This window comes from Poecile atricapillus, chromosome 4 (assembly GCF_030490865.1).
Source record: "Poecile atricapillus isolate bPoeAtr1 chromosome 4, bPoeAtr1.hap1, whole genome shotgun sequence".
Classification (NCBI taxonomy): domain Eukaryota; kingdom Metazoa; phylum Chordata; class Aves; order Passeriformes; family Paridae; genus Poecile; species Poecile atricapillus.
The window spans coordinates 49,550,445-49,694,623 of NC_081252.1; the positions used below are offsets into that span (position 1 = coordinate 49,550,445).

General features: G+C 41.9%; 3 protein-coding genes and 1 long non-coding RNA gene across 7 annotated transcripts; 1 reads left to right on the forward strand and 3 right to left on the reverse strand.

Annotated features, from left to right (window-relative positions):
* Window positions 1-3,862: 3,862 nt before the first annotated feature.
* On the reverse strand, window positions 3,863-38,583 carry PDGFRA (platelet derived growth factor receptor alpha). The gene is made up of 23 exons (XM_058838637.1): window positions 38,211-38,583; window positions 31,027-31,087; window positions 29,357-29,671; window positions 26,393-26,656; window positions 25,566-25,696; window positions 24,081-24,252; window positions 23,789-23,978; window positions 23,177-23,292; window positions 22,574-22,700; window positions 21,878-22,071; window positions 21,341-21,435; window positions 21,099-21,231; window positions 16,910-17,014; window positions 16,129-16,239; window positions 15,230-15,383; window positions 13,923-14,089; window positions 12,660-12,775; window positions 11,984-12,106; window positions 11,303-11,414; window positions 9,420-9,519; window positions 9,194-9,299; window positions 8,255-8,490; window positions 3,863-7,172 (listed from the first exon to the last, which is right to left on the reverse strand). Exons 2-23 carry the CDS (start codon window positions 31,073-31,075, stop codon window positions 7,025-7,027), a joined length of 3,264 nt encoding a protein of 1,087 aa, XP_058694620.1. The 5' UTR covers window positions 31,076-31,087; window positions 38,211-38,583; the 3' UTR covers window positions 3,863-7,024.
* A 22,502-nt stretch (window positions 38,584-61,085) lies between these two features.
* On the reverse strand, window positions 61,086-67,577 carry LOC131579122 (uncharacterized). Of its 2 annotated transcripts, none has more exons than XR_009277633.1 (3): window positions 67,376-67,577; window positions 66,744-66,793; window positions 61,086-63,356 (listed from the first exon to the last, which is right to left on the reverse strand). It is a non-coding gene; the product is annotated as an uncharacterized LOC131579122 (long non-coding RNA). The 2 variants fall into 2 exon arrangements; XR_009277634.1 differs by having other exon boundaries at window positions 61,086-63,370.
* Window positions 67,578-74,499: 6,922 nt separating this feature from the next.
* GSX2 (GS homeobox 2) lies at window positions 74,500-75,577 on the reverse strand. Its single transcript, XM_058838647.1, has 2 exons — window positions 75,124-75,577; window positions 74,500-74,932 (listed from the first exon to the last, which is right to left on the reverse strand). The coding sequence occupies exons 1-2, from the start codon at window positions 75,575-75,577 to the stop codon at window positions 74,592-74,594; spliced, it is 795 nt and encodes a 264-aa protein (XP_058694630.1). The 3' UTR covers window positions 74,500-74,591.
* Window positions 75,578-92,971: 17,394 nt separating this feature from the next.
* CHIC2 (cysteine rich hydrophobic domain 2) lies at window positions 92,972-121,630 on the forward strand. 3 transcript variants are annotated; one of them, XR_009277632.1, is made up of 7 exons: window positions 92,972-93,302; window positions 98,715-98,769; window positions 98,910-99,065; window positions 111,273-111,329; window positions 111,496-111,555; window positions 112,543-113,374; window positions 114,445-121,630. XR_009277632.1 is itself a non-coding variant. In XM_058838649.1 (6 exons), the coding sequence occupies exons 1-6, from the start codon at window positions 93,184-93,186 to the stop codon at window positions 114,493-114,495; spliced, it is 498 nt and encodes a 165-aa protein (XP_058694632.1). In that variant the 5' UTR covers window positions 92,974-93,183; the 3' UTR covers window positions 114,496-121,630. The 3 variants fall into 3 exon arrangements, 2 of the variants coding, with proteins under 2 accessions (XP_058694632.1, XP_058694631.1); XM_058838649.1 differs by lacking the exon at window positions 112,543-113,374 and having other exon boundaries at window positions 92,974-93,302; XM_058838648.1 differs by lacking the exons at window positions 92,972-93,302; window positions 112,543-113,374 and adding an exon at window positions 97,777-98,157.
* The last annotated feature ends 22,549 nt before the right edge of the window (window positions 121,631-144,179 follow it).

The following is a 144,179-nucleotide window of genomic DNA, read 5'->3' on the forward strand; positions in this document are numbered from 1 at the left end:
CATGGAAATGCATGAGATATGCCAGCTCTCAAGAGCAGCTTGAAGTGGCACTGGGCCCCTTCGATTCTGGCCCTTGGCAGCAGCTGGTGTTGCCCAAGTTTGAAGTGGGACAGAGATGCAGCAAAGCTCCCAGCCCACCTCTGGGAGGAAGCTGAAAAAGATAGGCACAGGAGAGAAGAGCCAAGTCAAATGCACCTTTGATCAAATGGTGCAGTCTTGTCAGGACAGCAAAAAAACCAGACTGTGTCATGCCCCAGCATTGTCTCACTACTTGTGCCAAGCCTTGCAGACAAGAGAGAGCATCTCCTGACCAGCCCACAGCTGTAAGAGAAGCATGGGCATTCCCCTGCACTTGCAACCAAAGGCAGTGTCAAAGCTTCCGTGTTGCTACATTGCACTGTGGTTGGAAATGCTATGGAGGGTCCTCTATACATTCCTGCTTTTCCATACATGTGCAAGCAGCTCTGATCCAGCCCAGGAGGGGCTGGCAGTGGTGCCCCTCCTGCTCTTCACAGAGCAATCTCTCTGAGCCAGCCAACAGGGAGATACAACTCAAAGAAGAAAAGAAAGGTCTTTGTGATAGCATGAGAAAACACATTTAACTAAATTCATCTGCATGTTTTTACTGAATAGAAGTATTATGGTATTTTTTTTTCCCCTACAGGCATCTTTTCTCCTTCAGGCCAGTCCACCTTCACTAACTTTTAGCCAGAGGAGCTTCATATGCAGAGCATCAGAGTGTTGCACACACATGACCAGAACTGCCACAGGCAAACACCAGAAACTACACTAAAAACAATTAAAATATGCTCATGAAATCCCACTTCCCTGCTCATCCAGCCCATCAGACTAGAAATGATGGGGTTTCTGAGCTCCTCTGAGCAAACAGTGTGAAAATATAAGTCTTGGTTTGGTGCATGCCCAGAGTGTTGAACTAATAACACTTGTCTCATATGTAAGCAGCTGCAAAACCTGATATTTACACAAGGATTCACAGAGATGAGAAAAGCCTGCTTTTTTTTTTTTTTTTTTTTCTAGATGGCAGGCTCTGGTTCAAATGGGAATTAATTTGGGAAAACCCTCTGGTTTGTATCATACAGCATGCCAGTTTAAATGACTAGAGTAGACTCTATTTTCTGTATAATTGAAGATTAGCTTTAGAGCATTGACATTGTTCCCACATCAGTATAGCAGCATTTTTACCTACCAAAGCACCCATCAGTTTGCATGTCAAATAGATTGTGAAAAAAGTAGAACTCTGCCTTTAAAAGCACTCAATCAATGAGATCACAAATACACTTGGAATAAATACAATTACACCTATATATGCTTGCTGGCGGGAGCCACTTTTTTGCAGAGCTTGGAACCCACACATGCTTGGCTTACCTTAGACAAGGTGGCTGCAATTTCAAAGCTTAGAGCTGCCTTTAAATAGGCTTTTCTTAGACTTGGATATCAGCTGGCACATGCTTCTGCTGGCAACACAAGGGCTGTTGTCTCAGCCACACAGAAGTAATATGCGAAAGACGGCTTTTATGAGGCCAATTAGTAGAGCTGGAAAACACAACCCAGGTTTTAGCTACCCAAGCCCTATGTCAAGGGCTTGAGTACCTGATGTGAGTTTCTTCTCATTTTTTTTAGATTTATCAGGTGGTCTAATAAGTTATATCCCCCTTCTCACAAAGCTTGTATCACTTTTATGGAGAAATGATGAAGCAGGCAATGGTCCTGCTGGCAGAGAGCAGCAGAGCTAATGGCAGGGTGGGTACAGCAAAGTCTGATACATCAGATTGCTGCAGGGAAGAGCTTGCAAACTCGAGCTTACCTCCAACCCCTGTGCCCCCTGGAGGTTACATTTTGGGAGTCTTGGTACATACATTAGGCTGGTCCCAACTCTTTTTGAGTCTCAAGAAGGTACATGAACCTGGCCCTCAGCTCAGCAGTGCTTTTAGCTCCCCATCTAGCACCAGCACAACACTAAAGCGACAAAAGAATTAATGCAGAGAAACAGACATTGTATCAGGTGATATCAGGATATCTAATGTCTCACTTCTTGCCACATTTTAAATCATATTTTATTTTAAATTCCTCCCTCTCTCTCCACAAGTGATAGTTTTTTGAGGCAAAAAGCAGAGTGCCCTTCAGCCCTATCAGGGATAGCAAGGTGGTTGCCAGTCTCATCCTGTAAAAAACCTATGGTTATCATAATAGGTTCAAAGTTCTTCCAAACAAAACAGCTGGAGCTGATGGACACTGTGTGTTCTTCCTATTGTTTTAAGAGCTCCAGCTGCTCTGCCTCTGCAGTGGCAGTACATCTGTGTTGCTCTGCAAGCAAAAACAGAGGAAGGATGAGGAAAAAAACAGTTTCACATATTTTTGTCTGTTGCTTCCATCTTGTGGCCAACTTGGAAAAGAAAAATTTGGGTCACTATTTTGGTAAAGTTATTATTAACAAATGAAAGGAAATGCTGGAATTTTTAGAGGTGGTTCTAATTCTTAGTTATTCCATCCTCCAGTTGTTTGGATGGAAATTAACTGGGGTTGGTCTTCCTATCCTCCTTGCCAGAAGCCTGCCCTTCTCTGCTCCTGGCACAGTGCTGCTCTCTCACAGCTCCTGTTTCCTGGGCAGACTGCCTCTGCCGTGTGCCAGTGCATGCCCTCAGCACTTTTCCAGCCAAATATTTGCTGAGGCCTTGAGACAGGGAGCAAGATGATGTGTGGAACCCCAGTCTGGTGGAGCAAGAGGCTAGAATTTTGCCCAAAATGGGTGTACTTCAGCAAGAAGGTGAGAAACTCACTGTCCGTGTTCCCCAGCATGGACAGATGTGCTCACAGGCATACACAGTCATGCCCTGTGCTTGGGAGAATGCTCTGTACCCAGGCTCTTACAGAGAGATTTGGGTACCCCCACCCTTTACCCCATACAGCAGAAATAACGAGTCCATCAGTCCTTGTGTCTCACCCAGCTGCTGGGCTTCCACAAGAGCAGGTGCACAGCTGAGCAGGATGTAGGGACACAAGCACTTCCAGAACTCTTTCCTGTCCCCCTGTGGTGACAGGAAGTGGTGTGTGTCTGTGCAGTGTTAAGGGATAAAGACTCCTTTCAGCAAGGACACACAAAGGAGAGACAACCTACTGTAACTCTTATCTAAAGGGCCCAGGATGCTGCACCCCATTTGAATGAGGAGGGGGAGATGTGTAGACGGAGAATTCATCTCCCAGCAAGTTCCCAGCAAGAACAGTGACCACCCCAAGGACAGAAAGTTGCTAACCTACCCATTCACAGGGCATTCCCACAGCCAGCCTTGCCTGCTTTTGTGCAGGAAGTGCAGCTGTCAAGTTTAACTCTGATTTCAGGTTGAAATCTTGCAAATCTCCTCAAATTCCCATTCAGTTACATACACTGTGTAAAACTGATCACTGTGGGAGCCCAGAACCATAGTAATAATCTGGTTTGATTCACAAAGGAGGTGAGTTGAGCACAAGTTCTTGTTCCCCTGTTGCCAGGGGCCTTTCCCGGGTGTGTGCAGACCAGCAGGCAGCAATGCCCCAGCACACACATGGTGCCAAGGTCAACGGTTTCATCTTGTGCAGGGAGCCCAGTGCCCACCCACTCACCCACCCAGTGCTGGAGCACCTTACCTGCTGTGTTTTGGGAGATAATGTGACTCCCCACAGATGTCACTCGGTCATTTGCTGCCAGCACTTCCTCACTATGCCCACTGGAAGGGCTTGGATGCATGATTGTCATTACTGCCTGATGAGAGCAGTAATAAGAGCTCTTTCTTGAGGGGAAAAGCCCCTGAGCAAGACTGATTCTTTACAACCACCTTTTAATAAGTGAGTATAGACCCCTCACATATCTTTAAATTATATATCATTTATTGAAATATAGAGATCTTAATTTACAAGATTTTTTTCAAAGACAAAATATCAACAGGGGCATTTTTGAAATACATTTTGTGCCTACCGTCGCTCAGGCCAGTTTGCCCTTCTTCAAACATTTCACAACAGCCATCATTTTGGAAACACTTCCTTTTTTATTATTCTAAAATATAGCTTTTGGACATTCAAAGTGCAACAGTTAACGTGCCTGTGGAATATATCACAGTAAAAAAAATATAAACAAAGGCAGTGATATAGCTGTCATAAATGTTTTGGCAGTATTCTAGAAGTCTATATAAAAATACTTATATACATATTGATGTATAACATCATCATATCTCACGTCCTTCATCATGTTATAGGACCATTTTGTACAAGTTGCAGACCACGCTGTAAGGAATTGGTTGGCCATTCCAAATCAAAAGCTGCATTTCGTAGGATAACACTGATTGTCGTTATACAATTACTGTAGCAAAAGGTTTGGGAATATCTCTTCCAGTGGCTTCTCAAAAAGTAAGCCATAAAAAGAAAAAAGTCTGTAATACTGATAATATTGTGAAACTAAACAATTCATCCTCTCACACTTCTCCCTGTCTAGTAAATCCTGTCTCTTCCTCTCCTTCTCATTCCAGTTTCCAGGCCAGCTTGTCTGATGACAAGCCTGCAGTGAGCTGGGTTTGGCTAGACCCCTGCCACGGATGCAACTGATCTGCACAGTACTCATGACAAGATGGAGAATTAACACTACTGTGTACCAGAAGGTGAGCCAGCTCTGGTTCACTGTTTGAGTCTAGCCTGAGATGCACTGTGACATACAGAATGAGGCTGGTGAGGGGAAGGCAAATCTGCATAAAAATGTCCTTAGATTCCAGTAACTGATATAATAAAACATGCTGGGGCTGATTTTCAAACCCTGAAGAACACTAGGCCATGTGCAAAAATGCAGGTGAAATTACTTGCCTAATTTGAATGTGTAGTTGTAAAGACTACACGTGCAAATTAAGGCACATGTCATCTCAAGTGGCCATTCAGATATCTGGGATATCCATAGATAATTTGTGTTTCCTCAATTCGTAGTTCATAACTGGAGGGAGATTTCACACCATCTCATCTGTCCTGGCTATATCAAGAGTCTATGTTTCACAGTTGTCCCCATACAGAGCTCAGTGACGTGTTTGGCAAAAGCATGGTCCCAGGAAGATACTTGTTCTTGGTCTGTCGAATGCAAGAAGCAGAGAATGCACCATCATTCACCATTCCTTCTGATTGTCAGCTTCCATCGCGGTTGAAAATGCAGGGGCTTGCTTCAGGTCCTGTTTTCACATCTGCTGTGATCTTGTGCATGGCCTCAGCCAGGTGACAGCTTGAAACCCAGACCCAAAATTATTTGCCTGTGCAGCATCCCACACTGTAACATTGCCAATATTGCATTTGCTTTTATTTGATCTGTCCACAAGTGAAGTCAAGGGGACTTACGAAGCTTTTTGTAGGGCCATTTGAAGGTGAACTGTAGTTTAACATGGCAGCATGTTCTGTCAGTCACTCTTTCACACTTCCTAGGAAAATACTGTAACACAGGAATGAGTTTGCACCGCATTTGCATTGGTTATGTCGTAACAGAGGCTGGGCATATCCTGCTAGGTGCTCATTGCACTGAATTAAGGCAAAGTTTGAAAGTTGAGTACCTGAAAGGATGGGGCCCTTGGCAGTGATGAACTTTTTTTCACGTGTAAGTCTTCTGAAGCATCATATCTCAATAACACATTGTACAGTGATAACAGTAATTATAATACTTTGTTCATATAAGTGTCAAAAAACAATTGCAGGCTGAGAGCAGGTTCATTTTCATGCACCTTCTTCCAAAAAACATTCATAGAAGCATTTACCTTTTGTAGTTAGTCTGCAAAGATAGTAGAGAATTCTGCTCCTGTTTAAACTTGAAAACTAAGACAAGAATATTTTCTGCATATTTATTTCTGCTTATTTGAACTCACGTTGAAGGGTGGGAGAAATGTCTTTATTCCTTGAACAGTTCAAATATCAAATCAATTCTTCACAGCTAACCTCAGGATAAGATTTCTTTTGAGTACCCATGAAAAACTAATAATGGGATATTGCTGGTGTTGATTTTTGTTTTGTTTTTTTTTTAATTTAAATTTTTAAAACCTCAATCAGAAAAAAAGTAATTGCTTCTAGTATATCTGATTAGAAAACTACTCAGCTCATGAAAGAAAACAATTTTAAATTTTTTCTCCATGTTACTATTACCATTCTGTGTAGATCCAAAAAAAAAAAAAAAAAAAATGTTTTGGGCTGGAAATTTCTCCTCTGCACTTAAAAAAGTGTTTCAATACTGTGCTTTTACTGAAGGACAATGGATTGTAAAATATACATTTAGTGTTACTGAAAACAGTAGTAGTATTATCTTGAAAATAGCTACCTTCTATAGTTAATAAAGACTTACTAGGTTTCTAACACCTATTTATAGACTGACTTTTAATTATCATTATTATTATCGTTATTATTCCCCTTTACTTGCATTAATGGTAGAAAGTAACGTGCTTTATAGTACCAGTCAGTCCCTTGTGGTTTTAGACCTTTATGGTCCAAAAGTGGTTTTTGCATGTTCTTCAATTCACATGATAGTTCAACAGCAGCTGACATTGAGATTGAGGGAGGAGTACACAAAATTCATGGATGACCTCTTCTAAAATCCATGGCATATGTTCAATGTGCACCTCAAAAGATCCTTGAGTAGACAGTTATTTACATAATTACAATGGTGAAGTATTGCTGCAGTGGAAAATTGATCCATCAAAGTCATATGAATGCCCTTGAAACACAAAACTGGTCAGTTTGTGGCCTTTCCCTTCATCCTCCTACCAGTTGGAATGGCAAGCAACACTGAGATGCTACTGAAGTACTGCAAGAAGCAACACTAAAAAAATCCATCTTCAACATGTCTCTTTCATTTATTATCAGGCTGACTCCTCTGCCCATTTCTGGGAATTCCTTTCTACAAATTCACCTCCTCTTCACATCCTTGACGTTACATTAAAGTGGTTTTCTCTGTGGAGCAGAAGTCTGTAGGCAACATGGGAAGCTTCCCTGTGTGCAGAGCTGGCAGGTGTCGGTGGGGTTACAGGAAGCTGTCCTCCACCAGGTCTGAGGAGTCGATCCCAATGTCGTCCATCATGTCAATGTCCTCAATGGTCTCATCCTCTCTCTTGATGAAGGTAGAGCTACTGGAACCAGTTTCAATGGCACTTTCTTCAGATGTCTGCGAACTGGAAGAGACAAATATCTCAGACATAAAGTATGTGGTGACTATGGCTGGGTAAATACTCCAGTCTCTAGCAGAACTGAATGCTACCACCCCAGATGCTTTCTCATCCAATTTCTGTGCAATCTTAGGTGACTGTGACCACCAGTTTCTTAGGACATGATATATCTTGTATATCAGAAGTAGTGAACCACCTTGGAATTCAAAGGAGCATGCATGCTCTTCTCATGTTCCTCCAAGCACTCTCAGCCAGACACTTGTTGGAGAAATAGCTTCATGACACTACTGTGACAATAGGTCACTTATGTAAATCTAGGGAGGTCAGATGAAAATAAGATAGCAATAACAGACAGTAAGATAACAGAGAGAGATAATATGTCTTAATTTTGATAGTACTTTTAAGGACTCCTTTCTTTCCTTACTTGAATAAATCACCAAAAAAATGTAAAAAAAATAAAAAATAAAAAAAGAAACATTTCTAGGTTGCTGAATCTATATACTATTAATTAAGGGATGACTTAAATCTGCACCATTCACAGTTAGGGTCAGGCAGTGCTGTGTTGTAGTGCCATTGGTCATGAAAATTGACAAGAGAGAAGTAAGAAGTTCTGGACACCCTGCTTTTACAGAAAATTTTATCATAGAAGATATTATCAACAACTGTTTTTGGGCTCAGGTCAAACAACTTCTCACAGATTTTGGAATTTTGTCATACAAACAAATCAATCATTTGAGATCTCATATGAAGCTCCAAGGAGACAAGATGTTGCCAAATATGCCCACAGATCCACCAGACAACCACTGTGACTTGACCAAGCTATTAAAGGAGCCCCAAAAACACACAGAAGCACCCTACCAGCAGTGATCTAACCCTGGCAACCACAAAAATGCAAAATTATTTTTTTTCTATTGAAAACACTGTGGCCAGTCATACTACCATATTTGTATGCAACTCCCCCAGTAAGTAGTTTCAACAGAGCTAAGGAAACCATTTGCGGAGTATGGTGCTGAAAAGTGTAAATGGACATTGCCAAACATGACCCCAAATAGGGACTATGGGCTAAGGGATCTGTAAACTGCACCTACCTGTGTCTGTTTCTTTTGCCAAGCTCATCTTCAGAAACAGGGTCAATGTCAGGCAGGGGAATGATGTACCCACTGTCAGCACTCAGCCTCTGCTCATCAAATCCACTCTCCCTGTCCTTTAGCTTGTCTTCGTTCTTGTAAGTTACACCAATGTAAGCATTGTCACAGTCCCCTCTCATGCGTGTGACAGCTGGGTGGTCACTTTTCAGGAAGTCCAGATGAATCTTCTCATAGCTCTGAAAATATTCATTTTAACCCCTTCATTAGATGCTATTTACTAAGGCTGCCTTTCTTCAGATGGGCAGCCGTGATTCTTTAGCCTAGCAAATACTCTGCCCTATGAGCCAGCAACATGGGATAGAGAAGTCCAGAATTGCTTTGAAAGGAAAAGTGGCACATAAGTTTTAGATGATGCAAGAGCAAAACTTTGTGGCAGCACAAAGCAGGCAAATAGATGTGAAAGAAGGGTAGGGAGAAAGGAGCTAAGTTAGGTGGGAAAAATGAAACACTGAATGATGGGGCAGGCACAACTTGTCCAGAGATATAGGAAGTGTGAGGGGAAAACTTGCAGGTGTCAGGGTCCAAAGAAGGAGACAGGGAGATTATACACATGGGCCAAGAAGTCCCTTTTATAGAAATATTTCACAACCTACAAAATCCCATGAAAATATATAGAACTAGTTCTCCAGTAGAAAAATTGAGTTGTTAGGATTTAATTAGACATAAAGAGTCCTGCTTCCCAGTTAATACTGCAGAACTGCTTCTCTCAGCAAGCTCAAATGAAGAAACTGAACATGCAGTGTCCCCGTGCTAATCACATAATTCACATAGGTTAGAATGTGCCAGTTCAGTGCTCATGGCTCTCATGGCTGGAACAATGCTGATAATACCCCCTGAAGCAGTATACAGAAAACACAGACAAAATTACAAAATGCAAACCTTTTTATACTCTCCAGGCAGCAGGCTCTCCACAATTTCACTCAAATGGTAGAAAGACGGTCTTTTCTCTGGTTCACTGTTCCAGCATTTCACCATAATCTCATACCTGCAGATAAGAAGGAAACCAGTTTATCCAGGTGGTAGAGGAGCATAACTGATCAAACAGAAACTAAAGCAAAAGTTCTCTGGAGACTGGGCAGGAGGGAAAAGCCAAATGCACACATACACTTCATTGGTAGCGTGATCGGGTTTGGCCATTCGGTATCCACTCTTGATCTTATTGTAGAAAGTAGAATCGACCATCATGCCAGGATATGGTGTGCCACCTGCAGATAAAAGAGAAGCAAAAGTACTACTCTGTGCTTGACCATCCATGCAGAGTTCCTAAATACTGTCTTCCTTGTTCATGTCATGACATGTTAACACTATGAATGATCCTTTTCTAGCCAGCATTCCACATCAGAGCTATTGTCTTGATGACATAAAACCCTGATGTAAAACACTGGCTAGGAAAGATTGAAGTCGACACTAGTTAGGAAAAAGTATGTTTATGGTGTTTATAGAATGTATAGGGGACAGAGATTGGATGATACCTGGATCAGGTCATCAGCCTGCATTTGGCATGGCTGAGGTCACGGCTCTGCCCTGCCACTGCCTTTCTGTGAGGACTTAGCCTGGATACTTGCTCTGTGTGCATTATTGCCTTTGGCACCTGTAGGACAGCTGAGAGTGACGTGGTCTGAGTAACACACCTCATCCTGCCTGCAAGGCCAAAGCCTTGGTAAGTCCCCTCCATACCCCACTCATCCCAGCTGGGCAGCTGGCTTTAGACAATAGCTAACATGTCACATGCATGGGTTCTCAAGAAGTCTGGACTTGGCCCAATCTGACACAGTTAATTGATAATTTGGGGCTGCAACACAACGACATCACTGCACTCAGTCTCAGTTGCTGCTGATGTGTAAAAGGGTAATTCAAGCTGAAGTCAGAATGTTAGAAAGATGTTAAAATTGACCTTCTTAACACATACTGCTGAGGATATGGTTTGCTTTCCAAAAAGGAACAATTTTCTCAGATGGAGGAGACATACTATAATGTTACTTCAGAAACTTCTGCCCTTTCAAAAGCAGGATTTTCACCTAAAACTGAGCTTTCTTTACACACAGAGCAGTGAAGTGTAGCGGTTCAGTTCCTGAGCTCTCCAATGCCTCCCAGGGATACAGAGGAATGGCTATTTACAGGATCCTGTGATGCCCAGAGTTTTCAGGAATCGATACCATAAATAGTGGTGCAACTGTTGTTTTCTGAGAAGCAGTTATGTGACAACTTATTCTGGCAAATAACGTTAGGCTTGGGGTTGCCGTGGGGCAGCAGTAGATAGCACACAGGCATGAGTAATTCTGCTGGCAGTAAATCTGGGCAATGCATGCCCATTGAAGCAGGCCATCCACCCGTCCAGGAGGCTAATTAATGAGGCTGAGGAGAGAGCCAGGCTGTTCCCAGCTGGGAACTGTACATTGTCTATAACTGCTATATATTGTCATAACCACTTTACGCTGCCATAAACCAACTGTGTGAACAGTGGTGACCTGGAAATGAGAAATCAGTGTCCCAGAAGATTGACATTTATTTTCATTCTCTAATGGGACTAAGACAGGCTCTTTTGAAATGTGTATGAAGAGACTGTTCCAAAGCAGCTGCTGAGCTGGGCTGCAGCCCCAGGCACCCCACTGCAAGGGTGAAATATGTTCTTTCTCATATTAGACAGAAAATCAATCCTGTTGTGGCACACCAATACCTTTCCACAAAAGATTTTCACACGGTTCTTTTAGATTTACAGAAAAATAAAAGTATATTGCAAAAACAAGCAAAAACCCCAAAACCAAAATGCCCAAGCAAACAAAAAAATCTGTACTAAAACCAAAAGAACTTTGGGAGAATATGGACATTTCACTTTGCACCTAACACTGGAATCTAAAATCCCATACAGCTAACAGCATTCAGTCACACATGTATTTTTATATGCAGAATTTTAAATACTTCATGTAGAACAGTTTGAATTGAAAAAAAATTAATCACCACACAAAAGAAAATATTAACAGTACATACCAAGAGAAAATATTTCCCACAGCAGAATACCATAAGACCAGACATCACTTAGTGTTGTGTACAGGTTGTCAAAAATACTTTCAGGTGCCATCCATTTTACTGGGAGAAAAGTCTGTAATAAAAAGAAAGAAAGCCCAAGCACACCGATTAGTCATTAAGTAAATGCTTTCCATTGCAATTGTTGTTTGATAGCCAGGAATAACATTTCTCTATAAGAAAAGTTATGATAACCTTGCTAGTGTTTATTTTAATTCAATTTAATACAAAGGTACCAGGATTATAAGCAATGCTACTTGTTGCTCCCCACAAAAACTAGTCAAACCATATTCATTTCATTACTATCAAATGACCAGGTAGCAGATTAAGGTATGATGCAAAATCTGGCACTGCTGAACTAGGTCTGCTATGTCACTGTCTGACAGTTTGTCAATAGTTTATCCAGTCACAAAACCTGCCAGTTAAAAATGTCAGACTGTGAAGTACTAAATGTGTACCTTTTGGCTTTAAAACAGAGTTAGAAAAGATACAGGAATTAATAAACTGAAGATAAATTGCTCTGAGGAACATTCATCCCAATGGTCAATTACTGCAACCATCTTGAATGGCAAGAACATGAAATAGCATTTAAAACTGACAATTTTCATTTCAGTTAAAGCAGAGCTTCAGAGATTAAGTACATACACTGCCCTTGGAGACATAGTTGGAATCATGCATGATGTCTCTAGCCAGCCCAAAGTCACAGATCTTCACAATTTTTCCTTGAGCCAGGAGGACATTACGAGCAGCCAAGTCACGGTGCACACACTGTATGGAGAAAAATGAAGTTGTTCAAGGACATGTTTTTTGCAAGCGGGCCTCTGCCTTTACAAAAGGGTTGACTTTCTAGGTACAGTCCTAACAAGACCTTCTACTGAACAAACACCTGCTAACAGGGGCAGAGATGCATCACACCTGAGGACCAGCCAGTTCTCACATGGATGCATTTGAGGGGGGAGGAGGCAAAAGTGAGGTCACCCTTTCCCATTCTACCCATCATGTATTAATGATATGCCTGTTCTTCTGACCATGCTGGCTTGTGACTGCATGGACCCTTCACTGAGACCCTATTTTGATCCTCCACCATCTCTGGCAGCCTGACTCTAGGAATGTCACAGAATGCAGCAGGGAAGACAAGTGACTGCTGCTTTGATTTTTTCCCATCATGGTGATCTCTATTTCCAGGTAAGTGAGAAAGCTGACTATATCTCCAAAAAGAATACTATATTGTGTCACATGCTCAAAATCAAAATTTAAAACCATAGCTGCAGAAGACATTTATACACCTTATTCAGTTTTGCTTATTTTTTAATTTACTTACATTTTTAGAAGCCAAGAATTCCATTCCCCGTGCAACCTGGTAGGTGAAGCTCAGCAAATCCAGTAGGCTGAGGCCCTCTGAACTGTCATCTGAAAGAAGGTTTTTGACTTCTGATTCTTTTGAAAAAAGAAGAAAAATGTGGGTTTGCTGGGGAGTGTGAAAGAAGCATCCATCTTCCCCTACCTATCATGATTCTGAGGTGATAATTTTAGCAGAGTACCATGACCAAAACAGTCTTTTCATAGCAACTATTACCACTTCTAATGTTTGCATCAGTCACTGACACGCACTGCATTTTTAAAAACAGGCAGTATTAAATAATGTGTTTGGGTTTTCTTCTGTCTGTAATTTTTTCCCCTGGGAAGAGTAGGGAAAAAGTAAAATGAAAAAGGAGTGTTACTGGGTATTACTGGACTGTCACACAGGCTGTTTACTCAGTGTGTGGTACAAAAATATTGGTTTAGAGGTGATGCCTTCATTAGGGTTTTGTGCATGCATGTACATTCTTATCAGTTTACTTTTGCTGAACACTGTTGTTCCCAGGAAGTATTCACTGGGACTAATCCAATACCAGCAAAAAGGGTCAGTAATTCTGTGGCAACAGTTCTTATTTCTTTTATGAAAAAATGCCAGAAAAAAACCAGTCAAAATTCAGTGATTCATTTTCTCTGACTGTCCTGGAGCATGAGTACATAAGTCTGCCATGTAAATCTGGGACTGGATATGGTTCAGTTTCTGAGGCCTGCGGGCAGAAGTGATGGTGTCTGTTTTTAAACAAAAGCATATTTGGTTTCTGAGAACAGGGAAAGGGAATAGGATGCATTCATTATCTTCATTACATAATCCAGGAAAGTATTTGGGAGTGTTCTGCATTTGCTAAGTGTCAGTTAATGCAAAATGTAAGTGGAAAATGTACAATACAAACTACTATTATTTTTGGTTATTGCTATTGCTCAAAATCCTTCAGACTACAAGACTGATAAAATCACTGCCTACAGCCCCACTGCAGAACACAAGCACACAGTGTTCCAGCACAGAAACAAATACACAACTGGACCCCTTCTGCTCTAGCAACATGCACTCCTACCCCCAGAGCAGAATGGAAGAACAAAACCACAAGCTTTTAGCTTACAGCTTATGCTCACACTCTTGCTGAACAGAGCTAAACAGTTTGTGTACATTTAGAAGACAAAAATAACATACATGTTTACACAAGAGTCATTTGTATTAATGATACATGCAGAAGGGACAGTTCTACATTACCTGACATGGATTTCTTCTTATATGAAGCAGGCCGATCATACACAGATCTCTGAATATCAGAGTATTTAGAGCCCTCCTTCCTTTCCAGCATTGGCACATACTGAGTGGTATCAGCTTGTTTCATGTCCATGTATTCTCCAGTGTTTTCAAATGATAGTATCACATAACTGAAATTGGAAAAAAATACAAGTGTATTAGCTAGTGACTCCCCTGTCACAGCATGTGCATATCTAACCATTGACTTAAGGTGTACCATTGTATTGATGTGAAATTCAACAGCTGGCTTTTTCCTAGGCAATATATACATATATAAAGATCATTACCATATATCATATATAGAACATAATCATCATTTATTAATACATGTTACTGTGTATTACTGTACTCAAACACAAGCGCTTTGATCTTAGCCTTTTGCCATCAGTCAGGTATGTAACCATGCCTTATTTCCCAAAGTCCCACTGAAGTCAAGCATTTCTACCTAGGGCTTTTAGCTTAAGGTATTCCAAATGATAGATGTAATTTATTCACCCAGACAGTTTGCATCAAACCTAGTCCTGCTGAACAAACCCAGTCCTGCTGAACAAACCCATGCCCAGATGAATAGTACTGGCTTTACTCAGCAGCCCAGTCAGTTGATCTGTTTGTCTGAGTGATTTTTTTAATGAACCTCTGTTCACTATTTAAATCCTGGCTCATTTTATGGCATTACATTGTTGAATGTAGGATGACAAACTTCCTCAACCACCATCTGGAAAAAGTTCTGGGATGAACATTAACCATTAGGACACTATTGAGACTGGCTAAGCCATGGGTAGATTAAGGAGAGGACTTGAACTTGGAGAGCAAGCTCTGCCACAGAGTTGAAGGGAAGGAGTTTTAGACAGTGGAAATTCCCCAAGCATAGAAACAAGAAAACAGGTAGATGCACTTTACTTTTAAAAGTTTCTGGCATGTAGAGCTGAAAGGATGTTTGTTTGTTTGTTTGTTTAAAAAAAAAAAAGAAAGAAACACTGGGCTGTGATTTATTATTCAAAATCTTTAGGACATCAGGATATCTATGGAGAAACCACAGGGGTTCTCAGACTGCAGGTGTGTCTACATGCAGGAAACAGAAATCTAGGACACATGTCAGGGAGATTGAATAAAAACTATCTGGTCTTTCCCAGACCTAAACCTGACAAAAGTCTAACAAGAAAAATTAGGGGGGGAGTTTAAACCAATAAATGAGAGTAAATTCAATAAGGGTTAATAATGACTTAAGTCCTTAAGGTCATGTATTTAATTTTTTCATTTTTTTTCCCCACCTTCTTGTGCTTTCATCAGCGGGGTTCATCCCAAAGATATCCAAATCTTTTTTAGGCTTTTCTGGGTGTCGGTTCAGGAAATTGTCCCTATTCTTATGCAGGTAGTTCACCAAATCCCCATAAAAACAGTATTCAGTAATGATGTAAATAGGACCTGTTAAAATAAAGCAAAATTATGCATTGATGTGTGGGGTTTTTGAAAAACAGAAACAAATACAAAAAGACTCCAAAAGTAGTAGAAAATGGAGCTGTGACTTACTATATTTCTACCTACTAAATTATGATTGCAGCTATTACCAAATATCAAGAACTTTTCTGAAAAACTTATATTTGTTTATATTTGTTGGTAAATCCTTTACTTGAAACCTGTGTTGATGCCTGGAAATAGAACACAAACTTTTCCAAGGAACATTAGAATGATAATATAAAAGCCTTCAGGTACACAATATGGCAAAAAAACCAAAACCAAAAACATGCTCCAAATTAAATTTGGACAGTTATATAAAATTTGGCAATTAGAATATCTAGCCAATATTGTCCAGTTAGAGGACTAGCTGGTTAGGTAACCTCCAGCCTGGATTCTGCCCCATTGGAGTTCTCCCCCTGATCTCCTACCCTACCTTATGGTGTCTATGATTACATGGTGCAAAATAAAAGGTCCTTAGTAAGCTAACAGGCAAGACTAGATAAAATTTAAAGAACACATCAATAAGGATTTGTTCACTGTGGGAAAGAAAGCTGGAAAAATACTAGAAGTTATACGTAAGCATTTCACAGTCTAAAAAGCTACAAATACATGAAGATTGCATGAAAAGCTAAAAATATTTAGGCATCAATGTGCTTGTTAAATATTGAATGATGACCCTACAGCAAGCCTTTATTTTGTCAGCAAAACCCACCTGATTTTGTACAAGCTCCAAGCAGATTCACAATATTCAGGTGGGGGCCAAGATGTGTCATTATCTTCAATTCAGACATGAGTGCCTGTTTTTCACTGGATCTAGCTGTAGCTGTAGAAAAAACACATTAGCCACTCAGTGGGAGTAAGTCACCTTTTTCATACTAACAACAAATTTCTCCTTGCTTGTCTCATTGTAGCATTGCTGCCTCTGTGTCCTTTACTTGATATGTGTCTTTCTTAAGACTTGGAGAGGAGCCACAAATGATTAGTGAGGGACTCACTTGATGTGGCTCAGTAGCTGACCCAGTCTGTTTGTCCCTCTCCCGGGGTGTAGTGGGTTGCTCACGTGACACAGAAGCACTCTACAAGCTGCTCACTCAACACAAGCAAGCTCCCCATGGTTCCTACAGAATCACTGCATCTGATTCTCAGTTCTCATGAACCAGGAAATCTTCAGTGAACTTAAGATGCTTGTAAAAGACCTGCCTATTTCCCTTTTTGTATAGCACTCATTTGTTCACAGTGCTTGATCTTTCCCAATATTTGTTGAGTTATTGTAGCTGTTCAGCTAAACCTAAACTTTGGATGTTCTCAAATGCCTGGGTACCTTCAGGCTTGAAATACTATAAAGCAATCTAACATATAATTTTAAAATCCCATCATTTCACCATTCATTTTCAACTTTAGATATGATTAATTAATTTATAACAAGCAATGTTTGAATAACCCCATGGGAACTTGCACTACCTAGCTTGGGAAATGGAGCCATGACAACTTACGTTTCAGCATTTTCACAGCTACTTTCATCACCGGTTGAGAGCGACTCAATCCATATGCAGTCCCTTCAACTACTTTTCCAAATGCACCAGAACCAAGGATCCGACCTGAACACAAGGGAGAGCATTATTTATTTCAGAAAGTAACAGCAATTCAGCTCCTTTCCTGTCTCTATTCCTCTACAAGTTGATACTTGTGTGGAGAGGGCACATTCCCTTAGCCAGACCACTGATATTATTGCTCTTATTATATCTGGTCATTTTTAACTAGAAAAAGCAGATATGAAATGCTGTCATTAAGCACAATTCTTAAAAAGATGCAAGCAAACATCAAGAGCACACCTACACCTGGAAGTTCAGATCATTCCAATTCATCCCTTCCTGTGCTCTACCATCTTCACTTTATCCTCTCACATCATGGGTTGTCCTAGGCTTAGGCTGACCTCTTTGCCTCAGTCAGCACCTGATTAAAATACAGGCATGTTCCTGACTTGCAAATCTGAATTGGGTCCCTCAGCTATAGTTTAGGTCTATTATATAATGCTGGATACATCCAGCAGTAAAATGGTCTAAAGCACATCGATAGCACATTCAGAAACAGACAGGCAGCACCATTTCAGATCTGCAAGAAGCTGAAATACATATTGATCACATATGAGGGGAAACTTCTCTGAAGTTTAATGTACAAGTGTGCTTCATCTGCTCGAATAAATTGTATTGCAAATTTCCAAGTGCTGTAATGAAACAGCTAATGTTTATAGACCCTTTACTCCTCTCACAAATCAATTTAGACAAAAATTTGGGATTAATATACCCTGTCTTCTAATATGAATACAGTCTCCAGAAGAATTTTGTACAGGTTGATTGAGATTTTAGGGAAATACAAACTGCACAGACATACTCCAAAATACTGTATTTCATAGCTTCTGCATCGAAAACCAAGTTCATTAAGGGAACACTTAGTGAACGAACCTGTATATGAGGTCCAGATGCCAGAATACAGTCACATGCCTGACAAGCTGTTGCTCTGATTTTATGTTACTTTTTAACCTTGAGCACAGAAAGAACAAGCAGTGACTTTTACTATGGAGATATACGGCATTTTGTCTTTGACGTTCATTTGCAGTTTGAACTTGTCACCTTTTACACTTCTGAAGGTGTTTTCTGGCATGCAATGCCATATGTTTCCCTTATCCTCTAGCTACTGCCCCCACACTTTCATTGTACACATGCTCTTGAAAGAAAATTTCCAGCCAAACAATATCTACATCATTAGCAAGCACAAAAAGTGGTTAAAGAATGCTTAGCTGAGTTAACACTTAACACTTAAACTTCTCCAAGATTATGACAGCATAGTTTGTCATGCCCACAGAAGCTATGTGATTTCTTTTCAAGATTCCCATGCTCCAAAGGTTATCCTTTCCAATCAGGATGTGAGAAAGCTTCACACTAAATTTCAGACTAATTCAAACAACCTGAGTTTGAAATTTGGACCCTGAAACTTTTCAGACTGAAGATCTGGGAGCCATATGGCAGGATGCAGCCCTTCAGAATATGATGGCATTTGCTGATGCTCCTTGATCTTCTTCACAAGTCAGTTCCTCCCCCAAACCATACTGTCAGCTGAGCACGAGGCACACATCTCCCTCTCCATCACCTCTGCTGGCCTGGGGTGCATGTGGAGACAATGAGAGCACTTCCGGAATGGCAGGGAGCCATCACCGCTATTTACCCTTTTCAACCCTCGCTGCAGATGCAGCCCAAGCCCCACATCTTTTGCATTTGAAATTCGGAGCCAGGTGGGAGCTAACTGCCCAAGAACTGGAAGCATCTGTAATGCTGTCAAATTCTTGATGAGCGCTTCATTGAAGCTCAAAATAATAGTGCAAGCTTACTTCTCAGTATAAAGGCACTGCTGTGATCTGCTGGCTGAAGGAGCAGCGCTGCCTCACCACCACAGAGGGACTGTGCAGACACAGCAGCAGCTCCAGACCCCTCAGACTGGTGGAGGAAGAGCAGCTAATTCAGCCCCTGTACCCATCCACAGAGTTTATCTGCTGTGCCTGTCGGAGAGGTGCTGCTTCTCCGCTCAGAGGACACATGGGTGAAGTGTGTGAATTTGTTCCAGATGCAACCAGCTCAGCTGGACATTTCTTTTGCTGAAATTGGCCTGGGATAATCAACCCACCCCAAATGAAACCATAAGTCTCTTGGTCTATATTAAAAACCAAACAAGTGTCAGGCTTTATAATCTACACCCAGTTTCTAGACTCATGAAACTAGGTACCACATCTCTGACTGCTGTGTGACTTGCATCTTAACTTGCCTTTTTCAAATGGGCACAGGTCCGATCCTGTGTCAGACCAGCGTTTAATTTTATTAACATCACTGGGACAAATCAGTGGCTTTCTGAGAAGCGATGAGAGCAATTCTGCTGTCTCTGTACAGCCACCTTGGTATCCGGAGCAGCAGCACTCAGACCCCATGCCTCAAAAGACACTGCTCTCAGTTCTGGCAGCCAGATGAAGAGGTCCATGTCCTGCTGGCACCTCACTAATACTCAGCAGAGTCAGGAGAAGGCAGTGGTGTTAAAACAGCTCATGCCATTACTGCACTGTTCCTTCTGGTATGCACCTTCTGGATTTGCACTGCTTTGTGAGCCCTTTAAATAGCAGTGCACTGCACATACTGTGGATCAGTGATTGCAAAGGGAAATTTGCAGTATAACCCAAATTTATCAACTGAAGCTCCATCCAGCCAATGTTCAAAGCTGGCATTTAGCACAGTACTGCACTCCAGGCACTACTGGCTAGAAAAAGCAAATAAATGCCATCTGGCTCACACAGCTAGGATGGGAAATACTCATCTGGTGGAGCCAAAATGAGTATCTAACCTGCTTCAGAGCCCCCCTGAACTAAAGGTGTTATTGCTTTGCTGTCATCTCCCACTTAGATAAGAGAAAATCCACACAAATCAGAATTGTCAGCCACAGAAACAAAAGAGGGTCCCCCCTCACCAGCAAGCATTTAATATGGCAGAAGTGCCAGCAGGTGAATGTGTCAAGTAGAGCAGTTGTGCAATCCAGATTGCCAAAAGGATATGGAGCATTGGGTTTTAAAGTTACTGACTATTCTGAATACACTTGTAAATAAGAAGGTGTTGAAGCAGGCTGGTGCTCATGAGTCAGAGGGAGACAAAGTCACAGTGGTGGTCTTTAACAAGTCAGATCTGACAAATCCTATTTAGGCATATAATTAAAGTCTGGGTTGTAATAAAATAATTCCATAAAACATTCACCCTCCTCTAGTCTTCAATTAGCAACATGAATTTAATTAAAGGATATTGTTCCTGAACCAGAAATTTTTTCTCTTGCTTCTTTCAAGAATTAACTCTTTCTCAGTGATGGTGAAGAACTACACCAGGGGAGTATGTTTCTTAAAATATATCAAACAAAGTACACATTTTATCTTCTTCTCCTGTGTTTTGCAATACAATTTGGTCTACAGATATCTCCAAGAGAGGAAAGCCTTGTATGTTTAAAGCACTATCTGGATAGAATGTTAAAATTTTCTATAGTCATTACACTTTAAATTAATATAAATGAGAGATTGGGCCAGCCTTGAAATAATTACAACTGAATTCTGTATGAATTACAATGAGGAATAGCAAAGCAAGAAAGAAGAAGGGGAAGGAAGAAGAAAGAAGGACAGTAGCCACAAAAATATGCAGTTACTCACCACTGATATGTGCATGACATGGATTAATAATTTAAAAAATATTTTTAATAAAACTACATAATTAGTTGCAGATTTTATTGGCCTCTGTACATAAGTATATAAATGTCTTGCAGATAAAAATATACTGACATCCTTCTTTTGGATGCCTCAGCAGAAGTGAGGGTTGAAAAGGGCGTTTAACACTGAGAGTTCCCTAAGCCACGAAGGGGTGGACTCTGCACACAGGGCATGTAGAGGAGAACTGGAACAAAGGCCCAGGAAACACTAACACAAGGACCTCAGGGCTGATGCCACTGTAGAAGAGGATCAGGAAGGAGAACTGAGGAGAACAGACAGAGAGACTCTGAACTTTGTGGCCATAACTTCCATTGCTAATCCTGCAGAGACCTTAGAGTGGCCATTGAATGTCTTTCTTCTCAAAGAAGGGTGAGGCTAGTCCCTTACAGAAAACTTACCAAGCACTAACCCATCTCGAGGAAATTCCCATCTGGAGTCATAAGGCAGTTGCATTGGGTCCACATAAATGTACTCGTGGCCATCAGGGCTGATAGACTCAATGACTCTCCATCTAATCTCATACCTTGGCTTCTGCAGAGCACATTGAATGCAAAACCAAACATTAGTCCTGGACCTGACTTTAGAGCAGATCAAAGCCCAGCAGGACTCAGTACCCAAACCAAAATACTTTCCTACATACCTGTTTCCATATGATGACCAGGACAATCAGTGAAATTATCACAATCACTAACAGCACTAAGACGGCAGCAGCCACCGTCAGCTCTGATCTCAAGGCTGTGGAGTAAAAGACAGACCATATTTTCCTCATGAGCCATGAGGAACATCACACACATAAGACAACCACCTCCCCTATCATTGCAGTTCCTGTATCCTGCAGAAGTGGCAGGAGCAGCTCCTGAGGCTGGTGACTGTAAAGCCCAATGCTGCTCTGCCATCTTGTTTCAAAACCAAATGCAGATTGTCTAGAAGAATGTCCCATAGCCAGTATGAATAAAATGCTAAAATGAATTATGGAACCACATAATCAGCAAAAAGCAGGTGCACCATAAAGACCTATAAAATGCCTCATCCTGAGAAATACCAGGGTGGAAAAAAATCCACTTTAATCTATTATCTACAACAATCCATGTTTTTATCCATTAGGACAGAACTGGGGTGAGTGAGAGCAGGGTCAAACTGGCTGCTGTAATTGCATAGAAGGACAAAACAAACTCACTGGGAGCCACAAGCTTCAGTTCTCGAGTAACAGCACCGAGGTCATTCCTTGCCACACATCGCACAGCCAGGGTTTCCTCTACCTTCTGGAAGGTCACCTGGCTTTCCACCATATTTTTCTCATCCAGATGGGCCTCCATGTGTATGTCAGAGATATTGTTAGTCAAAAGGGTCCATGAGGTGTCATTGCTGCACCTGTAGAGAAGAATAATGGGGGAAATGTGCGTTTGGTGTAGGTATGGATAAATAAGAGTGAACAGAACAAGAATTACCTTTCCCTGCAAATTTCTTCTGACAACAAGACATTTAAGGGCCAGAAGGATCTTTAGACTGCATCTTTGAAAAACCTGAACCTTTGTTCCTTCAAGATAAAAATACTCCTCGAATGGAGGGACAGCTACTTCTCAAAATCCTTACTCAAACCTAAACTGTGGAATCCTTGGAGTCGGCTTACTGAACAGAAAGCTTTTATGAGAGAAACCTGAATTGATACATTGTTTTGTGTCCTATGGGATGAAAAACAAGGGCATTGATAACCTCTCTTGAAATATAAGCAACGTGCCTCTAAAAACAAGTAAGAATTATCTGAAACTTACTGGCTCTTGATGAGGAAAACATGGTACAGTAGCTAATTTTGTAAAGATAAAATAGAGGATACAAGTCATATTCCAGGTAAGAAACCAACCATTCCTCTTACTTTTTAATGTCCTTGCAAACCAGCCATTCCACATCGGGAAGTGGGGTCCCCTCTGCCAAACATCTCACTGTCTGCCCACCAGCAGAGCCATGGTGATCATCCACGAGAGCTGAGATCAGAGCTGGAACTGGGAAGGAGTCAGGAGTTTGTTAAAATGTTTGTCAGTGCCTACAAAAAAAACAGCTTCAAATTTCAAAGCAGGGCAGGTGTTGTTTGTCCAGCACCTTTGCAAGAGCTACAGACACAGACTCAACCAGGAGGCGCTTATCTCCCGTAGCTCAGAGAGGATTCTAGGCTAGAGCAATGAGAAGAAAGTGCTGCAGTTGTGCCACGTCTTCATGTCATGTTAAATGAGCTATCGTCCTACTGTCAGCTGGAATAACTTAGCTGGGCGGATAAAGTTTCTTTTTGGCTCAAGGCCAGTGCAGAAGTGAAAGCCAGGATCAGGCTAGAAAAGCTCCCGAGACTAACACGCACGCACTCCTCTGCTCACCCTGGTTCATGCCTTTCATATATTCATACTCTAGGCAATGCAGTGTGTAAGTGGATCAAGCCTATACTGTGTGTCATGAGTTCTGGGGGGCAAGGCTTTGGGCTGCTTACCTTGTATTAGCAATGAGAAGGTGTATCTTTTAATTTCATCTTCATTTTCAGCAACCAAAGTATAGTATCCACTGTCTTCCTCCTTGGCCCGTATCAATTTTAGAATACTTTGAAACCTGCAGAAATGCAAGCCTTTGTTAGTCCTTTTAAAGCAGACATAAGAAAGTAGTTTAAGTGGAACACGTAATCTGGGTATATTGAGATTATAACATAGTGACATTTAGTATTTCTGGCATGCCCTTAGCTGAGTCATTACTCAAGCAGTAAATAACTATCAACATACAACTGAGAAAGAAGTGGCCCTAGTTACTTTCTGCAAGGACCTGACAAAGCCCTGATTTTACTGGAAATAGCTGGAAATTACTGGTGTGGAGACATGTTAAAGGGAGCAAAGAGGTTTCTTGCTCAGGAACCTTGAAGAGGTTGATGTGATGAAGGTAGGAAAGGAAATCAGGCATTGCCCTTTAGAACAGAAAACAAATAAACTATTTTTAAATGCCACTGAAGAAGAAGCAACAAACTGAGATGTAAAGAGTGAGCAGGAGCAGTGCCCAGGTTTCTGGGGGAGGAACTCAAGTCAGCATGGTAAGTAAGGGTCAGGAGGTTTTTTACCTTGTTTCCTGGACTCTGTTGGAACTAGTAACAATCTCCGTAAGATTTTCAATCAGAGTCACATTATCCTTCAACCAGTACATTTTTGGTGCTGGGTAAGCCTGCACATCAACAACAAAGTTTTTGACTTCATGCAGGTTGACAGCTTCCAGAGGGCTAAACTGGGGCTCCAGGTGAACAAAGCCTTTGTCTGTAAATGAAAAAGCCTTGTGTAAAAAACACTATGAAACATCTTTCAAGAATGGTGTTTTCCAATGTGTTAATAATTTTGGACACTAAAATCAGACTATACCATGAACTGTAATGACCACTTTCTTATTTTCCTTAACCTCCTTGGTTGCATGCCGAGCAGTACATTCATAATCCCCTGTGTCTTTCACTGATGCCTCAGGAATGGTCAAGGTGTAAACCAGCTTCTGCGATGGGACTTTGATATCATCAAGTTTTATCAGACCTTTTTCTTTCTGTAGTTTGGAGAAGGAAAAAAAAACCTTGCTTAAGTAACTGAGCTGAAAGCACATCATTGAGGATCTTTGATATCCCTGAAGTGAGAGCAAACATCTAAATCCTGTACGGCAGAAGACTTGTTTACTTGGTTAAGGATGCCTTTTTGAGCCACAACAGAAAAGCTGTGCCTATAAAAAATGCACCCTTTTCGGGGCAGGCACAAAAGGTTGAGAACCCATATTTTGTTTACAAGAAGCAAATACCTTTGAAAATTTGGGTAAGCAACTTGATAGATCAATTCACTCTTTATGCACCACCTTTTCCTCAGATGTAAAAGCCACTTGAGTCCCCTTTGTCCAGTGTCCATGAAGGAAGATTAATTTTTATCCCCTTCATCAGACAAAAAGTAACCAGTTAATAGATGCTGTGTTCCACCTCCTCTTAAAACAAGAATAATTTCTTGACAAGGAGAAAAATCCTGAGAGTAAAAAGATGGTGAATATGACAGACTATGTTATCATGAGGGGCTGGTACAAAAATATGCTGGAGCTAGTTTTGAAAGGTGGCATATAGCAGAGACTGTACTGATGTGTAAGAGGGAAAACAAAACAAAACTTGCTCAAATAATTTTTCCACTTGGGCTCTTAAATAAAAGGTGAGATGAGGAGTAACAACTAGGTACACTTCAATTACATCATTCCTTCAGCAACCAGACTTTTTACATGGGGTACTCTGAAATTGCTTGGTACCGGCCCTAGCCAAGTTTCACTCAATAAAAGCTTTCACTGCAAAAGGATATTAAACCAGTTTGAGAAATTTCAGGGTTATACAGAAGTTTCAATATTTTCTTACTAGATGTTTCTCATTAGTAAATTCAGTGACCTTAAGAATCATTTCAGTTTACATCTGCATAATGAAGAACACTTAAGATTATAGACTTGATTCTTCACTGTCCTGTATTATTCCCAAGAACCAGGATTTAGGTGAGCTGGTTTAGAGGTTCAGACCTTCAGCAGCAGAGCTCTAGTCAGATATTCCACGTACTGAGATCTTTCTATTTCCACATTTCTTTTTTGCAACTGCACACAACCTGAGAGACAACATTCCTTCCTCAGCCATACCTCACCTTCTTCTCATGCTTTGCTTAGTTACTAACAGAAAATTCACCTTTTGGGACTGACTTTTTTTTATGGTAACCTAAAATTAAAAGAACTTACTTGGTTTTGTCTCCTCAGCTGAACTAATTCAGATAAGAGAAGAATATTTTCCAGCCCCACTTGCTTGTCTAATAAGTAACTACAAACATTGAGAGGAAAAAAAAGAGGTTTACCACTTTCCCAGGATAATTCCACTGTAAATTGACCACCTCATTGTCAAAGACCACACAAGTTACTACGATGGTCTCGCCTGTTTTGTAGACGGTTTTAAGAGCTTCAATTTCAACAGGCAGCTGTGAAGTAGCTAAGAGAAGAGAGAGAAAGAGAGATCTCGTTTAGTTTTTAAAAGATTGCAATTTTCACATGGTGCAGCTTCAGAGGAAAAATTCCATCTCACTTCCTCTACTGAGGCATCCCCTTAAAAATTCAGTAAAAGCACTGCTGATCTATACTAATATAAATAATTTGTATTCAAAGCATGAACCACACAGGCATTGGGTTCAATCCCACAAAGAAGTTATCCACAAATAAAATTTCAATTAGAGGTTCCTGTCTCAAATGCCCCTGTAAAAAGGCATTAGATATAAGAGCAATTTCCCATTTTGCTAATCAGTGACTGTCTTTGAGAATTCCTTGATAGCCAGGAAAAATGTTTTAAAAATAATTAAATCATTGTATTTTTCAGGCTGCCCAGAGTTCTACAACTCAAAGCCACTGGGAAAGACCAGCTTTTTAAGTTGTGTTTCAGCAAATATGATGAAAATACATGGATTATAAAACATTTTTCTTGCAATAATTTTGGAGAGAAGATAAAGTTAGGGACACAAAATTCTCATCAAAATTGTAAGTAAACTTGAAACTAAGTAACTGGCAGTACTGCCAGAGGAGCAAGAAGCTCATCATTGGAGAAACGTCTGATATAACCCCCTGATTCTGGTGCTCTTACAGTGTGAAGAAAGAACACAATCACTTCATTTTTTAAATGAACAGAAATAAATACCTCTTATAATATAGATGAGGAACTCGTCAGATTTGAACTCCACGCCTTTAACCGTTGTTTTGCATGTGTATGAGCCCGCAGGAAAATTGCCTATGAAGCCTTGTTTGGTGTCATATAAAGCATACATGGGCTTGTCTAAACTGTTAACTAAAGTCACTTGAGCATCTGGGTCACTTGTCCGACAAGGAATAACTGCAGGATCACCTTCTTCTACTAGGATGAACTGGTCTTCTGGTATAGAAGGAACAAAAGGCATGTCTGGGTCTGTAAAAAACAAGAGGCAATCTTACACTCTCTAGTTTGTAGCAAGTCCATGTACAAGAATTGAGTATCAATGACCACTTACAGGCCATAAGTGAAACTTGCACAGTTCATTCTCCCCATGTTTCAGATATTGCAGTTGAGGTTTGCTAATTTCATGTGGTATCTCATTTAACTATTTGATGTGACATGTAATGAAACATTTCTCCTAAGCACAAAGCAGGAAATGTCTTAGGTTCCTTTGTGACAATTCAAGATGCAAAATGAAAAAGACAAAAGATCGTCCCCCCAAAATGCTAAGTGTTATCAATCACAACTCACATGATTTTAAGTTAGATGTTTTTCCCCTTTTTTATTAGTAACTGTCTCCAATAGATATCTCCAATATATAACCAGGGGGAAAAATAATGAAAAAGTCCACTTTCCAAGTAAAAAAAAAAGTAGAAGTCAGCTTCATGTTGTATATGTTGAACACCACTAAAGCCACATTTCATCAAAAATAGTTCAAGGTACTTATCTTCATGTATTTCTAACATGTCCAACATTACAGTTATGAGACATAGTTAATTATGGTCACAGCATGTGGTTTTCAAAATATGGTATTCAACTAGGAAAAAAAGCAAACAAGGACCTGGTAGTTTTATTTCTTTTAAAGTCAACAAAATACATGCCAACTTTCCTACCCAGCCAATCCAAAGTCTGAGTTTAAAACATAATTGCATAACATTATGCATAAAAAGCATAGCCCTCAAATCGTCTCCATTTGGCCATTCAGAATAAACAAATAATCCCTGCTAGCCTGAAGCTTCTGTGCAAAGCTTTATAATAAAATTTAATAAATAGCAATCCAAATCCCTCCAACAATAGACTTTCTGCTGTACTGGCAAGCTCTTTGTAGCAATATTCCAAACACAGCGCTCCGTCCCAAAAATGCTGCCAACTCCATGTACTCATTTTCCCACTGTAATTTAAAACAGAAACAAGATTCACCTAGTTTGGTTTTCTGTGCTGTTAATGAAAATAGGATATTGTGTGAAGTCCCAACGTAATCCTCCCTGGCTAAAGTGGGTTGCTGCCACCCATTGCCCTCCTAACTCATTGCAGGAAAAACAATTGTAAAGACAAAGTTTATAGTGGAAACAGAGACATTCTCTATAATTTGGAGAAAAGGATATGTTTCTGCATTTATGACATCTTGATAGTTAGCAAGTGGAAAAAATGACAGGGTGTCTCTGCCCTGCAAATCTGGTAGGCTGGTGTCTAGAGGCTTTTGAAAACCAAACCAAAAAGTCCTGTTGAAGAAATCTTCCATCTCTTGCTTTTATATTCCTCCACTGGATGAGTTGCAAGACTGCTTAACATAAACAACATCCTCTGGTAATTTGGTTAGAGCTGCTTGGATAGTGAGATATATGTGCCAAAACTGGCAGCCTCTGCTGAAACATCTTGCTTCAAGAACGAACACAAACACTTCACATTTGTTCTGGCAAATGAAGAGAAAGTTTTGGAAGAATCACTGTCCTTGAATCACACACTGTCAACAGCAAAAACTTAATGCAACTGCAAAACAGCCTTTAAAACAAGTCCTGTTATTGCTTCCTGGTTTTTTGCCCTTCCAGAATCTTCCTTGCCATTGCAGACATTATCTCTTTCAGAACATGATGCACTTTTGCAGGATGATTTGCAATCTCTTCTCTCTTTTATTGCCTGTTCCAAATATTTATTGCAAATCCAGTGGCTTGATCTCTTCTGGCCCCGCAGTTGTGACCCTCACCCCCTGAAGCCCAGCCAATGCCAAGGAAACATCCAGACAGGGCTTTACAAAAGCAGTCAGTCGTGGCTCAGCCTTTGGTATCTATCTCAGCAATGACAATGAAGATTTTCATCCCATAGAGATTGTGGAAAGCCTTTAAGCAGATTTCCAGTCAGAACAAGGGGGTGGGAAGGCAAAGTTGGAAATAGGCACTTTCAGAAAGAAGGGATACCATTTCTTCTGAGTCCAGCAGTTTTCCACCACTAAAAAGAAATGCAACACAAGGCCTGGGAAAGGCTGTGTTTGCCTTGAAAATTACAGGGCACGCCACTTAGCCCCCATGTGTTTAATCTTGCATCAGACTAGCCAGCAAGAGCATTTCTTTCCCCTCCTTCTGACAGCCACCTCGAAGACATCCCCATTGCTTTTTGCTTCCCAGTGTACACATGAACTTCTTCCAGTTTTTAGTTCAAGCCTAATTCAGGTTAAGAAAAAGATATGGCCTTCCTCATCTGGCAGCAGCTTTAGTATCATACACTGCACTGGTTTGGTCAGTACACATACCAAAATATCCACCCAAGTACCCCCTGAAAAGACTGACATTTCTGGGAGCCAGGCACACCTGAAGGCTGCACATACTCCTGCAGATGAGCTGGCCTGGGCACCAAGATCTACTCTCCAGCCCCTGGTGGTCAGCTCTAAAATTCTGAGATCATTACTCTTCTTGAGAACTAAAACTCTTATCAAAAAGTGAAAACCAATAGAAAGAAATAAGAATATGTCCATAGATTCACTGGGGTTGGTCTTGATTTACACATGAGGAAATGTCCCTGGGGTTATTTCTCTTCTTCTGACAGAAAATTGTCACCAGCAACACATCTCTTCTGAACATCCATGGTTCACCTCTTTCACCCAAACCTCCAGGTACAGCTGTGACATCCCCCACTTACCAGGCACGTAGATGTAGATGTCCTTCCCTTCCACTTCCCCGTCCTCCACTTGTGTGTGGTTATAATAGCAAACATACAAGCCTGTATGGGCGGCCGAGGCATTTCCTACTTCTAGCACTGTCACGAAGAGGCCACTGTTGTTTTCTTCATGTCTAATGTCTATCCTGTGGTTTCCCTCGGTCACTGGGTACTGCCAGCTCACTTCACTGTCTCCAGAGCATTTGAGTGTGAAATTGGAATTCAGCTGTACCACCATTTCATTCCTATTGGGAACAATGGTTGGCAGAGGAAGCTGGCAAAATGTTAGGAATGGTCCTGCAAAAAGACACAAATAAATAGCATGTGAATACACAACACAGCCTCTTCACAGTGATGTGAAAGGAAGCAAAGAGGATCCAGAGCAGCTTTATTTTCTGACTGTTTCAGACCTGCTGATGTCCCAGGAAATTTGCCCTTGTTAAAAGCCAAAGCTTTGCCCCAGGAATAGCAAATGGCTTTCCTTTGAAATGTTAAGTGTTTGCTTGCTGACTTCTCTTTGTGAAATCAAGAGGTGAAAGACAGAGGTGAAGTTAGAGATAGCTCCCAATCCACACCACAGCTTTCCAGCCCCAAAGGTGTACACAGCTCTACTGCAGACCGGTGAATTCCACACCCTGACAGCTGGGTCACAGGCATCTCACACCTTCTTATAGCCATGGTCAGGAAACCAGCAGTCCTGTCAGCCTTCAAGTAAGCTCACAGCTGACATGTGGAAACCACTTCCCAAGACTAAAACCTGCATTTTACATCTGACTTCAGTTTCTGCAAAGGGCTGGAGCAGGAGCTTGTACATCAGATCTACTTTCTAGCCAAAATGTGCAAAAGGGTTGTAGCCAAATAAAATTGAAATTCACTGAACTAGATGTTGTAGATGGCACTGGTTTTCAGACGCAGTCTCCAGTTACAGGCTCAGATTTGTAAGTCTAGGTAATTTGCAGGTGGGTTGGTCCAGGTCCAATTGTCAGAAGGAAAATTAGAGGATCCAAACCCTACAAAATGAGGAATTTGCCAAGGAAGTATGTTTGTGGTTTCAGTCTACCAAATGGCCTGTACAATAAACAAGCACCTAGGCCCACTGAGTGAAATTGGCACTCTCTGCAATAAACCAGCACCACGAATCCAGATTGTCTCTGAAATCAATTTCCACTCCTGCCCAGAGGTACGTCTCTCTACAGGCCCTTTCTATATTTGTCAGCCGGTGGCAGAGGCTGTCCTGCCCTCCCACGGCCATTAGCCCAGCAGATGTCGTGAGGCCGGCTGCGGTGTGGCGTGGCGGGATGCGGGGGGCCCACACAGGCAGCCCGGCCTGCACCGCGCCGCCCGGGGATCCCCGGCGGGGCGGGCGTGCGGCAGCCGGAGGAGGGCAGGGCCGCTTTCCCTCACACTCACACACGTCTGGTGCGAGCTTAGAGCAGCACAGCAGAGCCAAAGCGGCCCATATGGGCCAGCAAAAGAACTGCCTCCTCAGTAGGCCATGTCATAGCCTAGCGGAGGGAAAAGCAGACGAACCTGGTCTGTGACCTGCTGGCAGCCCTGTGGCGTTTGTTATTGTGGGCAGAACGAGAGAGAGTTTAAATACAGATTTATGAAGAATTAGGGGTGGAGAAGCGTAGAGGATTGAGGAACATTACCTGTGAGAAAACATCCCAGGATCAGGAAGGTCTGTGGGGAAGTACCCATAGCTACCAAAAGCTGAAACAGAAAGAAGGCAAGAGAGACACAGTTAATGGACTGACAACAGTACAAGACTTAGGAGGACTCCTCTTCTGCAGCGCCTCCCATTGCTCCACACAGTTCCACAAAGAGGAATGGCCCAGGGACCCCAAGTCACAGCCACAGCTGAGTGAGACTCGTGCCACTTACTGCCACAAGCATCCTCACAAGCATCGATGAAGATGTAACATCTTCATGCAGTAAGTTCTGACTTTTCAGCTGCAAGCAGCTTTTATGAGAGAAAAAGCATTTTTTAAAGCTACTCTTATTACAAATAGTACAACCCTGAGTGATATTTTTGTTTTGCCATTGTACATATGTGTATATATAGCTTACAGAATACAATGTAATACAATAGTGCTTATTGCTTATTTAGCAAGAATTCCCTTGATCGAGAGACACGTTATTTAAAACACATGCTGAAATTTTCTAATGAAATAAACCCATGACAGACTGTAGGCCAGCAGTGCCATTCATAGAGCACCTATTCTCCCCCAAAAGTGCAGAGGGTCATAGATCACATGTAATTATTTCAGCTTTCAAACGTATAATCCTAAATCATTGGTCTTATAGAGGCAACAATAGCAATCAGCATCTATGTAATTTTTGTGCCATGTAATGATATTTCTACATAAAACCCTGAAGCAGCATGCTAGGTCATTTCTAAAGGAGAAGATCCTACAAACCCTGCTCCCATTGAAACCAACAAATTTGTTGTTTTGTTGGTGACTTCTAATAGCAACTGGATTAGGCCCAAATCCAATATAGATTAAAAAAACACTTCACAGAAGAGCCCCTAATTTGAAACACTGACCAAAGAGTAAAATAAAGGATGATGTGCCAAGACAGGGACTACTTTTCAAAGGTTCTGGAGAGTTTCTATTTATCCTCTGGTATTCAGTTCCTGATGCGGAGATATGAAAGCACGTAAGTACGTCTAGTTATTACAACTGTAGCAGTGCCATATGGGGGCTAAATGCTTACAGTATGCTAAGGAGTGTTTCTGATCTAGCCCTGCTTTCCTCATGCAATGGGTGGAGCAGACAGCACCCCTTTGCAGAGCAAAAGAATTTTATGCTGAAAGGTCTCAGAAGCAGGATTAGAAGACTGCCTGCCTCAAAAGCATGTACAAACACCTTCAGAAATCCAGCTAACAATATTCCAGCATCTTGTCTGATTCTTCAATTAGCAATAATTGCCAGGTGTTTATGTATCTGTCTCACATCAGTAACAGACTCTTATATCAAATATCAAATATGAATATCAAATAGTTCCCTCAGTTTCAGCTTCCTTACTAATTTTTTTCACATTTGTATCCTCCATTTTTTTTCTAATAAAGCAACTCTCTGTAACTCTTTAAAGACTTGCCATGGTCTGCTTTATTGATCTGACTCTTAATCTCCCAAGATCCACATGACAATGTTATGCCACTTCTGCCAAGTTCCCTCCTTTTTCTGACTGAAAAGGCAAATCTCTCTCCCTCTTGTGTTGTTTTGCCAGACTATTCAGTGCAAGTGATGCAGCACAAGAGGAGAAAAAACAAAGCTAGCTCATCTCTTGCACACCAGAAGCTCTGCTGAAACAGACTTACTGCAGAGCTGTGTGTGTAAGTGAGGACTGAAGCCAAATGTTGTAAATAGAGGTGATGGCATTTCCAAAGTGCTACTTTGAACTTGCTGACCTGATTGGGCTGACACTGAAATCAATGAGTGTCTCAATGTAGCACTGCAGTTTAAAAACACAAGGACTTAACTAAATTTGCTTTCTCCATCTGGCTCTTCTTTCACAACCCAGGGCTTTGATCTTTCCTGAATGACCCGTTAATCTCATCAAGACCCAGTGCAACACTTCCTCACTGTGAAAGACAGAATAATGTACTAAGGATTCACCATCACTTGTATTCAAAACCTATTTGAACCGAATTTAGCTACATCATGCGTCTGATTTAAGAATGCTGGTGCCATCACCAGCATACCCTCACAAATCCATGCCAGACTCAGGGTTTATCACGAGCACCATTTCACACTTGTGGGCAAGAGAGTTTACTCATTCCCACAACACCAAGCAGGTACACCTATCCTGCTTTTCTTTATTTACAATCACATACACCTTTGTATGCACCTTTTTAGCTCCTTTACCTCCCTTGTGGCAGAGCAGTTGTCTCCATCTCCAGCTACCCAAATCTCAGGCCTGGATAAATACATCAGGTTCAGTTCCTAACACTGGTCTATCAGTCCATAACTTGGTGTAGCCCTGCTGAAGCCAGTAGGTTATGCAAGCTGAAACCCAGTATTAACATGACACATGCTATGTTCGAGCAAACCTTAACTTCTTGCATACTTAGGACACTGCTAGCTAAAACAGAAACATGGGTGTGTATAGTAAAAGCTAGGTAATGTGCTGGAGGATTTGCCAAACCATTTGTAGGGGTTTGCCCTGGGTTGAGCAGTCATTGAATTTACATAGATTTTGAAAGTTTCTGACTGAAATCCTGGTATGTCTCTTGTGCACTTTTGTGGTTTAAAAAAAAAAAAAAAAAAAAACAGAAAACTAATTCTGAAGAATTGTTATCATTCAGAAGTCGATTTTTCAAACACTAACTGGTAAGCACTGGCTTCCAAAAAGAAGGGTTTCATTGACTGTGCTACAAAAGACAAAGTATAATCAATGTTCAATGGAAATATATGTTTAGAAAATTATGATATTCCTAAAGGAGTGCTCTAAAGCGAAAGAGCGGAGGGGGACCGAGAAGAGCCCAGGGTATATGTTATTTTCATACTACTGGGAATCAACCGAAGACCTCTTTCAAGACAGAAAACCAGCCCATCTCTCGGAACACGGGAGACTGCTGGGCTGATTTCCTACCAGCCGCCCAGCCACCGCAGTTGGTACTCGCGGCCACAGGATGGCAATGTTGATCCACATTACGAGCCACAGTCCTGGTCTTGCAAAAGGCAGCGCTGGTCTCCAGCGCGGCAGCCCAAACTGGGTCTCCCGGATCAACTTAAAATTCAAAATCCCTATATTTTTAATTTCATGTGATTAAAAAAAAACAAAAAAAAACCAAAATAAAAGCAACACAAAACCAAAAAACTAGCCAATCCCCCCAAAACCCCAAACAAACTAACACACAAAGAAACAAATAAACAAAAAAGCAACAACAAAAAAAACCCCAACAACACACCAACCCTGGTCCCATTTTCTCTGTATTTACATAAGAGATAGGACAGTATTTGGATTGTAAATCTTGGCACGTAATGATATGATTATCCTTGTTATGAGAGGGCTGGGTAATTTCAGTTGTGATTTTGTCAGAGTGGCAGTCTGTCCTTCTGGGAAAGCTGATCTTTTCCAGGAAGAGCTAAGGCCAGCCCAAGAAAAGATATTTCTTTCTTGTGGTATATGTCACCAGCTGGATGTAAATGTTCAGACAGGACCTCCTGAAACATTTCTTGGTCCTCAGTTCCCAAACTGCAAACTCAAGTCTCCACAAGAGCAGCGCTGCCCTGCAGCGCTAACATGTGGGTCTGATGGTTTTGCTGGGGAAGGGCTCAAAGCTCTTCAATGAAAAAGACTGGCATAAATATTCTCCCAAAATGAGGCTTGTTCCATGTCCCTTTACAAATATTTGAATCCAGTATAGCCTGTACATAGAAAAACTATGCATCAAGAAAAGCCCAAGGAATAACCATTCATCAAGGACAGCCCAGTGCTGGGCTCCTGCTGAGTCCTTTGGGCTCTGCAGGACACACAGTGAGGCTGCCTCCCAACGAGCCTTCTAGTCAGTCACAATTCTTTAGCCTAACCCTCCAGGACAGAGTCCCTTAGTCTAGGAGCTAAAGGTGGTGGGGGAATTGCAAAACTTAAATTTTCCCACATAAGCCAAGGAGGGTTTTCCAGACTGTCCGAGAAAACGGGGGGGAAAAAAAACCCAAAAAACTAAAACCAAACAAAAAAAAAAACCAGCTGGCACTTCCAAGTAATACATCTTCCTTAGGTTCTCAGAATCAAATCAAGGAATATCTCAGATCCAAACTCAAGTGCTGAGAAGCATTAAAATATCCATCTCCGTTGACCACAAGAACTAGGAAGACTAGCTATTGCAAACTTTTCTCTTGGGTGCCCATGCAAAGCTTTATAGGCTTGAAGGAGATGAGTCAAGCAGGAGAGCAAGGCAAGAGGGAGAGAAAGGATCGCTTGCTTTCTTGCTTGTTCCTTTTTAAATTAACAGTAATTCTTGTCACCATTACGAAAAATCACCTCTCAAAAGTCATTCCTTTGCCTTTAAGTCTTCAAAAGAAAAAAATGGAAACATCTTCTATTAAAAATTTAGAGTTCACATGCAAAAGTAGGTACCACTGTAGTCATGATGAAATAAAGAAGCAAGCAAGGCAAGGATTATACAAAGTTATGCATTTCAGCCTCCTTTTTAGACCAACTGGTATAGCTAGAAATAATCTGAGAGGTCTGGGCTACACAAGACTTTCTTTCTACACGTACTTCAATCCTAGCCCAATGCTGTAGTACAGAAGAGAGGTATTTTTTTTTAAATATTTATTACTTCCTGCTTTCTTGAAACCTAATACCTATATATTGCCCTCACAGCCACATGAAGATTTTCCATACATCAACAAACTAGCAGCAGCAAAGATGGCCCCAGTACCCGATGGCAGCTGGACTGGCATCCCTCCTGCCCCTCAGTGCCTGGAGAGGAGTACCAGAACAAGAGATCTCATTTAAAAGCATCAGGAGAGTGCCTGCAGGCTGAAAGAGCTGGTTTGCTTGTAGACTCCTAAATCCCAGTGTTTTGTGAGGTCTCATTTTTGTGCAAACTTTTTTTCACCAGGCTTTGAGATTGGCTAAACTGCTGTTTAGCTGAGAGCCGTTCTAAAATACTCATTGTTAACTAGAAGCTAAACTCGAAGTCCCTTGCTGGGAAGTCCTTCCCTAGCGTTTCTACACACAAAGTTAAAAGTCGGATCTCCACAGCTCAGATTTTGATGAAACGATGACAGAGGAATCTTTGATGCCTGTCTCCTTGCTTTGATCCTCTATCTTGTCCCATCTAAGGACACAGAGCTCAGTCAGCCGACCTGGAACTCCAGCTGAGCTCTGCATGGGCCCTGGGAGATGCCCAGAGCATAACAAGCCATCCCGCTTCCCCCGGTGCGTCCCGTCGGGGAGACAGCGGCCGCCTGCAGCCAGTCGGGACAGGGGTGTGGATGGTGGTGGGAAGCTCCGTTCACACTCTCCAGCCCCCATCAGGCTGCAGGCGCTTGACAGACCCTGCGGGCCGTGGGGAGCCCGGGCTGCAGCCCCCGGGGAGCGGGACAGAGGCGCTGCCGCGGCTCCCCTCGGTCCGCCCACCCTCGGCGCAGCCCGACGGCGGGAGCCGCTACAGATCAAAAGATGCCCCGGACACCGAGCAAACCTAGCAGAGATGGCAGCTCCCAGACACTTCACTGTTCGTCTGGGAAACAATAGGAAAGCCTTTGCCAAGCCGGAGAGACGACTTTTTTTTTTCTTAATGCGAGGTAGCCGCTAAAAAGAAAAAGCGGGGTAGGGCAGACGAAGAGGAGCAGAGCACAGACGTGTTCCCCTACCACCCGACGCTTCTTCTCCAGCCCTCTCCATCAGGCGAAGCACGAAGCCGCAGGGCGGGGGGTCTGGAGAGGGCCGGGAGTCCCGGCGGGGACAGAGGTTGTGCCCTCCCGGGAGCTGTGGGACCAAGAGGGAGCGATGCGCCCGCAGCGCCGGGAACGGGTTCGTCGGTTCCCGTAAGAGCCGAGGCGATGCGCTGCCCTCTCCGGGCTTGCCGACTTAGGCCCTGAAGGAGCGCTAGGGAGCTCGAACATTGGCAAGAGACGCGCCGAAAATACTGTCGAGGGGCGCTGGAAACGTGCCCCCGGCACTGGTGGGGGCCAGGGCAACGCTCCCGCCGCTGGTCCGCAGCTGCCTCCCCGACGGGGTGCGGACGAGCCCCGGGGACTGGCGGCTGTGCCCTGGGACTGCTGCTGCCTCGCTAGATCTGTCGCTGCTGGCTCCAGAAAAAGCTGTCCAAGTCCTGTTCTCTGGAACGGTTCCTGAGCTATGGGATCCGCGTCCAAAAATGTTGAGCAATGCCGCGGACAGCCAAAAAGCCATTTCCTACTTGCTCCTAGGACTTTTCCAGGGGACTCCAGCCTGGCAGAGGCTGGCAAGTTTGCAACTCCGCGCTTGATAAAATCCAAAAGGTGGCCGCGACGACTTTGCCCTTCCCGGGGTAGGAAGCAGTGGGGTCCAGAAGTCCGGCAGGGCATACGGCAGGGCTGGCATTCCCGTTGAGAGAGGGGCTGCAGGCTGGAAAGGCTCCAGGTACCAGCCCTGTTTAAATTCAGCATCTTCCCTTTCACCGAGACGCTTTAAAAAAAAAAAAAAAGACGGGGCGCGCAGGGATGGAGATGGGGTCGCCTGTCGGGGGTTGTGTACGTGCCTCCGCTCGGGATCTCGGGGCATTTTAGGCTACCGGGTCAGGGGGAGCGAGGTGAGAAAAGGGATCTAAAGGAGGGAAGGTGGTGAAAAACAAAGGGTGGGGGAAGGGACGGGAGAGCGGCGGGGTGAAGGAAGCGAGGGATGCGAGAAGAGAGAGAGCCGCTTACTTGGTCGGTGCGCGTCCCCGCTTTCCCTCCTGGGGAGGGCACCGCCGCTGCCCGCGGAGCCCCGGCGGGTCGCTCCCGCCCCCGCGGCAGGAATGCGGCGCGGTGGCCCCGCCGTCCCAATGTGTTTGTCATTAGCGCTGCCCGCGCTGCTCGCCGCCGCACCCCGACGGCCGGCGCAGCGCAGCGCTGCACCCCCACTGCCCTCCGCGGGGTCACCGGCGCCCGCCGCCTGCGCCCCGCGGGAAGAAGCCCTCCTCTCGGCTCACAGCATCGGGGAAAAGGAAAAAAACAAACAAAAAAAACCACCACCCCCCCCCCCAAAAAAAAAAAAAGGAAAAAAAAAAAAAGAAAAGGGGAAGAAATAAAGAAAAACTAACAAAATAAACGAGAAAAAAGCCGCGGCAGAAAAGGTACTTAAAAAAAAAAAAAATTAAAAGATGGGGAAAATGTCCCGCACCTCTTACCTTCTCCTTTACAATCCGCAGCCCCAGTCCTGCAGATTGTAAAACATCCAAAATATGTCCACGTCTTTTTGTGACTTTCCCTGCTCAGCCGCGCTCTTTCCCTCTCGCTCGCCCTCCCTCCCGATCCGACTGTAATGGTCTCACAAACCGCGTCCCGTAATTGATTCAATGTTATAGACCATCCTTCCAAAACTAATCATTTGCTTTAAGTAAATAGCTGTCAGGAAATGAAGCCCCCCTCAGGCCCCTTCAGAATAAGAGCGTGCTGGCTCGCCCGGCGCCCCCAGCCCCGCGGCCGGAGGCGGGCGCGCCGGCGGGAGGCTCTTACGCAGGCAGGGGGGCCAGTCTCTGCCTCCAGATTTCAGCAGCCTCGCAGGGGAGGGGGAGGCTGGCCATATGGCAGGGGCGAGGGGGAGGAAAGGGGGAAGCGGGGAGTTTTGCACTGCAGGGGGAGAAAATAAAAAAAATAAATAAATAAAAAAAGAAAAGACCAAAAAAAACTTTCATGAAAACTCAGAGTGCTCCCAAATTTCATGAATGAGCCTTCCTTCCTCAGACCCTCCAGGACGGTGGGTTGGGCTCCGGACTCGATGTCCACGCTTACAGTGTGAGTTTATGGATGGGGAGTTTGATTTGGAAACGAATTCGCGGCTTCCTCGTGTCCTTTGTACACCGCTGAGCTCGGGTTTGGGCTAGAAAGCTGGATGGACGGCCGTGAGCCAGCCAGGACCGGGAGGCACAGAGGAACAGGAGGAGAGACGAATCACTAACATTTATGAATGAAAGACACAACGAAAGGTAACCTTCGCCAGGAGTCAGCCCCCCCAAAGCCCGCAGCTCCGACGGGACCGAGAACACTCTTCGTCTCTGCCTTCGCTTTGCCCAGCGCAAACAGACCCCAGTAATAACCAAAGCAGGGACACGGCAAGGGCCGGAGGTGGCGGCGGAGGCGCGGGCAGCGCACGTCCGAGCCCGTCCTGTTTGAACACGCTCCAGACGGAGCTTTGATCCCCGCCGGGGAACCAGCGCTGGGTATCTCTGCTTTGTTGGCCGTCGCTATCGCCGGCGATAAGGGGTGGCCGAGGGAGCTGCCGGGGAGCTGCCCTCGCCGCCCTTTTGCTGCAGGCTTCGTGCGGAGCGAGGCGAGCGGGGCCGGCGGGGCGCGGCGATGCGGCGGCCGCGGGAGAGGGGGCAGTGCAGCCCCAGGAACGGAGCGGAGCGGGTCCCTGCCCGCCGCCTGCCTTCTGGGGAGGGCACCGGCGCCACAGCTGCGTGCTGGGGCTTCTCCCGTTTCTTTGCCTCCCCAGTCCAGCAGCACCACCACCCGCGCCTCTTTCTCTCATTTAGTATTAAACAAAACTTTTTTCTCGAAGTCAAGAGCCAGGAGCCGGTGGTTATTCTCCTTCCTAAGCAAGGGAGAGTTAAGCCTCTGAAACGAAGATGCCCCGAAGAGAACAGAGGCAACTCCCAAGGATGCGCGCTCAGGCTGAGGTACCCCTGTCTGGGCTCTCAGGGTTCCCGGCGGCGCTCCCGGCCCTTTGCACGCCCTCCACTAGTGCATCCTCGGTTCGGGTGAGTGCACAACCCCGCTATTGCTTCCACATGTTCCTCCAGGAAATCATCGGAGTCACATCTATGAGCAGCCCCTGGTCGGAATGCTAACAGGATACCGTAATGCTTGTGAATAAACAACAGGCTCCCAGTGAGTCAAAAAGCACGGAGAAAAAAAAAAAAAAATCCAAACCAAACAAACAACACAGGAGAAAAAACCCATACCGCACCCTGGAACTCTCCATCTGAGAGGGCGAGCGCACCCAGCATCCTGAACCCCTTAATTTGTGGAGGGAAATGCTTTATCATGACTTGGATCAGAGCTGCGGGCTTTCGCAAATTTAAGCCCCTCGAAGAGGAACGTCAACTGCCTATTGTGCCGGGGCGATCCTGCAGGGCTCGGGCACGATGTACCGGCGTGAGCGTATCTGGCTTAACATTCGGGGCGATTCCTGGCGAAATACCATCAGGACGGGATGTAATGCGAGAGTTACTCTTTCGAAAAGAAAGGAGCAAAACGAAAGGGGAGGAGGCGCCTTCTGGTTGCAATTACCTGCCTCATTTGAATAATGCCTTTGTCATGATCATTATCGAGAGGTCGTTAACGGCTTCCACGTGGGATCTCACAAGACCCAGCGAAAAATAAAAATTGCAAACTGGGGGACTGGCAAGGCTGCCTGCTAGGCCAGTCTGGCCCCTCGGGTGGGGGCCCGACGGCTTTGCGGAGATAGGGACGGAGGTGTCCCCGTCGCCCCCGGACCCTTCTGGGGAACGGTGACACTTTCCCCGACGTAGCCTTCCCTTCCCCACACTAAGGGCCGGCCGATCCGTCCCCGGGCCCGCCACCCGAGGAGCATCGAGCCGCTCTGGTGGCTGGGCCGGTCCCTCCCCGCAGTGCCGGCGGTGCCGATGGGTTGGTCCCGCGAAGAGGAGGTGGTAGTTAAAATAAACCCTCCGAGACGGCTGCTGAGCTCTGCGTCCCTCCCCGTGTGGTGCAGGGGGGTCCCGTCCAGGGAGGCGAGGGGGACGTGGGGTTAGCGAGAGGACAGGCTGGGGGTGGGGGGATTTTTTTACCTCTCCTCTCCCCTGTCCTCCCGCCATCCCCTCCCCTGAAGGGCTGGAGCATAAAGCATCCCGTTAGCGTGTGTTTATGTGGTAACAGATGGAAGCTGCACGTCTCAAACAAAGTGCGGCGCCCAGGCTAGAGCCGCTCTCGCCCGTTTATGCTCCCAACCTGTCCCCCGGGGTGGGCGGGGGTGTGTGTCCCCCTCCCCGGGCCAGCGGCGCCCTCACAGTCCGGGCAGAGGGAGCACCGACGGCTCGGGTTATTGCGGGGCGGCTCTCTCCACTCTCAGACGCTTCCAGGAGGGACTGGGAGCCTTCGAGGCCTCTTTTTCCCCCTCCCCCACTCAGCATCCTTCTCCCTGGGGAAGTCACAATTTGTTTCAAGTAATAAATCCTTTCCTGCAGCTCTCTCCCAAGGGTGAGCCGGGGAGCGGTTAACTGGATAAGCCTATTGAACAACCTAATAGGTGGCTTGTGTGGCCACCGGCGGGACTGGGCAGGCGAGAGGGAGTGCCCTGGTCCGGGCTCCACGGGAACCCCCGCTGAGGAGCCGCAGCCTTTTGACTGGATAGGAAGGCATGTCTGGGTTTAATTATCGTTACCCACGTTCAGCGATGCGCAGAGCCGGAGTCACACTTTTTGCCTTTTAGAGCAGGAATGCTTGCACGAAAAGCGGCTACGGCCTGGAGCAGAGACCCCTCAAACCCCTGAGAGAGGGAGAAAGCAGACGGCCTCACGTCTGTGCTCACATCTATCGCCTAGGGAGGAGAACGCAGCGGTGAGCGCCGCCTCACTTAGGAAGGAGGCAAGCAGGGGACCGCCAAGGGCCCGAGCCTCTCCGGGAAATGTGTTCTGCGGAGGGAGGGTCTTGTGTACATTTACAGTCCTACCAGATTTTTAGATTTTAGATTTCAATCTTTCCACAAGTACAGATTCCCTCATTTTTTTGTTCAACAGAATTTGGCTCTGAATAGCAGGGATCCCGTGTCACTGGGAGGACAGGCAGACAGACAAAAGAATTTCACTTTTCCTAGCCTGCCCTCCCTAGCCTTTTTCTTTATTCCCCACATGGCTGAGGTAGTTCCCCGCAGCCGTCGTTTTCCTTCCCCATGCCCATCGTTTTCCCACCGAGGCTGCCACGACGTCGAGCTGCTTGGCTTTCATTGTTGTGTTTGGCTCTCGACATTAGAAGATGCCAAAACAGCCGTGGAAGCCTTATTCTTTGAAAAACAGACTTTATTTTTCCTTTTGCTCCCGCCCTGACTTTTTTAATTGCGACAGGATAAACAGCCCGCTCTGGTCCAGAAGCGGGCTGAAGGCAGTTCAGGGCCGAGGCGAAGCGAGGGGGAAAGGGCTGGTTACCCGCCTGGCCCTCGGCTCCGCGCTCCGCTCCGACCCCCGGGGGGGAGCCCCGGCCCCGAGGGGCAGCGCCGCCGGGCTGCGGGCTCCTCCGGGGTGCCTTCATTGCCGGCCCAGGGCTCTGGGGCAGTGCCACCGCCACCCGCGACACTAGAGGGCACCGGAGCCCGCGGGAGCAGCCGGCCGGGCCCGGCAGGGGCACCGCGCCCCGCCAGCCGCTGCTGCCGCTGCGCTTCTTTAGAGACCGACCGGCCCTGCAGAATGTGGAGAAGAAGGGCCGTCCCGGAAACCTCATGGCTCCAGCCCCGCAGGTCCAGCCCCGCAGGTCCAGCCAGGGCCGGGTTCAGAAGCTCGGGGGATGTGGCACGTTGCAAGTAAAGCAGAGATATAACTTCCTCCCGTGCCACAAATGAGAAGTTTTCTCCCTGAAATCAAAGGACCCTCCTCTGATTCAGCCCAGGTTTGACTTCGGTTCGTAACTCCCGATACCATTATCTCTGCCTTTGTTCTTTCGAGCTGCAGCAATTAATGGATTACAGCAGGACAAAACCACAGCCAGACCAAGCTGCTTTCGTTCTGCAGCTATTTACTGTTAGTACCAGCTTTGTTTCCCTCGGGCTACTGTCCTTGGGAACGCAGCCCTGAGTTCTGCACGGGGGAGCTGGACAGTGTGGAGACCACCCTGAATGTCGTGGTCGTGGTCCCCATGACACGGTGGGCATGTGCCAACATCTCTGTAAGTGTCGGTCCCCACATATGCCTGGGCTGATCACATCTACCATACATTCCTGCTGTGGGCACAGAAGAGCCAAGATAGGATGAGCATCATGAAGTGTCAGACTCAGGAGAGAAACATATCTGTTTATTTGGTACCCAGAACCGCCCATGCTCCAGGCAAGGGATATAATTTTTCTGCTTCATTCAGGTTTGCTTCTGATCCTTAGTGATTAACACACAGGTTTGGGGTGATTTGCTGTGGAAATACTGGAGCTACAGCCAAGGTTTATGAATTGTAATTAGGTTTCTAAAAGGATCCCTCTTCTCACTGGATCTTTCATGTTCCAAAATACTCCTGCAAACAAAACATTGTCCCTCTATTTTTGTGGCATGGAGTGCTGCTGAGCATGGATCTTCCCATCCTAAGGATTAAGAAGAGGGAAAGCCATTAATGTTTCTTAAGAGCTTGTAGAATTGGGTTTTGTGTGGAGCCATCACTAAGAGTTTCAAGAAGCAGCATCCATGTTCTCACAGTCAGCAAAAAGCTCCAGACCTGGAAATGAATGTAGCCATTCCCCTTACTCACTGAATTTTTTCAGTCATTTTACTCATATTTACAAAAATTATGCTGGACATATGTCGGCAGGAGGCATGAATCACATTGTCATTCCTCTTGCAGCACAGTGTGTCTCCTGTACTCAAGGTTCTATGGCCCTAATCAGTGATGGAAGACATCAAACAGGCACCAATCGCACCTCATGACATTCCAAGGAGTGGCCAATGCCCATGTCCTCATTCTTTTGTTTAGTTCAGAGACAGGAGAGACTGAAACACCGAAATGTCAGGGGAAACCATTCCTCTATTTTTTTGTTAATTCTCAAAAAAACTGTTTGGCCTTTTTCTCTAAGATCACCTTGTTTTCAGTCTGTACTTCATCTAATTCTGCAGAGAGCACATTCTGCCTCAGTTACACCATCATTTGCCTGTTTATTTTTGGCAATCCTTTACAGAACTAAGAAATATGGTCTCCTCTTGAGCAAGGTGGTTGTGGAGAGAGAAATGAGAGAGTGAGATGATAGGAAAATGCAGGTAAAGGTTCCTGTAGCCATGCATGTGAAGCTACAGTTCAGGCTTTGACAGGAAAGCTCTGATGTGGCTCAAGAACAGAGGATACAGCAGCATTTAGTTACATTGTGATCCTCAGACTGCTGGGTTTTTTTAGTCAGATATTTTGCTTCTTAATCCAAATTATCTTTTGAGAAAGTCTAATGTGGAAACTGGGCCAGATTCTGCTTTGTGTAAACCTGGTGTAACTCTAACTTCAAGGGAAATATTCCAGATTGAATCTGGTATAATTAAGATTAAAAATTGGCTCTGGAAGTCTTTTCTTTGGCAATAAAGTTAGAGAAGTTCTGCAAAGGAAAATAATTAAAACCAGGACTTTATTTCAGTGCTCTTTTAAATAACATATGCTATAGACGCTTTGAAGGCATTTGTTCTCTATGACAGCAGTATTTTAAAACTTTCACTTAGATTCCACTAACCAAGTTAACCCTTGACAACCAACTGTGCTTAAAACGTTATGTACAGAAACTTCTAATTTTGCAAGACATTGTCCAAACAAACACGAAATTCCATTAAAAGGATACGATTGCTGCTGTGGCAGTTGCAAGCTTCTGCCTGCTGGTAAAGTCATGAATTTCACTGCTCTAGCCACGACACAAGCACTGAAATAATTCTGAATTTATATCTTAATCAACATGGGTTTTATTCATGGTGCAAGCCTTGTTATCTGACTGCTAAACTCAACACATTGAGAAGGAGCAATTGTCAAGTTCCTTAGTATCCCTGGAAAGCAAACTCTACAAAGAGTTCCTAGAGGAACACTGAAATACTATAAATTTCTACACAATTTTCTATAAGAAAACGAGATGTCATTTAACAGTTTCTGTGTCCACTATCAATGTATTTGTTAGGCCCATGCCCATCATAGAAAACATGTCACCATAATTTGATTGCAATTGGGTGAGAAGATGCTGATCAATTTTTGCTAGACCTGGCTTTCAACCCCAATGAAATCACAAGGACATTCGTCATTCCCTTGACTGGCCTCAGATTTTCATCATGGATTAATCAGATCTCTCTTTAGGGTTCATAGGAAAAGAAGGGTTGAAGGAGATTCCTTGATTCCTTGTGGTGTATGAAGAATGTGTGTTTGGAAAATATATTTTCCTCTTTTTAAGTGTGGTTGGCATGTAGGAGGAGTCCAATCTATTTTGTTATGTCAAAAGTGCATGAGTATCAAACCTTGTCAGCCTTCTTTTTTTTTGCTAGAGGACTCCTTGGTGAATCAGTGAACAAAGACACCGTGGCAAAGCTGACTCTTTCACAGAACAATCTTTTAACCTCTATGAAGCACGTTTGTAGAATTAGGAGGCACCAAGACACATCACACCCCAACTTAGTGCTGCAATGTTTATCCACCATCCCTCCTCTGCCCCGCACGAGTGCCTTGGGAGGCTACAGGAAGCAAACATGGGAAAAGAACCCAGACTGCAGCTTTGAAAGAATATGTACTGCAAGAGCCAGGGAGACGGAGCCCATTATGATTTTATACATTTGAGATTTCTTTCAGAGAAAGGGAATTGCAGGGTAATCCCTTACCAACCTGGCCCCTATTTCAATCCATGTTTTGCTTCCTTTGTCCCTCATTAACAGGCTAAAAGCTGAAGGAATTACAGTAAGGGTACAAAAAGATGTCCAATTCAGAACGGTTCTCTTTGTCCATCAGTCATGGACACCGCAAAGGAGGAATAGGCACAGGTCTCTCCATCTCTGTTTTTTATTTCATAGCCAAAGGAAATACAAGCATGCTCTCCTTATTGTCAAGAGAATACAGAATATTCTTTCTTTGCAATGGGAGAAAACATTTGTAAAGCCAACAAAAATCCAAATAAATTCTTTCAATTCCTAGCCATCATTTCCACCACCAATCCTATATTCTTATTTTCTTAGGTTTTTTTTTCTCTCCCAATGCATTATATACTATTGTCGTAAGAAGGTATTCTTGAAATCCATGCATCTGTGAAACTTTGTTGGGAATCTCTTGCTAAGCAAGCTGCAAGCAGAGTGTCTGGTAGTCTGAATGAATCTATGATGCCTGCCCCGATTATCCTTTTCCAAAACATTGTAGGATTTAGTCAACTTGACAAGATGAAGGGTTGAGGAAATGCTTGACTCCAGAAACATTGCCAGCTGTACAGCGGGGGGCTGATAAAACAGTGCTCAGGAGTATAACCGTAGCCTCTGCCATTAACAGGGATGTTGGAGGCACGCAGCTCTGTTTAGGGGAGGTTAAAATATATAGATAGGTAGAGAGTTTGAGTGGACAGAAGCCATTGTAAATATCTGAGGAGTCTAGTGCTTTTTTTGGTGGGAGACAAATGGTCCCCAGCCCACTTAGCACCTGCCAGTGTCTCTCTGCTGCCCTTTGCCCTGCAAGGCTGCTTGTTCTGACGGCTTCTGCAGCTCTCCTGGCTTCAAATTCCTTCTCCGTATGTTGGCCTTTTTCATTGCTGCTTATCCTAATATTGACTTAGGAAAGAAGGAAAGTTAAAAATAACTGGATCCCCTACTGTCCACAGACCTTCTGCCTAGCTTTGCTTTAGGCCTGTGAATCACAAACATTGGTTTAAACCATCATTAGCATCTGAATGAAGATAAAGGGACAAGAGGAGCTAGAGTAGGCAGTCACCTTGTGTAAGTACCACTCCTCAATTATTTTGAAGAACAGGAGAGAAGCAGGATCACAGCAGAGGATGTTTGCATCCCATTTCAGCAGTGAGGATTATTTGGAATTAAAGACGTAACAAGCCGTCTTTCAAAAAACCATGTTGGATCCCTCAAAGCATCCACTGGAGCCTGAATAAAGCCTGCTGTCATTCTTGGGTAGCTTTGTTTCCTCCCTTCTCTCTGCCATCATTGTTTCTAAACCGCCTTGCCTGCCCAAACCCAGGAGAAGCAGGGGTGAAGCCCCAGTCACAGGGGTGTGCAGTGTGACAGGGGGATGTGTGTGACAGGGGGGAGGCGGTCACACTGCAGTGGGTGGCACAGCTTTATGAAGGTCAGTAAACCTCGGCTCCATCAGACCACCAGAGAGAGTGGGTTTCCCAGCTGGAATCACTCAAACATGTGGCCCTGCACTGAAAAACACCCTCGCTCCAGTCTCCAGGAATGCATCTCTGCCATGGTTAGTAAAAGTGTCCCAGAATATCTCAGCGTCACAGCGTTACACAAGAAGAGAGCCAGACTCTAAGACACATTCAAATTGGGATTGAAACCAACTGCTGGCTTCCCACCCAGAAGCAAAAATAAAATGAGCATAGTCTGTAAGCACAGGCACCATGGGCTCCCTCCACCCAGCTCCATGGCTTTGCCTGCTCTGCAACTCCTGCAGCATCTCCAGAAACCACAACAGAAAGGAGACACCACAAAAGTCAAACCCAAAGTAGTCTGTGGTGAGGTGCCCTTCAGGGAGAAAAGCTTTCAGATCTCTACAGACCTTAAAAAGTGCCAGGGATGATGTTTTTTAACCTGTTCAGGTGAAAAAAATAACCATTTCATTATGAGAGCAGGTAATGAATCCAAAACACAGCAGCACTGTGGCTCTGGTAAGGAGTCAGTGCTGAGAAATACAACGTCATCCTGATGTCAGTTTGAATGTGTCACATCGGTATGGCAATGTAAGGACTAGCTCCTGTGGACTTGTGTCTCTGCCATTTGCTGGGGAGGACCAAGGATCTGTCCCACCACATCTAAGCCCACAGATGTGGCCAGAGGAACAGGAGAGTAACACACTGGAGGACAGACTTTCCGTTGGAAAAGACCTGGATGCAATCTGTGGTCTCCTGAGGTCAGGGATTGTGCTGAGACCTGGAACCAGAGCAGGACCCCAGCGCAAGAAAAGCCACATGCAGAGGTACAGGCAGGGTACTTCCTAGTCTTCAGGTTGGTGGTGACAGGTCTCCAGGCATACTGAAATGCATCAGTGCCAGTCCTCAAAACCTCCATTTGGATGGAGAGAGGTTTTGCTGATAATTAGGTCCACATTAGGGGCACAAGTTTCTCTGCAGCAGGGAAAACCCTAGACACAGCAGCTAAGCCTGTGGAGAAAGCATAGGCAGAGGCCCGTGCCCTCATGCTGGCATTTATGTTAATGGTGCACTTAGCATTCACTAAAGCAGCTACAGAGCTACAAAGGTGAAAGTTCAGACTGCCTACTATTTCTGTCCATATTAGCTTGGAAAACTTTGGGCCCATATGTACCAACACATGAAATCCCCTTCGGAGTTATGGTCCAGAAGACTGGTAAACCTAGTAAATGAAATGGATCAGCTCATGTTTAGTGCTAGCTGTGCAGGGAGAAAGACCAATCACTTCACAGTGATTACATTACATCATTTACATTGATGTAAATGAAGGATGATGGTTGAAATCCACAAAGCTACAGCGAGCAAAGAATGGGACCGAGAGGATGTTTTTTCTCTTTGAACTCCTAGTGATCATCCATGATGTTTTTCACTTTTAGAAAACTGAAATGGTAAATCAGAAAATCTGTAAGGACAACTTTATATGTAACAAGCTGTAACTACAGGGATCTGTTAGATATCTCTCAGAAAAATCAGTATACTGAAGGTGGGGTTCTAAGAAAAGTTTTTAGTGTTTCAGTTAGGAATATCACCAAAAGGACTTTGTTTTGGAAACAATAAGAACCAGAGCCAACTTTCCACTTCCAGCATCTCCCATTCAGAAGGAATGTGCAGAAGACCTTGATATGATATGAATTAAAAGGATTCTGCCTTTGCCAGCCCTAAATTCCAGGAAGTGAGACACAGCATCCTCATCTGCTCTTGCAGGCAACATTTGTTTTTACTCTAGCCTAAATACCAGACTGTTTCCTAAATCTCAAGAAGCTGACCGTTCACTTAGATTCCTCAGCCTCTCACAACAGAGGAGCAGGCTCTACACAGGCATTTCAAGCGCTCTTGCATGCCATCCAAAACTGACTCCTGCCCCTGGAGATTTAGAGGCGCCTCTGGAAAAAACACAACAGGATTCCAGTGTGCGTGGAGCTGGTGGGACAGAACTGCCCCGAGGCCCCTTGGTGGCAGTGCACAGTGATGGAGGCAGGAGATCCTTTCCTGTCTGAAACCAGACTAACACAACAGCTCATGACCCTGCAGGGGAGTAGATTTCATAGAGTAGATTCAGAGCTTTATGAAAGCCTTCCATAGTCCTGTAAGGGCTGCTTTCAGATTTTGCTTCTTTCCTTCCTCTTTATGTCTTTCATTATTCTACTTTCTGTTCACAGCCAGCAGGTACCCTACTTGCTTTGCACACATACTCCCAAAAATGTGCAGAAATTCTCTGTCTCTGGATTCTGAACTGGCAGATATTACTGAGGCAGTTCTTTGCTCCCTGCAGATCAGCTGGGCTCAGATGCTCTCTGAGTTTGAAGTGCATTGTACTAGCAACATCTGGCACTCATCAAAGAGGCTGTGCACTGCATCTGCTGGAGTCACTGGATTTGCTGCTATCATGTAGAGGAAGGATGCAGATAAAGAGGCTTCTGTAGCCACCAGACAGCTGATCCTGAGGACAGCAGGGTCAATAAAAGTCTTAAATTTGTTGGGATGCCTATGCCTGCTACAGTGGTAAACCACCACCCTCCTGCTTCCCTCTCCTCTCACCAAGTGGTGCCCACTCTGGTGTAAGGTAATTTAAAAAAAAATAATAAAAAATGTGCTGTAGCATACTAAATTAAATATTTTCTGAAGTTGCTGAGGGATTTAAGTAGTGAGTGACATTACTCAGAGGTAGTATAGTAGCTTTTAATCTTGAAAAATAATTAATTAGATACAACATAATATTTTTGCAAGTATTGCTCTTTCCCAAACATAACATATATATATATACATATAGCTGTAATAACTACATCAGAATTAATTAGGGATTCCATAAACATTTGGTCAAAACCCATACCTCTGCATATCTTATATAAAAAGTCTTTCTGCTTGGCCGTAGCCTGAGTTAAGATCAGGGCTCCTAAAACTCACTATAAGGTGGTTAAAAAACTTCAACAAGCTATACCAATATGTACATCTCTTCATTTCAGGGGTTCTTTTTCACCATCACTATGGAAGAAACTCAGAATATTGACTGTAGCTTGTCAGGACTGGATAGATATCTTGTCATCAAGTAGGATATCTTCCATCCCAAATCCCTCTATGGAAAACTGAAAAATCACTGCTCCAAGTGGGCTTCTGGCAGTTGTTAACATAAATTAAAAAGCTTCAACAAGCCAAAACAGACCACTGCTTTTTGCTGGAAATTTTTAATAGACTTTTGTAGAAGACTTTTTTTTTTTTCCTCCAAGAGATCCCTTCCTTTTAGACAAAATTAAGAAGATCCAAATAAGAGCCTAGTACAGAAAAAAAACTATTTAAAGCACTACCAGATTCCCATCTTCCACATTTATTTGAGTTTAATTTTTACTTTTTTTTTTTTTTTCTCAAAGAATATAGGAAAAAAAAGAACAAGAGAGAGAAGAATGGGAAACATCCCTGCGGCATGATGACTCTCCTCAGTTTGAGAGCTGACACTGAACATTGGGGTTATCTCAACTCCATACTCCAGTTGAGCTTGTTTACTCCTTTGTGCAATGATGAAGTTGTTCTGGCTCATTTTCAAGCTATTGCAACAGTCACATCCTGAGACTCTTCCTCCATCTGTCTGTCTTCAGACAGTAGCACATTCACATTTATTGCACCAGAGGAAAATTGGGTCAAGGGAAAGACAGGTCAGTGCTCGCTCCTTTGTGGCAAAAAGGCTTTAAGCTGTGCCTGTGGCACAGGCAGAGTAGGTGCTCGCTGCAGTGCTGGACTGAGTTAGCAGATAGATACCTGAGAGGGAAGGAGATTCTGATGGACTTGGTCAACCTGGGGATGGCAAGGCTTCTCTAAACAATTTTGAGAACAGAGAGTGATGAAAAACAGGAACAGGATCAAAAAACCACACACAGTTCCTTTCCAGCCTCTTCTGCCTCCAGTATCATCTGGTTGATGTGGCTCGCTATGGCTTGAGCAGGCAGGGTGATTGCAATCCTAACTGTTCCTATGTACACAAAATGACAGGAAATGTTGAAAAAAAATGCATAATTTTATGAAAATATTGATAAGTGTTTGGTATGCCGCCTCAGGAAAATGAGATGTGCAGCATTTTCAGCAATGCAGATAGTACTAATACAAGAAAAAAGTAGAAGAATATGACTGTATATGATATTTAGGTTAATTTTTACTTTATTTGACAACTGCTTTGAACACAAAATAGCATTTTAGAAATATTTTTCATTTCCTATACTCATATTAAAAGGATTTTGAAGTGCAAAGGTCGCTCATTTTTTTCTGAAGGGTGCGGTGACATAGATCAAAAAGTTATATCATGGCATTAAATTTGCTTCATTACAAACTTTGATCACTATTGGGCTGTTATGATTCCTATCGGAGATATCCTTTGAAAAAATCAAGTCCCACTAGCAGAGTTTTGAAATGCTATCTCAAGCATCTCTTTTGAAATTCCTTTGAAATATTTTTGTCACATTATTTGTTCATATTAATTTGTTTTCCTAATCTTTGAGTTTTATATTTTCACAAGGCACCCTTTATTAAAAAAAAAAAATTAAATAGCTCTCTCATAAGAAAAGAAGCTATGCCAAGTTTGCTGAGTATACTGTATATTACTTGCCACTTTGATATTTACCTAATATGCAGACACAGGCATAATTTCAAGTTGATAATGTTACCTTACATTTTGATTTCAAGAATGTTGTTTTATTTACATGACCTGACATATTCCCATAAACTGGCAAAGTTGTGCAATTCTTCCCCTGTATTTTCATCTCTTAGCACAGAACTGCAATTTTCAGAAGAGGATATTGCAAAATTTCTGGATCAATGTAGATGACTTCATAAGTCACCTCTTCCAGAGAAAGATTACAATAATCTATTGTTTGATATTCTAACTACTACAGAAACTGACAAAACCAGCTTTATTACTGTGTAGAGTAGGGAACTGAAAAAATAAAACATAGGGAACATTATGAATAAACCATATGCAGAAGCAATTTGTTATTGTAGCCTTCTATGTACTTATATATGCCAGCATAATTTTATCCATCAACTTTCCTAATCTATCTACATTTTCACTTCACACCTGGGTTTGTTTCCAACAGTGGCTTGTTTGAGAGTTTTTTTGCAGAATATAATTAGTCAAGATTAGGATACTGCCAAAAAAAATGTTTTTTATACACATGAATACCTATAAATGGATATATATAAATATAAATAATCCTGTCCCAGAGTCTGCAGTCACATGGCTGACAGGCCAAGTGTGACAGTCATGGTCCTGTGTCAGACAGTGAATTCAGATTTTTGAGATCCTAATAAAGAAAACATAAATTACAGCTGGCAAATATTAGGCAGAAAATAAATAGGAAGGGTCATCATAGATTTCATAAAGAGAAGCACAAAAGCAAAGTTTAAAGCAAACAGTAAGGTATTCTTTACCTGTATTGAAAGGAAGATCTTAAAGAAAGATAATGGAGTTTTCTGGGTCACCAAGGATAAAAGACAAAATTTTACATCAACACAATTGCCACAAGAAGCTACATGATTTCCTTTCATTTATATTTATCATCAGAAATATGGAAAGGTGTCTGAACTGAAATTAGTCTCTTCCTTTAAGAACCATTAGGCCATCTTGTAGATTAAAAAGTCAGGAATAGAATTTACAGTGCGGCAAGTTTCCAGTCCCAGGTGTTGTATATATGTAAAGGCTGTGATGAAGCTCAAGGCTGGATTTGCTGGGCAGCCAGTAACAACATACAGTATCCATGTGGATCTTCCAGGAGGCCAAAGAACTGCAAAGGACGCAACTGCTCTTCAAAAGCCTTTCTAGAGCAGCAAGGAAGAGTCTGCCAATGTACTCTATTGGCATCAAGCTGGGAAGAATCACTGGTGGGCAAAAGGACCAGGACAGTGGGCAAAAAAGAAGTTAAGAACAGAAGCAAGAGAACTAAGATGAAATCTGGCATGAGAAAGTGCAAGATCATCTACCAATGGGATATGAACAGGTTTTGCTGTGGATATAAGAAGGAATGATGGAATGATTTTATCTCCTACAGATATAACGGTCAAAATAAAATAAATTATAAAAAGAAAACAGGTAACAGGATATATATAACAGGACAGAAATTAACAACAGAGAGGTGGAAGAACAAGTGCCGTTCTACAAGGGACAGGGTTGACCTTGTTCAGCTGTATTCAAGAATACCCATAAAAAGGAAATCTTCAGTACAAGAGAAGAGGCACCTTGGAAGTGGGAGGGCACCCGGAGAGTTTGGCTACCTCAGTCTGTCAAATTGAAAACTGAAGAAGTACAAATGTCTTGAAAAATTATCAACAAAGTAAATACCAGAAGGGAGAAAACTCTTTTAAAAAATAAACAAAAGCAAAAGAAAAAATGTGCTTAAAGATATTGGTAAATAAACATCAATAATGAAGTAAATATTGATGATACACGTGTTTAGGATGATAAATAAAGTGCTTCCATTTTGTCCTCTAAAATGTTGGGCTGGTCAGCAGGAACACTGTATCAGTCTGAGAGGTTAAAGATCTCTCATGGCCCTAGTCTCAGACTCTGTATAAATCCTGAAGAGCACTTGTTTTGCCAGAAGGAAGGGATAGCAAAGGCAAGTGGACATCAAAACTGTTGTATTCCATTCCCAGCTTGAAGAACCAAGCTATGAAGCAACGTCTCCTCTTATGGGGAGGAGGCATCTCCCTCACCAATAACCTCTGCTATATATGCACTAATTCATCCTTTGCTGGTGGCTGCAGTAACTGCAGTCTGATTTTCCAGAGCTTTAAGAAGAGGCAGAGATTTGCTCATGCTGAGAGTTAGTGCTGAATTATGACACTTCACAAACCACTGCAGCACAGAGAGGTATATATCTCTTTTTCAGGATTTTTAAAGGTCCTAAATAAAAGGAAACCATTAATTGCACTGATGATTCATTAATTGGCTTGTTAGAAGTTCAGTATTTGCTCAGGGCAGGTCATCAGAAAGATTACACCTGCCTGAAGCTTGCAGTAATTAGCTGCTAGCTAGGATTAGTCCCCAGTACTGAATTAAAATGCTGGGACAGCAGGCAAGAAAAAGAGCAGGAATGGAACCTATGCTACAACCTGCTAACTTCACTGATACCTGGCACTCTCCTCTGAGAGCAGCTCAGCACACTGTTAGTGCAGCAGCTTGTGAAGGCTCCTTCGCAGCACACAGCCCTTCAAAAGTGGTGTGGAGGTGACAGCATTTCACTAAATACCTTGGCCATGTGCTGAACCATCTTGTTACACCACCACGAGTGAAGGAACGCTACTAAATCAGGCAAAACTGGAAGTCGTATTTACAGAATGGTCTGGACCTCATGTTATTTATATCTGTAAAACAATTAGCCCTTGCACTCCTCTTTCAACACTCAATTCTATCTTCTTTTTGAAACGATAAAGGGAATTAAGTTAGTGGGTATTTCCTAAGTAACTCTGAACACAGCTGCTATCAGTGTGGTCTCAGGGACTTCTCTCTCCTTTTCAGCACTCAACATCTAAGTTTCTTTAAATAATTTTATATATGGGCTGGTGCTGTGCCAGCCTCTTCTCATGTGCATACACTTGCTGCCTCTTTGCTGCTGACAAACAGAAAATAAAGATTTTTCCCAAGCCGGAGAGAAATATTTTGTTCTGCTTGCTCAGGCCTGCATGGCAAATGCCACCCTTGCTTTGTGAGATTCCTTGTCATTTCTCTATCTCCTCTTCTCTTCTGCTTCCAGAAGCAAAAATATTTTGTCTTGAAATAAATTTTTTGCATTTCATTTTTTGTTTTTGTGAATGGTGTGAGGCAAATGCCTGCTTTCATTACTCTAGCAACCAGCCAGATTTTTTTTTTTTCCTCAAAGCTTTGGGAATACTTATCTGAACAGGGATGTTGGTAGACCTCTGTGGGTGTTACCCTTCACCTCTGGGAGTGCAACTCAGGGAGCAGAGATCTGTAATTTGAAGCTGAAGGACAATACTTCTGTTTCTACGCTCACAACACATTGAGTTTTAGAAATAATTTTTGTCAGCCGCATCCTAAGTCTGTGCCACAACTTCATTAACACACCCACAAAACCTATGAGAAAAATACACTGTTTGACTGCATTGAATGAAAATGCTGTATGTTTCCTACAAAAAGTGATGAATTCCAGCATTAACCAGTGGAAAATGAGGTCTCTGTATCAGCACACATGGAGGCAGAAGGGGGATTAGAGTCCTTTCAATAATTAAAAATGTATAAAGTTGAGGCTTGACTCAAAGCCTGAATCACAACCCATTGAACTTTCTGGAGTCATTCCAGAGGCTGCAGTAGGCTTTGGATCAGTTCCAGACTCCAAAAAATAAGTAGATGAAATTTAATAACCTGAGATACACGAGCCCACATTAGACAAACTAATAATTTCATTTTGGGCTTCAACTCCATGCATCTTGTCAAGTTTGAGGCCTTTTCAGCCTCTTAAAAACAGCTGTAGCATGAATGGTCTGAAGAAAACACAAAGTAGATGTCTACACTGCACAGCAGGGCATTCTACAGAGAGCCCAGAGCCACTGCTGGCTGCACATTGTCCCCTCAGCTGCATGGCACCATGCCCAGGCTAATAAGAGCTGCTGAGAAACATAGTTTGTTAACATCATAGCAGCTTGGCTCTTGGAGCCTCCCACCCCCTCTGCTCCTTGCACCCATCCCCACCTGGAAACTCCACCAGTTTCTGCCCTATCCACACAGCTGCTCATAGCACTGCTCCCCAATATGTTTCTCCTAAAATGGCTCAGGTCAGCCAAAACCACCTTGTTAATCCAATTAGGTTAGCCTGGTCCATCCCCGTTGGCCATAAAAAACAGGAACGGCTTTATGGGAGGTGCTCCATGGGCAGATGCAGTGGTGTGGAGCTGCTGGGAGTGTAATGATGAGCAGCTGTGGCAGAGCAGCTGTCACCCAGCTGCCACCAGGGAGTTTACCCCAGAAATGTTGCCTTGGCCTGTCATCTAAAAGTGTCAGTGTGTTTTTCTCCCTTGAAAACAGTGCACCAAGTCCTAAACATCTTATCCCAAGCAATGCTATATATACACTATATATACACTTGCATAGCTGTTTTGTTCTTAAGCAAAGCTGTAGCTCAGCTTGTGGTCAGGAATTTGGGATTCAACCTCATATTGCTAAAAAGGCATCAAATGCAAGTAGAGCCATTACAAATAAACCCAGAAAAATCCTTTACTGACTTCTTCTTCACATTTCAGTCCTTACAGGAGAGAAGGCAAATGTAAAAGGAGAATGGTATTGCTCCATCTGCTATGGGCTTTTAAGCAGAAAAAATCCCTGCCATCCTAAACACACTGACACCAATACAGTAGAGTATTTTACTCAACTTTGGTTTTGCCCCGTCTTAGTCCTAATTGTTGACTATGTTTATATGTGAGAAGAAAGTCTATGATTGCAGGCTTCTCACTAGTGTTGCACTTTCTAAATGTTAAAGAGGTAGCAGTGGCAATTTTGCTCAAAGGAGCTGTGGTATGCAACATTTTCCCACCATGCTTTAATGTTGCTTTTAAGGTGGAGTGGATCTGCACTCTTTTCCAAATTCCAGGAAGAGGCTATAACTCTTATGAACTCTAGAGGAATGGAAATAACAGTTGGTCATTTTACTGCAGAAAGCAATATTGCTCCAAAGCATCATTTGAAACCACCACACAGTTCATTATACCTATATTTTAAATCAAACTGTAGGGAGTTAACCCCATAAATCTAAAAATCGTCTTCTGGAAATTACTTCCTTGATAGGCCAGTTTTTGTACCACTGAAATGAAGACAGATTTTTACTTTCCTGGGAAAAGATGGCAAATATTCATGTTGTCAAAGCCCACTGTTTTATATGACAGCAACACCAACTGAACATATTGAGTGCTGTATTACAAGCATTTTCTCTCATCAGTCAAAATATTTTCCTGAGCAGTTTAACAAAATGTTCATCAGCTCAGCCTAAAAAGATCCCACTCTTGCCTACGTGGTCCAAATCAGGAGGAATCCCATTGAACTAATACCATTGCTGCACCCCTGTTATATGAAAGGAGAATCAGGTAAGAGAATAAAGAAGGTTATGTATAAAGTATGTTACCTGCCATTTCATAACAACTATTCCAGGAATATCACCTAAGAGGCTTCTCAAACTAAACACCTGTTAAAATTATTATTATATATACACATTCATCTGTATTATGTGTAGCTGAAAAATAAATCTTTATACATATGTGTTTGCATTTAAAAATACATATTCTCTTCTATTAAAAATGTGTCATTCTTTCTTGCCCATCACAAGAAATTTTCTTTCAGCACACCAGAGCCAATTACTGGTGTTCAGCACGGGTTTCCTATATTTGTGGTTCTACAGAAGTGCCTCATGATTCAGCAGTGTTTAAGAAAAGGAGGTAAAGACTGCCAAGAAATCCTCCCAGTCTGGACAATATACATGCAGCATAAATCTGGGGCCCAACACAGAAGCTTATAAAGATGACCTTGAACTGAGGTCAACCTCAAAATGAAGAAGCAATGTCATTAATAAAAGTGTAATATTTTATCCTGTATGTGCTCTCTCTATCTGTAACTAATCTACATCATGTGCCAAGGTACTTCTAACTAAAACTTCACAGAAGTTAATGTATTAGATAGATATGGTACTGCCCTCTCCATTTTTTTCTTATAAAGTTGTGAAAATAGCACAGAAGATAGCAATCAGGCCTCTTAGATTTTTGCCCAACCTTTGCCTCTTTGCCAAGAATGCATGAGCAGCATTTGCTCAATAGCTCTTGGCTTCACGACAGTGAGAGCAGAAAATCCCAATACCTATTATCTCCTGACATGCATGTCATACAGCAACCAAGTGTGAGCTGCTCTGAAGGGTTCACTCTGAAGCACACCCCACACTCTGACAGTCATTGTACAGGTTGGGTGGGGATGGAGGAATTGGGAGGAACAAGGGGCTTGACCTCTCTGATTCCACATTTTTTGGCCAGTGGGTTTAATTTCTTGCCTACCAAATGACTAATGTCTTGTCACTACACCAGACTGACGATGCATCTGCCCATAACTGCTACTCCTAAATCAAATTATTCCAGATTTCCTATGTTAGATCACCTGATCCAAAACAAAAGCCCTCTGAGATGCTACTGCTCACTCTAAGGAGCAACATTCTCCAGGAAGATCCATAAAAAGTTTGCAGAGGTGAAGATACATATGTGGAATGTGGACAGGGCAGGACTGGAAAATAGCCCTTCTACCCACATACAAAAAAAAAAAAACCACACACCTGGAAAATCCTCCCAGCTCTTTCTACATCACTACTACCCTGTGCCCAAAAAAATGGGGAAAATGTAGGAAAATCTCATAGTAATTTCTGAGTTGGCAGGGAATACATCCACAATTACTTTTCTCCCAAACATTAAGGGTTAACATTTAGTAGTAAGAAAGCAAGTGGGAGGGTCAGACAAACTTGTGAGCAGAAGACACCCACTGCTGCAGCCTTCAGAGCTATAGCACAATGAGCAGCAGAATTTGCCCAAGAGAGAGTAAAGCCAGTTTGAATGAGGGTGTTATGACACCAGACAGACCTGGAGAGGTAGACACTGGCTGATGGAGCTTGATATGTGTGATCTGAAAATGAAAAACTGTCTATCCTCCTTTTACAGTCATATCCACACTTAGAGTAGCCAGCTCTAGCCTTCTATATGCAGGTACCCAAGCTGAGTTGGTTGCCTCTGAATTCATGGAAAGAGAGAGGTGTCTCCAGAGAGTGATTCAGGAAAGCACTTAATCACATACTTAACCTCTGAAGTGTGCTCAAACAATATTGAATTCTCTAATTAACAGGGATGGTTTCCAGTGTATAGCCACAGTGATGAGAAATGCAATGGACATGAAATACTAAGAGCATCCATCCCCTACTGCCTCTAGTTAGAAACTGCTGTCAATATTTCTCTTTAGAGCACATGCCTTCTGCTGACCTGAAGTAGAAGCAGGACCAAGTCAACAAGAAATCTTCAAATAAGAAAATCTTCTGATTCAAAGGCCTGTTGGACTCGGTTTCCAAGGGGAAATCCCTGTACACTGATTGGGGTTAACAATAGCACTGTCAACCCATCTTGTAAATCCACTACAGTACCTCTAAAATGGTTCACTTGAAACACTATAAACAAGACAGCTTTAGTGTCCACAGTGACAGAAATGTTTGCCGACAGTGAAGTGTGTGTGTCTCTCTGATGCTTTTTGCGTATTTCAAGCTGAAATCCTCTGTTTCCAAAGAATTTGAATACACTGCTGAATATTTTAGACACATTAAAAGTGAAAATATTCCCTTGACAATATTGTATGCTCTATTTCATCAACAACAACAACAAAAAAGTAAATAAATAAAAAAGGAAGTACATGTGTACATGCCAAGGCATACTTACAACACTTTATAATCATTACTTAGAGCAGAAGGTGGATGCTTGTCTTGTTTTTGACACTTCTCACATTTTTGCAGACTGGGGAAATGTGGAATAACAGGCAGCTCTGACACCCTGTAAAATAAATAGCATCACCAATTCCTGTACTGTGTTTTTTGTCTCCTGCCAGTGAGGGGTCATTTTGTCTTACTTCAGGCACCCAGTCTAAGAGTTTATTCAAGCAGGCTGGAATACAGTCCTTGAAGGAAAAAAGGTATGCTGAAATGGGCCAAACCTGTGCTTTTTGCATGTTATTTTTTCTTGGGTTGTTTTACTTAAAATAAAATTATTTTCAGGTGTGTGCTTAAATTGTTACCATTCAGTATTAACAGAAAATAACCTGTGTACACATTTCCACTTTGAAAAAAAAAAAAAAAAAACCCAGAAAAAAATGTATTTCCATTGAAGTTGTCTTACTATATGTAATTTTTTTTTTTTTTTGGTATTTGTATTTACATTTTCTGGGGCTTTTTGAATGGATGGGCACTTGCTATAGTGCCTCACCATCTTCAGAGCAAAGGCTGCAAGTTTTCACACTGAATGCCAGAAATACATATGTCCCCAAATTTGCCATTAAGTTTTAGTAGGATACCTGGATCTCAAAGCAAACAGTCTGTTGCCCACAAAATGATAGTAAAATCCAGTATGCACAATCAGTCAATGTAAATATTCTCTCCCTGAGCATTTAGTGAAGCACATTCTTGTTGTTGTTGTTATTTGGTAATGCAGGTGTTTGAGGACTAATGTATGACAATCCATAGAAGAATATCACAGGAACAGCTGTCCTCTGTGACATTACAACCCAGGGTTTGTATGCTCAAAGTTCTTACATCAGTCAATATTATCTTAGAAACTGACCCTGCAGTCAATGAAACCAAAGAGTACTTTGTCACTGATTTCAGAGGAACATGCTCTGAAGCAGTAGGCATTCCTCAAAGTGAAACTCTTCCTTATTCCAAAACTTTTAGGTAACCTACAGGAAGACATAGAATACTGGGATGACAAACTGTTAAAAGCAAAAGGGCAGGCGACTCAAGGGTATAAACAAATGCATCAGCATTCACCAGCACTCCTTAATACTGGGTTGATCTGGAGTAGTGAGTTAGACAGACAATAGCATTTGCAAAACTCTGGTCTTGTCTCTCATCATCTGTACTTGGTGATGCATTATTTTCATCCTCACTCAACATAAGAGCAAGAAATGTCAGTAAGTGTCCTCTAAGACACATAGCAGAGGGAAGCTCCAACAAACAATACTTTCTGCAAGAAACTGAGAAACAAGTAAATAAAACCAGCTGTGGCAATGTAAAAGCAGTGACAGATTACCATACAATCTTAGCAAAGATCTATTTTGAATTAAGGGGCTGTTTGAACTGTGTAGCAAATGGAGCAGAGTAGTTTGGTTCCTTGAGGCTTAACAGCAGATTAATGAAACCTTAGAAGAACAGAAAAAGAAAGCTGATAGAAATACTCCTGCACTTCTGTTATTTATTATTAAATTGCTGCTATTTCACAGCATTGCAGATGATGCCATTGCTGCATAAAAGCATTAGCTCCTTTTCCTGTGGATACCTACAATGCAAACTTCAGTATCTTCAGATTTGCATTTGAATATAAACCTTCAGAGAGAATACATTTCATTTAGATAACATATTGGCACCTCCTTCTATTTCATAAACCTGCACATATGGAAAATTATTTTGGCCTCATATTTCTGAGAAGCACAAATGTGTTGTGATCCATTCAAATAAACACTCACACTTACTCCAGTACATAGCACTTCCAGTCTTCTCTTGTGCTTCAAAACCTATTCCTTTGACTCAGAATACTGATAATAAATTTAACATGGGATCAGTGGCTATATGGTGGCTATGGTGGGTAACTTCCAAATACCACAGTAGCAGAAGTGCAACAGAGTCCTAAAAAAGGAGCATTTTTAGATTATTAAAAAGTATTGAAAAATGCAAATCAGGAAAAACAGCTAATTTGTCTGGCACAGATAATTAAAACAGGAGTATACAAATACTTTTTGTGTTAGATATAAGACCTAATTGAGGTCTAAAAGTGAAGTCATCACCCATCCCATCTCCTTATCTGTGGTACATATCTTCTTTTAAAAAATAAAATTTACATTAAAAACTTCACCTAGGTATATTTTCCCCCATGAGTAGCCCTTAAAATTGTCATTTATTTGCTAAAAGATGTATAATATTGGGATTTTCTGAGTGTTCTGATAGTATACCAAATGTATAGAGATATATAGAGAGATACATAGGTATCTACATTAGTCATAACACTTTTTAATCAGTGTTAAATAAATTCTGTTAACAAATTCAAATGGTTTGCAAAAAATATACCACAAGAGTTGGAGAATCACCTAACTGGAGAGATTTGGCTTCACCTTGGCCTACACTTACTCTCAGTCTTGCTGCAGCCCTGCTCCAAGTCTGGCTTCAAGATTTAGCAGCTCTCTAACAGTCCCCAGGAGGTTTTCCATAAGGATCTGTTTGACCCTCGCTGTAATTCACTGCTGAATTCCTGCCCCACTTTTCTTCTGGCTGTACACAAACCCACCAAGCTGTGCCTACAAACCAGCAAAGCCTCCTCAGTGCTTTCCCAAGAGGGTGGGAAATGGCCAACAGGGTGAAGTGGCCCAGGCAAATATCACCATCCTGCTTCACTTTCTGAAATAATTAAAGCAAAACTTTCCTGCTGCTTTCTGCTCCAGCTAGTTAATGTATGTGAGCAAACTCCCATTTACATATACATCCTGCTTTGCTTGTGCAAACTTGGGTTTGCATGGACACTTCAAGGTTTGTTTTGTCCAGTTGTGTTTGCACATATTGCCCTGAGCCAGGCACAGGGCTTGATGTGTTTGTCCCTTGACCTTTTTTGCTGAGAATACAGTTCATCTTAGCAAAAAACATCCCATTTTTTAAGTACTCTAAGTGGATGGAATAGGCTGATACCAAAAACATTGCTTTAGTCACTGTAACATCACTTTCATGTTGCTATAGAACAGTTAAAATACATTTCTTGATCATCATTAACGAAATTACAATGGAAGTTTCTGTTTTCCAAAGATGAAAATGTATTTGCTAATTCACTGCTCCAGGGCTACAAGCATGCAGTGGTTCTAGCAAAGAAACCAGCAAATTACACAAAATAGAGAGCCAAAGGGTGTTAAGACCACACAAGTGTACCTTGTTAGGACTGGAAAGGGTTACCTTTGTGCCATTCCCTTTCTCATTTACAATCATTGCCCCTAGAATGGATTCATGTTGTGCCATTTTCTCTTCTAGCTACAATAACAATGAAGTTTTCAAATCCCCGTCCCCTCTTTGATTTGATGGTCATTCCTGTTCCCTCTTTTATAGAGTCTGGCAGCCTGAACAGTAAAATCACCAATGAATCAAAATACTCCTTTTCTTAGGGAAAACTTTTGTTCTCCACTTTTTTTTTTTTTTCAACTTTCACCTTTTGCTTTCACCATACCTTCCAAAGAGAGCCCAGGGGGGAACCACCCAGCTCCCCTGAAGTGACCCCGAACTTCCAAACTTCAGTCTTTTCTTCTGCTGCAGTGATTCCCACTCTCCATCAGGTGGCATTAGTTCAAATTCTATCTTGGAGCAACTTGGTCCAGTGACTGTTTCCCATTAAAGTCCTTCTCCGAGTTGGCTGGACCGTGTCTTCTTTCACTCCTTGTTTCAGACCTGGATGTTGCCCATCTGTAGAGCTGTTAATTCTGTAGGCTTGCCGGCATTCCCTGCCAAAAAAAGCCTTTGCAAATGTATACCATTTGGATTAGTAAATAATCTTTTCAAATACAAAATTTCCTGTGAGTTTCTGTAGTTCCTTTCAGTGCATAGAAAGAACTGTGCATGCACATGGGTGATAGAACATATGCGTATAAAACCAACAAAAGAACAAGAAACCATTGCCCAACATTATTCCCCTTGTTTCCAAAGAGTAAAGATATTAAAAAGGTGAAAGAGAAACATTTCCTTATCTCATTCCTAAATAATCTCCAAAAAAGAAGAAAGTAATTACACAAATCCAGCAAAACCAGTTGTTTCTGTGTTGTTAATTCTGTGAAAGACGGCATTTTATAATAGACAGGTTGGGGTATAATACACTCTGCTTTCCTATGAAAAATCTTACAAAAATATTACTGCAAAATGTGACCTAGAAGATTCACACGTTCCCTCAAGATAAGCTGAAACCTGAATAAGATGAAATGGGAAAGCCAAGGTGAAGATACAGAGAGGGGCAGGCTGGCTGAGGACTGCAGCTTGCTCCAGAGGCTGGGGAAGTTGGAGCTGACCATTCTCAATTAGGGTAAGGCAGAAATAGTTTTCAAACATCTATATCTCCTGTTTACATTTTACTCAAAAAATAGTCTTTCATTTCAAATGTTAAATTTCTTAAAATGCCCGGAGTTTGCCTTGGTGGGAGGGGGCATCAGGGAGAGCACTAACATAAGGAAAAAATAGTGAATCTCTTTCATTTCTCCTTAGAGTATGGGAAGAATTAAACACAAGACTAACAAGGGGGAAAAACAGTTATGAAAACAACAACAGATCAGTGCTGTCCTTTGCTCTAAATATGCACTATGTTTACTCTCTCCTCTTCCTGTAATTTTATGCAAGTCTTTTCTTTTTAAGTCAAAATCCCCTAGTTCTTATAGTCAAAGGACCACCAAAGTATATCATCTTTATGGCTTCAGGCAGATTGTGGTTCCTGCTGATATTCCTGTATCTCAAGCAGAGCAGAGGTCTTCCTCTGGAAAAAAACTCTTTCAAAGCCTGCATTTACACTGATGGTTTTTTAAAACCATCTCAACTTTGACCTAGTAGCTGTGGGAGTGCAGGTTCTGCCAGCAGATGATACTGTAAATATCATATTCTAAAGAGACTAAATTTATGACAATGATCTGTCTGAGCCTTCATCTGTCTGTCTCTCAAGCTTGTCCACTCTCATTTTGGGATCTATTAGCCAATGTCGATTAGAAAAGTGTAGAAGTCAATCAGATGTACTGGTGCTCTGTCCTCCCATGTAGATGCAGGGCTGTAAAGAGGATGACCTGATCACATGCTTTAACTTTGTGTATTTCTCAAGAAATGGAATGAAGGCAAGGGCAGAGATTTCCATAGAAAAGAACAAAAAGAGCAAAACATGAGACAATTCAGAGAACCATGAATGACCAGAGGCAAAGGCTGTCATTTTCAGCAACAACACTGTCCTGTGTCGTGAGATTCCAGCATAAACAAGGCTGACACACATCATTCTGGCAGCCTGCACTTCTCAGGAATCACTTTCATTTACTTGTACAGGATTTCCCTCAATGCAAAAAGTTGCATTACCCCCTTTGCTTGTCCGATGGGCACAGTGCCTGTACCCTCAGGATGGTGAGCTCCAGCAGTGCTGCTCCAATCTCAGCAGCATCAAGTGGCTCAGATCAGCACTGTGGCAGGGGACACACGTCCTCCCACCCCATGGAGACACCCCCAACAACTGCTGGCCCTATTACCTATACTGATAGTAAAGACAATAAAGAAACCCTCCAAGTATGAAGGTGATGGTCTCAGTCTTGTTCCTGAATATTTCTAAAAGCATCAAGTCCCAAATCAAGGTGTTTGAAGGACTCAGTGCTTGTTTTGGAAAAGCTCTTTAGCTGGGGGTTTCTTTCTTCTCAAGCTCATGTATAATGGCAGCTCTCCATCCCTAAATCAAATTTATAGCTTAAACTCATTCTGATAATTAGTTCTGAAGACAAAAGTTCTGCTCGTTCTGTTACAAACTGGGAGACTGTCTGAAGAAGCAATCCATTGCTGAGGCAGATTAGTGGGGAGTAATATGCATTTGCGACTCAATAAATTTTACCTTTGCCTAAGAAAGAAAAAATATAAAAGCTTGAGAGCTACTTTCTGTGTATGCAATCACTTACTCATATTTAATAGCAATTAGAAAAGAGAAAAAAAATTTACAATTTTACTGCAATTTGACAACTTTTGCTAAAATTTCTGTGCATTGAACTGCCACAATCTGTTAAATTGTACATTGACTAAACACACTCTGTCCTGCATTAATTACAAAAGACAAATCAGATCTTGAAAAATGTTTTAGCAAGAGAAAATAGACAATACCAAAACTCCCAAAAACTCTTATGATCTTTTTGTAATGACAGCATCATTTCAATAATGATTTTAAACTGGTAACATGAAATTGGCAGGTTGTGCTGAAAAACAACAATGCAAACAGAAAACCACCCCTCCTTATGGCTTTTCATTTGACTACCAAGAAATGAAATTTTAAAACAAAACTATGGGAGCAGATGAAAACAGTTACAACAAAATTAAAACTGATCTTAATAGCATCAAGTAGCAATTTTTCCTGTTACTATTCTAGCTCCCCTCAGGGTTATTACAGATTTGAGACCAGCAAGATTGACTCACCTACACTGTTCTCCTGTATTTGGTTGAGGCAATCACAATTGTAAAAAATGTCTAAGACACATAGTGGTGTCTAGCTCAAACCAACTCATCATAGGATCCCTGTCTATCCACTCCAGAAGATGTATCAAAAGCCAGGACTGGTCTTTCAAGGGAATGGAAACAAAAAAGAAATATTTCTCTCCTTCCCCTTACCTAAACTGGAGATGTCTACTTGCTTTTCAGTAGCAACACTGAAGACATGAGGCCATGACTACTTTAAAAACAGTTCACAAAGAATACAATAAGGGTGGTTAAAATTTAAATATACTGGAGAAAAAATGGAATACCAAGTTTTGTTCAAATGCATTTTACGTGTCTTATGTTCCTTGGATTAATGCAATTTGCATCTTCTGCATGTGTGATTGACCACATTCTGGCTTAAACTTCATGGCATTTTGAGAAGACTGGAAGCATGGAGAGATGGAATTTTCTCCATCATGTTATACTGTACAGAAGAAAAGGGAATGATCTGTGCTCACATGTATGCATTGGTGGTCAGGGCTGAAGATTCCGTGGCCCCAAATGCAGTTCTGTGTGCAGTGGCACATAGGCCTGAGCTAAAATTCCTCTCCTGTTACAGGAGTCAGATTATTTAGGGTAAGGTGACTACAATATGTAAGCTATTTCTCAGACACTTTGGGAAATTGTGTTTTACATACCAGCTACAGCTATGCATATATTATGGCTTCTTGGCTCAGGAAGGTAGAACCTGAAAGCAAATGAATAAATTAATTGTCTGGGTCAATCTTAGGTATTTTGTCTGGATGGCCTTCGGTCCACCCTGGGGTTTCATGCCCCTCAGCCTGTGAAAACCCTTTGGCAGCTCACAGCTGACCTCTGTTGAGTGACAGTTAAGAAAGAAAGAGAGAATTCTTACAGAACACCGACAGCTTTGCCAGTATATTAATAGACAGTTTCACAGCGCAGTCCTGAAGCCTGGCAGGAAACTTTCCTTGCTCCTCTTTGCAAGAGGATGCTCCTGCCGCTCTGCTCGAGACTGGGCCCGCTGTGGCTCCATGGGCCGGGACTTGTGCGCCCCGGGGAGCGCCCACCTCGCCCCTCCTCCTCCTACCACCCCTGCCACCAAATTACATATATAGATAACGGGAATGACACATAAAACACCAAACAAACATACCCAACACCCAACCCAGACCCGCGGTTGTTGGTACTTTTCACCGCCCCTTCGCATAATGAATATATATTCGCGTTTCCTCCCACTCTCCCAATGGGCTACCAGCTGCAGAAGTACTGAATAGCGAGCTTAATTGGGCTTTGTCATGCAGAATACCTCCATTTTCTATAGCAGGTTACAAAGGGGGCCTTGGCAGACGTGGCGGGCTCCTCTGGCGACGGCGGGTCCTGCCTGGCTGCGCCCAACACCTCCGCACACCGCGCAGGTAGCGCCTCTGCCACCACCCCCCCGGCGTGGGGTCACCTCCAACCCAGCACCCCCAGCACAGGGTCAGCTCCAACCCAGCACCCCCAGCACAGGGTCAGCTCCAACCCAGCACCCCCAGCACAGGGTCACCTCCAGCCCAGCACCCCCAGAACAGGGTCACCTCCAGCCCACCGCCCCCAGCACAGGGTCACCTCCAGCCCACCGCTGTCCGAAGCTGCCCGATGCAGGATCACAGCTGCTTTTCCGCTGCTCCCCAGGCTGCTCCCAAACGCCCCCGGGACACTCGGATCCGGCCGGATCCCTTTCCCTTTGCGAGCACGGCAAGAATGTCAGAGTTTATTGCCGACACGACCTTTTATGAAAACTCGGACCTTACGACCAAGTGTTCCGGTTTCATAGTAAATTGGTGTGGTCAGGATTAATTGGCAAACCCCGGACTCAAAGAGATTTTCCATTATGGGTTAATCATATATTCTCTATTTGATATAAATTATGTAGAGTACGGGGTGTCAATATTCACCGTGAATTACAGCTAATTACCATTTGGAATCTAAGCTACTACTTCTGCCCATTGATTGACATTGTTTTCTTCAGACTTATCTTTCCCCGCTCTTGTTTCTTGTTTTGACAGTTTAAATCCAGGTCTATATGACATAGAAAGCTAATAAAATTCTCATTTCATTGTTAATCTGATTTCATCGCAGTATAGGTTTTACCCTCACACCTGCGTAGCAGGGTGTAATTCCATTAATAATAATGATAAAAAAAACCCTAAATCAACATATTCATTGCATGTCTTTTCCCTGATGATATATTGTGAGCAGTGAGAGTTGAAAAAGAGCCATTTATTCTCACCGTGAATGAGTCTGCCTGGAACTGAAGACTTCACCTGCCTCCTCAGTCAATTAGGAATGTATCGAAAATTCTACCAGAAAACGAGTTAAATTAACCGTTAGCTAATTTCCTTGTGTCCCTCCTACATAATCCCCCCTTTTCAGCTTGCCCCAGAAATTACCACATGTTGCAAGGTTCAAATAGTGCCTAATGAAACAGTGACTAAATGGTTCTCTCAAACCCACAGAGAAGCCCTTTCGCTGTGCCTTCAAAGCCTGGGGGGCTGCAGCGGTCGGGGGTCCTCATCTTAAAAAAGATTTTACATCTATATATATATAAAATAATTATCGAGTTTGGCAGCAAAATCTCCCCCGGCAGGGCTGCGAGGTCTCTCCCTTCCCAGCGCGAACACTCCGGGGCTGCGGCAGCCCGGCTGCCCCCCGCGCACAGGGGAGGTGTCGTCCCGCCGGGACTCGAGGGGACCTGCGGGGACACGGCCATGGAGAGACTGTCCGTAAACACGTGGGAAAGCACACGGGCTGCCTGGGGAATTCCAGACAACTTTCTTTCCAGCTCTCTGTGTCCGTGCTTCCTCCGAGGGTGTAGAAACTGGTTTGGAAAGCTCTCCCCTGTATTGCTGGGCAGCGTTTCTCGCCGTCGAGGCGAGGTCTCCCTTTCGCCTGCTTTACATTCACACGGAGGCTGAGCACTTTTCTCTATTTCATACAGCAGTTCCACGTAAATTGTAAACCTCAGATTTACCGAGGTTCCTTAATTTAAGGACGGCAAGAAAAAAGCCCCGGCAATCTTCTATGTAAAACCCTCCCGAAGAGAAGCTTTGCCCCGCAGTTACGAGCTCTCATTTCTGTCTAAAGCGGCTTCACTGAAGTGTCATCTACTAAAACTCGGTGAATTCCGCAAAGAGAGTAGAGTCACTTATTTGAAACGGTAAGGCTAATACAAAGTCATCAAAGCACTATGGTTCTTGTCTTTAAGTGACAACCCTCTTTATTGAACTGTTTGAAATACGCCTTCTGCTTTTCAATGTCTCTCTATCCATCTTTGTCTGCTCTTCAGAAAAGCAGACAATATAAAGCAAAGCCTGGCGAGCTCCCCACGCTCTGGCTTGGGCAGTGCCAACGTTAGCCTTGAAATTGTCACTCCTTCATTAATCTGAAACTAGTTATTTTTCCAGAGCACACAGCACACGCTTCCGATCTCTTTGGGTTCGCTTCCAACAGCTTAAATCCCCCCGGACACGCCGGCTGGGGTCGGGGCAGGGGGGAGGCGTGGAGGGGCCGAGGCCGGCGCATCGCCCTGAGCGGGGCCGGCTGGGAAGCGCGCAGGGGGGCGGAGAGGGGCGCGGAGCAGATCCTGCGTGAAATCGGCCCTTTCACGGCGGGGCTGAGCGCGCTGCAGCGCGGACACACGCCCCGAGGTTTTCCGAGTGGCACACTGGGCTGGGGCTGTTTGTTATTCCGCTGTCATGCGGGACACCCCGGCAGCTGCCCGGCGCACGGCTTTCCGCCACTGGGGGGGCCCGGCGGAGCCAGGCCGCCTTCCCACCCAGGACCCCCGGGCCCGGGCTCCAGCCTTGCCCCGGCTTTCTCGCCCAGACAGAGACCCGGTTCAGCCGGCGGAGGTGCGCGGGGGCTGCGGGGTGCGCTCCCCTCTCTAGTATTTAACATGATTTTCGAGCAGCCGCGAAACTCACGCAACAGCAACAGTGGGGACGGGGGCGGGGGGGGGGGGGTGTAGTTTTTTTGGCCGGGTGTCTTTCCCGAAGGACTGCATTCTGTCATCTTTAGTCTCCGGATCCAGAATGGGGGTGCTCCCAGCCCTGTCCGCGTCCTCCGAGCTGGTGTCAGGACGCTCGCCGGGGTCCCGGAGCGGTGGTAATAGGGCTCGCCCCTTCCTTGCCATCTTATCCCCGTGGGCGTCACAGAAACTCCCGAGTGATCCTTTCTGGCCGTGGCCTCGTCCTGCGGCTGTGCCGTCGACTGAAGCGTCCAAGAGGGAAAAGGAGCCCCGGGCAGCAGCCGAGCCGCCGAGCAGCGCTGCCCCGATTCGGCTGCCCCTGCCCGCAAGGGCAGCACCAGGCACCGGGGAGCCGCACCTCAGGCCGTGTCCCATGGAGGGTAGGTCAGCGGGAAGGGCAGGAGCAAGAAATTAGGACAAACTAGAGGTGGATGCAGCGGGATTAGATAGACTGCCCCTCTCTTCCCCAGCTCCAACCGGAGGTACTGGGGAAGGAGAGTTTCCCGCAGTCCCCTGGCCTGGATGCTTGCACTGTGAGCCCTCCTCTCCGTGAGTGTTTGGGGCTTGACTGATGAGCCTAGCCTGCCCCATACCCCCCAGGGAGGATGTGCAGCCGGCCAGAACACTGAGCTCTTTGGTCTGGGAATCTCTGGAACGTACCTGCCCCTGTGTCCCAGATAAACCACGGGTGGAAGTGAGGAGCTGATGCAAGGGCCTTCACTTCCCCAAGTCTGGTAGAGGTGCGAGATGCTAGAAATGAACATCTTGGCAGGAGCTCAAACAGTGGAGAAAAGCTTCAGCAGCGCCTATGGGAACTTCAGGACAGGGCTCAAAAGAGCAGATGAGGGAGCGTGCTGTCTTCAGCACTGCAAAGTTCCATCAGCCCACGGCCAATGCTGCCCGTGGGCTAACTCATCTGATCAGGGCATGGGAGCAGGTTCAACCAGGGGATCCACAACCAGAGAAATCAGTACCATGACCTCAGCTGTGCAGACCAAGGTCAGGGAAACTCCTCAAGATAGATGTTTTCTTCTTCCAATTTTTTTTTTTTTTTTTTAATAATTGAAAAGAGTTAAGTAGAATTACAGTTAGAAAATAAATATCTCAAGGGGAAAGCTTTTCTGGAGGGATGCTAACCCAACAAGTTACAGAAGGCCTGTAGCAAGGTCATTCACACAAACATGAGTCACATCTCTTGTTCAAACACTCAGGCTTTAGTTGTGTGACCTTCCCCTTGCGGATCCTTGCTTGTAGGGGGCCCAGTGCAGCAGCTGCTGGGGGGGCTAAGTGACCCAGAGGGTCATTAGGGGCTGTTCCACACCTGAAATCCACCCAGGACACAGGTAACTCCTCTGCCACCAAGTTAAGCCACGAGTGGCTCCATCAGGAGCTGAACACTGCCTGTCTTAGGCACTGGATGAGTGAGGGGAAAATATTGCACTTCACACTTTGTGGGAAGAAAAAAAATTAATAGAAAAAAGAAGGGGGAGGGTGCAGAAGGAAAAACCCAACATATTTTAATATAAATTTGCCTAAATCTCAAAATGTTGAATGCTGGATGGGGAAACCCTACAAAACAATTCCCACAAATTACAGTACATTCAACTTCTGGTGGTGCTTCTGTCACACTGACTTGAACTGCCAGATTCTGGTCAAGCTGGTTGTGTCAGCCTTCTGAGATGTGTGAGGGTAAGCCACTGCATCATTCCTCTTTTCCAAAGTTTTTTACATTGAACATTTGCTTTGAAATAAAATGAAATGTTGTCTCAACTGTCCCCATGACAGTTTGCATGTGATGATGATAATAATATGTGACAATTACCTCCCAACCCTTGAAAGACACATGTAAGCATTGATTACTACAAGAAAGATCAACTAACTCCATTTCCCTATTATTTTTAAGAAATTGCTAAATACTGCAATGAAGAGGAATCTCACTGTTCATCTTCTAGAAACAGAGGGAAATAGCAATTTATTCACTAAGGCACATACTTCCACAGAGTTACACTGAGAACATATACACTCTATCAAGTCTATCTTTGCAGTTTTAAAATATCTTTGAGTTTTGCAGTCTTAGATTTCAGAGTCTGTGATGCTTTTTCTCACCCAGCAAAGTTTCACTTTCCCAGGCTGCTGCAGGCCTGTTGACTCTCTTCTGTTACAGTATGGGATGACAATGCTGAGAGGGTGGGCAGTACTTTCTGTGGAACTAACCCCTCCTCCCAGAGCTTCAAGGCTGGAAAAGACCCACTGTGATTATAGAAGCAAGTTAGACACAGGTGAACAGGGGAAGCAGAGAATCAACAGCTTTCAGATTCCATCTCGGCAGATTTTAGGGGAAGAGGGGACAACCCCCTCAGCCATACCCTCGATGAAGTCCCCCTGGGAAGGAGTCACAAGGACCTCAACCCTTTGGCTCTTTGGTCTCCCCAGCCTGGCAATTGAGGGGACTGCCCGCTGGGGTAACCAATATCCCAAGCCACCCAGCTGGCATGTGGGCTGCTGGCCTCTGCAGTCAGCTCAGCAGTGAAATGATAGTGGTATGGATCAGGGAGATTGTGTATTTATTTCCCAATTCCAGGCTAGAAACTTCAGTCCTGCCTTTCCTTTCCCTTCCCATTAGACGTGGTTACGCTGACTCTGCCCCAAGCCCTGAAGCTGGTCCAGGATGTGGGGTAGTGCCCATACCAGGCTCTCTCCATCCTACCCCAGCCCTGCCGATGCACCTGGCCTCTCCTTCAAGACAGCCAAGCAGCACAAGTGCCACTGTGCTGGGGCTGCAGCTCTCTTCAGTGTCTAGGGTGCTTGCAGGCAAGTCAAATTGGAGACATACCTCTGAGCTGCAGCTCTGAAGTTAGGGATCAAACATGATAAATAAACATGATTGTTGAGGGAATTATTTACAAAAAATGTTTTGGCAGTTTCGCAGGTTGAAGTTAAAAGTGTATATTGGATTAGTGGAAAATCCACCCAAGGAAAAGATGAGAGAAGTAACATAATGTGCAAAAGGCACTTCTGATTTGCTCATATTGCTTGCTGTATACAGACTTGCTGCCTGCCAGTACTGCAGGAACTACGAAAAAGTTATGAAGAGGCTCATTTGAGACCGGCCAGCTCCAGGTCCATGCAGATCTCACCAGCCGCCTGCAAGGAGTTGAGGATGAGGATGCCCAAGGCAGAGGCAGGGTGGGACCCGTGGCGGGGCGCTGCCCGACGCAGATTGCAGAGAACTTCAACCTTGTCTCAGCCTAACGGGTTTGCACTCAGATCTTCTCCCTAACCGCCAGGCATCTAATGAGCACCTACTAAATAGCACACCAGACAACAGGAACATACAGACAGATGCTAAAAGAGCTACCTCTTCCGGCGTCAGAGGGAAAAAAAAAAAAAAAATCCCTGCTCCCTGCTTAACATCAACCCGTATAATAATTTAAGGGGAGTTTCAGTCTGGTGAAGGGTCGGGGTGTGCAGCCAGCCCCCTGTGTGCGGGATCCCGGCTCACAGCCCTTCGCTCCGGCCCCGTGCCGCGACCGGCGGCCCTGGGCCAGCGGCAGCCGCGTGTCCCCAGCCGGTGCCGCCGGGCCAGCAGACGGGAGAAAGCTGTCAGTCGCCAGGAGGGCGTGCGCTGGATCCGGCTGGGAAGGAGCACAAGGCTGCTGCTGGACTCAGAGGATCGGCTGTATTTGCATTCCGGCCGGAGCGGAGTCCCCCCCCTTCTCCGCCCCCCAGCCGTCCCGAGTCACAGGGGAACAGAAAACACGTTCTTGTTAGTAGCCGATTGCTTTTATTGTCACTCTTTACGCAGATCTGACACATATACAGCGATGCTTTCACCGTACGAAGGACAAGGACTGCAAAGAGAAGTACCTTGCCCAGACAGTCCACCCTCGCTGCTGCGACTGGGCTGGCACTTGATGGTAGGAAGAGGGAGCCGGGGGGATAAGAAAAAAAAAAAATTAAATTCTCGTCCGATCTCATTTATTTAAATAAATATAAATATATTTTTTATATAAAACTATTCACAGACAAACAACCGTCCCAAACCCAAACGGGCGATTTTTATGTCATTTCTTATTTTTGTTAATAAGTCCGTCCAGAAGGTTCTCTACAGGTTTTAGCTGGCTTTTCAGGTTTTTTTAATGTCTCGCCTTTCGGTTTCAAATGCATTTCTTTTTTTCCTTTAAATTGCCTGGGGGTATACAGAGGAAGGCACCCCGGGCCATGCGAGCCTTGTCCCATGTTACATTTTAGAAAGAGCAGGTGCCCTCTCCCGGGGCTACATAAATAACGTTTTGGTTGAACTCCCCTGACTAAAACATTTACATTCCGAAAATATATTTATATATATATATATATATATATATATCTTTCTGTTACTGCGAATGAATGACAATTAACCCTTCGCGGCGCGGGGGCAGCCCGCTGCAGGTCAGCGGTCCGTGGGCAGCGGTGCCAGGTGTGCCGCCGTGCCGCCACCTCGCTCCAGCGGCGGGAGCCGAGCTCCGAGCCGGGCTCATAACGGGGAGATCTCTTTATCCTCGGTAGCCGATGAGGGGGATAGAGACTCTTCATCCTCCGAGCGGGGGTAATGGCCCTGGCTGGTGCTGCACTTGCAGCCTCCGTGCGAGTTTCGCTGGGTGCCTTTGCCTTCTTTCTTGTGCTTCACCCTCCTGTTTTGGAACCAGATTTTCACTTGCTTCTCGGACAGGTTCAGGTACGTGGCTATCTCGATCCTCCGCAGCCGGGACAGGTACATGTTAGAGGAGAATTCCCTCTCCAGCTCCAGGAGCTGGGTGCTGGTAAAAGCAGTCCTCATCCGTTTCCCATTTTGAATTTGGCTGGATTCGGACCCTCCTGGACGGGAGAGAAATGTGAACTTCAGCGGGACAGGGAAAAGGGGGGGAGGGGGGCTAGAGACAGACAGACATACAGACAGAAAGAGAGAAGACTTTCCCCAGCAGCTTCCCGACCAGGAGCAGCCGCTCTTCCTTGGGAGCGCCCCTTCTCCCGCTGCCCCCCTTCCCCGGCGGCCGCAGGGCTCCTACCCATGCCGAGGCAGTGAAACCTCCGGGGGTCGCTGACGCTGTAGGAGGTGGCGCCGCAGGCAGGTGGGTGATGCGCAGGGTGTCCCAGGGCGGCGGCGGCGGGCACCGAGGCTGCGGGCGGCGGGTGCTGCGGCGGGTGGTGAGCGTGGCCGCTCCGCGGGCAGCACTGGGCCTCGCCTGCAGCCGTGGGGAACTGGCTCTTGAGCAGAGGGATGGCCCCGCCGGCGCTGCCGCCGCGGGAGGAGTGCAGGTGCGAGGTGACACAGAGCGGGCAGACGCAGAAGGCGCCGCTCTTTCGGGACGGGCAGCCCGGGCCCGACACCGACATGACGAGGGGGGAAGGCATGCTGAGAGGGATGAAGAAGTCCTGGCCGTGATGATGCTCAGGAAGGGACGGAGCCGGCCTCGAGGAGTCTTTGATGATTAAGGAGTCGACATAGAAGGAGCGTGACATCGCGGAGGGCTGCGAGGCCGGGGGCGGCTCTCCCAAAGTCGGGTTTTCCCTGCTTGGCCAAGTTGCCACTGAAGTCCTGGCGAGTCGAGAAGGTGCTTATGTTTGAGAGCTGAACAAAAGGGTCCCTGGAGAGGGCTGGTCTTAAAGTCCCCCCGCCTGGATCCCCTGCGCCGGGGTTTTATATCAAGTATTTAAACACGTGATGGCTGAAAGCCTCGCAGATCTAAATCTCCCCGGCTTCCCAGGCCGGCAGGAGAGGCTGCCGGGGGGGACCAAAGCGGGGTAGGGGAGGGGGGCAAAGTGTGCGTGCTTGCTCGTTGCCCGATGACTTCACTCCTTTGCCTCCGCCTCAAATAAATTATAGGAGCAGAGAAAGCGGGGAGGGGGCGGCTGCTCCGCGGCCCCGTCACACGTCGCGTTAGCAGGCATGTCCCTCTGTCAACACACCCGGGATGCTGGGGATAAAATTAATCGGAAGGAGTTTCTGCTCGGGGGCTTTCCCCGGGGAGAACGCTCCTTTCCCTCGCAGGGAGGGAAAGAGAGGTGAAAGCAGGTAATGCTCTGGAACAAGCGGTTCAACTCCGCCTCCCTCACCCCCAGTAAAACATCCAAAGGGCCGTGGATCCCACGGAGGCCTGGGGCTAACACCTTTACCCAGTCCGGCCCACTCCCCGCACTCAGGACTCCCTCAGGAGGCCCTTTCTGCATCAGAGGAGCCAGGTACACAGATGCAGCCACGGATATAAAAGCTAGGGACGGAGCGCGTTTGTGTGTCTGCGCATACATATGCACGTGGGGTGGGTTGGGTGGCTTTTTTTCCTCCTCGCCCTTTTCACCTCAAGTGAATCTTGCCAAATTGGCAATTACTGCAACGGACAAAGCCTTCAAATATCTGGACACTTCTCAGCCAAACGGTATCAAAACGGAAAACTTCCAAGCGAACTTCCCCGACCGCTCCAGGACCGCAGTGCCCAGCGCTAATGAAAAGCGAACATGTCAGGGAGGGATTCTTTGATCTCCACCAAGTTTGCTGAAGCAATCATTCAAAGTAAAATTGGATAAACAGCTAAATACGGTCGGTGGCTCCGAAGCATTTCAGAGTGCATTACAAAGCCAAGGTATTCGCAGCATATTACGCGATTTTCCAATGACCTGTTTTATGGGAGTTTAAGAAGAGACTTATCGTTAATAGAAGGACTATCGCGTTCCTGTTTAGCAGATGCGAAGCGGCGTTTAAAACAGACTGCGGATCCCATCCCACTTGACACGGGAAAGAGAAGTGACAATTGTGCTCTAAAGCAGAAAACACAGACTACGCCTGATTACCAGAGGCTGAACAGAAACTCAGGAGTGCAGCAATAGCCAAAACGTGTTCAGAAGAGGTTTTCATGCTCAAGGGCCGGGTCGCGGACATCCTACCATCTCTCCTGCACACCCAGTCTCCCGCTGTTAAACCCAGCAAAATAAAACCGCCTTCTAAAGGAGCCGGCATTTCCTCGCCCCTGGGACCAGCAAGACTCGGCGGTGCAACTCGAGCCTTGCTGAGAGGGGCCAGCTCTCGAGCGGCTGTGCTGTCCCTACCCCGTCCCCATCCCCAACCCCAGCCCCAGCCTGCCGCGGGCAGTGCCGCTGTGCAGGGCCCCCTGTGCAGGGGCCGGCTCTCCCCGAGCCCTGCTCCCCTTTGCCCCGCACGTCCCCGGGCAGGCACGATGCAACAGCGTTTTTAGGGACACTCCGCGCTCGGTGATCTGAGGATTTATGGATAGCAATTAAAGTTTTATGAATTGCAGCTGAGGCCTGTTATGTGGCTATTTGAATGTGATTAGAATTCAATTAGAAAGTGTTTACCGGCCGGCGGGGGCTCCTGAGTGTAAACAGACAGCTATTCCAGCAATGCGCTAATCCCGCGTCTTGTGACAACAATTAGGGGCTCGCGAGGTTTAGGCGGGTCGGCTCCAACCTCACCTACTTTTCCCCAAACCTCTGCCCAGGGCTCAGCCGAGGCCCCGCAGCCGCCAGGCCCCGGAGCTCCTGTGACCGCTGCCCGCGCTGCCGCCGAGGCCCGGGGATATCGGGGGGCTCTGCCTCCTCAGCTCCGCTGGGGCCCGTCAGATTCTAGTCACGGTCACCGTGCACAAGCACAGCATTTCTTGTTTCGGCTCTTCTCGTTTAAAGCAAAGTACGTCTGGAGAAGATTTAAACTAATATCTGCATTTTATTTTAATTTTTTAAATTTTTTTTTCGTATTTTCTTTTTTTTTTTCCTTTAAGAGAGGCTGTTCTGGAAAATGAAAATGTAATAACACAACCCCAAACCTCAGTGGGAAAAGCGGTCTGCAGTGATAGAGTGGATCTGGGGAGGGGGCTGTCGTAAGGGAAGACAGAGCAAGAGTCGGATCAAAATTGCAATTTGTAATTGTTATAATAAACCAAATGCAGTGATAAAAGAGAGTGAGGGAGAGAGAGAAATCACTAAGAAAAAAACACCCCTGAAAGCCAGAGCAAGAAAAGAAGTCATTTGAAAGCAAAGACATCCCAAACCAGGCGGAATGATGCAAGGCGTGCGCCCACATCACATCGGCCTCGTTACAATTTTATTTTTCAATAATTCTGTCCGATAAAATTTCATTGTCCATTAAGTAATCCTCGAAATGAGAGCTCTTATGAGCCTATAATGAGCTCTAATTGCTACGACTGGGAGAGCCACGTGGAAGGATTTAGAAGGTATTAAGCAGTTGGGTACAGAGCACAGGCTGTTACCTAGCCATTACTTTCATAATTCAAGGAGAAAATTAGTCCTTTTAAGGGAAAATCCTTTGATTCCCTTCATTCTGCTCGGGGTGACAGAGTATAGCTTTGTCTGCCTTTAGTTCAAGACAGTGTAACAAATGAGAATGTAACGAAATTGCCCCCTTTTGAAAGTGGAGCAGTTCAAAAAGAACATCAGAGCCGCTCCCCTGGTCCGCCGAGCGCAGGACTGGGTGCTGGTCCCTCTTTTCTTCCAGATGTCTCTAACACCTTTATGTAGAAGAGATTCACGGCTTAAATGACAAAAGCAACTCTCTGCCTTCCCTCCCCCAACCCCGGCAGCTCCCGGCAGAAGAAAAAGCTATGCCCGCCCGGAGAAAGCGCCGGCTTTCAGGCGCGCATCTCCGCCGAGTTCACGGGAGGAGCTGCCCCAGCGGAAAGTGCCGCAGCCCGGGGACACGTTTCGAGCAGGAAAAAAACCAAAAAAAACCAAAAAAACAAAAAAAAAAACCAAAAAAAAACCCCTCCCAAATAAACACCCCAAACCAAAACAACACCCGCAGAGCAGCCGTGGTCACAAACATCACACGGCGGTGACATGCGGTGGCGCTGGGCAGGCTGCGCCCCGGGCTGGGGCAGTTCCCGTACGGGAAAGTCCCGCTCAAAATAAAGCCGTGCGTGGGTAAGCTAGGGGTCGCGGGCTCCTGCGCTATAATCGCATTTATTCGCTACTCTAACATTGATTTCCTATTAGTTTCCAAAGTGATCGGCAATCCCAACGCTGGCCTTTCTGAAGTGAGCGCAATCTAAAGACAGGACTTGCCCCCAGCTCCCATTAAGGAGGTCATTATAAAAGCGTGAACAAGTCTATTAATGTTTTATTGAAAGCGCACCGTTAACTTGTATCCATCCTTTTCTGAAAGTGGCATTGTGATATTGCTGTCTGTGGCACATCTTACCCAATATAGCCCGAGATTTCTCCATTATCTGTAACCAAGCAACACTTTCTGAATACCAAAAATTGAAAAGAACCGCTTAGTCTTCAAGAAAGTCCTCAATAATAGTGGAAAAGAACAAAGATCCAGGAGACAACAAAATGCCACAGGGGTGACTTTTCATGAGCAATTATCTCTCATTAATCAGAAGAACAGCTGCAATATTAATTTTCTCTCTTTCTTCCTCTCTTTTCACAGTCCCCAACATTTGAATAATCATAAATTTTGATTTCATGGAGCAGCAACATTGCCAGCGACTTCCAGACACAAGCTACCTAGGCAGGGCGCACGCTTTGCACATAGCTCTTATTTTAAGGCTGCCAAAGAATAAACTGAAGAAAATAAAAGAGAGGAAAAGTCTGGATTGCTTTCCCCCCTCCCTGTGCCTCGGAGCACGGATTAAACCAGCAGCCCCTTCCCTCCACCCTGCCTCTTTCACTCATGGAAAGTAACAGGCGAAAGTACCGAGTGTCTGCGCCAGCTTCAAGCGTGGGAGTTTCTACAACCTTCGCTGTCCATTTAACTTCCAAACATGAAGCCAAGCGTTGTAGATCTGTCCAAAGAGACAATCTTTGGGCGTAACACGCATTGTGAGACATCAAAAGGCCCTGGCGTTATGTGCACTGAGAAGCGTATTCAGCACGAAGGGTGCAATGCCTCTCTTTTCAGGGGCTCAGCCGCGGATTGTTTAACAAGTGACGTCGCCGCTGCAAGAAAACCGCGCTCCTCCAAAGATAAGGATGTAACATTAAATCTCGCTCTTTTTTTTTGGATTTCAAAGAATCTCATTAAGGGCAGGGGCTGGAGGCGGCCAAGCCGGGAACGGGAACCCCGGGGATGTGAGCGCCCAGTGCCGCCTGCACAGCTCCTCGCTGCCTGGGGGAACAGGGCAGAGTAGAGGCCGAGACCCCACCACTCCTCGAATTCTGCCCATCTTCGGGCATCCGCCTCTCTCTCCTCGGCCCCAAAGGGCGCTAAGCCTCTCTCCGGAGACCGGCTCGCAGCCAGGCAGCGGCCAGGGGGCTCACCCAAGGGTTCGCGGGCTGACCGCGGACTGAGGAGAGGCAAGGCAGCTTCTCCCCTTCCCCCGCAGATGCAGATCCCCTGTGCCCTTCCCTTGGGTGAGAGATTTCCTTTGCCTCCATCCCCGGTCATAAATTACAGCACCTAGATTTGGCACGGCAACCCCCTCCTCCCTGTAGGAAGTGGGGCGGTTTCCGAGGGAATTGAAGGGGCGCTCCTGCGCTCAGGAAGGACAGGCCCCCGGCTGCCCTGCCCGCGGCTGCCGAGCCCCTCCTGCCCCAGCGCCCTCTCGCACCTCGTGGAGTCCGGGTGCTGGTGGATGGTGGGACACAGAGCTCCAACAGGAGCGGGAGCAGCCATCTCCCTCTAGGAAGAAACTGCTGCTGTTTTTTCAATCCCGTACAGCCTTTGGAGAGATGATGCTACTCCACGTTGTTGGTGCTGTTCACAAAGTTATTCATTCACACGATTAGCAGCAAATTCCTACATGAGTCCTTCAGGGCGACTGTGATCCCTAGCGTTTGAATGAGCGCTTCCAAAGAGCTCCAGCAGCAGCCTTCATCCACTCTCTCCCTGTCACAACCCAATTCAGTGCCTTTTGCTTTTACCTGCAGGCCTACACTGACAACTGTCTTTCATGTAAAGACCAGCCAGAAGGCTTATTTCTGTTATATGTTTTATTTGCAGTGGGTAATTTGCGAGGTTCTTCCCAAGTCAGTCAGGGCTGCTCATATATATGTGGATGTAGGCCTTAATTCTCTCCCTCTTTAACCCTCTTAAACAGAGTGTTAGCACTTTGGTGGGTTCCATTCAATGTTTGGAAGCAAAAATCTTTTGTCTGCATTTTCTCACCATTCTACCAGAGAGAGTGTGAAGGAGACAGAATAAGAAAATACCCAGTGAGATCACAGTCTTGTCTGATATTTCTCTGAGTCTGCCATGTTTCCAGTACTCTTCAGGTATGGGGCAGCATCAGGCCAGACACTACAGGTGGTCTGGGCCTTGGTTTCATTACTGGGCGTTGTTTACAGCTCTAACAGCTAAAATTGCTATCTGTTACACAAGATATGTGTGAGAGAAAGCTGTGATGGTCTCTCATTAAAGAGGATAAAGTTAAACCCCTGCAGCAGCCTCAGTGAAGTTTTATGTATGGAGATGGAGATGAAACCCTGAGGTCATGTGAATCAGAATAAGGATTCAAAATGCTGCTGTGGACTCTACAACACACCAGTCACAATCTGTTTTGGTTTTATGGTGATGTACTATAAATCAACACAAGAGTAATATTTTGTAGTTATTCAGACCCCAAAGCAACAAAGAACATGAGATTCTGTGTAATATTAAACATCCCATTTCATTTCTGTCCATGAAATTCAGACCTCATGAATTTTGATCCTCAGACGTCATGGTTAGGTTGAAGCATTCTGCTTCCAAGTAACCAAGAAGCAGTCCTTTAAATTTTCTACCAGAGGAAATGTCACATTTTAAGAAGCCAGATTAACGGGAGTGGGTACTAAATGCTGCTTGTGATAAAAATGAAGATGTCATCAAACCTATCATCATATTGTAGGAGCTAACTATTTCACAGTCAGAAATCTGTGCAAATTTTGAGTTCAATAAGTTAAAGTCACACAACCTAAACAAACAAAATGGTTATAATTTCTTTCTTTTTCCTGTAACAAAAGTATGGATGTGTTCAAGAACTGTAGACTGATTAAGGAATTACCTAAGGAAAGATGATACCACTCCTCTAAATTCAGAAAGCAGAGAAGAATGCAGTTATGATGGAGTTCCTCAAGGATCAGTCTCAGAAGCAGTTGAATTACTTTAATTTGTTTTGATGTTACAAAGCATCACTGCAGTGTGGTCAGGTGACAGGTACAACAGAGCAGAACAGACAAGGCCATAGCACTAAGAAGACAGAAATACTGTGCATTTGGACTCTGAAGCACGCCAACCATACACGGAGAACTCCATATAGATGGTCAAAGCCCACGGCACTGTGCATGGAGAAACCTCATCAGTTTCTGATGGCAGACAGTTTTCCATGTCCATCTCAGAAAAAACTAAACCAGAGCACATCCACTGAACTGCTTTAGAAGTATAGTATCAGAGGGACATGGAACCCCATGAGGAGACTCAGAGAGAGGAGACATGGTTTTTGTTTATACCAGTGAGGTAAATATCCACAAGAGAGAAGAGCTGCTCCATCTAAAGAAGACTATCATCTTAAAAACAGGTGGATATACTCTGGGCATGTAGAAATTTAGCATGGAAAAAAAGAAAAAAACCCTTTCTAACTATGAGAGAAACAAGGTTCTGGAACTCCTTGTGGGATTTACCAATGGGAATATGAAATAGAAGTAGTTTTAAGAGAAAATTTGACACATTTCTGATTATTATGTAACAATCCTTGATGTTACGGGATTTTTTTTCTGAAGACACAAACTTTGCTTAACATCCATTTTGAAACAGTACTGACTTAATTTTTAGTTGTTGATGACTCCAGGGAATATGTTGTCTAAAAATATATATATATGTTTATATAAAATATAAAAAGTAGATCTTTACTCCTAAAAACTAAGATCCACAGAGCACATAGAGCAAGTGTGGAAGTAGTGCTCTGCTGCATCTTCCTGTCCACTACCCTATACCATCCCTGCTCATTGACTGTGTTCTGCCTCTCCTCCAACAGGAACTGTTGCTTTTGTTTTGGTCTTCCCCCTGTTTTTACATTTGTTGTTATGACGTGCCAAAATGGTCAGGTTTTTTCATATGTCAGAATGAACTTTAGTCTGATTTTGATACAATCTGTAAACCTCTACAAGAAGTAAATCTCCTTGTTTCTTCCGTTCCATTTTCACAATATAGTCTTAGCTTTGCCTGAGCAGCTGTTATGTGAAAACAAATATCTAATGCCTGTAGCTGGAATCAGCCCTTTATCACATTCATCTTTTTTACATGTATCTATATCCTCAATTTAAAATACAGGAACAAAACCAAAAGTTTCAGGAAGCAGAGTCTGAGTGAAATACAGGCTAGAGGTACTCTACTCCTGCTTTCCTATGAAGAAAGTACATATTGAAGAAGGGCACAATATGAGTATGTCAAAATAAAACCAAAATTAAGGTTTTTATTAAAAAATACATTAAAAGTTTTGCATAGTCTGCCTCTTCTTATTTCTCATTAATACATCATCCAAGCTTGTATTTGAAGCTTTTAGTTTGAAAAAAATAATGGAAACAAAATAATTTCACATGTTTTATGACCTTGTGTTATATTAGTTCAAAGCTTATTTAATAAGCTGCAATATTGAGGCTATATCAAAATATGATGGAAAGAGAATTATAGAAGTCTTGAAAATAATTTTATAAAGTTCAGAGTGCTCTTCTAGGAAAAAAAACCCAACATAAAATGAAAGAAACCTCCCAAAACCAACCAAATAATCTAAAAGAGCATGAAGCCTCTGAAGAAGGAAGAAGCATTGCAACCTAACTGGTAGAAGATGTAATCATGAAGGTATAAGTTACAAATTTATTGTGAAAAAAAAAATTACTATGATACATTGACCACATGAAAAAACATCAGCCAAAAAGGAGTCCAAAGTTTTAAGAGTAGTTCAGATCCAACTGTGTCCACATTAGCAGTCTGTGTTCTCTCTCTCACACTTCAGCTGAGCCAGGGAATGAATATTCCTATTAAAACATATATGTGTCTAGAATACAAGTAACTCGACAGCGTATAAGAGGTGTGGCTGTCTGCACTCTCAGATGTACTAAGACAGACTAGTTGCAAGTCAGAAGATGGAAAGTTTTGGGTAAAATACTACTCTCAGCTCAGAGCTCTAAGACAGAATAACTCTGCAGCTATTCTGAATGGTGCAGTGGGAGTAGAATTTGGCCTGGTGTTTTCAAAGGTTAGTTAAACAAAATATGACCTTTTTCAGGCTAGGGGAACAAAAGAGGTCAGCTCATTCTCCAGAGCTACAAAAGGTCTTTCAAGGATACCAAAGAAATAAAAATAAAAGCCATGATCACACTTCCTAGATTCACACATAGAAACAACACTTGTATGTTAAGATATTACCCAGTGGAAAAACCCCTGGGAGCATCCCAATTAATAAAGAGTCCTGCCAGTAATTCACCCACTGTGGGAAAGGTGTACATATTCAAACAGTCTATTTTGTCCAAGGTGCCAGAGCAAGGCAGTGGCAGAACTGAGATTTGACCCAAAATCTCCTATTTGTCAGCATCTTGCAGTATTTAACAGGCACCTTAAAAAATTGCCAAGAGTCTGCTGAATCTGATTGTACTTGAATAACTCATTGGGCAGAGGAAGCCTAATGCAGCTTTCCCATTCCTTTGTGGGTAAGAACTTACATAGGTTATCTTCCTGCTCGCAAGGACAATCTGGTACAAACAGATCAGTTACCCATCTGCACTGATTTAATTCTCTGCTGCAGGCTGGAACTGATACTCTAGTCTCTTCGAGGGGAGCAAAACTCTGCTCCAGTGTCTTAAAGGAGCGGCAGTGAATCTGATCACAAAGTGCCTTTGAATCAGATGTGTGACTTTTTCCTCTGATACTTCTTCACATGCACATCTAGAAACTGTAATACTCACATAGTGATGGGATAAAGCACAGATTTTCACTGAGCTGCATCAGGAGATGTTTAGGGTGAGACTGCTAGCAGTCAAAAATGAACTCAAAGGAACTGGGTCTTGCAAAAAAGCAATTATTTTCCAACATATCTCTTGCTTTGAAAGGAAAGTAAGTTTGTTTTGAGGTTGCAGATTATTCCCCTCTCTCATGCTTTACAACAGAGATTGGCATTGTTACTTGTTTTCTACCTTCCTTGAGGAAATAATGCTCTAGGAATGTAATATATTCCACTATACATTAATTTTTCACACTTTAAACAACTCATAACAAGAATATCTATTTTTTAATTATTTAAGGATCATGCCCAGTACTATCAGAGAGAAAAAATATCTGCATAGAAGCAGAAAGTATGCTACTTTAAAGGTATTCAAAAGGAAATAAAAATCGACATTTTTTAAAGAGAGTGGTGCTAGAAATCTCTCTTTGCTCATATGCAATAGGAATGAACATGTTAGCATTCTCAAATATTAGTGAACTTGAAATTATTCAGAGGAAAACTCAATTGTTCATGTTTTGATGATTTTAAATGAAAGACATCCTTCCCTGTTCTCTTTAGATCAACATTTGTCACAGTAACTAATGAGGAAGTAATTATAATGTAATTTGTCAGAATAATCTGACAGGCAAAGAATTATGTTCTCAATCCTAAAGGACTACATAGTTCTAGTTTTCCAACGGATTGGGTACATGTGGGTGGCATAGCAGAGGGTATTTGTCTTTAAGCAGGATAAAAACTTTTGCACTTTGTATTCTCAAGCAAAAATGGACAAAGGCATCGTCTAAGTCTCTAAAATATGTTACATGGAGGCATTTCAATTTAGTACAGATTAGTAAATCTTAACAATTTCATCATATAAAAGCTACTCCTTTTTACAGTGACTTTGAGATTTATAGTTCAGTTGCAGTAGTTAAGTAGTCACCCACTGTTTCTTTAAGACAGTGAATACAGAATTTAGTCGTTCAGTCATATTTACCAAGAGGAAAATAGCCATTCTCACAATAAATATAAACTACAAGAAGGTGCTGACGGGTGGAAAAATAAAGAAACAAGAAAAAATAAAGACATTAGTTTAAAATCTGTGCTGGTTTTTGGGGAAGTGTGATTGTTCACTCCAACAGCAGGAGTTGGAATTGGCTGGGGGAGGCCTGCATTTGTCATTGACCATTTTGGTGTGGGGTATGTCTTGGTTCATTTTTTTTAGAAAAGAAGTTGACTACAGCTTTAGCCAAGCTACAGTATCTGTATCTCTAATATGTACAGCAGAGGACTCAGCCTGCATTACTCCTTTATACTTGTTTTCAGCATTTCCAGCAGATTAGATGTTCTTAAAGGTGACCTTCTGAAGAAAGGATCAATATTGTACATTAAGAATGTCTTTAAAACCTTGCTGCTCCATTTGTATGTTTATATGATTTTGTTCACATTTTGCTTTAGTGGACTTTATGCTTTTGGTCTCCCAGCACTGAGTAAAACCCCATTAGTTTCAATGCTATATTAATCTTAAATAAAATTAAAAACTTTTTTGTGTGTTTATGTTTAATTTGTGTGATTATAGAGAAAAAAAAAAACAAAACTAAAAGCCAAGCACCATCTTGTATCAGATTCTAATATTGATAAGAAGAGAAGAAACAAGTTGCTGTATATATTTCATGTCAATGAGTTCTACAAGAGAAAAAATACCTAAAAACAGTTCATCCTGCCTGTAGCTTATGTGAAACACAAGTAGGTCTTTAAGTCAAGCATATCAAAAATTCTTTATGGATTAGGAGATTCTGCCTTCAGTTATGTGTAGTCATTTGGTCCTTGAAAGATCAGGAGTATCCAACTCTACCTATCCACAGTTTCAACAGACTTGAAACTACAAGTACTCTATTCTTCATTTTGTTGTATGTTAAGGAAATTCTGAAAAGGAAGCATCTGCTTTTCTCTTTACATGTAATCTATGCTTTCTGTACTTTATTTATGACTTATAAAGAGTCTCTTTCAGAAATACAATATTCTATACAGAGGTATCTTTTGAACTTGTCTCATTAACCTCATGCAATACAGGAAGCTGGACCAAAAAGAAAATAAAATACATTGCTTGACAGAAGGAAAAAAGACCAATAAAAAAGGACATGAATTTGAGCTATTCAACATACCTTTTTGCTCTAAGAACTCACTCAATCCTGCATCATAAAGTCAGAAACAGAAATATGACTTACCATAATGGATTGGTGTCAAAACTTCGCTTTGACTTTTGCACAGAAAATCTTGGTTAGTTTATTTGGGGTGTACAGGGATTCTGCAAAATAATCAGTTAATCAGCAAGAACTGACATAATGAAATTGGTCAAAAAACAAATACAATGCTGTAACTAGCAGTAAGTTTTGCTATGTTATTTTTCACTCTGTACCTGTTCCTGACTTTGTATTTCCATGTTTCTGCAATAATGTAAATAATTATTACTTTTTAAAAATTCTATTTGATTTTGTTAAAACTCAGGGCATGGTGGTTACTGATATCATTAACAGAAATGTGAACATTATCAGATACACTTTATCCAGATATGTCAAGAGCAATGGGACACTTAAGCAGGACCGAGGAGCCAACCCAGAGGCGAGGGGCTCTGTGTCAAGGGAAGGTGACTGAAGACCAGCTCTCAGAGCATACCAAGAAAAGCACAGCCTGATGTGAATGCCCTTGAAGGTTTGCTACGATTACGTAGCTTTGTTAAACTCCCTCTGCAGTGTACATTATTTCTATCTTCTCTTCTCTGGCTTCTGTACTATCCCTGCTTACCCCCTACCCTTGCTATCACCACCCACTCTTGTTTTCCTTCTGGTTACCTCTCTTCTCTTAATTAATCAGGGAAAGAGAAGCTGTTCCTGCCAGCTTTGCTTTGCTATTGAGTAGTGGTAGGAGTTCAAAGAACAAGGTTACGCCTGCACCTGCTGCTTGTTCTTTGATGCCCTGTTGCGTGAAACGATTTCCTTCAGAAGTTCCGACAATGTACTAATTAACTAAGGAAAAGACAGGGAGAAACAAGACAAAGACTGTGGGAGGAATGAGGTGAGTAACAACTGAGAAGATGTCAGCGGAAAGCAGGGGAAAGAAGCAATTACAAATGGGGAACTGGGATAGAAATACAGAAAAAAGGAGAAGGACAAACAGTAAAAGAAAGTAAAAAAAAAAATCAAAAGACGGGGAACTGGAAAAAAGATTTTCACAAAAAGAAATTGCTTAAAGTCTCCTTTAGATTACAGTATGCCATTTTTACAGAGCAGCTCTGAGGACGGTGAGTACCTCTGTCAGAGAGATCTGTACACAGTATCTGTTCTCCCCTAGTGCAGGAATTCCCTGGGGAGGGAGGGCATTCCTACCTGGAACAACAGCAGAATGCTCTTCAATTTTGACTTTAAGCCTACCACTTTTATTTAGATATATTATTTAGATATAATGAGAGTTAAGTTGCTTAAAAGCGTAATCAGTATGAGCCTCGCATTACTGTGACTGTTCACAGAGAAATGACAATGAACTGTAAATGGGAGTCCCACAATATTGGGGCAGAGTAAACACCAAAACAATCACAAGGAAACTCTATGATGTAAAGGCATGGACTTGGGAAGTAAGTGGGGGCTGGTGGCAGGGCTGGCACATCACAGTGACACATCAGCAGTGAAGAAGTGACAACTCACTGACACTTCCTGAAAAAAAGGAGAGGCCTGGCCTCTTCAGTGTGGCAGGACAAACTGCACAAAATGAGGAGTCTCGTTGCACCCTCTGAGGGCGGTCCAGTACTGCTGAACCCAGTGCCGAAGGCTTCGAGCACACCAGGTGTTGGAACACATGCTGAAGCATCATGGGCACCTCAGCCTAGAAACTTAGAACTTCCATACCATACCTGCCACAGCTCTTCATCTATTAAAGGCTGCCAATACTGAACATCTGGAAACTGTGGACTGTGGAACTGGCATTTTGTTAGGCAACTAATGTACATTTAAAGCGATGAACTGATTGAGAAGCTTGGGGCTTTCTTTCTCTTTTTCTTATCTCAGATCCATCCAGTGAGCTAACCAAGCCTGTCATGCTACACAACAACGTCTTGGACCTCAAACATTTGCTGGCCGCAGCAGCAGTGCTGCTCCAAGGGTTTAAGTGTGAGGTAGGTAAGCCCATCCCTTCAATGTTGTTTCCAAGACTTCCAGCAGGGTGCTGCTGTGCTGCACAGCATTAATCCTGATGACCCATCTGCTACTGTGAAAGAGGTATCTGAAAACAAGCCGGTTACCAAATTCATCCATAGAGGGAGGTAGAACAGGGAGGCACAGCTTCACTGAAACCACTGGGCTTTCTTTTGCTTTTGACAGTATTAAATTTAGTCCATTTTCTCAATTTCAAGACTGTTAGACAGAACTAATGAGCCACCAATCCTGCTAAATCAAATTTCTGTGTGAAATGTAAGAAGAGTAACCGGTAAAAACCCCATGAGTTAAGCATTCTAGTATGAAAGCACACAATTACTCAGGTGAATTCTGTGGTATTCTGTATAATTCTGTTATTTAGGAAATGAAACCTGTTACAAGTAGCTCATGATAGAAATACTGTCACACTTCTCTAATGTGACAGCACAAAATGCTGCTTTCTCCTTTGCAACAAAGTGTCATGGATTTTCTCACAACCACACTGTTTCTACCCTGGTTTTACACAGAGCAATAAGCAGCATCACACCTTTGTAAACACTCTGAGAAATACACCACGAGGATCTTTATGAATAGCGGAGAGTTAAGTAGCAACGTAGTCTTTCAGAAAATAAACTGATTGGTATAATAAATTCAGGGGTGGGCCACAAAGATGACTGGAGGGATGGAGCGCCTCTCCACTGAAATTAGGTTGGGAGAGTTGGGGTTGTTCAGCCTGGAGAAGGCTCTGCAGAGACCTCACAGCAGCCTTCCAGTACCTAAAGAGAGCCTACAAAAGGCTGGAGAGGAAGTTTTTACAGGGGCCTGTACTGACAGGAGAAGGGGAAATGGCCTTCAGTTGAAACACAATAGGTTTAGATTAGACTTTAGAAAGAAATCTCTTCTTCTGAGGGTGGTGAAGCACTGGAATGTGTTGCCCCAAGAAGCTATGGATATTCTATCTTTGGAAGCGTTCAAGGACAGTTTGGATGGGTCTTTGAGTGATCTGATCTAGTGGAAGGTTCCCTGCACATGGCAGAACTGGGCGATCTTTAAGGTCCCTTTTAATTCAAGGTTTAATTTACGGTCACTTTTTAATTCAATGGTTCTATGATATAGTGAAACAAGCCAGGAAAAAAGAACTGTAGGTTTCAAAGAAAAAATTATCTAATGTGAAAAAGAGGCTATTGTAAATAAGACACATGAAGTACTAGGAAAGTAAAGGGGAATGCAGACACTCATGAAAGTGGACAAGGAGAGTGCTACAGATGTCATTTATCTGGACTTTTGTAAAGCCTGTAAAAATCCACAACATATTTTTCTCTTAATTGGAGAGAGATGGATTTAAGGGGTGGGCTGTGAGATAGATAAGTAAGATGGTTGCATCCAGAGGGTAGAGGTCAACAGCTCCTAATGGATATCAGTGGTAAGTGATATCCCTCAGGGGTCCGTATTGGGACCAGCACTGTTTATATCTTCATCAGTGATGTAGACAAAGGGATCTAGTGCATCTTCAGTGAATTTGCAGATGATACTAAGCTGAGAAGTGTGGTCGACACACCTGGAGGATGGGATGCCATCCAGAGGGACCTGGACAAGCAGGAGAAGTAGGCATATGGGAATCTCCTGACATTTAACAAGACCAAGTACAAGGTGCTGCACCTGGGCTGGGGAAACTGCCACTATCAACACAGGCTGGGGATGAACAGATCCAGAGCAGCCTTGCCAAGAAAGATCTGGGGGTGCTGGTGGGTGAGAGGTGGGTGGGACATGATCCAGCCATGGGCACTCCCAGCCCAGAGAGCCAAACGTGTCCTGGGCTGCATCCAGAGCAGCGTGGGCAGCAGGGGAGGGAGGGGATCCTGCTCCTCTGCTCTGCTCTGCTGAGATCCCACCTGCAGGGCTGCATCAGCTCTGAGGGCCCAGCACAGGAAGGACATGGACCTGCTGGAATGAGTCCAGAGAAGGGCCACCAAGTTGACTGGAGGGGTGGAGAACCTCTGCTAGGAGGAAATGTTGAGAGAATTTGGGTTGTTCAGCCTGGAGAAGAGAAGGCTTTCAGGTGACCTGAATGTAGCCTTGCAGTACCTGAAGGAGGCCTACAAGCAAGATGAAGAGGGATTTTCTACAAGGACATGTATTAGACATTAGCAAGAAATTATTTACTGTGAGAGTAAAGACACATGTTTTATATTTACCGTGAGGGTGAAACATTGGGACAGATTGCCTGGAAATGCTGTGGATGCTTCATCCTTGGAATTGTCAAAGGCCAGGTTGGATAAGGCCTTGAGCAACCAGGTCTAGTGGAAGGTACCTCTGCCCACAGCAGGGCAGGGTGGAACTTGATGATCTTTATATAGAGCCATTCTATGGCTCATTTATATAAGCCGTTCTATGATAAGCAGATTTGCCTTTTTTTTTTTTTTTTTTTTTTTTGACTGTTTCAGGCTGAGGCCTCTGACACTATATATTAGATACTGCTGCAAGAACATAATCCACCAGTCCACTCTGTCAGATAAAAAAGGTCTGCTCCCCCTTTTTAAAATGTCATCCTACTACTGCTATATCTCATCCACTGCCTTCCACAGCTGTCACAACAGCCTACCTGTTGCTAAGGCCACTATGCTCCCACTGGCATTTTCCAGTCTTTAAGTTTTGGCTATGACAAATCCCTGACATTTTTAGGGTTTTCTGCTTAGCATTGAAAAATGATGTCCTAAAGGGGCTGTTCCTCTGCAAATTCATTGCTCATCTGCTTTGCAAACAGTGGCCTCAGCATGATGCTTTCCATGGAGAATTCAAGGCTGCCATAGGAATGGCAGATCCAGGAACTGACAATACCAAGGGACATGCAGACACCTGGTCTCAGCCTTCATGTGAGCAGGTCAGCCTTGGCCAGGGGCCACTTTCCCCACATCTCCCTGCACTAAGCCAGAGGGACCATGGGCAACCCCTCAGCTCACAGCAGGTGTCCAACTGCCCCCCTTCCCCCATGGACTTCATGGATGCCCAAAAAAGGGTTAAAACCTTGCAGTCAAGAGGGCAAATTGTGTCCTAGGCTGCATTGGGAAGAGCTTAGCCAGCAGGCTGAGGGAGGGGACCCTGTCCCTCTACTCAGCCCTGGTGAGCCACATCAGAAGTGCTGTGTCCAGTTCTGGGCTCCTCAGGGCAAGAGAAACATGGAGCTCCTGGAGCAGGTCCAATGGAGGGTGACAAAAATGACTAAGGGATTGGAGCATCTCTCTTGTGGGGAGATGGCTGGGGGAGCTGAGCCTGCTCAGCATTGAGAAGAGATGTCTGAGAGGGGCCCTAATCAATACCCATCAGAATCTGCAGGGAGGATGTCAGAGGATGGAGCCAGGTTCTTCTCAGGGGTGCCAAGCAATAGGAAAAGGGACAACAGGCAGAAACTGGTGCACAGGAAGTTCCACCGCAGCGTGAGGAAGAACTTTACTGTGCAGGAGACCACACTCCAGAACAGGCTGTCCAGAGAGGCTGTGGAGTCTCCCTCACCGGAGTTATTCAGGAACCGTCCGGACACACTCCTGTGCCATGTGCTCTAGGAAGACCCTCCTTGAGCAGGGGGTTGGACCCGATGACCGCTGTGGTCGTTCCCAGTCTGACCTGTTCCGTGCCTCCGGGAGGGCCGGGCCCGGGGAGCGCCGCGCTCGAGGGCACCCCAGGGGCCACGGCAGCCACGGCAGCGCCGAGCCCGCCCCGGCCCCCGCGGCTCCGGGCAGCTCCGGGTGGGCCGGGCCGGGCCGGGGCGGGACCGGGGCCGGATGTTGTTGTTGTTGTTCCTGCCCCGCCCCTCGCCCCCTCCCCCCGCGGAGGGTGACGGGCGCTTCCCCGCCCGGAGCCGCCGCCGCTTCAGCCTCTGCCGCCGTCGCGGCCCCGCTGCCGCCTGGCCCGGCCCGGCCCCGGGCCGCCCCCGCCGGCCCCCTCCCGTCTGCCTCGCTGGCCGGCTCCCTTCGCGTCGTCCCGGCTCCTCTGGCTCATCGGACGCCCCGGCCCGGCCATGGCGGACTTCGATGAGATCTACGAGGAGGAGGAGGACGAGGAACGGGCGCTGGAGGAGCAGCTCCTGAAGTACTCCCCCGACCCGGTGGTGGTGCGCGGCTCCGGCCATGTCACCGTGTAAGGGCCGCGCCGGGGCCTGCGCGGCCGGGGCGGGCGGTGGAGGAGGCCCGGGCGGCGGGACGGGGGCGGCCGGGAGCGCCGAGCCCGTGGGTACAACTTGGGGCAAGTCGGGGAGTAGGCGTGGGGAGCACCGGGCCGGGACTACTGCCCTTCCCCTACGTCCGTGAAGCTGCGAGAGGGCTCTCCTCGGCCCCACCGGGCAGCTGGGAGCCGCCTGAAAACCCGCAGGCGGGTGCAAACCTCTAACCAGGCGCTGAGGAAACAAGACTGGGCTGTGAGTGGCAGAGGAATGTGAAGTATTTGTCCAAAATGATGAGCTGTCAGGAAGTAAGGTGCCTGTGTTCCTGTGTATAACAGGTATGTGCCAGCACATGACCGGCTGGACTATTGAACAAGGTTGTTTATGTACCTATTACCCATTCCCATTTAACTTGTGGCTGCTAATATAGCTCTGAGGACTTTAACAAAGAAAAGGCGTCAGTCAGATAGCTATGTGTAAAATTATGTTGTGATTGCTGTGTGTTTCACTGTGCTTGACATGGAAGCAACTTTGTTTTGTGCATGTTTGGTATCTGAGTCTAGAAGCAAGTGTCCACGAACATGTGTAGTGCTTCTCAATAATGTAGGAGATGAGGGTATCATTCCTTCCATCAATTCTGTCAGGCTCACTCTGTTGAAGTGTAGTAGTTGTCAGTTACAATGTGCAGTGTCAGAAGCTGAAATACAAACCTGGAGACAAGACACAGTAGTACAAACTTTTGGTTTTTTGTATTTAGTCTTCAGCAGAACTAGGTTTGTAGCAGAGACATAAAAGCTGAAGATACTGTTGTCTGTTGCTCTCAGTCTCATAAACTCTAATGATTTTCAGATGCTGACCTGACAAGTTTTTTTGGCACTTGGGTACACTGCTGCTTTATTATCTGGTTGACACAAATAGTAATAGCTGGGCAGTGCAGTTAGCTGTCTAGTTAAAAACAGGAAGTAAGGCATGGATAGGCTGAGAGTGATTTGGAAAGTTAGAAGGACACAGATGGGGCCAGAAGCCAAGGAGGCCCTGTGAAAGAATAGAAGCATGTAGTCAGTGTGTTCAACTTACGATTGTTTATCGTGAACAGAAGCTGTACCAGTGATTTACTGAAAATAAGCCAGTAGCCTTAGTCTGTTTCTGAAAAACAGAACACACCCACAATTAGATAGTTTTCATATTAGTGAATGAAAAGTACAAATAGCTGAAACAGAGGCAAATACTGGTTTCTTCTCCAATACTTGAGGGTAAGTTGTGCAAGACAAGATGAAGACCCGTTAATGGAATGCTGGGGAAGCTTGTGAAGCGCTGGCTGTGACTAGTAAGCCCAGCGCCTTGTGGTTGAAGGATGGTTACCTTCTTAATTGTTCATTAATAGTTATTAGCTCATTATTACTTTAAGATCTTCCTTAAAGTTCTTGTTCTTTAGGTTTTGAATGAGCAATGAAATACCTATGTGTGCCTCCAAAATTAGGCAATTGATCTTCATCTACTTTCTTTACTGTGCCAGGTGTTAACAGTTAACTACATAGCATCAGCCACTTCTACCTTTGTACAACCTGTAACTTTTTTTGTCGTTGATCCCCAGAAGCTTATTATTAAAAGTGAGATCCCTTTTAGAACATTCATTTGGTGGATATTAGGAATAGGTCAAGTCCTGTGTACGTGATGAATTAGTCTTGCCAGTATAAAAGCATGTGTGTGTTTTGAAGGTCTGACAAAAATGGTCAGCAGTTAAGCAAATACTGGATTGATCTGTCCCTGGCTCTGCAGTGTGAAGAGTTGCTGACTGCTTCTGCTGTGTGTATATTTAAACAGAAGCTCTCTTTTCATAGTTTGTTTTCATATCCTTTCTGATCTTACATAGGAGTCATAATGTTGAGTTTGAAATATGTCAATTCCATGACTACATATTAACATCAGAAAGACATTTACCATTACTTGATTTCGTCCAACAGAGAATGAAGTGTATGAGCCTTTTCTAGGCTGTGTAATTAAAATCAATTAAAGGAAAGCAGTTAAATATTATCCAAATAAACCATATGAAGTCTTTGCCTTTAGAGGATGTGGAGCTTTCAGTTAGCATTAAGTTTTCTCCTTAAACTCACTATTTGAAGCATGTGCAAGCAATGCTAATGTATTTTTTTAAACATTGTTTTTTAAATATTAAGTTAAACTGTTTTCACACCAGCAGAGTTTTGATAGCTTGGAAGACAGGAGTAACATCACCTGGTTGCTGAAAATTTGAGGTTCTTTCTTGTAATGGCAAAAAAGATTGAAAGCACTGTAAAAATAGAGATCCTTACTTACAATGGAACTGAAAGTCCAAGGTGTTTCATACTTGTTTCTAAAATCATATTATGGTAGGAATGGAGGTACATGATGTGTTTGAAATCCTGAAGAGAATATTTATGATAGGTCTGATAGTGTTTTCCAGTGATTGTTTTCCTGTTCCTCGATCAGTTGAGACATGTACCATATATATATATAGCAGGCTATATTAACTAGTAATACTGGATTTATTCTTGCACTACTGGAATGATGGCAAGCCATTGGGATGTGATGATGAATGCCTTTTTGTGCTGTTATTACAGCACCTTGTATCTTAATACAAGAACTTTTTGTAGGGGGAAAAAGAACTTACAAAATATGTATTTACACAAGGAAGTTTCTTTATTATTAAATTGAAGTCTGCTAATATATTTTTCAACCTTGCTTGGTATCAAGGACATAGGGGTGGAAACAGGGCTATGTGATAATCATGGAGCATGTTAAAATTTGTAAAATATATATATATTTTTTTTAAGGGTTGGGAACATGTGGACATAAAGAGTAGAGTTAAGGGCAGCGAAAAAATGGTTTAGTGTCCCAATAAGAGAGGACAAAGAGGAAGAGGATAGCATGTGTCAATTTTTTTGTGTTAGAATGATCTGACCTGCCTGCTGGAAAAGATTGCAAATTGTCTGTGTCCTGTCCTGTGAAATTCTGTACTTTGAAGTTTCTACCTCTCACCATTTCTTTCTCTAGTGTACACAAGAGCAGGAATTTATTTGTACCTTTCAAGTGGAGTCAGATTCCAGAAATGCTTGTTCAGGTCCAGGAAGGGTAAAGAATGTATTCATGCGTGAGGTGAGCATGGATCTGTTGAAGACATGATGTACAGTGGGAAAGGCATAGAGCAAGCAGAGAACGGTGTGTGTCACTGGAGAAGCAGTATTGTACTAAAGAAATCTAGTGCTATAGTGGGACAGCTCTCTGAGGAAATGCATCTCCAAAATATTGATTTCCAATGTTTTATTTTAAGGCTTTTTTTGCTATTTTTTTTTTTTGTCAGAGCAGTTATGTATTTACATTGAACATGTAGTAATGTTCTGTGGAGTTTCTTCAGTATAAGTATTCTTCAATTTCCAAATTTCAGCTTGCAGTCAAGAGTAACAAGTCTGAGATCACATAACTACTTAAAATGTGTGGTATGCTTTTAATGTATGGAGTCACCCTTTTTTGCTACTTGCATATGGTGGCAACACTCTAATGTGTCAAGCTCAAAATTATGCTGGTAGCTGTTTGAGTTAGCTTCAGCTTTGCTACCCCACCATGTATTAAACATTACCACAGACCTTGCGTACAGGTTCTCAGTCTCTTTGCTTATAACTTCAAGCAAGTGTAACTGCATTGGTTGGAAGTTTCTGACCCTTACTCTGTCTCAGTGTTTGTAATTTCAGATAGCTGTAGAGCTTTTCCAGTGGGGGTTGCTTTTGTCAGGCGTGACTTTTGTGAGCTTTATGAATATTTGTGTTTGAGGGAGCTGTCAGCATTTGAATACTTCACAAATACTGATTTAAGAAACTAATTATATAGTAAAGTGATGTTACCTTTTAGTTTTGAGACTTGTGATGGCAGCTGTGTATCTCAAGCTTGGCGTTATTCTCCAGGCTTGTCTGCTTCTACAATGAATGTGAATACAAGAGTTTTTTTCAGACTTTGGTTTCCACTTCGACTTACTGGCAATTTTAAGTAGGGCATGACACTTAATTGATAGGGCATGACTCTGATGTTTTCATAACTTTTGCCTCAGCGCTTAGTTTCACTCAGTAGTTTGAAGAAAGGGTGGATGGTCCTCCTGTCATGGAGTATTCAGCAGGATTTTCAATAGCAGCAATGTTTCCAGTAAGTTAAGTTTCCTTTTTTCTGTGTTGAAGTAGTAAACTTGCCGTATGCATTTCTGTGTAACAGTTCTCATTTGTTATTTTACCAGTTTTGAGAGACTTACAGACCTGCATAGCTACTATTTTAGTTACAAATACTGAAATATGGTAGATAAATGCTGTGTAAATAAGGTCTCCTGTGAGATGATATTGCAGCCTGCCAATGTACAAAGGAGGCTTATAAGAAAGGTGGAGAAAGACTTTTTGCCTGGGCCTATAGTGACAGGACTATGGGGAATAGTTTTAATCAGAAAGACCATAGGTTTAATTTGGATATAAGGGTGAAGGTGATGAGACACTGGAATAGGTTTCCCAGAGAAGGTGTGGGTGCACCATCATTGGAAGTGTTCAATGGAACACTTGGTTCATTGGAAGTGTTGATTGGATGCGGTTTTGAGCAGTCTTATCTAGTGACAGGGAGATCAGACTAGATAATTTTTGGTTCCTTCCAATGCAAATCATTTTATGTTTCTATGATTCTACTGCCTGTAACCAATCTTAGGAAAATTACCTGCTTACTTTGTGTAAGAGCCTATGAAAAAGTCACCTACAGCTTCAAACTGTGTATCCCAGTGTGCTGCTGCAAACTTTGGCAACAGGCATTGCTGCATATGGATTGCATGTAAGTCTGGCTGTTCCTGGTGTGCTTTCTTCTTGTACTCTCTGGCATCTGCAGCTATGTGAGTGATGTATACTTCAGCATTGTCTTTGCTTTGGTGTAATTGTCAGGGAACTTGTGTAATCTTGCTTCAAATCTGTTGGCACTGTTTGCATCAGTAATGTCAGATGAAAACAAACCCAGAAGTTAGCTACTTGCACCTTATTTTTAGCTGTGCTTTCTTTTAACTGTTTAAAACCAATTTCTGACTAATTTCAGTCAGAGCTCTCTGTTGTGGGATTTGGTGATGAACACTCCCCTTACCCATTGCCTTCCTGAAACTGCACTTTAATCATATGTCCCCCTATGGGCAAGATGGTTTTCAATCTGTGTACAATGGTGTATTTTTGTTTGTTAGTATAATTTTAATACTAATAATTAAGTTTAATAGCAAGTAGTGTTTTCCTAAAATTAATGGTGTTACTGATACAGACCCTGAGAGTATTATGAGGTGCTAGTAATTTGTGGCATGGATTAGGGTTATTTATAATTTTGCTGCAATCTAAATTTTGTTTTTGCAGGTTCGGACTAAGCAACAAATTTGAAGCAGAATTTCCTTCATCTTTAACTGGAAAGGTGAGTATCTTTGAATAGAAGGTTGGAACTGGAGTTCGAGTTTTATTACAAAAACAAGTGTTCCAACTACAGAGTACTGTAAAAGTAATAAATGACACTGCTGTAGTACTAGTTTTCTTCTTTTTTCATTTCCCTTGTAGGTTGCACCTGAAGAATTCAAAGCCAGCATCAGTAGGGTTAACAGTTGTCTTAAGAAGAATCTTCCAGTTAATGTGCGATGGCTACTATGTGGATGCCTTTGCTGCTGCTGCACTTTAGGTTGTAGTATGTGGCCAGTTATCTGCCTCAGTAAAAGAGTAAGTTGAATTACTAATACGATTTTTGACAGAATTGTATTGGTTTTGTTCTCATTTTGGTGTTCTTTCTTTTTCTTTCCTCCTTCACCATTAAAAATTGTTGCTAGCACTTACTTAAATCACTTTTTTTTGGTACATTTTGCTATCATTTGTCTGCTGTACTGGTTAAAGTTACAGGAGACACCAGTCAGGACTTTGAGCTTATAAGTCAATGAGAAGTCATAAAGCTGATGCCGCCTAGAGCCATCTGTTGTAAAGCAATTATTGTTACTGAACCAACTTTCAACATGCTCTTTAATAGTTACATCTTCTCTGTGATACACTCTTTGAGATTATCAGAATTTGGCAAGTGAATGAGTGGCAGTTTATTTTTGAGGAGCTTCTGATTACACTGTGGCCCCAAGGAGCCACATGTTTTTTGTTAGAAAGGCAGTTTGTAAAAAGAATAATAGATTTTTCTATTCTAAAGTTTTTTATCTTCAAGCTGTTGCAAACTAGTAAGTATCCTGTAGCATGATTGTATAGCCATAGCTCAAAAATCTGCTAGAAGAAATTAGAATCTGGTAATTGCTTCAACAGATAAACAGGTTATTTAAGTAGCTTGAAGAGAAGTCCTTTACCATTCAAGGTTTGTCACTGTAGGTGACAAACACAAGGGAAGCTTACATTGCTGCTGTCCATGTTTAACTTCTAAATGACAATGCTTCTGGTATTATGAAGTTTGAACCTTTTTCACGTGTGTTCTAGCAGGAAACAATAACAGGATGTAACTTGGTAGGGGCTGATGTCACAAGCTCTCATCTTCTTGACAGGGTCCTCTAATCAAGTTTTTATACGTTGTTAAACAGTGTCAGAAAAAATACAAGGGCTTCTAGCATCTGAGTCAGAAAACAGTTTGAAGGTGAGGAGTGAGGTTCTCTGTGGGAACATGGTGAAGCAACAGTTGAGAGAACCTGTGTGGAATAAGGTGAAAAGGTAAGCTCCTTCCAAAAGGGTAGGTCTGGGGAAAAAAACCTCAACCATGGATACTTTGTTCAGAGGAGACTGTAAAGAGGGTGGTGGTATCATTGTAGCTGTCATATAGGACGCTTAAGGAGAGAAAAGTCCTGGAAAGAGTATGAACAGCAGGAGCATGGACACAGATTTGTGACTGAACTTGTATAAGTCATCCTAGAGTGTGGCCCAGACTATCAGTAAACATTGCATTTTTCCTGCTGAAGTTGGTACCAGAAGACATTTAATGGACCTTTGCATCTTTTTCTGCACTTGGATGTCCAGAATTAGTGCAACTTAGGACTCAGATACCTAAACAAAGTAGATGGCACAACAGCATTCGATACTGGTGACAGTTTGTTTATTCTTTGAGAGTAAAAGTAATTTAAATCAATCTGGAGATTTCAGATCAGAACACTTGTCCTTGTCAGCAGCTTGCCAAATGAACGTGTTTCTTGCAGGGTTGTTTCTCAGACAGAAAACTCAGAACTTGGTGTCAGTTTGGCATCTGGAGAGTATGGCTAGAGAATTAATTAATTAGTGTTCTTAAAGACAAAGTGAGAGGGAAGAGACTGCTTTTCCAGACTCCAAACTCTTAATCCTGGAAATGGCTGGGAAAGATTTTTCTTCGGTAGAGGAGTTAAGGAGGAAAGCTGTGGAATATTTTTCAAGGACGTGTTTTGAAATTCTAGCGTAGGAAACAAGCAGAAGAACTTTTAATGATTTTAGTCAGGGCTACTACTTTTAATTACAAAAAAATGGTGAAAAGTCACTGCCACTTGGGTTGCTTGTATTGATATGGGTGGATCTAACTTTGTCTTGGTAGACCCAGAGCAGGAAAATATAAAGTGATGTAAGTCCCTGGAATTACAGGGTTTGAACCCTATAAGATCTCAGTACTGACTTGTATCCACAAGCTTCTGCATAAAAGAAAAATCTTAGAACTTTCCATCAGTTTATGTCAATGTGCCGTGATAAGTGCAGGAAACTAACAATGCATACTATCCTAGAAGTGTGGAAAGTAAGAGACAGTGCATTGTGAATTACCTGGAGCTGCTCAGCAAAAACAGCAGTTGTAAATAATACCTGGTTCATTTAGGTTCCAGTCTGTTATTTGCTCAGTGGATTCCAGTAGAACTGTGACAAGAAACAACTTCATATTCTCCCACTAACAACAACAACAAAAAAATTAAAGAAAAAAAGAAATTGATGAACTACCTTGGTTTGCTGCTAGTGCTGCAGTTTTGCTGATGCATAAGACTAATGTATTTGGTGTGAACTATTCATATTTGAACTCTTAATCTGTTTGTGTCTGACTTTACCTGTGTCTTGGAAGAGGGTTGTGTTGATCAAATTATCTTCCATGCTTTGACTTTCTTAGCTATCCTTTCCCTGCCTGGACTCAGCCATGAATATAGTCACAACAGCCAGGATTCTTGAGGAAATGGAGGTCCATGATGATGTGTGCTTGTTTCTTCCCTTTATTATATATACAATGAATTATTTCCCACTTGTACTCATACTGTAAAGCAAGCATAACAAATGATCAACACATAAAAGGTTGCTTCCTTTACATTACTTGCGCTTGTCTGAGAAGTGTTACCCAGAGTTTGATTTCTGAAAGCATAATGGGACTGTTCCTGTCCTGCAGTTTGTTAGATCATGTTTTAATTGCACAACAAAAATATACAAGTATTCATATTTGCCCTTTTCTACTGAAATAGAAGACTAATAAATTTGCTTTGTTGAATTACAGATATAGTGATCAAACTAGTGGGAAGGTTTCTCAAGGATTTTATTAAATGAAACAACAGTTTCAACTATATAATTACTTACTTTTAATATAGAAGAGGAATTTTTCTCTGAATGACCAGTTAAAAAGTCTGTTTTAATGAGTCTGAATAAATCTACCCTGGTCTTGAGTTGCTGGTATTGTTTGCAGCTCTTTTTCAGAGAAAGTTTTTCTTTTATGGTTCATGTAGACAATGTCAGTTGCAGCTTCAGAGTTAAAATAATTTTCTTAGTGGTTCTCTGAATTCTGTATTTTTATCGCCTTTCATTGACTTCTTAAATTCTGACACAGGAAAGTTATCACAAATGTAAGTACAATTTCAGAAATTACAGTTTTTGAAAGTATGTATAATGGAAGCACATGCTTCTTTTTGTGCAGTGAAAAATAAGGTAATGGTTTGTCTCCTTAAATCAGCAGGTGCTTCAAACTAGGAATTTATTAAGCCACAGATGTTTGTAAGTTTAATTGTTAATTATATAATTTTAATGCATTTCCGTGCAGTGAAAGCTTTCCCTTCACTGAATTTTTCTTTTCAGTGCTGGCTTTGGAGTCTTTGTATAGTGTTGTTTCCTTTTTTTGTTTGCACAGAGATATTTGGAAAAAGCCTGCTACTCTTCAGCAGTAAAATGTTTTATTTGATTCATTATCTTATTGCTTCTTTCCTTTTATGTGGTTTTGATTTGATTTTGATGAATAAAAGCTGCAAGAAAGTTGCAGGAAGTACAGTCCCTCATTTGCAGATCGAGATCATAAATGATCTTAAGTGGTTTTACTCACAGAATGCACCATCTTTTCTGGGACAAATTCCAGGTTGTACAAGTGAACATTAAGTCTTTAAGTTGTTGTTCGTTAAATAAGAAGAATGGCATAGTGAATTATAATTCAAAAAGCACTGCAGGCTGAGGTGCCCATTTGAAGCCACTTTTTCAAATGAATTGACACTCATTTTCAGTATTAACTAAATGTCATAGTTCCTGATGGGTAAATAGGATGTATGATTTCAACAGAAACAGTAACAATGAAAGCTGTGGTAGAATTGCAGTACTGCTAGATTCCTTAAAAGCTGGTATTGTGCAAGTAAATTGCATGTTTCAAATGATTCATGGGCAATCTCTTAAAATGAATAGAATTAGGTATTTAACAGTGTGATCTGTACTAATACTTTCAAGGGCGATTTGTTTGTTTGTGAATTCACACAAAGCTGATGAATGCTGCTTAAGCCTCATCATTAGTTGTCACTTTCATAGCAGTTCACATCATCAGAGTGCTGTATAAACATAGCTAATTACAACTTCCAAAGTATAAATTAAATATATGGTGGAGGAGCTGGAATGAATTTTCTTAAATTCTGTAGTCTTGTTTTTCAGTGGATGATACTGATGTTAAAATACATTAGATCAGTTTATTGAATTTATGAACACATTACATTTATTTTCAAAACTGAAGAAAATGTATGTTTTTCTCCCATCTGGCCCATCTCCCAGGGACTTTGCAGTGGAGATACTCTTAGTAGCGTAATGATTTTCTGAGGAATTCCACAAGGCAATTATTTAAGACAAAAGGTGTCTTGTTTTTGAAGTGTCTGTTATGACAGTTTACATTGTAGTTCAGTTTGGAACAATCTTTGAAATTGTAATTGTTGTATTGAATTGTAATTGAAATGTATTTATTATGGTTATCCTAACCAGAGCACATATCATCTCTGTGTTGGCTCTAGCCAACTTAGTATAACTTGTTTTAAAGTAGAACTTGTATGTATCAAAAGCGCATTCTTGGCCATTGTTTTCAAATGTTTTGGTTTCTGTTTGTTTTTTTTTAAAGTATTAGCTGTAAAATGAAACTTTAAAAAAATCAGAAGATTCAGGCCTGGTATATTTTGCTTTAGATATTGTTCACTATAATTTTGGTCAGAAGAGTCACTAAGTTGTCCATATACTCAAGTAGCTAAGCTTGTAGAGCAAATAAATGTGAAATCATAATGTATATACCTATGTGGTTATTTTTTTTCTATATCTGAAATCAGATTTCATTTCCTTCACAAAAACTTACGAAAGCTTACAGGTTTTCATGTGCATTCCTGAAGGATATAGTAGTGAGCTGGTGCACAATGTGGTGTGGGAACAGCTAGTTTTACCACCTCTTTTAATTTGCAGACTTGCTTGGTGGAGGACAGGGCAATAAGATTGTCATGAAGAATACTTACAGATAGAAGTAGATCACAGAATACTAGTTTGTTTCTTTACAGATCAAATGCAAACCTTTAGTCCTTCAAAAATACGTATTCTGAAGTTAAATTTGTGCTTTTGTTTTTTTCTTGATTCTATATAAATCCTAAATAAACTGTATCTCTGGGATGTATAGTGAATATCTTAAATGCTGTTTAAAATTTAATTGCATTTATAATTAGAATTATGTCTCTGAACATTTCAATTTTAATCAAAACAATCTGGGTAAAATTAACATTTACATGTTATAGCCTCCTTTACATTGTGATGGCTAAGGTATATAAAGGGATCATGCAGTGGTTTGGGTTTAGCATTGCTTTTTATGTTGCTCTTCATGTCCAGGTTGACATGTTCCTGAAACTACAAGTGTGAGTTGGGTGGAATTTGCAAAGACCTATTTTGAAAGGGCATACTAAAAATGGTCTAGTCAGTTGTCAGATTTGGAAATCACTTGAGAAAGGAACATTTTTAGGATTCCATCTTTAGCAACTTAAAGATAATCCGATATAAGGAACATGTGTTAACACTTTTGAGAAAATAATTAGAAGACAAAGTTACCTGAAATTTATAATGAAATGAAATTAAATTGAAAGCACTTGACAGAACAATAGCTTGTTAGACTGTTACTGTAAAACAGAAAACCAGAATGAAGTTCTGGCAAGTGTGAAGTAGTGACACTCTTCTGTGCCTCTTCTCTTGATTTTTCTCAAAGTACCCTAGGTCTGGAAAGTACTCACTTTTCCACTTTATTAAAACAAATCACAGTAAAATATTATTTTCTGCTGAAGTGTTGCATTCTCGGTAACTCAAGCACAATAAATAAGACAGTTATTTAATGAAGAAAACATGAGCCATTACTGCTGACAAAACAGGTGGGAGGATGATGGGGGCAGTTCTACAAAAGAGAAGAGTGATGGAGTTAATAAATCTTGTACGATACCAAACACATGTAGAGTGTGAAGTGACCAGGTACTTCTAATTTTGTAGCTCATAAAAATATTTTTTGCTGAATTTTGGCATAAATTACTGAATCTAGAGCAGCCATGATAATGGGAAATACTAAGTTGCCAGATTTACTTTTTTTTCTAAATTGGTAAAGGAGCTACAGGATCAACCAGTATTTTTCTGATTCAGCCCTCAGATGTACAAGGGACTGTAGAGGCTGTCCCTTTGAGAGGGGTCATTCTCTTCAGCATGCAGACTAGAAAAGTGATGCATTTTACAGTCTTGTATGAAGCTGTGTCAAGTCCTGCTGCCTTTCAGTCTCTCTGGCCATGTAGCTTCTCTCCCATTCTTTGCTACAACCCTAAGACACTCCTAAACAGCAGGAGTCAAAGGATTTCTATGTACTAATAAACTAAGCCTGGGAGTGTTCCTAGGAATTGGTGCTTTATAATTTGTACTTTTAGAAAGGTCCCTGCCAGACTCTGTGTCTGTATTGTATAACAATTCATAGGCATTATCAGAATGCTTAAGGCCCTATGAGTGGTTTGGAGGTTATGAAAACTTACTGATAGAGATGTAAGCTGTTCCCTGCCAGCTGGCTTGAAATGAATGGAAATGTTTCTGGGCACAGTTTCATTTCTTAATAGAGATGTAACCAGAGATCCTTTAGCTTCTCAGCCTACACTGGCCTTGAACTATTTTCCATAGCATACTCCTGGATATTTTGGAAATAAATGACAGGGACCAAAATTAGCATCTCTCTAACCTTAAAAGAAGAGATGGAGGTGTAATTTTCATTCATGTTCAGTGTAAAATTTCCCACAGAGAATGACACCAGATGAGTTCTTTGCTGGAGATTTGATCCTATTTTCATCCCTGTTATGGTCAATTCCATTTTACATGTTCATTTTCTGTGGCCTTTTCTGTGTGAATGTCCTTCAGCAGGAGGTGGATGCTTTAGGTTGTCATGGCTAGATTTGAATAATTTGCTTGGAGGGATCAGAGCTTCATGGGTTTTGTTTCCATATGATGACAGAATTTAATCCTAGAATGAATGAGTTTCAAATCTTTATTTAAAAGTTCAAGTAACAATATTAAGTGTAGTTATGATGCTTCGCGGATCAGTTCAACACCTGGCTGTCTGTGAAATATGTTTTTCAACACATTTCAAGGCCTTCTTAAAGGAAGTGTGCTATTTTTGCCAAAGTCAAGACTATTTCTGCTACAAGGCTTCTCCATAGTATGTAATTTTCACAAATGGTTGCCTCTAGTCAGTGTTACCTCTTTATAGAAAGTAGCTAGCAACACTTAGTTGGTGACTTAGCTCTTGTAGGAAAGTGTTACATTCAGTGTCAAATAACACTGAGCTTCTTTTTATATCAGCAAATAGTTTGGTGGAAGAGACCTTTCCAGAAAGTAATTGGTGTGATTTGATTCACTGAGCTTTAAATTCATCTCTTTGTGATGTACCAACCCAGGGTTGAGACCTGTACAAATGAGATTAGTTTATGGATTGTGTGAGACAATACCCTCAGGGCTGTCTTCCAGAATGTGAAGTTTCGTGAATTCAATTTGATGTCATCAGTTCTCCTGCTCTGGAATTCTGTTGATTGTATTTCTCTCTGAGTGATCTGGAGCTTTGGTCTGTGCTTTACCCTGGACTCACTTTCTGCACAAAGTAATCGATGTAGTAAGGCAAGATGCAGCAATAGCAGTCTTATTGGACAAGGCAGTTATTTCAAGGTCATCTAAAAAGCACCAAACTTCTGCATTTGTTTCCAGATATTCTTCATTCTGTTTAGTATAGATTTCACTTGCTTTCTTGCATGGATGCTGAAGTGGCTTTTGGGATGAGCACCCTTACAATGGTCTAATATAAGAAATTCCTAGCTACTAATAGGAGAAATTATGGAAGATCTCCATGTTCACCTGTTTAGCAGAACAGACACCTTTTCAGACTACTGTGCACTAAAGCACATAGTCTAGGATGTCAGGATCTGAAATCAACTCAAGTTTCACCTTTGTGATATTTTCACTTCACAAATGGAGAATTCCTTAGCAAGATAGGAATCTTGCCAATTTGCAGTTTATACTGGTTCACTTGAGGTATGGTGTTCAAGATGAGGACATTCTCAGGAAGGATGTACATCATTCAGTTGTGTGTGTTTTGAGTACAGCTTTGGCATTTTTGTGGTACTGGTATAGGCCTCAAAATTGGCTTGGGGGATGTTCTGGTGTGTTGAAAGTGGGCATATGTGACTCAGTTATCTTCTAACTTTGTATTTCATCATTTGTGCTGATAGCTAAATTACTTGGATATAAATTTTGTAGTCAGAATGAATAAAAATTCCTGCTTCTGTCATTTTTCTCTTTGAGTGGAGATACTATAATTCCGACTTCTGGCAGGATCCTTGGACTTTTCTGTGGTGTATAATAAAATTCTGGCCATTTGAGAAGCTGACAAAAATCTGTCTAATGTTGTCTCTTTGTATTTTGGAATTTAAGCATAAAGTGTATTTGTTCAGGGTGATATTCAAAACCAATAATACTTGATTGTGGTAAAGTTTTCTATGAAGGTATTTGAAAATATCATGCTATTTATTGGACTAATAGTGCTCTACGTATACATATGTTTTCAGATGAGAAGTCAAAGATCAAATGCACGTATTTGATTCTTTGGTTTTCCCCAACCAACTATGAATACAATTGTTAGTGGAGGATCATGTTGTTGCTAACCATGTTGTTTCCCCACGTAATAAAGACAAAGGGAGGTTCTCAAATTAGCACCATTTTGGGAGTCATTTAAGATCCTTTTCTTTAATACTGTACCAGTCCTTCACTGATTTACAGCAGGACTGGAGGGGGCCTTGGCCTATTTGCTAGTGTGGCTTAGTGCACTGTGCGTGTTCCTGGTCATGCACTGCCAGAGGGGCCCTGTTGCTGCACAGCCTTCCTGTCCAGATCATAATTCTATCTGGAGATAACTGCATAGACACTGGAAAGATGTAACAGAAATGTCTTACAGTTGGTAATATATTCAGTACTATCCTTGTTTCTGCATGAAAAATTTACATTTAGGCTTAGATTTATTTTTTTTTTCTTCCATGTTTGAGGGAAAAACTTTATTTTACTGAATCAGGAGCAATCAGCATTAGTGAAAGTGTATTTGGCACTGGGGTTTTCTGGGGGTCTGATTTTTCAAAAGACACTGTTAGATATAAATATCTTTAAAGACTCAGTAATTTTACAGAAATATTTAATTAAACATTGCATCTAGACAGTTGAAGAGGTCTATTTCACAAAATTCTGTGGATAACATTAAAGACTGTGGTTTTTTCATTAAATATGTTACAAAGCATACTTTCTTATCATTGGTATGCTGAGAAGTCTACTTGAATTGCAGTTTTTTTTCTTTGCTCAAATATTGGACTGGGTTTTTTAAGAAAAAAAAAAAATTAAAAGCTGGATAGTATTAAATCTTCCTAATAAGCAAGTCTCTCTTCCACTTAATTTGTGCTTTTGTTGTGGCTAACAAATAATTTGCTGTATGGGTTTTTCTGTACACCATTGATAGAATATACAAGCTTGTCATCCTAGTGTGCTGGAAATGCTACACTCAAATCAAGTGTTCCTTTCTGGTTTTGTATATCCTCACCTGCTCCTCACTGTAAATCATTGAGATGTCAAGAGCAGTGATTAATTAAGCTGCACGTGCAAGTGCTTTTTTTCACCTGTCAAGTAGGAAGAAAACTTACTATAGTGAATTGAGTGATGCTGTTTAATTAATTTCTTTTTTATTCCAAGCTCTGAGATTTGCAGAAATATTTTACAGTCTAATTTTCATTAACATTTCTATATTAATAATATGGTGTGTTTGGGGGCTATGACTATCCCAGATTATACTATAGGCAGGGTGGGTAGTGTTTAAGGCTGTGGGAAGATAAAGAATGATGGTCTTGAGTCTGCATGTATTTTTATCTCATGCTAGTCAAATGACTTTAAACTGTCCTCTTGTTTGAATAAACCAATTAATAGTACCTATCAAATTCTTATTTATATTTATGTATTGTAATATGGATGTAATTTTATTGGAATTTGAAAAGCTTGGATGTTTTTCACAGTCTTGGGGCAAACAATGAAATTAAATTGTATAGTGATCTTAATCTATTATTAAAAGGTCCTGGAAAGGAAGATTACAAGGTAGATTCAGGTTTTGAATCAGTTTTGCCATTGGTTTAGCAGCGGGTGGGCAGGCAGATGCCTGCTCAGAGTAGAACCTATTGCCATTTTTCACCATTGATAGAGTAGCCTTTCAGAGTCAATGAGCTCTGTCAATGTGAGCTTGTCAAGGCTACAACTTCATAGACCTGAGAGGCGGTTTGAGAGGTCAGCCCTTTTCAGGTTTGCTGTGATGCAAATGAACTTTAATGCTTAAACAACTATTGGAATTTTTATGTCTGCTCCTTGTTCTTTTTTCTTCACAAAGTCATTGACGAGACATTCAGTGCTTTTTAAATTGGAAGTTGCATTGTGCTAAAGACCTAGTACAGATTTACGGAGGGCTGAAAGCAGTTAGATCATGTTCTTTTCATGGTGCGATTAGAATCAAATCGATTTCCCTACAGCCTTCAGCATTCAGATGGCAATTTTAACAAAGCTTGGGGGCTAGACAAGGGACAAAACGACTGAACTGAATGTTAATTACACTCTGCAGCCTTATTTTCTTTTGATTTGGAGCTGACTGGCAACTAAATTAACAAAAGTGTGACCATAACTGCTGCCCTATTTTCATTTAAAAGGAGAGCAGACTCTAAAAGGCTATCTTTACAAAGAAACAAGTGAGGTCTACTGATTATTGTTAAAGGGCACTGTCTTTAAAAACATAATAATAAGAATAACCCCAAAAATACTCAATTTCCAATTGATGTGATGTATTAGTCGCTGGTATGTCCACCTTTTGACAATTCCTTAGTTTGTGATTTTAAAATAAAACATAATAAAAAAATTGCTGTAATGAATACTGATAGATAGCAATGATCTAATTTTTAATCATGTGACCACAGTACATGCTTAGCTGTGTTTCCCCACAACTGCTTAAGTATTAAGCTGGAGGATATTTGAAAGCCAAGTTGTTAATATTTGGGGGTAAATGAATAATTTGTTGTCTAATTTTTATTTACTCAGACATATGTTTTTCATGACAGCATTTAGTTTGGTTTGTTAAGGTTCATTTACAGTATTAGAATTTTGTAGTAATAACAGCAAGATGCTTTCTCATCCTTTCCCCTCACCCCTCTCTGCCTTGTAAGGAAGCTGCAGCTGCACTAAGTTGTATTTGATCCTTGTCATTGCTCCGTCCTTTTGCACCTGCAGCTCTGTTGGTCTCATCTTAACACCTGGCACCATGAATTATCCTCTTTTTATTCACTGTCTGTAGCAAATCCCATTTAGAGCTAAGCAATATATATTCTGGCAGTCAAATGACCATAAATGTCAGTATGTATTTCTCAAATGTAAATATAACTGAATAATTATATTCAAAATGCTGTGAAACTTCGCAGCACAGAATGTCCTTTAATTCTTGCATGCATAATCCTAAAAAGCTGTGCAGAACAGCTTTCAAGATTCTCTGTCTGAAATGTCAAGTGTGGATGGCACAGGCAGTAAACCTTTCCTTTAGAATCCTAAATACTGGGTTTGCTGTCCATACAGATCACAAACTTAGTAATGCTCATTTGTCGAATTTACTGTAACTTTCTGCATTTGCTTTGTCACTTTCTACAGTCTGGATATAAATGTAATAAAAATTCCTCATTTATTTAGAGTATTGTGTATTTGCACTTGACCTACAGCAGTGCAAAACAGCTTGCAACATTTGTGAGTTTATATGCTGACCTTAGAAGCAGTACATTTAGACTACTGATCCTGGGGGAAAAGTGTTCCTGCTTTTTATACTTAGATCACTTTGAAATTTCTGTGTTTTTAAAGTTAAAACTGCCATAAGAACTAGTGAGCATACATATCAACAACAGTTTTTGTTCCAAAGTGGTTGAATGTACTTACTTGGCTATCATAAAAAGCTGTTTCTGCTCTAGATACTATTTAATACCCAGACAAGTTTTGAAAGTACTACAGACCACCTTGCACTCAGACACTGTCCTGTACCTCTCTCCTTTTCACACAAAAGCAGCTGCAAAACAAAGTTTTTCTAAAACCAGTCAAGAGTAAAATTCTTTCTCATTTGTCTTCCAGACACGAAGATCGATTGAGAAGTTATTAGAATGGGAAAACAATAGGTTATACCACAAGGTGAGTGCCGCAGGGAGCAGCTTCGTACTGTTGGAGTTTGAATTGCACAGTATGGAAACAGATGCTTTTGTTGAACGAAAAATATGAAAGGTGAACAAATGGGCTAGTCTGTGTGCTGCAGTAAAATACAGCTCATTTTTCTTCTTTTTCTTTCCTCCTTGTCTAGCTGTGCTTGCATTGGAGACTAAGCAAAAGGAAATGTGAAACGAATAACATGATGGAATATGTAAGTTAAAGGGCTGTTTTGTGAGTTTCTCTATTAAATGATCATTTATTTTGCTTCTGATCTTATTCTTTTCATGATTATTAATCAGTAAAGGTGTCAGGAGCTTAATCGCCTGAGTGCAAGGATTTTCTACGGTTCACAGATGCATGGTTTCATGTGCAGGACTGATTTATAAAGTTATGAATGACTTGAAAACAAGGCTTCACTGTGTTCTGAAAAATAATAAATTAATTGCCAAGATAAAATAGCTTGAACATGTGCTGATGGAGTGTGAAATTTTAGATGCTGTATAAAGAATAACCACAACTTTGGTTACGCAGCAAGTCAGATATGGCTATTTTATATAATGCTAATCAAGTCCAAAAGTATGGAAGAAGACCTTTCAACTAAGCTATTGGAGCTTAAGAAACCTTTAGCCTTTTTAGATTTTAACTGCCCCTTACCTCAACTATCTTGAAAATATCTTTATCTCGAATTTGTGTCACTAAAATATTTTTAAGTCAGTCTCTGGAGTTTTAATCTACCTAAGCCTTTGGCTGAGATTCCATGAACTGTTCTTGGAAATACACAGTGAGAAGTGGTTTAAAATGAATGATGTCCTGTGTAGGATTTCAGTTTGTTTAGCTTGCAACTTGTTCTTTGCTGTTCTTATTTCCATTTTCAATATATTTTGGAAATACATAGGATAGGATGAAATTAAGCTGCTAAAATGTAAGAAACATTAGAATTTCCATAATTTCTTTTAATGTTTTAGTAAGTAGGCTGTAGGAAGGTTAGCTTTTAAAAAATAAAGATTAGCTTTAGAGAAATATCTACTGTGTTAGTTCTGATTTATCTGTGATCTTCCATTACGCAGCACTGTGTCTGTTCTTTAAAATAACAAAGCTATAATGCATACAAAAATTCTAAACGTGATTCAGCAGTTCAAAATTATATTAAAATGGTCTTTAACTTTTAGTCATCTCCTTTTCCCTGTCCTTCTTCTAGATCTTGCCTGAAATACAAGGTCTTCAAAAAGGATGTTTTACATCATGGCTCTATTCAGTTCACTGAATAAGTACTTTTTGTAAAATTTATTCTACTGAATATTTTAGGTTAGATATATGGGTGTGACTAAAAAATGGAATAAATCCAATTTCAGAGAGTAGACTTAAGCTTTGCCTAAATGAAGCTTTTATATTTTGCTGAAAACTTTATTTTTCTACAGGAGATATTGTCAAACCCAAAGTTCTGCATATTTAATTGGAAAAAATATAATTTGAGTTTGTAAATACTATGGCCCAGCGACATTTACAGATGAAAATTCATTCTATTAAATATAATTTCAAATCAGTTGACCTGTTTACTATAATAATATATGCATGGGCATATAGTTTTGCAGGATAAAGGTCAAAGATTTTATTTTCAATTTGTGAAACGTCTGGTATTATCTTTGGGTATACTTAATGAGAAAATTTTTACAAAACCTCACTGTAACATGCTCACTTTCAGTGAACTGATTTGCTAATGTGTTTCAAAACTGCCCCTAATATGATTGTGATTTAATTTTAAATAATAAACACCTATCCTCAACGTTTCACAAAGCAGATGATTTAAATTAGACTCTTGTATCCAAAACTTGGTGTCTCACCAAAATGAGGTTTGAAATTTACTGTAGTAGATGTTAACTTAAATAAATAATTAATTAAATTAGAAAGACAAGATAATCATACACCTTTGGAGTAAACACACTGCTCCAGCTTTACTTCTTGCTCACTTTCTGAAAACTTGCCTGAATATCAGAAGCCCTGATATCTACAGAATCCAGTGGTTGACTCAGGTCAGTGATCAGTGGATTTTGAGCAGTTTGCATCTCTCCTGAAAACAAGTCATTTCTGAATATCTCCAAAAATAAACTTGTATATCAAATTTCAATGTTTGTTACTCCAAAAGTACTTACCTTAGAAATAAAATTGGAGATTACTTACTTTTATTTTCTGAGGCTTGATGTGCTTGCAGAGATAGAAGTCTTTATTCTCTAAGCAGCTAAGTTGTATTCTCCTTTACAATCAAAAACATTGAGAAATAATTTTTAACTTCTTAAAAAGGTGAGTTTCCCTTACAAGTATATAAAATTCTTATTTATGTTATTTGGTTGCATTTATTTAATCAGATCATGCTGCTGTGTTATGACTGTCTCCGAAGAGAGAACATGCACAAGTCAACATTTTCTTTAAGCTTCCTATTTAAAGACGATAAATACTTGGATTGTGTTCTGGAGTGGGCCCTATAGTGTACTTAGCTCAGAAAAACATAGCTTAAATTTGAATTGAGACCATAAGAATGATCACGCAAAACCGTTAGTCAAGTTCTTGTTAATTACTTGAACATTTGTAGATATGGGAACTTTGCAAAATTTGATACAGTTTTTTATACAGGTATTGAACTATAAACATGATTTAGAATCCTGTATTAAGTGGCAACAATTCTGAAGTAAGTGAAATTGCAATTGAAAATTAACTTTCCATGCATTGTGCATTCAGGAGATTTGTTTATTTTTTTTTTTAAATGAATACATTTATCTCTTCCATAATTTTTTCCCAATAAATAAATTACTGCATAACAATTCTTTAACATAATTAGCTTACTTCAGTTTGTGTTTCATATCAGTAGGCAAACTTTTCCAGTTGAATTTGATTCTTTGAATATTGGTTTTCAACCTCAAACCAATTACCATACATGACTTTTCTAATGGTCTCCTACCTGAGACAAATGCCATGATTTTTTTTCTTTTCATCACAACTTGATATACCAAAAAAAACCAAACCCAAAACCATGTGAATTATTATTGTGATAGATAATAGGATTGCTGCCGTCTTTAATAGATTTTTTTTTTTTCTTTTTATACAGGTCATCCTTATAGAATTTTTACCAAAGACACCGATTTTTCGACCAGATTAACATTTGATTTATTTATAGAGACTTATTCAAGTATGTTGTCTTTCCAATGGTGCCTTGCTTGGTGCTCTCCTGGCAGTGATATAACATTGGTTCTACAGAATCTTGTGGTGTTTTCATTTGTTTTCTGTTTGTTTGTTTTGGTTTTTTTGTGTTTGCTTGTTTGTTTTGGTTTATTTTTGGTTGGTTAGTTGTTTTTTGTGGGTTTTTTAAATAACAGTATGTTCTACTAAGAGTATGGTCAAACTCTGCAAAGTAATTTCACACATGTTATTTACTACTTAAGTTATTTTTACTTTTGCTACTTCTGTTTATTAATGTATCTTGATTTTCAAAAGTCTTTTATATGTGTGCGCGCGTGTGTACATACATATATTACTATAAATACACAGCTGAAAATTATATACAAGTGAACAGGTATTTTTTTATCCCAATATGACACAACTGATTGAGTGTACATTGTGTAAATCCCTTTAGTCATTCATTTACATGCTGAAGTTCCTTCTGAGATATTCGGAAGCTTCTGTCAGTGACTAGTCAATTGTAAATACTTTTATTTCTTTTTGGGACATTGACTAGTCCCTTCCAGCAAAAGAAGGAGGCAGATTTCTCTTTGAAATGGTGATTTTTGGAACCCAGATGTTGTTAGTAGAAATCTCTGTGATCTTCATGAAGAAACCTGTCAATTGGTTCTGAAAAGGTTTGGCTTTAAAAAAGTAAAAAAAAAAAGGCAGCCAAGTGGAATTATTTTACTCAGACTAGAAGCATCACTGAGAGCATTGCATGCATCTGGTTAGTAGAACTCAAGATCACAAAAGTATATTATTGTTGCATTTTATAATGTAGCTGTTTTAATTCAGTCAATTGCCATGTGCCAGCTTTATTCATACAGTTTACCAGATCCTGTATACAGGGGTGCAGAAGGACTTGTTTTAGTAAAACTTAATTGCCCAAGAAGATCTTTCATGAGTTTCTTTGTTTATTTTAAAGCCACATAAGCAGAATAAAGTTATTGAAGAATTATTGAACAGTGCAGTTCCAGATGCGAATGCCATGTATTAAAAGTAATCAAAGCAGGGTGCACTGGGCAACAGTGTAACTTTAAACGTGTTAGGCAATTATTTATTGCACCCTTTCTTTTGCTCATTTTGGTTTACAAAGGTTATTTTCTGCACAAGTATAAGACTTTTTTAACTGGATATATGATGTATGCTTGGGTCAGGCCAGTTGTATTTCATTTCTTCTGATTATACTTTAGTTGTACATATCTTCACACATAGCTTTTGGGTTTTTTTTAATTGCAACTTTCATATTGTAAAATTTGCTTTAGTTATCTAAAATTACAGTATGCAAAACTGATGTAAGTTAAGAACATGTTCCTTGTACAGTTGTGTTAGCAAGCAATAATGTGAATATATGAAAAAAACCAGATATACTCTGCTTAATATTTGTATGAATGAGAAGTTGATACCACTACAAGAGTAGTCTTCTCTTTTTAATCTTTTAAATACAAGTTTTATTTCAAGGTCATGTATTACAGGTACCTTGATGCTGTGAACTATTTTTCTATGTCTTCAAAATATTTATTCTCTGTAAAATATTCCTTAGTGAGTATTATATTCCTAAATTGTTCACAGTGGGAGTGGTCTAGAAAGTTTTAAGTTTTCTTAAATCTAAGTCTTCTGTATCTGTTCCCAAAACTCATCCTTTGCTCAGCTTTCATCTGTGGATTCCTACTGTTCACTTCGAAAATAGCTCAGCTATGCATTTCATACAAGCCAACAAGGGTGTTTGTTTGACAGAATATGATTTTTAATTAACAAATCCCAGTTTTGTGCTGGCCTCAGTCTTTGAGTGCCACCCGTGGTTTCTCTATAAAGTAACTGTTTCTGATTTTCTAAAAATCAATTTCAGCCTCTTCTTCAGTACAAATCTGGGTCTGCTGCTGCACCCCTCTCACCCAGAAGTATTAATTATAACCTCGGACTAGTTTCAGCCTGTGGGAGGACAGAAACCTAACGTTGATGGCAGCAGAGACTGGGGAGGTTGGAGGTGCAGAGAGGTTGGAATTGAACAGAAGTAATAGCTGGTGATAAATACTTATGGCTAGAAATATATATTCATTTCTTTAAGTGTCGATTTTCAATAAAATTAATATTGGATCATATGAGGCCTAGGTTTTACAAAAATTTTCATTTGACTACAATTTGTGTCATAGATGCTGTTTTCCACTGATGTCGAAATCCCTCCACTCCAGTGGAGGATATGGCTTGTGATATGTTCATAGCAGCTATTTGCCTCCGTTTACTACTCAGACTTCCCATAGTATGTTCTCTTCATGTCCACAGCTACCTTGCCAGCAGCACCCAAACCCAGTGACAGTAAAACTGCTTTGGGTGAGATGTGTGCTGAGAGCAGGGCAGTGAATAGAGTGTGGCTTACAGGTTTACAGAGTATCCAATTAGTAAAGCTTCCACATGAATGGTGGTGATGCTTAAGATCTTGTCTACTTCTAGGTGCATCAACAGTCATAGGCTTGGTTAGCAGGCATTTCTGTATTTTAGCTGTGACTTTCTCTTTAAGAAATAATACAGAGATCCAAAGTAGAACTCAGAGCAATCAAAAAGTTAAATCCCTTTGTAAGGAGGCCAGACTTACTCCCTCAAAAGCTGTTTTGGATATTTTATTAAAACAATGTCTCTGACTTAAAATATAGTCAGGAAACTTGAGAAACTGCCTATATAGAGAGATGAGTTTTATTTCAGAAGTGGTACTTGCGTGAAGAAGTAGTACATTCACCTAGTAAGAATGTTACAAAACATTTTCATACAATCCCTTTAAATTCATTAATTACAATGATGGAAATTGAAGATGGCAGGATCTTTAATCAACTGTTCAATGCCTGCAGCAGTTGTCAGGATTTTCTTTTGATGTTGCTTCTGAAATACTAAATCTATTTATTTTGATTGCTAGTGAGAAGACATATATTACCTATTTTGTCACTTGGCAAAGAATGAAATTACACAGTCTGAGCAGACCAGAAGCTATAGTAGACTTCCAGGACACAGCCTACTCTTTGCTGAAATAACTATTACGTTATACTAACTCGTTTAGCTTCTTGCAACTCGGCAGTTTCTACAAATAACCTTATCTTTTTCAAATTTCCTTGAACAGTAAAGTTAGGTATCAAGTTGATATTAATCATTTAGCAAATTATGCTAATTATGCCTCTTTCATCTTCAGCCTGCTAAACTAATGGTGAAGACATCAATGAATCCCTCTGAGAGCTAATTATTATTTTTAGATATAGTCACCTTTAACTGGTGAATAAAGATTTCTTTCTTACTGTAATATAGTAGAAACAAGTTATTTTAAATTTTTTAATCATAGATGGAAATAAATACTGAGGGAGAAGGACTTCCTCTCTGACCCTACATAAAGAATTCCGAAGAGCTCATCTGTTGTTAAATAGCTTGGACTTGAAGTTTATATTGGGATTGACAAACTTCACCAGAAATTAAAATGTTTACAGAGATAGGTTACAGGAAGTTGGTAAATTTTTGTAATAGGTTAGTAACAGTAATTTTAATAAACTATTTATGCAAATTCAAAATTTCCCACAATAGTTAAACCCAAGTAGAATAGTTTATAAAAACTCTTACAGTACTTAGGTGTAAATTATAATCTTTAAATCAATTTGTTAAATTATGTGGTTTTGTAATTCTCAAGACCATGATGTTTAAATGTAATACGCTGTCTCTCAGATACAGGCTTATTAAAAGTCAGTTTTAATATTATTTTTTTTCTAAAAGTCATTATTTAGCCCCAAAGATTGTAGGGAGAGCTTTAAAATGCAACGTGTAACTGCTCAGAAGCCAGGAGCCAAGGAAAAAGAACTTGTCTTTATTCCCTTCCCTCCACCCCCCACCCCAAAGTCTTAATTTTAAATTGGTCCCCTTGTTTTGGAGCCCTAGTTTATGGGTTTTGAGCAGCTGGCAATAATGCAAATTGTCCACCAAAAACCCCATTTGAATTCTGAACAGTTTAAAGAGATCACTTTAATTGAAGAGGTGAAAGACTTGTTAAGCAAAGAAAATCCATGGTTCTTTTAAGATCTCCCAGCACTGCTGTTGAGTAATTAAAAGAAGAATCATGATGACCCTACATTAGGTCAAAATCCAGATGATTTTATGTAAAGGAAACACTCAATTAGAGAGGTCTCAAAGCCTCAAATATCTTGGGTTTTTATTAGTGACTTAGTAAGGGTAAGTGGTGCTGGCTAGTTTTGTATCTTTGACTAAAATAATTTATGTTACTCTTCAGCAACCTTGCCTATGAAAAGAAAGCATTTCAGAAATCTGTATTCATCACTGCTAATTTGCTCTAATTTCTGTGCTTCTCCCTATAGCCACGTTGCATTTCCATGACAAACAGCTAAGTGTATGATCATTATAATGCCTTTAATAGCCATATTGTAGGTAGAAATATTAACTTCTCAGGGACTAATAGGAAATATGAACATGGAATTAATGAGCTGAATGCCTGTCTGCATGAAGGCTTACTTTGCAAATGTCACCCTAGAAACTTGATTGTAATATGCATGACCATTATGAATGTTATCAATATAAAGTTATGAGAACTTCTTTTACCCTGTATTACTAGGCTGCTGAATGTCAAAGTATGTTGGATAGGGATAAATGAAGGGGGATTTTTTTCTGATTTGGATGGAGTTATTATTTCTAATGGTGCTACCTTCTTAATTCCTATGTTTATTCTTTGTAAAGTTCTCTCTGTAGGCTGGGTGAATCAGGGGATATTGGTGTACTAAGAAAACAGTATCATTCTTCTTAAGGAAGTAGAATAATTTCAAGGAGAGAAGTATTCTAAAGTGAAAAAATTTCACTACTGAAAAAAATGCATTTATTCTTCACTAGATATCCATTTGTATTGTTTTGTTGGTAACAGGACTTTGCAGTTCATTCATTTTTGTGCTTTCATCTTTCTGCACATTGAGATTTCAGTCAGTGTAGGCTGAATTAGGAACCATGTTTGAAAAATTAAAACCTCCTATTCCTTGTATGAAACTTCATATGTTGGCGCTTGTGCTGGTGTATGTATGTATCCCTATCACATAGCACCTGGGTAATACACATCTTTTATAAAACTACTTTTTATTGGTTTCATGGAAGTTGTTTTTAAAAAAAAAAGTCTTCTGGTTTGTTTAGCTCATTAATATTTCATTAAGATTTATTTTCTTGAAAAAGGATTAATAGATGCTTGGCTCTTCAAAATACAACAGACCAGTAAGAACAATTTAGTGAGGCAAAAGATGAAACATAGGAATTAGGAGAAGCAACACTTCAAAGATTGGATTTGGGGATTAGGTTTAGAGTTCTGTGAGTATCACAGAAAACAGTTTTGAAATTAATAAAATGGTATTGAATGATGCAATAAGCAAAAGCTAGCAGTCCATTTCAGTAATTTTGTAGACTGTGTGTTAACTTTTGTTCACTTTTTTTTATTTTGGTGTGTTATTAATTTATTTTGGTTATGCTCTAGTTGATAGACAGTTCTGCTATCATGCAGAATAATAATGCAGAAGGTAAGCTTCCTCCTAAACTCAGCATCTCTTCGTTTAAAATAGCCAGACCAAAATGGAATTGCTGATGAGAGCTGCGCTGAGTGCGGAACAGTCTTTTCCTAGGCTGGAGCCTGTAATGCATGTCTAATTGTTTCCAAAGAAAATTCTTGACCTGTCCAGACAGCTCCTGTCATGTGACAGTATATCTAAGGCCCACAAGTAGGATCCAGTTAGTACAATTTAAGTTCAGGTAAGTAAGACTTTTGTAGTTAATTTAGTTTTTACAGAGAAGGGAACCATTGACAAATGCTCAATTTCTGAAAACATTTATAAGATTTTTATAATGTTTATTGAAACATGTTTTTTTGTTGTTGTTTGCTCCTCATTTATAACTTAATAATTGAAAGTTATTTTGCTTTGTATTGAAACTAGACTTAGTAGTCAGCTGAAGACTTTTTTTTGTTACAGTATTTTAGGTTTATGAATACATTTTTTAAAGTCATGTTTAGAAATGTTTCCAAAAGTCATATCCTGATGCAATGTAACTGATATTTTTAGTGGCTGTATGTTTAACATGGTTTCATTGTGCTGATATAAGCATCTAGCTCATCCACTCCAAGTGTTTATCTCTGATCCTTTTATGCTAGCAATAGGCTTTCTAACTTGTTAGGATATGCAGTGTACCTTCTGGTTAATATTGTCAGTGAACAGTTTGGCTCAGTGAGATAACAGGGAGTACAAAGTAGTTCCTCATTTGAAAAGTGTAACCAGATTCTTGTTTTGATAAAGGATGGAGTATGGCAATCAGAATATGAATTCATTCTGAACATAAATTTGCAAGAGAATAGTAAACTACAGAACAGTGCCTAAATGTTATGTGCTAAATTGGACCTGTGTAACTCATGTTGCTTAAAAAAACAATTATAGAGAATTGTATCGACTGTGTGTGCTTAGGAAAGATCTGTTAAATATATGAAGCAGTAATGGTAAATAAGTCACTGAAAAGATATTGCCATCAAAAGGGAAAACTTAAAACCCAGTACTTTAGAGTATGTTAAAAATCCATTTCAAGCAGAAAACATGTAAGCAATAATTTAACCTAAAACTGGAAATTAAAGAAGCTGCTACTTACAGAGAGACTTGATGTTAATTTTGCCTGTTGGGCATCTCTCCTCCCACGAAGAATTTAGAAAGATAGGGTTGCTGTCATTTCCCCTATTATAACATTCCTCTTCAAGTATCCTAAGTCCGGGTGAGAGACTCCAAGCTTAGAAGCCAGTACTGTGTTTACAGGGTGCACAGCTTTGGGAGGAGAAGATAGGAATAAAAGGACTTCTTTAAGGCTGCACAATTGTATATATGCATATTTAAGAATATTTAACCGTGTCTGCTAAATTACTGAGGCTAATCTATTGTTGAATTATAGAATATTATTTAATACATCAACATTGTTTTTTCCTGACCTGACCCAGAATTGGAATGGACTCCAATAAAACTTTTTTTAAAGCATTTCTTAAGTTGTATGTATTATAAACTAATAAAATAATTGTTAACCTATCTTCTAAGCCTTACCGTTTTTCATCTGTGGTGGGAGGGGGTGGTAGGGAGAGGAAGAAAAGAAAAAACTTGAGAAACTGCTGTGTCTCATCTTCACTGATACTTTTAGTCTAAAGAGGGGGGGGCGGTGGTAAGAAGGGAGAGAAAATTATTTTGGGTAATTTAAGTGACTCTAGGACTGGAGTTAGCAAATTACAGGCATTGCCTGTCTTAAGTGTTTCAAACTGTTTTTTCATTAAGGCCGCATTTGGAGTTCTTTAAGCTTTTCAAGCACTAATGATAGTAGGATTTATTAAATGTACTGTCATTATGGTTGAATGGTGATTTTGAAGCTGTGTCTACGCTTCAATGTTTTGTTCACGTGCTCTCAGAAAAGATAGGGTTTCCATCTAGTTGAGGCAGAACCACCTATTCAGAAAGGAATCACTCTCATTCATGCAATTCACATGTTTTTCACACCATCCGATATGAAGTGTTGGTTAACATGAACCTTATGAACAAAAACTAAGTCTGCGCTCTCCGCCATGCCGAGGATGGCCTTGGTTCTCATCAGCCGCAGCTTTTCATTGCATGAAGCATTTTAAGCAACTTGGTTACTCTAGTATGAAAGTCTTGACAGCCTCTTTTTAGTGTGCGTGTGTGTAATGTCTCTAACATATATGGGAGGGTGTGTTAGACATGCTCATGTCCCAACGTGCGGGTGGGGAGGGGTGCTCCCGCCCGGCGCTGTGAAGCATTCCGGGTGTTGTAATGTGGGCTTGCAAAGTGGTAGATACAATGTTGCTGAGCAGAAAAGCGCACGATAGATTTAATGTAGCCAATTGTGTACTTTTGAAAAAAAGAGTAACTGTTCAGTGTGAGTTAATTTTGGATTTTTTCAGCATCTCTCTTTTAGGCTTTGTGCTGCATTCTTCTAGACAAATGCGTATTCCATGTGGGCCACTGTTCTGCTAAATGCTCTCAGTTCTCCTTTTGCAATCAAGATTATGTTGCTAAGGAGATTTTGCTTTTATTGGTGCCATTGATTTGTGTTAATACGTTTTGAATACCTCTCGGTATTCTTCCGTAGACAAGGCCAAAAGAAAAACTTCCCTGAGTTTCCCGATTTACATCACAAATGGAGCGGTGGTGTAATGAAGCCGATATAAAGTGGGCAGTTGAAAGGGAACTAAAGAAGGGCACTCAAGTGAGAAATGAAGAAATGTGCCGAGAGCGGTCTGCGGGCCGCCTCCGGCCCAGCTGCGGGAGCGGGAGCGGGCCGGGCCCGGCGCCGGGGCAGGGGGACAGCCCGCGCCTCCGGCCGCCCGGACCACCCACTCACCGCGCCCCGGCCCCGCGCCTTTACCCGCCCGCCGCTGCCGCTTCCGCCCGCCGCGGGGCACGGCCGGCCCCTCCCGGCTCCCCGCCGCACCGCCGGCACGGCGAGCTCGGGGGAGCTGCAGGAGCGCGGCCTCCGCAGCCATGTCCTCACCGCCCGTCCTCCCCCTGCCCTCCGGGCCGCACCGCGGCAGCCCGGCTCCCCGCGGCTCTCGGCCGGCACGCTGAGAAGCAGCGGCACCCGCTTTATCCGTGCACCGCCACGGCCAGGCCGAGCGGACAGTCCGCGCTCGGGCACTCTGGCTTTGTGGCGCCCTCGGCGAGGGGCCGGTGCGGTTCTCTGGGTACCGCCTCATCCCTGCAATCCTGCCTGTCCTTTAAAAGGAAACAAACGGAAAAAACACCACCACCCCGAAAAAAACAACTCCACCAGAAAAACAAAAAATCCCCCAAACTAAACCCAAGAGTTTAAAATAAAAATATTCATTGTAAACCACCCAAAGGCTTTTAACCTCGTGTCCATAGATGGCTCCACTGAAGACAAGCCTTAGGAGGACGTTAGGTCTCCTGCCCTCACGTACAAGGACAAGGACCTCCCCGGCCTGCTCTGGCTCTTCTACATTACATAGATAAACTCCTGAATGACTCGTAGTCCAGGTAGTTTATTCATATGAGAAGATTATTCAGAGAACATTTACACCAAAAAGCCAAAGAGCGTTCCCATATTCCAGGGTTTGCCATCAGAGAAATCTGTCTGTGGTGGTCTAAAACCCCTGCACCCTGTTTGATGCCAAGACAGCAGAGAAGGTCTGTCTGTCCACAAACAAGGTGAAGGAGCAGTGTTTGTATGTGCAAAGCACAGTGGTGGTTGCAGACATTCAGAGATGATTTCTCTTGTGCAGCCCCCTGATGTGATGGGAAGCAGTGTGAGCAGTGTGCTATGTGCTGGTGAACGAGCTGGGATGGTGACTGGTTTCAGGCACATCATTTAGATTTTGGTCTTTGCCGAGATAGAGGTGACCCAAAGTTTCAGATTTACATGACTTCTGATCCAGAGGAGCAAAAGTGATTTATATATAGAAAGGGTTGCTTTATCTTTAGGGTCAGGACCAGCAGTCTCCTTTATGATATATATTGCTTACTGTGAAAATGTCCCATTGCATTTATGTAGGCTCAGTTTGCTTCTTTGCATTGGTCAAGCCAGAATTCTTTATTCTTAGGGTATTGATCATGTTATATGTAGAAAAAACTTTGTCTTGCATCTTTGCTATCTGCAGTATTAAGCCCCTGCCAGGAGGATGAAAACAGAGGCTTGCTGAATGGATGGGAATAGAAGAACACAGCCTCTTTACTCATTTTTGAGGGGAACTTTTGAGGACTCCAAGTGTTAAGTAACTTCTTCCTGTTTGTGTGCCTCTGAAGACCTGGATCTTAAGTAATTGTTTAAAAAAATGAGATAAATGAATAAGGATAACTATTTTATCTGAATGATGCAAAAATCAACAGTGAGTCTTACTCAGGATTTTATGCCATTCTGGTTTAATTTCACAGTTCTAAGTGAACTACTTCATCATGTTTCCAGAGTGTGTGCCAAAATACATCTCTAGTTTGTTTTTTTTCATAGCTTTTGCAACACACTCTGTGGAAAGGGCCTGTTTTTATATGAGATAATGAGTTTTGAGTTAATGAGGATAAGGCCCAGAATTTGTACTGTATTGTGCGCCATTGAGTATACAGTAGAAATAAATTGAGAAGCAGACACTGTTTTAAAATCCTCTTTCATTTAGGCATTTTGATTAGCATTCAGAACACAGCCACATTACATGATTAGCTGATTTTAATGACTGTCCTCTAATCAGTTAAATGGAAGTGTGTGAAAAACTTAAAAAGATTATATTTATGGAGACAGGCTGTTTACATTGTTACACCTCAGCTAAAAGGATACTTGGCACGTATGGTACAGCTAAGAGAAAAATGTGGAAGGCTGAAGAAACCTTGAAGACAATTGGATCCAGCCCATTCTTTCTCTCCCCACAATGCAAGCTCTGATGACTTAGTATTTTAATTAATGTCAACCCTTACCATCAGTGCTCATGGGAACAATCATTAAACCAACACAAAAACATTTTAAATGGCTGGCAACCTACCAGATACTGAGCTAAGCATTCCCATGGTAGAGTGGATGGTTTCTTAGCCAATTCTGCACTCTAACAGTAGTGGCTCGAAAGGCTATTATTTTCATACTAAACAGTGCAGTATGGTTTCTAAATTCTGTTATTAAATGTTTTATATTTACTTCCCAACACTAATATAGATGTTATTTATATGGATGTGGTAGAACTTAACTCTTTGTTGTTACTAAAACCTTTTTTCTTTTTTCTTCTGTTCCCCCATTTCTTGGTTTTCTTGCTGCTAAACCAAAATCATATGTTTTATTTTTTTCTCTCTTGTAATGCACATGATTAGATAGAGCCTAAACCAATAACTGGTTTCCAATGTAGCTTTAAAAACTGCTGATGAGGTGAATTTTAATATTGGACAAATTGTATATGTTTGGTTTTGTATTATATTACTTTTGCATGGTATGAACACGGTCGGGTCTCTAACTACTTAATAGATACTCCGTTGTCCTCAGCCTTGCAATATTTGCTTGTCAAGTATACTAAGTAGCCTGATCTTTCTTATTCCTCGAAGGTCTTTTTCCCTCCTCCCATCCTCTGTGTTTGCTGTTTGCTCAAATTGTTTAAACGTGGAGCTCAATGACAGGCTATTAGCGCTGACTGGAGCCACACATAATGTGGCCACATGTTGTGTAAGCTTCACAACTTGTCTGCTAATTCGCCTCAGGCCTGACCTGAAATACCCCTGCTATTCTAGCTCTGAGCCCTTCCCCAGCACAGACACTCATGCTAACTCGTATGACACATCGGTGAGGTCTTTGATTTGGGGCCAAATCCTGCCTCGCTTTGTGCCAGAGCTTGTGCCGCGGCAGTCGGTGAATGTGCCTGAGGAACAGTACAGAGCCAGCGGTGCTGAGGGGATGGAGATGAGGATAGCTCTTCTTCTTCTTCTCGTGCAGCCCACCAGGAGTGAAAGGCCACGGCTACAGCGCATTGGGCAGGCGGTGCAAAAGGCACTGCCCTCCCTCCTCTGCCCATGGCTCTGTGAATCCCACTGATGAGCAGCTAGGAAAAGCACAATTTCCACAGAAGGTCCACAATCCGTGAGGAAGTAACATGGCAGGGGAAGCCCAGGCTGGCAAGCAGAGGGTGCTCTCTCATTCTTGCCATTAGGGTCTCTGATGCCGCTGTGTTGGGTACAAAAAGGGGGCATATTTTAGTTAAGTTGGGGGTTAAAAAAAAAGAGCAGTCCATTTAGGAAAAAGGATCATGAAATACATACTAAGGAGCTCAGAGAATGTACTCATTAGAAGAGGGGCTTCTTAGGCAGCAAACAAGTGAACCTAGAAGGATCCAAGTCATTGAAAGTGAAAAGATTGATGCAGATGTGTTGCACTGGTGTCCAAACGGGAAATCAGTTGGCGAAATGGATTTCAGAACAGATTAGGAAGAAGAGTGCACGGTAGATAAGGCAATAGGATTGATGGGTTGATATGGCTGATTGGCAAATGCAAATACATAGAGGAAGCCTTAAAAAGGCAATGGAAGCCCCAGTGACAGTATATAAACAGTGTTTTAAAAGACTGTAAAGCCAAGAACAGACTTGAAAAGGGGAATATGAAAGTTTTGGGAGTGTGGAATTTAGGATAACATGGAAAAGTAAAGTTTAGTGAAAATTAGAAAATTATGAGCAAGTAGCACAGAAAGAAAAAGAATAAATTTGAAAGACCAGGAGAGAAAGATTTTAGAAGTGAAAAGGGAGTGGTATGTAAATTAAAATATTGTGTCACATTAAAAAACATGGTCACAGAGAAAAGTGGGGGGAAAGGAGCAGGAGAAGCGTACACACAATTTGCAGTCTGTGTTCATCTCTTTAGAAATACTTTTAAACCTTTCAAAATGTGGAGGGCTTTGATAACTGCAAACCCCAAGATCACCAGCTCTATTTTGGTGTATCCTTCTTGATCCTATTGGATGAAAAATTGGGAAGATCTTTACCATTCCCAATTTGTGAATGCACTTTCCCACTCATGATTTTTAAGTTATAGGAAGAACTCTAGCCCCATTTATTCTTCTTTCTGCATCCTGTCACCCTGAAACACTTCCAGTATTCAGTTCCACATGTATTTCAGACACTGAGACTCACAACATGATCTTTTCAGATCTTTGTTGAGCTTTTCCTCATTCACAAACTGACTTCCCTGACTCCAGGAGATAGGAGTAGCAGGGGAGGCTACATTTTACCCCTAATAAGCTGCTGCAAACATCTTTCCCCATTAAACTGTGATTTTTTTTCCTGCAGATGAAGGGTTGTTTTCAGAAGCACTGTAATGATCTAAGGGGGTTTATTTTCCACTTTAGTTTATGACCCATATTACAAATGTAGGCTGTAAAACCTTCAGTTGTTACCATGTCCAGAAAGTTTCTGGCAAAGTCATCATCTGTTTCATAAAGGTGAAATTTGCTGTGGACAGATGAATAGTTTTTCTAACTGAAGCATATAATTAGACCAACAGAATTTTCATGTAAATTTCTCCCCTGGGAATAATGAACAAATATACAGAATTTAGCATGCCATGCCAGACCACGGGCTAAGGACAGATGTTCAAAAGATCTCCAAAAAATTGAAGCCAGGCATATAAAAACAATTTAAAGTTGATGTAAGCAAGTCTGTGACAAAGATTGTCTTCCCTTGAAATGTGTGTACAGAGTGTGCAGTGCTTTAATTTACATAGCAAATAGATGTTCTCATTTATATAATAAAGCTTCAAAGTTTGAATTAGAAAAGTAAGCTTGTTTCCCTTTGTGCTGTACAAATATGTGTGCTAGAGATGGACCTTATTTCAAAGAATGTGTGAGTAGTTAAACAAGAGAGGCAAACTCAGAAGCTGAATACAAGCAAAATATCTTGTTAGCTCCCTTAGAAATAATGGTGCTTCTTCATCATTTCCCCCTACTCATTTCAGTCGTGCCAAAACCAGCCCTGCCTGTCACAACTGCATACCAAGCATCCTCTGTCACCCCCACAGCAAGGATTTAGCTGGGGGGGAGGTGTGTGTTAATCAACAGGATTCTTCTGCAGTTTGTTTTGGGTTTTTTTTCCCTTCTGAAGAGCAATTGTCTTTCTCAGGTCTGGTATGAATAAAAAGAAAGAGTAAAATCAGTATAGCTGACATCAAAAAACTAGAGACAGTTTGGGTTTCTTTCCAAAATACAAGGCATCTCACCCCTGAAAACTTTTGCTTCTGTCTAGTAGAGTATAGATGTCTTGCTTTTCTCCATTCAGGTTAGTTGAATGTTAAAACTGATTTTCAAAGATTCTCTTTCTTTCACCCTAGTCAGCAGAGAACTGACTCAGCATCCCAGCAACAATGCATTTAGAGCGGGCATTAGTTTTGAAAATGTTGTTTCAACTCTGTGAGAGACCATGGCAACAAAGATAGGGTGAAGATCTTTGAACAAACCTTTGAATACTGTTTAGAAGGAGGAGAATGGATAGGAAAAGAGAGGGAAAGAGAGTAGGATTCATTTGCTTCTTAGTGATGCTACGTTTTAAGGGGCAGTGCTAATTCCTATAATAGATTTCACTCCTGGGCAAAGAATGCTATGGAATAGCCCCGAATGAGTGCCACTTCCCATTGAGATAAAGTCTAGGGTTGTACTGAGGGGTTTTTACCCTGTGTTTGTTTTGACAAGTAGATTCTTTTGCTTTATCTCTCTTAAACAAGAGAAGTTTTAAGGCTGAAAGATTTGAGCCCTCTGAGAAATCAAAACTTCAGTCTTTGAGCTTGTGCTAAGTATATTTACTCAAGATTTATGACAAATCCCACAGAAGTAAGGAGAATGCTTAATACAATTCAAATAAGCTGGAACTTACCATCTAAATAAGAGCTAATCTACTGCCTGCCTGTGCTTCCCTAGGAAGGGACACCACCACTCCCAGTGTAAAACAAAAGAGGACTTTAGGGAAATAGAAGGTCTGAAAATCCTCATAGTCTATTCATGGGTTGTCTCCTTTTAACTGACATTTCAAAAGTTATGCCCGCTCATGATAAATGCACTTTTCAGGTTTTGCATTCTTTTTATGATTTTCAGTCTGTGCTAAGAAAATCCTATAATACTTTCTCTTGCTCTAGCTATAAACATGGAAGAATTTTGATCAAAGGAGGCTGTTTTAACAGCTGTGTTTCAAGGCAATATATGCAACTCTCTTGGCAGCTTCAGCTTGTAAGGTTTGAAGAAAGCAGAAGTATTTGCAAAGTTTTTGCATGTTTGAATTATACAAAATATTGAATATATTGTCTTTTCTTGGTGCTTTCTGGGATCTGAAAGCCATAGTCAGGCGATAAAAAGGCCCTGCAGCAGGAACACTTTTTTAGTTCAAAGAAATCAAAATGACTGTGATTTGGGGTTTTTGTTTTGGTTTTGGTTTGTTTAGGTTTTTTAAAGCGATCATAACCTGCCTTATCCAGCTATTTGTCATCAGAAATAAAATTTTATTTTCATGGATAAATGTGGTCTGGGATTAGTTACAGAAGAAAAGGAGGGACTGTTGCTCTTTTTTCCTAGACAGGGAAGAGGGACTCCCCTCCCATTACTTTTCACAGCCAGGGAAATGAACACTTCCATTATGCTGGACAATGTGGAGCAGAAGTGGCAGGTGGTGATTGCTACCAATCAGGAAGTTAAGTAATAGCCATACTTGAGTACTTTCTAAAGGATTACTGTTTATGGGAAGATTTGTCCCCTATCTGGGCACCACTGGAAAGAAAACAGAGTGAGGAAAGTGAAAAGATTAGTTACAGATTTTCTATCCTCTCCCCAGCTCTGCACACACTGCCTGCTGCCCTCCCTTTACTGCCCCAACCTGTTCAAATGATTCCAGCAGACAAGCAATAAACCCATAAGAATAGATCCTTCACTTAATCCTGTCCCTGCTCCTCCGTTCCTGCTGAAGAAAGCCAGCCTTTGGCTCTGCCCTGGCTGGTGCCCCTGAGAGCTGTTACTCGGCTGATCAAAAGGGGCATTGATTTACCTGGACTGGGCTTATAAATTGAAGTCCTCTTTTTCTAACAGCATGTATTGTCAGGAAAGGGAAAGGAAGCTATTACTGCCATTTTTACTCTAGGAATTACTCCTTTATTGTCTGAGAGATGCCAGTAAATATCCTGGATTTGCCTAAGAGGTGTAACCCTGTGTCACAAACCCTTCACCATAAGGTACCACAGAGTTCATTCTCCAACACAGAAAAGTAACATAATGGTTTGGATTGTAAGGGACCTTCAGAAATACATAGCTTCTACAGGATGGACAGGGACATGTTTCACTAGATCAGATTGCTCAAAGTCATGTGAAATGACACTGAACAGTTCCAGTGATGGAGCATCCACAGTTTCCTTGAGCAACATGTTACAGGGTCTCACCATTCTCACAAAACAAATTCTTCCTTATATTTACCTTCTTTCACACTGGTCCCACTGATCACCAAATCTTGTCGGCCTTGTTATTGAAGACAGGATAGATCTTCTGAATCCTCAGGTAGCTGAGAGTTTGAGTGGCATTGTTAGCATTGTTACACACCTCTGGTTTTTCTGTCTCTGGCACTTCTCTCTGCTCTAACAATGACACCTCATCCAGATGCAAAAGCAGATCAAATTTGATATACAAATTCAAGCCCCAGCACTGCAGAAGCCATGAGCTTCTTAAATCTCCTTTAAGCTCACAGGTTGCCCTCAGGACCCAGGGAAGATTAGGAAGTGACGCCCTTTGCAGAACCAGAACCCAGAAGCCATCCCATTAAGCTCACTGCTTTTCATTCAGGGAGGACAGTAAGTGATGGACACTGAGTGATTCAGCACTGCCCCACATCTTGCCAAGGGGAGGCTAACTTACATCTATTTTATATGCCTTCTTGAATTTGTCCACAAGCCAAAGCCACCCCAACTGTGGTTTGATGGGTTTTGGTGTTTTGGTATTGGATTTTTTTCCCTTTTTTTAGGGGAGTGTGCTCTAAAAGACTGTGCTAATTAGGTCTGACATTTTAAAATATTTGGATCAATACAGGGCATATCATTCTTCTATGCTATGAGCTGCAGAGTTTCAGGTCTCCCCTCTGGACTAATGCAATTTATACAAATTAGGTATGACTGCTGGACTTTGTTATACTGCCAGCATGTCCTGGAAGCATAAAAGAATATCCTAAAGATCACCAAGTACAGACCCCCTGAATTTGCTATAATTCCTCCAGGACAAAACCTTCTTTTAAATACTGTTTGTTCCAGTCATTTCAGTACCACTGTTTGCTTTTTTATCTGTTGACATGGAGGCTTAGCTTCCTCAGAACATTTTTGTCTGAAAGATCATTATTTTCTTTTCCAAGCATCCCATGAACAGACCAATTGTACTTCATCAATTTTAAATTTTGACTGTCTGCCAACTGCTTTTAAATCTAAAGCCAATCAAAATTTAAGGAGATTCAGAAAACACAGAAAGAGGAGTATATCCACTTCAAAAAGGTTACCCAACTGTTTGTTGTTGGTGTTACATTTTGTCTCAGGCTTTATAATGATGGCTTTCAGCATTTTGGCTCTGTTTTTGTGTCCTTGTTTAAAAGTCAGGGCTGTGCCTGCCCTTCCCGAGGCTACAGACACACAGTGGGCTGCTGTGCAGTTCATCATTCACATTCAAGCCTCTGCTGACTCCAGAGCCCAGTCTGACACATTGCCAAGAAAGATGCCTTCTGCATTTATTTGGAGGGACTTCACTTTCACAGCTGCTGTTTATAATAAAAATTATATCTTGGAAACATCGTATAATGTCGGTGGGTTTTCATGGGCATCAAATTTTGCTTGTTTAACAAACTGCAAATAAGCCTCATGTAATTATATCTGTTGGTTACAGATATAATTTTGAGTAAAACCCTAACCTAGCTGTAAGCTAGCTGGGAAATAATAAATACTGTCACTACCTAGAATAACTAAGAACCAATGCTACTTAGCTTCTCAGATATGAAATGATGCATGCTGTAACACCTCTGACATCAGCATGACCCTGGGAGGATCAGTCTGCTGAAAGTTTTCTCCTAAAAATTGGAAAATTCTACCGACATGTGACACTGTCACGTGACACATATGACACTGTAAAAAGCTGCTGCTGTATCTCAGGTTTTTAATGAGGGGTCTGTATCTTTTTTACACAGGGATTACATCTTCTGAGGCCATCACCTTCAAGAGCAGGCCTGCCACCCTTCATGGTCATTGGAAAACTTTCTACCAGTAGGAGGCAGGGGCAGATGGCTTCCTGCTTTTTGGTGACACCTTGATTTCTGTGTTCTGCCATACTGGCATCCTGGCAGAGAATTTGAAAAATCTGTGCTTTCCTGTAACTAAAGCCTCATTTTTTGTTATTCAGACTAATTAAAGACCATATCATATGGACAGTTTCTATGTTTTCAAAACTGCTGGTCTTTGTAGTTTTGATTGCTTTGATATATACTAAGCATTTCAGTGCTATTTACCTGAAATGGAAAACTTTACAAAAAAACTGGTTTTTGGATGTTTGAAGAGTTGCTTTCCTTCTCCTGTCAGTGTTAGGAATGGTTTGAAGATATTTTGTCTGTGACAGAAAAACAAAGAGTAAAAATTATTGCAACTCATGTAAATATGACAGGCTTTTGCCACATTTTTCACATTTAATAAGAGTGTGAGAAAAGACAGAAGACTAACATTACTTGAACAGAAGACTAACATTACTGGAGGTTTACCTATGAGCAGTACAGAAAATGAATGCTGCCATTGCTACAGTGGTCAAAGGTGACAATACATGCTTATGGGGTTTCTTTTTGGGGCCCTAGAAAATAAAATGTAACCAAGGAAAATGTGTTCATTTTGTGCCCAATGTATTTGGGTAGTGGCAAGGCAAAAGGAGGGCTGGGACACAGTCTCAGTTGTGGTAAATCAGGTTTTGTATGCAATAGACAGACATGTATGCTGAAAGAGTGGAATCAAAGTAGAAAATTACTTTTCAGAAATTGGCTTAAGCCATAAGACTGTATCTGTTTCCTTGGGGAGAAAAGAAGAACCACAACCCACTGCTCTCCTTCTGCCAAACTTGAAATGAGAAATGTTGCCCAGGGCCAGTGTCTTGGGGAGAATTGCTAGGCTGTGGAACTCAGCCCCAGAGAGAGGAGATTAACTCAAGCTGCAAGGAAGAGTCTGTGTCTCAGAGATTGCTGGATTACATCCGTACCTCTCTCTGGTGTTCCCAGGGTGTTCAGCTTCTCTCCAGTCAGTCTGCTCAAAGTTACAAGTCCCATTCAGGTGCTCCTAATTATCCCCTTACAATGTATTGCATTTTTTTCTGCTGGGACTATGGTGTCTAACTCAAGAATTTAACTGGAAAACAAGATTAAAGTTATGGGTGACAATGAAGAATGTAAGTTTTGTGTTTCAGGCTAGATGATTATGATGTAGATCTGCTGTGACTGTAGACAATTCATTTTCCTAATATATCAGTCTAACTTTTTTCATGTTTTCTTAGTGTTGAAAAAAGAAATTGTGGAAAAGTATAAAATGTCTAGGAAAGTGAAGGGCGTATGATTTTAGTTATAGGTTAATTTTTAGTATAATAAAAGAAATTTGAATGACTGTGAAGTGCCTCCTAAGTAAGTATTCCTGTATTTAAGCTGTGAGTTTGTAGGATGCCATTTTGAAGTGCTAAGTTGTAAAATGCTTAAAATGGTGATTTATAGAAGTCTAAACAACACCCAGAAGGAGAGGGTTTTTTCCCCTAGAATTAATGTCTTTGTTTGCTAGTAAAGAAAGCTTTCCTTCTCTTCAAGAAGCTTTGTGTAATGTGAACAGATTCTGTACAGATGAGGCAGAATGCCGGAGGAACAGAAAGGTTTGGTTTGTATTCTTCGGAAGTCAGTTTTATGTTTTTCCAACAGAAAACTACCAGATTGTTTGGAGTCTTATTTGCTCACTTCATTGCTGGGTTTCTATGCTCTTGTCCTCCTGGCAGATTTCTTGTTCCCTTCCCTATTGCTGTCTTTCAGAATTTTGGTAGCATCCTTAAATGTCGTAACATGGTTTAGACAAAAGAGCAGTGAAGCACCAATTGCAGAAAAAGTCATATATGATTTTGTAGTGTGGAGCACAGGGTTCTTGTATAACTGCATTGCCAAGCTAACCAATAAGATAAAAAAAAAATATAGCTTTTAATTTTTAAATGCAGGGCTGTTTCAATCAATATTCAGTATATCCTTGTTAAATGACGTTTTGCATATGTACCCTCTACAGGGTGTATTATAAACATATTAACTGTATGAGAAGTCTTAGCCCCATTTTACATCTGTGGGAAGTACAAAATGTGAATTTACATGTGGCTTAGGTAGTTGAGAGTACAGCATATCTGGTGGTGATGCGTGATGAGGTAAGCTCTCTGTACTCACACACCACAAAAAAAGTGTGAAACCCACACCTACAACCTTAATGGAAGCTGAGGTTTGCTAGCCTGCATGGACCACCAGTATCATCTAAAGAAGAAAAAAGAAACAAATGTTTAAGTCATTGAGCATCCCACCCACGCTCCTGCCCATTAGTTCCACTCAGCCTGTACTAACACTGCAGTTGTGCACCAGCAGCGTGCTCCCGCCATCTGGCTAACCCCAGAGACACATGTGGGCAGCTTATCTTCAAAGATGAATGCCAGCTTTTAGCCACACCACTAACAGCTGTATCAAGCCAGAGAATGGAAAATAGATCTCCCAAGTTCCTCTTCTTCCATAAAAGACCAAATGACCTGGGGTTGACAGTGTTATTTTAAATGAAGACTCTTGCTCAGATTTGCCTATATGTTCCCTGTTTCTTTATAAAATGTGCTATGCAGCTGATTATAAGAGCATCAACTATGGTGTGAATCTTCAGTATGTATTAGTAGATTAATATTTTTAACTTGCCTAGTGGAAATGAGGAATACTCTATAGAAATCAAAAAATGGGAAAACAACCCATAACAATTCACATAATCTTTAGCATTCTCCTCTTAGGAAGTACAACTGTGAGCTGTTTGAAAATCATTATGGCCTTGTCTCCTTAACCTCTTGTAAGTGTACATTTACAACATTTTACAAAAAATTTAGGACAGAGGGATAGAATATTATTATTCCGATGTAGCCCATCCAGCAATGAAAAGTGTTACATTGCTTCCTGCTTACCTGTTGTGAAACTAATATATACCAGAAAGGATAGTTACCTGAATTCCTACAGGAAACTGACCTGCTGGCAATGTTCTTCCTGCTGTACCCCAGCATGCCACAATTCTCCTCATGAAAGTGTAGGACATATAGATGCTGAATGCATAATTACCTGCCGCAGAGAATGAGGGTCTCGCAGAGCAGTCATATTTGAAACAAAGGTAAAAGTGTTTCTCACTTTTTAAAGGAGAATCCCATTCAGCTGCATGTGTATGACTGTGGTATTATTTGGTCTTGAATAGCTCATAGTGCTGTGAGCTCACAGTGATTTTACAGCTACCTGGTCAACCACCCTACAGAGCCCTACACATGTAGGTTATGTGTATTTTATGTATGAACACAATATATGTATTCTCTGTACAAGTGGTATTTCCAGTGACAAACTTGCAAATATGTGATTATACAGGCAAGACCAGTGCTTGCAAATAACCCAGAAAAACAAGGTGAACAGAGATAATACTTTGCTAAGTGATTCTTTTCATCTTAACCCCTTCTCTTTTTTTTCAAAGCTCCATTTTTAGCCATACACATGGCAACTACAGATATATGACTGGGTGCTAGGAAGATAAAGGGCAGGTAGAAAAAATTCCTCTGATCTTTTTTCCCCTCCATCTGCAGAGGGCCCTGGAAAAAGCAGACAAAATAAACAAAATACACAGATCCACTGCCTGACAGTCTTTTCTCAGTCATGACTACCACCATGCTCTTACTGGTGTTTCCCAAAGAAACCATGATTAACCCATACATCCACATCCAGTATGTCTGCTTGGATAACACGCTTTTATTTTTAAATTGAGGTTATACTCTCCCCCACACCATCAGTAACTAACCACAAGGCCCTTTAGATAGCTTGTTCATCTGTACATTAACAGGATGTTAACCCTACACTTTCTCCAAGTATCACTTATTCTCCCACCACTCACAACCCACTTGATTATGTAAGACCCTCCCTCTCCTTGTTTGCTTTGTAAAAAAAAAAATAAAAAAAAAAAAAAAAAAAATCAGGAACTGAACCCAGCTGCTTCTTGTTTCTGAGGTAATTGCCAGCATTTCCACAGCTGCTTCAGGGATGGGTTGAGGTTTTAAGTGACTGGGGTGGCTTTTCTTTTTCCCTTGTGCTTAGTTTCTGACCTTGTATAGTGATATCTACTGGCAAAGCAATGAGGACCTCCCTGGTGATGTGAAAGTGGCTTGGTCCTAAGCAAGATTTTTCAGAAAGCAGGAAAGGATTCATCACATCTGCAGCAGAAAAGGTACAGGTTAAGGTTTTATTGTGAGGTGTATATGCTAACTTGTAATCAGACACACATGCCATGTTTCTTTAGCAGGTTAACTTGCAGGCATTTTAGCAGGCTTTTGGTCACCATCTGGATATAGAAGAAGCAATCAAACCTTACCTGAATAACAGTGGGGAAATTGCTCCCTGATCATCAATGTATACTGTGTGGTTTAAGTTGCATAAAATACACTGAAAGAATTACCTCAAAACTGCAAAGCCAAGCAATCTGAAGACTGACTTAGAATTGTATAATTGTGCTTCTAAGTGCATACTTGTTCTGGTGCCTTCTGGTGATTTATTGTTACATACTGTTTGTTTTTTTCTTTATCCGTGCTCAGAACACTCTAAAAAAATATTTTATTCTGTTTAGCATAAAATCTTGTTTCATGTCAGTACTTTAGAGACAAAATCTGGTGTTCGCAGAAATATCCACTAACTTTAACTGTATGGCTGTCTTTGCTCTTGCACTTACCTTGTTTCTAATGGCTACTTTACCATGGGACTCTGTGGCACTGCTAGAAAGTGCATCCCATGCACTAGAGGAAGGGCAGGGTCCTGTGGATTAAAAATAAAGACTACAAATATAGATTGTCTGCCACAGGAAGATTAAAGCTTTTAAATGATTTTGTATAAGTAATGGCTTGTGCTCTGCTGATTTAGAATATAGGCAGATCTGCTGTATGCCTCTGTATCCTTGCTCAGCAGAAATCTTGGCTAGGACAAGGGACACTGTAGGCCAGGCAATGTGAAGAAGCTTTGCTTACTCAGAGGTGCATGTACATCTGCAGCTGCTCTTTTTTTGCTGTTTAGCTTTGTAAAAATAAAGATAAATTAATCTTCATCTCCAGAGACATGTAAGACCTTGCCTGAGTCTTTCATTCTTGAAGTCTAGATGCCAGGGAAGTCACAGTGTCAGAGCCACAGTCAGAGCTTTTTTGGGGGTCACACAGTGCAGTCATGGCGCTGTTACACCTGGATGCCAGAGGAACTGACAAAACTCCAAGTGTGCCCAGTCGTAAGTTCAGGCTGGTGTCTGCCTGCCTTGGGGCTGGGAAGTGGGAGAACCATGAGGAGCAACGCTCCTGTGGTTCACTTGTCTGAAACAGGGAGCATTAATTGTGTACCTTTGTTATTTCAGTCCTGACTCTCTTCTGTCCTTTTATTAAAAAAAAAAAAACCGAAAGGCAGGGCACATTTGGTTTTTGGTGTTAACTTTAAGGGAAGCACACCCTGAGAAATGGTTTGAGATTGAATACTAAAATTAAGAGTTACCATGGTTGGTTTTGGGGAAAACTGATATGATGCTCTCAGTCACAAATGCAAAGGCTCAGAGGAAGTCAGAAAGATGCATTGGAGACCTGCTTGCCCCCCTTTTGTGTGTTAACTGAAGGGTTACTGATATATTCAGTTTTTATGACACTGATGGGATGAAGGTGGGCATGAGTTTAAATATCACAACTGGATCATCTGACTGCTGGTTCTACCAGTTTGAGAAATAAACCCTGACAGAGAAGTGCAGTGAGTTTAGTGAGAAATTCTGATAAGAGAAGGTGGGTAGTTTTTTTCCCTCTTTTAAAATACCAAAGACTTTTGCCTTGTCATCTCTTTTTCCCCCCTCTTAATAGCTCTGTGCATTGGTTTGTCTGCTTTGTAAAACAGAAGGGTAAAATGCATGTTTCTGCATGTAATTTATCTTAAGTACTTCCATTGACTTTAAATTATTATTAACAATTTTCTATGCATGGACTTCTATGGCCTTACAAAAGAATATTTTCTGCAGAGCCCTTACTTCTCAATGGCTTGACTGTGCAATTTTTTTGTCTTTTCACAACAGAACACAAAATTGATATGAAACTCCTGATACTTGTTGCACTGATTCATGGATACCTTTTTGTACTGGAAGGTTTTCCAGGAACCATGACTGTGTAAGCTTAAGCATTTCTGGAAATGATATAAACTACCTGATTATTTTAATTGATCCAGAAATGATGTGACTAGAATTGTGGGCAGGTGCCTTACCCTCTACTGCTTGTGGGAAAAAAGGATTATGTACTGTCTGGTTATAGGATGGCATCTTTTTAATTTTCACATCCCTCATGGGTTTTTTTTTCCCTGCAGTAGCTGGGAACATAATGTGGTAATGTCTTAGTCACTGTCTGTGAGCTTGCTGCTTTGGGATACTTTAACAGATAAAGGAAAAGGAATTCTACAGTAGGTGAATGGGTGTGTTCTATGAAGTAAATCTATAAGAAATTACTTTCAGGTCTAGGTAATTTTAACATAACTTGGTAATTTATGTGTATAAATTGGTGGAAAAAAATGGAAATTACATTTTATAGATATGTAAAAAATCTAGGCCACAGCATAATTTAGTGCTCAAGTTTCCCTTCTATTTGATTATTTTTTGAAGACTCCAGCTACTTTAAGGTCTTAAAAGTTACTTTTCAAACTGTGCTTCAACAGTCTAGTTTTACATTATTTGAAGCTTTACCTAATGAGTGTCAATATTACAAAAAATAATGATTATATATTATGTGTATATATTATATATTAGTCTTACCTATAAGCATAGAGTAAAGTAAATTCATAGGGATATCTAGTGGAACTTGTCATCTACTGTCTCTACATCTGTGTAAATCTGCTTGAAGTAAAAGGCTTTCTTTCTCCAGACATATGCAAATTCACCACTGGGCAGAAGAGGGAATTAAACCCCAGTACCAAAACTTCTCAAAGTACTCTCAAAACCTTGAGAGTAGGTGTACTCCCAAGCACAGTGTGCATCTGTCTACCAAGTAATTTTTAGGTAAATGCCTACTTGGGAATAGTGCAGAAAAAGGCCTTTCAAAAAAAAAAACAAAACCAAACCCTATGAACTGTGTAAATTTACTCAGCCTCTCCTATTTTTGAAATAAATTGCTTCCATGTGTGTTTTGCTATTTCTAGGTGGACCTCCTGAAGCTATTCCAGTATAATTCACTTCCAACTTATATAATAGAGTAAAAATATCTCATCTGCTAGTATATGTCCAAACGGACTCAGAATTGTACATCCAGGACCACTTTATAAAGAAAACTTGGTTGAACAAAGAGAAACAGATGTTTCCTGCCTAGTAACATGAAGTGAGTTAGGGTGTTGGACGGACATCCAGGATTGCAGTTGCTATGATGTTCTCTCCAAGCAGCTTCAGGACTAAAGATTTTGATTTTCAGCAGCTTTAGGAGGGGGCCAGCATCCACTGTAGGTGCAATTGCATTCTGCAATTGCAGAATGTGAGAGGGGAGACAAGGATTGCGAGGCTAGGAATCAGCAATAAGTGACTGGGTACATGGAGGCTTTGGTCTCAGTGTCAGTTCCTTGGGGTGCCCACATCACCACACGGTGGCAAGGGCTCTGGGGTGGCACTGGAGCCTCAAGCACAGTGGCTCAGGTGTTTGTGCTGCTGGCATGCTGAGTTTTGGTGGTTTATCCGCTGCCAGTATCCAAGTGAAGTTACTGTAGGCTGCCTTGCATGTCTCTCCCTGACTGAAGGCATGCTGAGAGTCCTCAAAAATCCAGACCAAGACATTTTATGGCCGCAGAAACAATAAAAGAAGATAAGGGGGTGTGTGTATATAAATAATGCAAAGGCCTCCTGTCTCTCCAAAATACAAGGCAGCTGTGGCCTCCTTTGTGGCTACATGTTTTTCTTGTGGATAATGGTTCCTCTTTGCAGATTACTTCCCCACCACCCCCAGGGCCAGTTCTGCTTCTTCTGGACTGCTGTTAATATCCCAGTTTTCCAGTTTCGTTTTACAAGCTAGACTGAGTGTCTGGAAACCGAGGTTCATAGTACAGGTGGAAATCAGGGTCCCCCACTTGCACAGAGAGTGCTACAGGCACCTGTCTATATGCCACCCCCTAAGAATTCACTTGACAATGCTTTAAAATAGCCAGGGTTCCTCAGCAAGACAGGTAAAATTCATGAGGCAACAAGACATGGAACCATACATTTGTCCTGGAATGTTAAAAAGCTTGTTTTTCATGCCTACTTTTATTACTGTTTCTGTATTTTGTTACATGAATAATTTGAGAAAGGTGATTTTTTATTTACCATCAGATTTACTGCTTAACAAAGAAGCCCATGTAGCACTTTTTTAATGGTTTTTTTTTGTCACAGAGGGAGTCTTTGCTCCAGATTATTTCTATGTCAGAATAGTGCAGAGGAGTGATGGGTTCAAAAGAGGTAAATCTTTGCTTCATCAACACTCTGTATGCAAACAGAGTGACTGATGCAGTCTGGAGCTCTCTCCTGAAGGCATCATGCAGGAGGCTGGTGCTGGAAATGGAAAAATTAGTAGAACCATAGTGGGTAGACCAGCACCCTATAATCACACTGTTTGAGCTGATTTCTGATGAATTTCTGTCAATCTTCTGCTTCCACAAGGCTCCTAGAGAGAGACTTTAAGAAGTGAAACCAAGGGAGGGGGTCAGGGCAGAAATCACCAGCAAAAGCCTACATGTGAGGGATTTTATCTACTGATTAATGGTATGGCTTGTGATTACACTTTGAAAATGGTGACAAGAAAAACTGATACAGTGATTGTGTTACATGGTCTACATCCAGAATAGTCATCTACTTTGACTTTTTAGTATTATTTTGCTAGGAAGAAATGTGCTTATAGAGAACATACAGACAAATATTATTTTCACTGATTTGTGGTTGTTTCTGGTATTAAAGAGCAGAAAAATAGGTACCTTGAGAAAGTTGGAACTATGTTACATTAAAATGAAGTTTGATTTCGGACTAAAACTAGGGGTTTTTTTTTGTTTGTTTTTCTGTGGAGATTGGAGTGCATTTACATTAGTCATGCTACTGCATAAGGAAGAGGAAGTTGCAGTTGGGAGAGTACTTAGTGGAATTAAAGAAATGGGAAAGTTATTTTTAGACTCAAGTTTTCTGTTTTTTCAGTATTTTGTCTGGGCAAGAGAACTGGAAACAAATTGAACACTAGGGATTAATGAAGAGAAGAAGCTGTTTGTAACAACCTCATGGGACTGATGAAGTTTGTGCACTGCTACCACTCATTTTACTTGTTTGAGTTTCCAGGGAAGGTTAAGAGATGTGAACCCACTTTTAATCGGCTGCAGCTCTCCTCTGCTGTTACCCTCCCTGTGCATATGACCTCAAGGTCTCCCACCCCTGCAGCAGGGAGTTAGTTCCCTCTGAGCTAGCTGATCCATGCAACTCCAGAACACTGTTCTCTGGCACATTTCTCTTTTCAACTATCATATAAAATAGACAGGAGCAGATGGGACACCTTACAGGTTATGGGTTAAGAAGAGGCTGAGAGCGCAGGTGGCAGAATATAGGAAAGTACAGACCTTTATTTCTAACCTCAGTTTTTCAGTAGTGCAGTGAGCAATTGGATCCAGCAGATACAGTTCTTAGTTTATAACAGTAAGGTTGAAATTATACAAATACAAGAAAACTTTTATAGCTAACTTATACTTACAGAAAAACAGAGGAAAGAATTGTTTGTTAACTTACATTTCCAACCCTTGAGCTATTACTGTGATTGCACAGACACTGTTCTCAAAGCAATCCAATAAACAATTACGGTAGATCCATCAGAGTCTGTATTTTGCTTCTGATGTTCAAACCAGTGACTGAAGACATTGGTAGCCTTTGTTTGAAAAAGCTTGTAGTTTGTTGAAATGCACTATGCTTGCCTCTACAGTTTTTTTCCCAGGAGTTTCTGCAATGCATAATCTCAATACTGATGATTTAGCTACTACCTTGACAGGTTGGTGGTGGCTCATTTTTGAAAGCCATCCTCCAGCCACAATTGGGATAACTGGTGCTCTCCAGCTGTTCTCTGCTACTGTTTCCTAGGCTGTGACAGCTCTTCTGAATTTTGGTTTCTGAAACTTCTTAAAGCATTTCTCACTTCTGTCCCTAAGCCTGCTGAGAAGGTATTTCTAAAATAAGGACAGAATTAATTTATTGACTTCTTAAATATTTCTGTGACTCTTCTATAAATTTTTTTTCTCTTGGCATGGTAAGTATGTGCATAACTATAAGGAAAAGTCCCCACCTGAACTGTCCTGGGCTGTCTGACCCCCAGTGCACACTGAGGCTTGAATAATACTTTTCAGTGGACTGTGCAGCAGTTTTGTTAGAAGTTCATTGACACTGGGCTGGATGTGTGTCATCCATTTTGATGTCAGAAAAGACACTCTAGGCTGTCAGTAGTGCTGCTGCTGTTTTTGTGGAGGTAAAGATACAAGCTGATCCACTTAAAACTGGGGGCAGTGAGCAAGAGTGTCCATGGGAAAGCAGTGAAGGAGTTGCTTGGAATACAGCTCAGCTTCATGTGGCAGCTGCTGTCCAGTCCTTCCCACACAGCCTGGGCACATGGGGGTGGCACTAGGCACTACCTGAACCCAGCACACATAGATCCAGTAGCTTGTAAGAGCATGCCTGTGAAGAACTAATGCAGTGGTGGGAGGAGGAAAGGACTGCAGAACTTCTGCTGTTAGAAAGAAATTGGTGAAGGAAATGAAAGTTTTCTATTACACAGGTTACATGAAATCATTAAGTCCTATGCACCATCTGCATTCAGCCATCGGGATTCTGGGTCACTTAACATGGTATTAATGCTGCATTAATAAGGAACAGCTTAAACATAAAATAGAGAGCATTATGTTTATGACAGTTATATAAGTAATTCAACAGATTACTGCAGTTAAATGAAAACTATTGCCACTTAATCTAGTCACAAAACTGTACAGTAATTCTTAGATTTATCATAATTAGGATAACATTAAGTCATTTCTGTTTGTTCTTGTTTCTTTGCAAATGAGATTGAAGTATACCTTACAAAGATGGCATATCTATCTGCACAACTTCCAGGTGCATGAATTCTGTTTGTCTGCTAATCCCTTTCTGGCTCTGGATTTTTTTGGCAGCTAAGCATTTCCTGGGGTGCACTGTAATAACAGGCAGCTGTTCTGTCAGCTCCACTGAAAAAGGAGATAATATGGAAGACAGCATTCACTTTTCCCCAGACCCGTTTCTTACAGTTCCCTATACTGATTCAAGTAGCTGCTCTTAGTGGATGATGTAATTTGTGTAGAACCAGGATGGATTTTTTGGGAACAAACATAAAAATTATCTGCTGCAGAAAAGGCATTGTGCAGTAGCTTGCAATCAGATCACATGTGAGGAGTTGATGTGTTTGCATGGAGGAATGGCTATTTCAGTACAGCTGAATATTCCCACAGACTTTAATCTGGAAGAAGGCCCTGTGCAGTGTTGAACAGGCCCTTCTGGATTCAGGATTTTCATCTCTGTCCCAGTCATCTTGTCAGCCTGAGGATTTAAACTAAAGAGCATATCTAATGAGGTGCTGAGTTTTCTGGGTATCATTTGACTTGGTGTCTTGCTGAAGTCTTTGGTTTCTCCTCTGAGAGGCTGAACATCCTCAGCCACTCCTGAGACAATTCAGCTTCTTTTAGTCTGTGATGGAAGTTAATGCCCACAGTGGCACTGAGCACTCTGTGCTGGAACATATTTCATGTGCCAGCATTCTGGCTTGAA

What these genes read in the sequence shown, in the direction of transcription:
- PDGFRA (XM_058838637.1), bottom strand. Translation starts at nt 31,075, where the DNA reads ATGGGTACTTCCCCACAGACCTTCCTGATCCTGGGATGTTTTCTCACA. An exon ending in GTTTGCAAGGACATTAAAAA is followed by an intron (nt 22,072 to 22,573) that starts GTAAGAGGAATG and finishes TCTTCTCTACAG; the next exon opens with GTGCAGCAATGACACCTCAT. An exon ending in GATCACGCTACCAATGAAGT is followed by an intron (nt 9,300 to 9,419) that starts GTATGTGTGCAT and finishes TCTTATCTGCAG; the next exon opens with GTATGAGATTATGGTGAAAT.
- GSX2 (XM_058838647.1), bottom strand. Translation starts at nt 75,577, where the DNA reads ATGTCACGCTCCTTCTATGTCGACTCCTTAATCATCAAAGACTCCTCG. An exon ending in GTTTCACTGCCTCGGCATGG is followed by an intron (nt 74,933 to 75,123) that starts GTAGGAGCCCTG and finishes TCTCCCGTCCAG; the next exon opens with GAGGGTCCGAATCCAGCCAA.
- CHIC2 (XM_058838648.1), top strand. Translation starts at nt 98,009, where the DNA reads ATGATTCTACTGCCTGTAACCAATCTTAGGAAAATTACCTGCTTACTT. An exon ending in ACAATAGGTTATACCACAAG is followed by an intron (nt 111,330 to 111,495) that starts GTGAGTGCCGCA and finishes CTCCTTGTCTAG; the next exon opens with CTGTGCTTGCATTGGAGACT. An exon ending in CGAATAACATGATGGAATAT is followed by an intron (nt 111,556 to 114,444) that starts GTAAGTTAAAGG and finishes CTTTTTATACAG; the next exon opens with GTCATCCTTATAGAATTTTT.